At 55.3% G+C, this 111341-nt stretch overlaps 30 protein-coding genes and 6 non-coding genes across 36 annotated transcripts, besides 7 other annotated features; 19 read left to right on the forward strand and 17 right to left on the reverse strand.

Annotated features, from left to right (window-relative positions):
- Positions 1-3379: 3379 nt before the first annotated feature.
- Positions 3380-6664, reverse strand: CYME_CMD002C (similar to trefoil factor; the record flags this gene model as incomplete). The annotated part of the gene is made up of 1 exon (XM_005535330.1): positions 3380-6664. The coding sequence occupies one exon, from the start codon at positions 6662-6664 to the stop codon at positions 3380-3382; it is 3285 nt and encodes a 1094-aa protein (XP_005535387.1).
- Positions 4001-4808: a sequence feature (possible transcribed region).
- A 2791-nt stretch (positions 6665-9455) lies between the features above and the next one.
- Positions 9456-10624: a sequence feature (pseudo-gene of NADPH:protochlorophyllide oxidoreductase).
- Positions 10625-11123: 499 nt separating this feature from the next.
- Positions 11124-14393: a sequence feature (repetitive element).
- Positions 14394-14439: 46 nt separating this feature from the next.
- On the reverse strand, positions 14440-20172 carry CYME_CMD005C (similar to Trithorax protein; the record flags this gene model as incomplete). Its single annotated transcript, XM_005535331.1, has 1 exon — positions 14440-20172. One exon carries the CDS (start codon positions 20170-20172, stop codon positions 14440-14442), a length of 5733 nt encoding a protein of 1910 aa, XP_005535388.1.
- Positions 20173-20699: 527 nt separating this feature from the next.
- Positions 20700-22208, forward strand: CYME_CMD006C (probable serine protease; the record flags this gene model as incomplete). Its single annotated transcript, XM_005535332.1, has 1 exon — positions 20700-22208. One exon carries the CDS (start codon positions 20700-20702, stop codon positions 22206-22208), a length of 1509 nt encoding a protein of 502 aa, XP_005535389.1.
- Positions 22209-23158: 950 nt separating this feature from the next.
- Positions 23159-24094, reverse strand: CYME_CMD007C (V-type ATPase V1 subunit D; the record flags this gene model as incomplete). Its single annotated transcript, XM_005535333.1, has 1 exon — positions 23159-24094. One exon carries the CDS (start codon positions 24092-24094, stop codon positions 23159-23161), a length of 936 nt encoding a protein of 311 aa, XP_005535390.1.
- Positions 24095-25491: 1397 nt separating this feature from the next.
- CYME_CMD008C (hypothetical protein) lies at positions 25492-26148 on the reverse strand (the record flags this gene model as incomplete). Its single annotated transcript, XM_005535334.1, has 1 exon — positions 25492-26148. One exon carries the CDS (start codon positions 26146-26148, stop codon positions 25492-25494), a length of 657 nt encoding a protein of 218 aa, XP_005535391.1.
- Positions 26149-28560: 2412 nt separating this feature from the next.
- On the forward strand, positions 28561-30909 carry CYME_CMD009T. Its single transcript, XR_002461223.1, has one exon. It is a non-coding gene; the product is annotated as a hypothetical transcript (transcript).
- Positions 30493-33654, reverse strand: CYME_CMD010C (hypothetical protein, conserved; the record flags this gene model as incomplete). Its single annotated transcript, XM_005535335.1, has 1 exon — positions 30493-33654. One exon carries the CDS (start codon positions 33652-33654, stop codon positions 30493-30495), a length of 3162 nt encoding a protein of 1053 aa, XP_005535392.1.
- A 2632-nt stretch (positions 33655-36286) lies between these two features.
- CYME_CMD011C (probable MPBQ/MSBQ methyltransferase) lies at positions 36287-37357 on the forward strand (the record flags this gene model as incomplete). Its single annotated transcript, XM_005535336.1, has 1 exon — positions 36287-37357. One exon carries the CDS (start codon positions 36287-36289, stop codon positions 37355-37357), a length of 1071 nt encoding a protein of 356 aa, XP_005535393.1.
- A 935-nt stretch (positions 37358-38292) lies between these two features.
- Positions 38293-38733, reverse strand: CYME_CMD012C (hypothetical protein, conserved; the record flags this gene model as incomplete). The annotated part of the gene is made up of 1 exon (XM_005535337.1): positions 38293-38733. One exon carries the CDS (start codon positions 38731-38733, stop codon positions 38293-38295), a length of 441 nt encoding a protein of 146 aa, XP_005535394.1.
- A 795-nt stretch (positions 38734-39528) lies between these two features.
- CYME_CMD013T lies at positions 39529-41457 on the forward strand. Its single transcript, XR_002461224.1, has one exon. It is a non-coding gene; the product is annotated as a hypothetical transcript (transcript).
- A 1932-nt stretch (positions 41458-43389) lies between these two features.
- On the forward strand, positions 43390-44340 carry CYME_CMD014C (coatomer protein complex, subunit epsilon; the record flags this gene model as incomplete). Its single annotated transcript, XM_005535338.1, has 1 exon — positions 43390-44340. The coding sequence occupies one exon, from the start codon at positions 43390-43392 to the stop codon at positions 44338-44340; it is 951 nt and encodes a 316-aa protein (XP_005535395.1).
- A 60-nt stretch (positions 44341-44400) lies between these two features.
- On the reverse strand, positions 44401-48741 carry CYME_CMD015C (Raf-related MAP kinase kinase kinase, theta-type; the record flags this gene model as incomplete). The annotated part of the gene is made up of 1 exon (XM_005535339.1): positions 44401-48741. The coding sequence occupies one exon, from the start codon at positions 48739-48741 to the stop codon at positions 44401-44403; it is 4341 nt and encodes a 1446-aa protein (XP_005535396.1).
- A 3885-nt stretch (positions 48742-52626) lies between these two features.
- CYME_CMD016C (hypothetical protein, conserved) lies at positions 52627-53295 on the forward strand (the record flags this gene model as incomplete). The annotated part of the gene is made up of 1 exon (XM_005535340.1): positions 52627-53295. The coding sequence occupies one exon, from the start codon at positions 52627-52629 to the stop codon at positions 53293-53295; it is 669 nt and encodes a 222-aa protein (XP_005535397.1).
- A 989-nt stretch (positions 53296-54284) lies between these two features.
- Positions 54285-55103, reverse strand: CYME_CMD017C (hypothetical protein, conserved; the record flags this gene model as incomplete). Its single annotated transcript, XM_005535341.1, has 1 exon — positions 54285-55103. One exon carries the CDS (start codon positions 55101-55103, stop codon positions 54285-54287), a length of 819 nt encoding a protein of 272 aa, XP_005535398.1.
- A 1270-nt stretch (positions 55104-56373) lies between these two features.
- On the forward strand, positions 56374-58083 carry CYME_CMD018C (probable ubiquilin; the record flags this gene model as incomplete). The annotated part of the gene is made up of 1 exon (XM_005535342.1): positions 56374-58083. One exon carries the CDS (start codon positions 56374-56376, stop codon positions 58081-58083), a length of 1710 nt encoding a protein of 569 aa, XP_005535399.1.
- Positions 57730-59263, reverse strand: CYME_CMD019T. The gene has a single exon (XR_002461225.1). It is a non-coding gene; the product is annotated as a hypothetical transcript (transcript).
- Positions 58869-61142: a sequence feature (possible transcribed region).
- Positions 59992-62313, reverse strand: CYME_CMD021C (GTP-binding protein of LepA family; the record flags this gene model as incomplete). Its single annotated transcript, XM_005535343.1, has 1 exon — positions 59992-62313. One exon carries the CDS (start codon positions 62311-62313, stop codon positions 59992-59994), a length of 2322 nt encoding a protein of 773 aa, XP_005535400.1.
- A 372-nt stretch (positions 62314-62685) lies between these two features.
- On the forward strand, positions 62686-64957 carry CYME_CMD022T. Its single transcript, XR_002461226.1, has one exon. It is a non-coding gene; the product is annotated as a hypothetical transcript (transcript).
- Positions 64958-65971: 1014 nt separating this feature from the next.
- Positions 65972-66517, forward strand: CYME_CMD023C (similar to ferripyochelin binding protein; the record flags this gene model as incomplete). Its single annotated transcript, XM_005535344.1, has 1 exon — positions 65972-66517. One exon carries the CDS (start codon positions 65972-65974, stop codon positions 66515-66517), a length of 546 nt encoding a protein of 181 aa, XP_005535401.1.
- A 5252-nt stretch (positions 66518-71769) lies between these two features.
- Positions 71770-73020, reverse strand: CYME_CMD024C (ribosomal large subunit pseudouridine synthase A; the record flags this gene model as incomplete). Its single annotated transcript, XM_005535345.1, has 1 exon — positions 71770-73020. The coding sequence occupies one exon, from the start codon at positions 73018-73020 to the stop codon at positions 71770-71772; it is 1251 nt and encodes a 416-aa protein (XP_005535402.1).
- A 1780-nt stretch (positions 73021-74800) lies between these two features.
- On the forward strand, positions 74801-78073 carry CYME_CMD025C (DNA replication licensing factor MCM2; the record flags this gene model as incomplete). The annotated part of the gene is made up of 1 exon (XM_005535346.1): positions 74801-78073. The coding sequence occupies one exon, from the start codon at positions 74801-74803 to the stop codon at positions 78071-78073; it is 3273 nt and encodes a 1090-aa protein (XP_005535403.1).
- Positions 77934-81413, forward strand: CYME_CMD027T. The gene has a single exon (XR_002461227.1). It is a non-coding gene; the product is annotated as a hypothetical transcript (transcript).
- CYME_CMD026C (RNA polymerase II subunit G) lies at positions 78180-78704 on the reverse strand (the record flags this gene model as incomplete). The annotated part of the gene is made up of 1 exon (XM_005535347.1): positions 78180-78704. One exon carries the CDS (start codon positions 78702-78704, stop codon positions 78180-78182), a length of 525 nt encoding a protein of 174 aa, XP_005535404.1.
- Positions 80401-81177, forward strand: CYME_CMD028C (hypothetical protein, conserved; the record flags this gene model as incomplete). Its single annotated transcript, XM_005535348.1, has 1 exon — positions 80401-81177. One exon carries the CDS (start codon positions 80401-80403, stop codon positions 81175-81177), a length of 777 nt encoding a protein of 258 aa, XP_005535405.1.
- A 1187-nt stretch (positions 81414-82600) lies between the features above and the next one.
- CYME_CMD029C (hypothetical protein) lies at positions 82601-83410 on the reverse strand (the record flags this gene model as incomplete). The annotated part of the gene is made up of 1 exon (XM_005535349.1): positions 82601-83410. One exon carries the CDS (start codon positions 83408-83410, stop codon positions 82601-82603), a length of 810 nt encoding a protein of 269 aa, XP_005535406.1.
- Positions 83411-84391: 981 nt separating this feature from the next.
- CYME_CMD030C (hypothetical protein, conserved) lies at positions 84392-85165 on the forward strand (the record flags this gene model as incomplete). Its single annotated transcript, XM_005535350.1, has 1 exon — positions 84392-85165. The coding sequence occupies one exon, from the start codon at positions 84392-84394 to the stop codon at positions 85163-85165; it is 774 nt and encodes a 257-aa protein (XP_005535407.1).
- Positions 85166-87009: 1844 nt separating this feature from the next.
- On the forward strand, positions 87010-88113 carry CYME_CMD031C (probable arginine methyltransferase; the record flags this gene model as incomplete). The annotated part of the gene is made up of 1 exon (XM_005535351.1): positions 87010-88113. The coding sequence occupies one exon, from the start codon at positions 87010-87012 to the stop codon at positions 88111-88113; it is 1104 nt and encodes a 367-aa protein (XP_005535408.1).
- Positions 88114-93420: 5307 nt separating this feature from the next.
- Positions 93421-94446, forward strand: CYME_CMD032C (hypothetical protein; the record flags this gene model as incomplete). The annotated part of the gene is made up of 1 exon (XM_005535352.1): positions 93421-94446. One exon carries the CDS (start codon positions 93421-93423, stop codon positions 94444-94446), a length of 1026 nt encoding a protein of 341 aa, XP_005535409.1.
- Positions 94447-95283: 837 nt separating this feature from the next.
- On the reverse strand, positions 95284-96762 carry CYME_CMD033C (similar to periplasmic alpha-amylase precursor; the record flags this gene model as incomplete). The annotated part of the gene is made up of 1 exon (XM_005535353.1): positions 95284-96762. The coding sequence occupies one exon, from the start codon at positions 96760-96762 to the stop codon at positions 95284-95286; it is 1479 nt and encodes a 492-aa protein (XP_005535410.1).
- Positions 96763-97414: 652 nt separating this feature from the next.
- CYME_CMD034C (hypothetical protein) lies at positions 97415-98125 on the forward strand (the record flags this gene model as incomplete). The annotated part of the gene is made up of 1 exon (XM_005535354.1): positions 97415-98125. One exon carries the CDS (start codon positions 97415-97417, stop codon positions 98123-98125), a length of 711 nt encoding a protein of 236 aa, XP_005535411.1.
- An 893-nt stretch (positions 98126-99018) lies between these two features.
- Positions 99019-100378: a sequence feature (possible transcribed region).
- A 92-nt stretch (positions 100379-100470) lies between these two features.
- CYME_CMD036C (similar to Membrane transporters of cations and cationic drugs) lies at positions 100471-100953 on the forward strand (the record flags this gene model as incomplete). The annotated part of the gene is made up of 1 exon (XM_005535355.1): positions 100471-100953. The coding sequence occupies one exon, from the start codon at positions 100471-100473 to the stop codon at positions 100951-100953; it is 483 nt and encodes a 160-aa protein (XP_005535412.1).
- A 542-nt stretch (positions 100954-101495) lies between these two features.
- CYME_CMD037C (similar to prefoldin 2) lies at positions 101496-101852 on the reverse strand (the record flags this gene model as incomplete). The annotated part of the gene is made up of 1 exon (XM_005535356.1): positions 101496-101852. One exon carries the CDS (start codon positions 101850-101852, stop codon positions 101496-101498), a length of 357 nt encoding a protein of 118 aa, XP_005535413.1.
- Positions 101853-102187: 335 nt separating this feature from the next.
- On the reverse strand, positions 102188-105376 carry CYME_CMD038T. Its single transcript, XR_002461228.1, has one exon. It is a non-coding gene; the product is annotated as a hypothetical transcript (transcript).
- Positions 104945-106779: a sequence feature (possible transcribed region).
- Positions 105811-107247, forward strand: CYME_CMD040C (similar to apospory-associated protein C; the record flags this gene model as incomplete). Its single annotated transcript, XM_005535357.1, has 1 exon — positions 105811-107247. One exon carries the CDS (start codon positions 105811-105813, stop codon positions 107245-107247), a length of 1437 nt encoding a protein of 478 aa, XP_005535414.1.
- Positions 107248-108056: 809 nt separating this feature from the next.
- On the reverse strand, positions 108057-109277 carry CYME_CMD041C (fructose-1,6-bisphosphatase; the record flags this gene model as incomplete). The annotated part of the gene is made up of 1 exon (XM_005535358.1): positions 108057-109277. The coding sequence occupies one exon, from the start codon at positions 109275-109277 to the stop codon at positions 108057-108059; it is 1221 nt and encodes a 406-aa protein (XP_005535415.1).
- A 1065-nt stretch (positions 109278-110342) lies between these two features.
- On the forward strand, positions 110343-111137 carry CYME_CMD042C (hypothetical protein; the record flags this gene model as incomplete). Its single annotated transcript, XM_005535359.1, has 1 exon — positions 110343-111137. The coding sequence occupies one exon, from the start codon at positions 110343-110345 to the stop codon at positions 111135-111137; it is 795 nt and encodes a 264-aa protein (XP_005535416.1).
- Positions 111138-111145: 8 nt separating this feature from the next.
- Positions 111146-111341: part of a sequence feature (possible transcribed region) that runs on past the window's edge.

The following is a 111341-nucleotide window of genomic DNA, read 5'->3' on the forward strand; positions in this document are numbered from 1 at the left end:
CCCCCATTCCCCCCATTCCCCCAATTTCCACGAGTCCTCGTTGCGCGGTCTTCTCGGGGATTCGTTTAACGGCGCTTAGCCTCGTTTGCGTTGCTGGCCCATGGCTTTCTCTTTTGGGATTGATTTCGCTAGGCATTGTCCAGTCATTGCTATCCACTTGCTTATTAGCTGGGTTCGATATGCGGCAGTGGGGACTTCGTCTCACCGCAAACGTTTTTTTTGAATGTGTCTTCGACGTTCGTAGCGATCCTGGAAACGAATCTCTTGCTTACTTGCGCCTATTCCGCTTTCTATCCAGCTGGCATATTTTTTGTGCATCTCCGACAGGTTATAGTCTCTTCACGTTCACCATGCTCCATTCTGTCAGCTTTCGTCCTTGTATGTCATTGCCATTTTATTCCTGGGGCTCTCTTCGATGACGTTTGTACTTCAGCCTTTCTTCTTCTGCCGCCCAGGGGGTACAAGCTTCTGCTGATTTTCGCCGAAGACCTACGTTTCCGTAGCCATGTTGTACTGCCCGGCCCTAATTTTACATCGGCAAGGGTGCTGTGAAACCGTTGGTATCGATCTTTTTTTGTATTTCCATATCCTGGTGTGAGCCTTGTCTTTATGTCGTGGCTGCAATGCCCGAAACTGCTTTCTTCGTCTACGCCTTTGTTTATCTGTGGGTTTGCACTCCAGCGCTCGTTGGCGTCTCGGCTGGACTGCCCAGACGCCTCCGAGCACCAACATATCTCACGGTTTGGCTGAGTCTTCCTTCCTCTGAACTAGCTTTTTCCGGTCCTGGCGAGTTCTTAGTACGGTGCTTCGATTAACTTCCGTCGTTGCACCTTTTTTCGCCCAACTTTTGGTGTTCGCAGCAGTAGATATACATGCATTTTTCTGTTTTGGACCATTTCAAGCAGATATCACGTTGTGCGGCTTTTATGCGATGTAGAACGCCCTTTAATATTCATCATGGATTCCTTCGCCTTGCGCTACCCTTTAATTGTTTTGGTGAGCAACAGTATACATTTGTGGTTGTCTACGGAACGATACTGCAGTCGCGTGTAGTACTGTATTCTCCATAGACTGCAATTCGATCTTTTACCTCTGTCGCACTGGTGCAGGGGTTGTTTCGACTCCTATCGACTCACCTGTGATCCGTATTGCTTGTGTTCCGCTTGCCACAAAATCCCCATTGTTGGGCCTTTAGAATCTGCGAGCAGAAGAACATGTACCACCAGATACCTTTTGCTTGTCGGGCATCAGATGCCCGCCTCTGGAATAGATATTGACTGCGTCGTGGGCTCCTACTGTGTTTGAGACTGTATGTACTCTGTAACATGCTCTGTCACCCTTTTTCATGGGCAAGATAACTCACACTATTATACCGCTTAGGAAAATGTGTGGCAGCAAATATGAGCGCCAAGATTCACGAATATACATTCAGTCCAGGCATATACTTTCAAGCGCAAGTCATTCAATTCTGGTTTACCATCGATGGATCCGCCTTCCCGACCGCTTATTCGTGTGAAACTGGAATCCTTGGCTTCCGATGCGATATTCTCTTCCAGGGTTATCTCCATCTAAGTTCTCGAACTGGATATTCATCAGGACCTCATTTTCATCGCAGTACTGCAAGCTGCTATCCAAGGTTTTGCTTTTGTGCTTGGTGCCAGGCAGCTTTCGGTGCACAAGATGCCTGATCAGGCATTTTTCTCGTGGCGTACCCCTATCGGTCCAAAAACACTATTCCAACCATCATGAAGCAGACAGACAAGCTCTTTTGACCACTTTCAATATGCCAAGTCTATTGACTATGACAAGCTACTGCATTAGCGATCCATTCACCTCATCTGCAAGCACCTACTTCATGGCCGCAACGAATGAAGCGTAAATTTGCTGTTCCGCCCGTCCACTGCTGGTACTATCATTTGGCAGTCATCATGAAGCCCGTGGTATCCTTTCTGTATAGCTTTGCATCTAACTTCCGTCGCACCGGTGCTCGCAAGCGCGCCAGAGTCCAACGCACGCCCTCCTTTGCGATGCATACTACCCGAGGAAATCAACTCTGGCACCGTCTACAACGAAGAGCCCCGATCGCGCTGGCTATTCTTGCCTTCCGTCTACACTCAAGGCGATCCTGGTTGGCACTGCAGGGTCTCGCTAGTTTAGGCTAGCATCCAGGCGGGCGTCGCTTATTAAGATGATGTCCGCGACAAGTACCTCAATCGTTTACACTATTAGTCGGTGGCCGCCGTGCTAAAATATTGCTGCGGTAGCCTTCATACAACAAAAGAAGCCGCAACTATATCAATCGTGAAGCTTGAGACCTTTTTTAAAGGATACATCATATTCTGCATCTTGGTTGCTCCCTTAGCCGGAGGACAAGCCTCCATTCATCAGCAGTAGATTCAATCATAGGGGATCTCGCAACGAACTTGCACATAATCGATAGGTACGGTTACAGAATGAGAGCTCCTAGGTTGCCTTCAATTCTGCTCGCCGTGCTGCGGTAACTCTCACTTTGGCTAGATTCGCCCCCTGGATCCCGCTGTGTGCTCTATCTTGCCTCTACGCTTTAGCACGCTTGCGGCATGTCCATGGTCTTACAGCGTACTTGCGCCCTCTGCTTGGAGTCATTTTCTCGACAACAAGCCCAAATCGGGGACTGGATCCCAACAGTGCGCTACAGTCGATTTTGTACACATTTTGTCCAACAGACAGCAGGCAAGAGTCTGAGAACTTCTGAGGCGACCCTTCCGCATTTGGAGCAGGCAACATGCGCTTTCGATGCTAGAGCTGTACGTGCGCTGTGATGCTGGTAGCTCTGCGACTTTCTTACTCAGCGGTGCTGCAGCAGATGGAATGGATTCATTGATATATACGCTTACCCTAGGAATACCGTATTCTGGTGAAATGTTCAGTTGCACGGATCGAATTGCACTTGCTCTGGAACTACTATTCGTGGACAGAATCCATGCTAGTACATCAATCCTACAATGCTTACATCCGTTTGCGTCGTCGCAGCAAAACTCACTAGTCGCTACCTGTGCACCGGGTTTCCGGGGCAACGACAGCAAATATTTCCAAATCAACGACCTCGCCGTAAAAGCGATATTCATAGGCACGCTCGTGCTCATAGGAAATCATTCCTTTACGTTCCGAGAGAGATTCCCAGTACAGTCGTTCCATGTGTATCGCCTCTGAATCACGCCCCCTCGGCAGGATTTCAGAGCGCTCTCCGCGCACCACTGTATCCGCATTCATTCATTCGTTCTTTCGTTCATTCATCCGTATTCACCGATCTTGTGTACATGTCTGCAACATTGTCATTACAGAGGATCAGCATAGACATGATATAGACCTTAAACGACGTAATCGTCAACGCGCATACTCAAGCAGACACTGAAGCTGAACCCGAAACCGATGTTGACGCACTCGCAGACACCGCCGCAGAAGCTGTCGCAGACACCGTCGCAGAGGGTGTCGCTGTCGCAGCCACGGGACTCGGAGTCGGTGTTGAACTAATCACGACACACTGGTTGTTGATGCACTCCTCGTCAGCGCGGCAGCAACGCATCTTGTTCACAAGGTTATCCGAAGGGATCAGGTACGTCCCGCATTGCTTCGTAGGGTCCTTGCACACACAAAATGACGGCAGCAGCACCTGTTGTTGTTGCTGCTGTTGTTGCAATTGTTGCTGCTGTTGCAGGTTATTGTTGTTGCTGAACGGGATGTACGTGCAGTTCTGCGTCTCGGCGTTGCAGCACTCGGGGCCGCATACAGTATAGCTCGAGTTCGATACGTTGCCCGTCGTGCCGCTCAGCGAGTTCGACACATACCCGTAGGTCTGGCACACGTACTCGGTTACCGGCTGGAAGCACTCGTTGCCGAGCCCCAGGCAGCAACCAGCCTCCAGACACTGCTGCGGCGCGTAGCTCGTGCGCTGCGTCCCGTGCTGCTCTCCGTACAGGAGCGTGTTCAGCAGACGCACAAACTGGTTGTTGTTGATGTTATTGTTCAGCTGCTGGTTCTGATTCACCGCGTTCGTGCACGGCTGGCGCTCAAACTCGCCCACCGCGCACGTCTTCTCGGGCTGGAAGCAGTACGGGTTCGACTCAAAGTCGCTCTGCTGCTTGCCGTTCTGCACCCACTGGTTCTGCGCCTGCGAGTCGTAGCAGCAGCCCTGGGCATAGCACGTAAACTGGTTGATACCCGCGTTGCCGCACGGCTGGCGCTGCGCTCCCGGTGATGGGCAGACGGGTACTGGTGCCTGCACCTCCTGCAGCGCTACAGAGGCCTGCGGTGCATGGTTGATGTCGTAGTAGCACCAGGGTGCCAGGATGCCGTTTGCCGTTGGCTGCCAGCAGCATCCCGGTATCGCAGTGCACTCGTCTGGATAGATATAGCTCCAGCCGCAGGGGACGCGCTGCGTCACTGGAACAGCGCTGCACGCCGCTGAGACGCTCTTCAGGGTGCACGCGTTCGTCTGGGAGTTAAAGCAGCACCCGACTTGCTCGCAAGCGTCCTGGTTTGTGTACTGGCCCGGAGAACCGCAGATTTCACTCGTGCAAACTGGTGTTGGCGTTGCACTCGGTGTCGGGGTTATAAAAGCAAGTGTCGCACCAGAGGGTAGAATTGTAGAAACCTGGTCGGTGAAAGTTTGAAGCACACTTTGCAGTTCACTGGCGAGGGATGTGTCTCCTGAGATCGTAATCACATAGGTCACAACACTGCCGCCCGCAGTGCGCACCAATGCTCGTTCCAGACGAAGATTGCTCTTGTCTAATGTGGTGGCGAGGCGCCTTGATGTGCCCGAACCGAAGACCGTGTCGCAGTTATCAGTCACGCTGACATTCACTACCTGGCCCGTGAAGCGAGCCTCGAGATCGTTCTGCAAATCCGTCGCCACGGCCAAACACAGAGAAAGATTCTGAACGGATATCGCAATCGAGGTGGAAATCGTCGTCGGCACGATTGTTGGTGACGTTGTTGCAGTTGGAGTCATCGTCGGCGTCATCGTCACTGTCGTTGGAGACGCTGTTACAGTAATCGTTGGCGATGATGTAATTGTCGGAGTTAACGTCGCAGTCAGTGTCGGTGTCGGTGTAGGTGTCAATGTCGGTGTCGGTGTCGGTGTCGCAGTCGGTGTCGGTGTCGGTGTCGGTGTCGCAGTCGGTGTCGGTGTCGCAGTAGCAGTTGGCGTAATCGTTGGTGTCAGAGTTGGCGTTGATGTTGGCGTAGGCGTAGAGGTAGGCGTAAAGAACGTTTCACTCAGTGCGAAAACATCATTGAGATAGCCAGGTCCGCTAGTGATTGAGTATCCAGATCCGCCAAATAGGATCGGATCGGTCCCACTTGTATTCCAGAAAGCTGGTCCAAAGCGACCACCAGGTACAACACTCGGGTCGGATTCGTTGAAAACTCCATATACTGAAAGAGCATCCACACTTTGGCTTCCATTGATCCACGCCCACTGACCAAGTGTGATATCAAATACCCACAAATCGTTCAAATCACCGGGGCTCTCACGAGTATTCCCATATCCTTCACCACCAAAAAGTAGCAGATTACCCAAAGAATCCACAAAACTTACGCCTGAGTCTCTTGCACCTGGGTAACTGGTTGGGGAGAAAGCACCGATAGTTCCATAAGATCCTGGATTATTAATAGTGGTATTTCCTGCAATCAAAAGCCATACGGATTGACTTATGTTGTAGACCCAGAGATCATTCAAGTCCCCTTGCCCTAGTGCTGTGCTGTTTCCGTAGCCATAGCCGCCGAACAACCAGAGATTTCCTTCAAAATCTGTCCACGTATGCGAGAAGCCGCGCGCACCTGGAGCATTTGAGTTGCTCGCCACGCCAGGTGCACTATAGTTACCAGGATGGTTAACAAGTTGTGATCCGCCTCTGTATGCCCATTCGAATGTAACAGGGTTGAATGACCAAAGATCTGACAGCAAATTCCCCGCAATATCCTCACCACCAAACAACCAAAAAAGACCATCCGCACCCAGCCAGAATGCCACGCTATCTCGGCCTCCGGGGTTGTAAATTTGACTGTAGATATCCTTCGGTCCATAGACTGGATTGGCGTTAAAAGTATCATTCCCACTGAACCACGTCCAGATTCCCGTTTCAGTATCGTACCGCCACATGTCGTTCAGGTCTCCCGCATTACCGTTCACATCAAAGCCGTAGCCACCAAACAACCAAAAATGGTGCTCGTCCGTCTGCCAATATGCGCTAGACTGACGGCCGCCGGGTATATTATTTGGGCTGCCTGTGCCGACTGTGCCGTACACTCCTGGTTGGTCAAGTTCTGAGGAACCTCCTATCCATGTCCACTCGAGCGAGGTCAGGTTGAATTTCCACAGATCATTAAGGAGGCCCTTTGCTGTGTTTCCGAACCCGAACCCGCCAAACAAGTACACTACGCTCGAACTTCCGACCCAGGCTGCAGAATAGTAACGGCCTCCTGGAACACTCTCTGGAGACGTCTGGTTCAACGTTCCATACCTGCCAAAGTTACCAGTACCCGTCTCTCCTCCTATCCAGGTCCAGCTAACCGTACTCACAGGCGACAACGCAGCCACAAGCGACACGGAAAACGTCGCCGCCAACAATAGACAAACAGCTACTCCCAGGGCACGCGCCAGAGAAAGAGCTCGAAACATCTCGTTCGACGCTCTCTCAGTCCAATAAATACGGATATTTGTTCTTTCTCGAGTGAATATATCTTCACTATTGTTTTTTCGATATGGTCAACACGAACGTAACCGCCGTGTGTTGTGAAAGCCAAAACAACAACGCACAACGTGATAGCGCCAAAAGCGCGGAACGCGCGCGCACTGCAGAGGAATTTGAATTGGGGTCATCATGATGCGATGAAGAATTCACGTTGATGTCGAGACTGGAGCGTAACGGACGTAGGGAATTCGGGGTTCATAGTCCGAAATATCCAAGTTGAGAGAGGTACTGAAAGCTATATATAGGCTAGTGGGATTTCATTGGAATGAGTAACTCCCGAGTACTGCTCCTTCCAGGTGCCAGTCAGCAGGGCTCAGCAGGTCACGGCTCTAGGTAAGAAGGATAGCGAATAACGAACTATCGGTTGCTGAGGTTCGTCCACCACCCGAAACGCAGAAGTATTCCTAATGCGATTCATCTATCTTAAGTTTTCGCAAGACGATTGTGGTGGAAGTATTCCGTGTTAGACTTATTGTGTTGCAGTCCTGTTCTCGTGGTGACAGCCAAGCTGAGTAGTTGGGAGGTTTATGTAGGTCTGTACCACTGGTATTTGTCTTAGATAAGAAACATCGAATAATGAGCTCCTGCGTGTCTATTGCGAGGAAAACTAAGAAATATTTCTCGCGTGGGAAGTGGTCTCTCTTTAGGGACAGGCTGTCGCCGTTCGAAGTGGAACGCATATACGCGTACCCATGCTTCGACCTTCAACCTACGAAGCGAGAATTCGTAGGTGTTTTCTTCATCTATCCTCGTACGGCCTAAGCTTGGAGACGTGTGTGTCAACCGCTTCTGGCAAGCCGGACACCAACAAGCATTTTCAAGGCTCGCGCAGACCGGTGGTCCGCGGAGGATGCTAGCCCAATCGGAGACTTCATAACGTTTCATCAAGTTTTCCAACAAACGCTCCGTGGCGTCTGTTTTTACATCTGCTACCTGCAATCATTTTTCTGGTGCTACAAATAACTCTATCTATTTGAGTGTCAGCCTCACGGTATCGCGCCTACCCCGTGGTTTCTCGGTACAGAACAATACCTAGTCTCGCATCTCGGAGTGGGAACTTATATGGACTTCGGAAAGGCATTGGTCTGAATTGGTCTTTTGACAGCAGCCAAGAAAACGCCCGAAAGTCTGCGGATTCGTTAATCGAGATCGGATCATTCGTAAATGCTTGGTCGGAGTCGCATAATATGTAACAGCTTTTCCATGACGGTGCCTAGTATCATCAAAAATCATATTCCCGGTGGCGTCGTTCCGTGACTATTTTGGTGAGTAGCGGGCAATTTAGAGGTACCATATATACCTTTGGCGACCCGATAGTTTCCCCAGCAAGATCGAGGAAAGTCTCCTCATAGTTATCGAACCAACAGCTAGACAGAGCGACCAAGTCGACAGACCAATTCTATCTCGAATTTCCGCCTCGCTCAGGAATTTATGCCAGCACTTGTCTCGCAGTGTGCTTTTCATAAAGCACGTTCCCCGGAACGCATCCTATTTTCTTGAACTCTCTACCCAGATACCTCGCCCTGGATTCCCTGTTCTCTTTTATCGACGTACTCGCGCGAGATACGCTCACCGGCTCTGTCAGTGAGCGAAGCCATGATCCATTCCTTGGGCCTCTCACACTGATCTGTGTCCGATAGGCTCGCTGCTACCGCTTCATCAGAGGTTATTTGGAGCTTCTCGCATGTGAAGGCGCACTCGGGAGTCAAGAGCTTCTTCATGCTACGATTCAGCCTCTGGAATATTATACGCAATCTAACCAGCAGACTGCTTGAGTGGTTCAGCTGCTTGCCCTGCTGTATTCTGTGTGGAACGAAAACAGAATCTCAGTCCGTTCTTGCACCATGATCTTCGCAAGTTGTCCCCGGCAGTAGATGATGAATGCCTGAAACATCCTTCTATTTAACAATTTACCTTCTCGGGAGAATCTGCCTCGATCCGTTTTAATCTGTAGAGATGGTGCACCCTGCTTCCTCGTCATAATGGCGGTGTTCAAGCACGACCCACGTTGCTCTTCTTCAGCACTGCTTCCACTGTACACACGGGGAAGGCGCCGACGGACTTCATGCCACCTTCGTAGTCCAGCGCCTTCTCTCTCGACGCTCGGTTGCTGTCGTTCGGCTTTTGCAATCTACTGATATATCCTGAAACAGCATCCGGATGCTAAGACGCACTGGTGCAAAACAATGGACTACTCCGGAACTCGTAGTACCTGTCAATACTCGGAAGTTGCCGCTCATTTTTTCCATTGTACCCATGCAGCCATTTCTTTCCCCCGGAGACTCTGGTGCGATACATCCGTCTTACGCCCGGGAAGGATCACCGAATGCATGTCATATTATGCACCAGATCCCAAAATGAGCTCCAACAATAGATATCCCCAATTCTGAACACTTTATTCTGTATTCCAGGACAAATGCGCTCTCTGCAGTTGCAGCAAATGCGCTCTACTCCGATGACGACCGCTTCCAGCATTCTCTGGTGCATTCAGTGCGTAGCAGTTCATAGCTATCACTAGATTAATCACTATTGCATTACGCATTATGACTTACGAAGCATTGTTCGCTCTTCAAAGCAGGAGGAGCGCCATCTCGCTCGCTCAATATCCGATCGGAACTGCCGCAGGCCACCTCCTTGGTACACCGTTGCTCCCACATCTGTCCTTGAAGCAGCGGTCTGCGCTCCGAAGGCGCATCTCATTTTCATCACTAATAAACCTTACACAGGGGCCAAGACAGTCGACTTGAGGCCTCGCCTCCGTAACGCCTGGTCGATCAGATTAAGACTCAGTTCGTAAAGCTGATCTGCCTTGTCGATTGTGTACGTTGGTTCAATAACCTGCGGTTTCGTCTTCTATCCCCCATCCGTATATTTGCCACGCCACTGATAATACGAGTCCGAGTCCGGGAACTGTCCCTGGGGCGCCACTTCGGCTACGCGGCGGCCGGCCTCATCATTCGGAACGTATTGCCGAGTGATATACTTCTGAAGAATCGGGATGAATACGTAGCGGAACCAGCCAAGCTTTTCGCGGTAGAGGTTGCTATCGGCGACAGATCCCGGGAAAATCGCCACAGAGGTCACCCCGTCGCGGCCGTATCGATCACTGAGCGCCTTCATTGTCAACACGTTCTCGGCTTTGGCGTCTTTGTAGGCTTTTGTGGGCTCAAACGGACCACTGCCTACCATGCCAGTCGTCTGCGGATCAAGCCCCGCGCCTAGACCAGACAAATCGCCGAGGCGAGCCCGCGGGGGATCGTTCCCGGCAGCGAATTCGGCGAGTGGGTCTGAGTCGTCGGAACACAATGTGCCCGCGCGATACTTTCAGCTTCGGCAACAGCTCCCGACATAGAAGCAAATGGCTCAGATGGCATACCTGCATGGTTTCCTCGATGCCGTCCACCGTGAAACGCGGTTTCTTGTCCCGCGGATGCCAGATTGCGGCATTGCAGATCAGGGCATCCAGGTGATCGACGCGCGCCACACTTGACAGCTCTCTCACAAACTTTAGTACAGAGGCGAAATCAGCCTGACCACAACGGAGCACGGTATAGGCGTCCTTTAGAAGGTTCACGCTGTTTGCTGCGCGCTCCGCCCGGTCGACGTCACGACATGCCATGACGATGTGCCAGATGCACTTGTTGATCAGAGCGTGAGCTGCATACAGACCGACTCCAGAGCACGCGCCCGTGATCACGGCGATCTGCGACTGTTTCGGGCCATTACGAAGATGCAGCGCGTGGTGCCGGCGCGCTACAGGCGAACGCTGCATTACCAAAGGAAGAGGACGCTGGCGGTGGTGACGATGTCCAGCTGCGAAGCAACCGTCACGAGCGGTACCCAGTGCGAACGGTGCTCTGCGTACAGCAGGTGAGCGAACTACTCTTTAGCCCTGGTACAGCGGATCAGAGACAAACATGCCTTGTACTTTCTTGGGTTAGGTCGTCTCCGTGCGAAAGCTGCCGATCACGTCATGGGCTAGAATCGATCGCGTAAGTGTGCGTATCCAGTCAAAAACCTGTTTTGCGTAGCTGCACGAGTGATCTTCCGTCGAGTGGTGCAGATGCCAACCTCAATCTCCGTAGACTGTCTAACTTGGAGCACAACCCGCACAAGCGCTCAACGTCAATCTCAGAAACTAGGTTAAACTCGCAGTTTTCCGAGCAACAATCTCGTCAGTACTAGTCGCAATGCGTTCCGCAACGTTGAGTTCAAAGATCACAATGATCGTTGAGGAACGTCGCTGCAGCTCACCGATGAATAACGTAGCGGAGGTACAAGAGACTAACATCCGGTGGTAGTTTTTTTGGAAGCGCCTGCACGTCAGTTGGACACGTTACGTCTAGGGCGGGTCACTCGCCACTACTGTACACGGCCGACGACGATGTTTTTCTTTTCAAGGGCATGTGTAGTTGGTTGTGTCGCTTCCGGGCTCGCTGTACTGGTTAGGCTCTTGAATCTAATCTTATAGAGTAGATCAGAATACAGTATGTGCTTTTGTCGGATGCCTCGATCGTTCAAGGCGAGATGCAATGCTCAAACGTCGTGGCAGATATAGATGCAATATGTTAGCTACGCCTCTGCCAAGATCACCGGATCAATTGACGTAGCGGGGACCATAAGTTAGACAACGAAGCAGCATGGCAATGACCTGAGCTCTCATCAGTACCAGCCCCTGACGCAGGAAAGAAGCACAATTCAGGCCAGTTCTTTATTCCGGTGTCCGTGCAGGATGCATAGCAAGCCTAGGGAATAAACTTATATCCGTGTTCGAGAACACTACCGTACCTATTACGGTTACGACCAATACAACTGAAGAAACTCTTATTGAGTAGAGTGTTGCATATCTTATCCACACAAGTGCAAGCCGCAGAGGAAGATACGCGTGTGATAGAAGCATCGCGGGGTATCGTTCCAGGCCCCTGCATCCCCTTGTCTGGCAGGGCAGTGCTGCGATGGGCAGCAGCGTCGGCACCAGCGACATAACCTATAGCAAGAGTGCATTCTACGGGAGTTTCCAGTCTACGATACCTTATGTTTTGCGGCAGTGCGATGCGAACACGCATGTGCCAAGGCGGGGTGTCGGACACGTGTCCTTCATCGATCGGAGTAGCGTTTCGCGCAGTGCACGCATCGCGCTCGGTGAGTGCACCTCGGGGATCAGACAGACATGAGACACGACGCGCGTGCCGCTGTTCAAGGGAAACGTGATCTCGATCAGAAGCGTGTTGTTCAGCTGTAAAAAGTTGGATTTCCGTTGAGGACATAGCAAAGTAGAGTTTTCCTTTCGTTTTTGTTCCGAAATTAAACCAGACTAGTCAAGTGTTTTTTCGCTGTATATAACAGAAGCGTTCAAAGAGCGTTCTTTTCAAAAAAAGGAAAGCTATCACAGAGCAAGTCCACGATCCTGGAGGCCCAGGTTCGCAGGCTGCCAGAAAAAGAACATAAAACGGTGTCGAGTCCCGAAGAAAAGGAAGAGAAGAAGGACCGAAAGCAGGAGGCCCTACGTCGAAGGCGGCAAGAAAGACGACTGTACGACGAGAATATGGTGAAAACTTTCTTTCTTGGACATATCAAGGATCCCTGTAGGGAAAAGTTGCGAGACGCCATTGAAAAACGTGTTGACTCGTACTCGAAGAGTATTGTAAAGACGTTTTCAGGACTAATGCATTTGGCGAGGGAGATGTATCGCGACGTAACGCAAATGGAAACAGTCGATGTTCCTGACGCGTTCTTCGATAGGACATGTATTCGATACCTGATGCTTGGCACAGCGGAAGCGCGGAGGGAAACTCAGCTAGTGTATGCCCTCCACGAAAAGTTCGCGGAATTCCGCTCCGAGGCTACCCGACACAGGGGTGAATGTTGTATTTACGAATACATGGCAATGGGGTGCCTCACGAATGTGAGGAGCCTTAAGATCTTAAACGTCGTTTCGTTCATGATACGCGTTCTCTTTGCGCTCTACCCGTGCCTTTTTCGGGAAGGGATTCGAGGAACCATCGATGGTATCAAGAACGATTCCCAGCATGAACGGGATATGAACTTTGTTGAGAAGAGGACATCACGGTGGAGAAAGAACGAGGCTTCTGTTCTCCGCTCTACCATTTAAAGGCATCGTTCGGTCTTGGAGCTTGGCACCCCAAGAGAAACACTTTCAGATATGAGAAAAGAAGAGAGATGTTCCCCCCCTCATCCTGCCTCACTTCATGTTATTTGACCGAGAACTCCGACGGAAGGCCCAAATAGAGCTAAGTATGGAAAAAATGACGGGTGGGAGAAACGGCATTGAAGTGGTTTTCCAGAAGCGCTTCAATTTCGTTTTTTATGCGAGTTCAAGTCGCATTTTGTGATTATCGACTGTAGAGGCCTTTTACGACTTCATGAAGGAGATCTATTTAGAGCTCGATGTAATAAACCGAGAGGTCATCGGCGAAAACAGGGACACCGACTAGAAGATTATTTTCGATATCACGTGTCTCGAACCGGCCAAAAAAGGTATTCCAGCGGACAATCGATTTCGATATTGTGTACATAAGTGTACATCAAATGCTGTTGCAGGCACTTCATCCTATCCCGTCTTCGTTATCGCCCTTGCCGAAGCACGAAAACAAGAAGACGGGCCGCGAAACGCATAGTCCCCATGAAAACGGCTTTGTCGTCGGCCCTAGCCCCTGAAACACGAGTATCATGACCTTTGCTGTACCCAAGCGTGAGTGCGATGGCACTGACCGAAACTCACGTCAGAAAGACAGCAGGATTTTGGGGATCTCACGAGAGAAATACTACCAAGAAGCGGGAATCATGAATGCAAGCAAGAAAATTGAGACATGAAATGCAGGAATGAAGGATCTCCTGGAATCTTTGAGCGAGGTGACGAGCCGAGAAGCGGATTTTGAAGCTTCTCGGAAATTCATAGAAGGTTCGCGTTGCTCATTAGGAGGTACTGTGGAAAGAATATACAATGCCCCGGTGGGCTCGAATGCGAATGAATCTGGACTGTGGTAAGCAGCGGGCATTTGCGAATTGTTTCAGCCAGTTGTGCCCTGGAGGAGGATCAGAGTCAGATGCTCATTGTAGCGTATGGGGCAGGGCGCTGGAAGACCCAAAAAAGGTTTACGCCAGCTCCATCGACAAGAACATATAAGGAGTGCGCAAGGCGATTCGTTACGATATAAGTAGATGAGCTTCGAATGACCTATACACACCATAAAGTGGGGTGCACACTTCAGAGAGTGGAGATGGAAAAGTGCCAGCGGAGCCCTGGGGAAACAGCAAAGTACGGACAGCTGACGAAAGAGCAAATGGAAAGAAGAGCCAAGTTCGTGGACTAGTTGCATTAGTGAGTACAACCCGCAACGGCACGAAACAGATAGAGTTTGGGGATCGAGACTTTAACGCCGCCATCAATGGAAGGAAATGCGCGGTGCTGGAGAAAAGACCTCCAAAGTGGACACGAGGGATCTTTATTGGACAACCTCTCAGAGTCGAACTATATGAGAAAAAAATTGGAAGCAGTCGTGGGTGGCCGGTCGAGAAAGACTGAGATGCGTTTGCACGTCAGCTGGAGACTTCTTGTCTAGGGCGCCGGTCACCACTACTGTACACCGCTGGCGGCTACAACGTTATTCTTTTCAAAGACGTTTGTTTCCAGGGATGAATACTGAGCGTCCACAGCAGCACACCTCTCCTTCGAACGCGTCTAGTTCATGAAACCGACACAACCCGGCTCGCCGCATAGACATGGGATTTTCATCGCATTGTCTACGTCGAACATGTAGTTGTAGGTCAGCTCCTCGCCGCGTTTAATCGCTCGAGCGCTGCGAATAACAATCACATCCTGCTTCGGTTCGTCGCTGATTCGCAGGATTTCGCTGTAGCAATTCGGACGACAAGAATGGTTAATATAGCGTGCGACGCTCCCAATCATTGTCGCATCAATCACCCAATCAGCATCTATACGAAACATGTAGCACCCAATGCCACGGCGCTCGTAGTGGCGCTCCCGAACGTCGGCCACTGGTGAGGCAATCCGCTCTCCAGCGTACTCAACGATCATCTGATCGGCTTGGAGGTCACAGCGCGCAAACAAACCGAACCCGTGGATTCGAGAGCGCAACGGAACACAGTACTTGCGGTGTTCGAGCTGCATCTGTCGATACAGCCGACGATCAGTTGCCGTTGCAGAGACTACTCGCCAGGCGTCTCGCCTTGGAGGCACACGATCCTGCTCTGGACGTGATCGCAGTGCGCTGCACGCCCGCTCTGCAGACCCCGGGATATCGGATGCAGCTGATCGCTGTGCAAGGAGCGGGTCATATGCTGCTCCCGCTAACGCACGCTCAAACACTTCCAGGGATCGATGCACAGGTGCAAGCTTACTCCATTTTGACTCGTTACTCGGGCGCAAGTACAGGGAACAACGTGCTGCGCCCGCGGATCGCGCTGTCGGGGATGCACCTCCGACGTCGTGGTCCGGAGAGGTATCCGCGGGCACCGACGCCAACATGCTCGTGGCTAGGTGCTGCACCAGCACCGGCACAGGGCAAAAGAAGCGCTCCGCAAGTGCCTGACGTTCTTCTGTCGATCGTTCAGCGATGCACTTGGTGAAAAGATGCGTCAAGCGCGCCGGAAGACGCGCTGCCCACAACCGCAGCACACGGGATATCATCTGGTGCCATAGCGCAGTGATGCACACGCCACTTAACCGATCGTGCGGTGCATCCAGAGCGCACAGCGAGTACCGCGGCTCGTGCGCTACGTCCGCTGTGCAACTGATAAAGTAAAGCGTTCGTTCAAAGGGTCGGATCATACTCCAAAAGCGCCGCGCTAGGTAACAATCTGGCGGCAGTCGCCACTGAGCTTCTGTCGATTCCAGCGATGTGCAGTCCAGCGCACCGTAATCGAGCAGTGTCCAGGCACCGACTCGCAATGCTGGTCTCGCATTTAGCGACAAACCGCGTACATCCGACGGCAAAGAGTGACCCATACTCGAAAAGGGAAAACTCCACCCCGAGGGTGCAAGTCCAGCTGTCGCCTCGCGACCAAGCAGCGAGCGATGCTTCCAACACCAGCACAGGCTGCGATGATCGGAGCATTCCCACATAGCATCAGCACCAGCAGCGTTAGCATGTGTCGCTACACAGCGTACGTGAAAGACTTGGGTACAGCCCAAAAAAGAGCAGAACACAGAGGCACCCGTACGACGACACACAGAACACTTTCTGGACAAGGCAGCTTGTATCGTGCGAGAAAGGCCGGCTCCCGTTTGCGTCGACAGCGCCAAACAGCCCATGTGAATCCAGCGCAGGGTGCTTTCGGAGAGTCGCAATGGCACCAGACATCCGAGCTGCGCGCTTTCACCTCGCTCGGGGCAAGCACATAGCGCACAACGCCGACAATCGGGAACCGCACAGAGACGCGACCACACTAGGTGCTCTGCTTGTAACGCATCTGGTGTAGCATGTGGCGCTTGAACCCCAAACGAGGCGGATACACGCTGGCCCAGCGGCCGGCAGACAGTGACTTCAGGCACTGGGTCACGAGTTCCGTATTGGCTTAGTGAGGTATCGTTCCCCATCAAACACACCGTGTTCTCCTGCACTCCAGTTTCTGCTTCACAATTCGCAAGCATCATGTGCGCATCGATATACACCGAGTTTTGCGAATGAAGATGTTCTGCTTCGAAGGAGTTTTCCTGCTTCATCACGAGCGGCGTCCGATCGGTGCCCTCTATCCGCGTACCTGAGGCCAAGTGCGAAGCGAACGCTCCGTCTTGCACGCTCGTCAAAGCGCACGCGCCCAATGGTAGCTGTGCCTCGCACGATACATCCCGCAACCGCGTTCCCGCGAGGCAGTCTCGTAAAGGGTCTGCGCACTCAGATTCCATAGCGTCCGCATTGCACGCTAGAAGAGGTGCCTCAGAGACACGCCCCTGGCCTGAGGAGCTGCTCACCTTCGGCGAACGTGAGCAAGCAGGGCCCGTTGCCGCCAGCGTACCGGGAACATGCTGTCGCTTGACCTGATCGCCAGGAAGCGTACTGGTTGCGTTCGAGGTTGCTGCTGCTGCTGCTGCTGCTGCTGCTTCACAATCACCGCAAAGCAGCAGTGGCATAGCACCGCCGTGGCCGCTATCCAGCCGCCGACCGCAGACAACGCACGGTACGGACGAGAGCGTCAGCAGCCACGGAGGCTCCTGAACGGAACTTGGCTCACCACGCTGCAGAACTTGCATCGAATCCCGTTTCCATGCATTCGATTCTGAGGCATCCTGTCCCGTGTTCTTTGACGCAACGGCTGCATAGGTGCCCGCCTCCTGTTCGACACCGGCTCTGTACGAATTCCTCGGCAAAGGCAAAGCACGTCCAGGGGTATCCACCTCCGGATAAGGAACGCGCTCCGAGCCTCCGCCTCCGGTGATGCGTCGAGAAGCGGCAAAAGAAGCAGCGCCGGCAGCAGCGAACGACACAGGTGGCCTGCGCTTCACAGCGCCAAACGCGGAGGAGTCAGGTACGGCCTCGTTATCCATACAGGGCGCTTGCATCGAGTGATCGACCTCCAGAGGCACCTCCGAGTCGTTATGCTCGGTTCCTGTGTTCCATAGAACCTGTTCGGACCGTTCTATACTGGATTCGGTTGGTGTTCCTTGACGATCCGCAGGGTGACAGGATGATTCTGCTTCAGGTACAGATGGCAGTGGTATGGAGACGGCGCAGCTGGTACAATTCGGGATCACGCGAATCGGACCCAAGTCCAGCAGATGCAGCCGACCTGAAGACGACTCGTACTGCTGCTCTTGATGCTGGCATTCCGCGTGATACGCCTCGCCACAAAGCCAGCAAAAGAGCGCCGATGCGCCTGATTCGTCCACGGTGCCATGACACAGCGCGCAAACATCCCGCTCGAGCGGAATCAGAATTCGGCAAGGAATCAGCGGATCGACTTGAGGTTGAGGAGGTACTTCCCAGTCGAGCACACCCATCACCTGGGCGTTAGTCTGGTACTCGAGTTGTGCGCGCTCATCGTGGACAACGGAGCGATCATGGCAGCCTGAGTCGATGCGTTCGCTTGGCGTTCGACACGGTGCAACGAACAGACTACCCGGCTTGCCCGGGACGTTACTTTCGGAAGCAGTCACCTGAGAGCCTGCAGCTGGCGCCGTCTCTGTGGCAGCGGCCGCGGACAGCGACATCTGGACAAGACTGGTACCCTCGGATGGAGTAGATACTGTCATCAGAGCGTCTGCAGTGACAGCGGATACTCGCTTTGCCCTCTTGGTCCCATCCGGGCGTGAATGCAACCGAGAGCGTTCGAGTGCCTCCAGCGTGCGCTCCGCAAACGTTACCCAGGACAATGGCTCACAGTCACCGAACTGAAGCTCTCGTGTGAGCTCCCACAAGCGGTAATTCTCCTGCTCCGTAGTGGCCTCCGAGTGGTGACGACGCTTCCTTTGCCTGCCGGTCACCGAATTGCGCTTACCAAGTGCATCATCACCGCGAAACTGAACCTGGGCAACAACACTGCCTCGAGGTGTCTGCAGTGCAGTATCCTGCGGAACCTGCCGGGAAGCGCGCTCCCCGTTTGCTGATTCCCCTCTGCCGAAACGTACACCGCCGTGCTGCTGCAGTTTTCTCGAAAAGTTTAGCCGCATCACAGCGCTTACCTGGGACGCTCCAGTCTCCTGCCCCACTGAGTGGCCGCCTTGTCTAGAGGAGAGCGCGTTTTTGGAGTCCCCGGAAGCGCCGCCACCAGCACCGGAAGGACCGGTGTGCGTCGCCACCTCACGATCGTACACCTCGACGGGTACCGAACAACGCGAGACATTCCTCGACTGCCCTGTACGAGCGCCGTAACTCGGTTCAACGGTACACTCGGACGCGCATGAGGCTCGAAGCTCCGCAAAATCCTTCACAGCGCTTTCGTTCGATGCAGCGGGACTGCTGGTCAGCGCAGATGCCAAGTGAGCTCGCTCCGGCGATGTTACAGCATCTTGTTGCTGCAAGCGTCGACGAGAAGCTGTATTGACAAGGTGCGTATCCGGACAAGCGTCCGGACGGCGTTTCCTGGACTTTGTGGGTCGTCTCGCTCGCACAGGGACCGTTTCAATCGCCAAAAATGGACTGTGGAGCTGGAGATCAGAGCGCTTACCACCATCTCCACCACTGCGAGGTTGTTTGTCGGGATTGTATGTGGCCAGAGGGCGAAGTCGCTCGCCCTGGTGTTCCATGTTCGCAGGCGAGACTTCCGGGACACGCTGGACAAGAGCGGCGTCAGTTTGTATTTTCTTCATAATCAAGCGCTTTCTCTTGGTGCTCGCATCGTCACAAGTGTTTTGCTGCATCAGCGGCGTCTGTGAATACCAACTAGCAGGCGCAGCTAGCGAGCCAATGATATGAGAAACCTCCCGGCATACGCGAGACTTGCGCTGCGGGTGCCTCTTCCATGCAGGTCCACGGTTTGCTGGAGACGGCACTGCTGGCGTCGCGGTTGCCAGTCCGGTATGGCGGTGGCGGTATTGCTTCCGCCCGGTTGCTGTTTGAACAGCGTGCCCGGTATCCATGCCGTGCTCATTGTACACCTGCAAAGCGTCACGGCTATCGTTGTGCTCGATTTGCTTCCAATCGCGGGCACCAGACTGTCGTCCGCGACTTGTCCATGAATGCGTAGACACTGCTTGAGCATTCTCGACACCTGCTGCTCCGTTGCCGCGCTTCAAGCGCCGCTGCGACGGCGCTCTACGAGCGCTTCGCTCAGAAGACGCTTTGGTTGATTCTGGGGGTGCACTTGCCGTTTCATCCCGACGTTTTGCAGCCAGATGCTGTCGATCCTTTGCAGTGGACACGCTCGCATCAATGCATCCATTCGGGGATGCGTCTCTTCGAACAGCACGGCCCTTGACAGCCTCTAACTGAACCAGCAGATTAGCGCTGGCCGGCACATCGAGCGTGGCAAGCTCCGAGCCCCTAAAAAAGCCACATTCCTCAGCGTCCTTCCGGTGAAGACAACAAAAAACCTGTCGTCGTCGCTTACACACAGCAGCACCAACTTTCAGTGCACAGCGCAGGTGGTAGTACGTCCAGCAGGTTCTCGGACTGCGGTAAGCGCAGGTGATGGTCCCACCAGGTTGTCCACAAACACTGCAGCGAATCGAGTTGCCCCGACGCACGACAGAGCCCACCAGGAGCTCATCGATTTCGTTTCGACCCTGACACTCGGCACTGAAGCGCACACACTCTTCATGTACATAAATAGGTTTCTTTGCTGGTGGTTTGGGTTTCAGTGGCCCCAGTAACTTACCTTCTATACCGCTTGCGTCCTGGTCTAGGCCGCACAGTGCACAGCGTACGCTATCCGCAACGTGCGCTCCATCCTTCCGTCGACGAGGATTCGCCGGTAACAACTCAGACTTTGACCTTGGACAGAGGCGTCGTGGCATCGACGCCAGCACAAGTGCTAGCGTCAATTGCGGACTTCGCTTCCTCCCGACACGTTTAGGTACAAGTAGCCAACTACCTGACAACAGCGAGACCTAGAGTTTAACGAAAACGCAGCACACGTCAACTCCAGTGGACTCAACTGCGCTCTAAGTACCGAGCGATACCAACAGACCTGCACTTGATCAGGTCCTCCCTGTATACCACCAAAGTCTGGAGGTTTTCCCCAGACCAAACGACACCACGACAACCCGTAGAGGCGAATAGCGCGCGCAAAGCCTTTCTTGCCGCTTCGTACTCGGCAGTGCGGCGCCAAAAGGGTACGCGCTGAACCTGCAACTGCGTCGCCTTTGCTGGGCAGCGATATATGCGCTTTGCCCAGCTTTTGGCACTGGACAGGTCTCCGGGCACGCTGTTTTGCAGTTCAAGGGCCAACATCGGCACGGACGCTGTGCAACAGCGGCACTTGGGGCCTAACGCTGTCCTCCCGTGACTGGCACGACCCCGGACTGGTTTGCGCTTTTCGAAGATGCAATCTACGGGGAATACGCTCCTCGGACGCAGCTGCAGGTTACTGCGACTGCGACTGCAGTTGCATAATCATCATCGTCCACAACAGCAGCAGCAGCAACAGTCGATTCGTCTGATTCACCGGACAATACCTTCATGGAACAGACATGGCGGAGCCAAGTCAAGCGAGAGCTACGCGCGCACCCCTGAACGACGAGGTGCTCGCTACTCATCGGTAACGAGCTGGCAGGCCAAGTGCTTGCCATCACTGCGCGGTGCTCCAGGACGACGCAACAGCCGCTGGGCCTCTGTGCTGAACTCCGCTCTACTATTTGTGTCTGGTGCACTGGTCGTAACTCTGCCCAGCTGGTGTAGCACCGAGTGGTGGCGGTTGCCACTCGGCTCTTTCTGGAAACGCTTTCAAGCACAGGCGGCAGCGCTTGGTGACGCGCTGAGCGCTGAGGCGTCCGCGGCACAACCTGAAGCGAGCGCTGGACTTCCGAGTATACGCGATAAGCCGCTGACGCGCTTCGCAATCGCAGACGCGGCAGCTCGTGTTGCCCCGGCAGTTGTCAACATCACCGTCACGGTATCGACGGGTGATCGCTGGCTCTTTGGACCTTTTGCGCCTCCGACAACGCTCGCCCAGTCCACTGGTTCGGGATTCATCTTCGACAGTAACGAGGGACTGGTGCTCACCAATGCACATGTTGTTGCGGAAATGCGCAACGCACCCCAGACGAGTGCGTTGACGGTTACGCTGCAGGATGGACGCTCTTTCTCGGGTGCCGTCGAGAGCGTCGATGCACTCACGGATCTCGCCATCGTTCGAATTCTGGACCCGGGAACAGACTTGCCGGCAGCCGAATTGGGTGAGTCGAGCGCGTTACGAACTGGCGAATGGGTGATTGCTGTTGGGAGTCCATTGATGCTTGCGAACACAGTGACCTGCGGGATTGTGAGTGCGACCAACAGAGAGGGTTTCGAGATTGGCTTTCCAGTGGGAGCGCCGCGGTTGGCCTTTATTCAGACGGATGCGGCGATCAATATCGGCAACAGTGGTGGCCCTCTGGTGAATCTCGACGGTCACGTGATTGGGATTAACACGCTGAAAGCGCTCAGTTCGGATGGGATCTCGTTTGCACTGCCCATTGATCTCGCCAAGGAGGTAATCCGGCAGCTACGCCAGCACGGTCGAGTGGTGCGTCCGTTTCTAGGCCTCAAACTACTCACGCTGACACCGGCGCTTGCCGAGGAATTACGACGACGTTCGAGCAGCGGCTTTCCGCCCGATGTGAACGAGGGCGTATGTGTGCCGCAGGTTCTCCCGGGTGGACCGGCGGAGCGCGGTGGACTTCGCGCTGGTGACGTGATCGTTGCCATCGATGGACAACCTGTTCGTAGCACCCGCGAGATCTTGGATCTGCTGGGGAATCGGGTAGGACATGCGATCGAGTTTACAGTGATTCGCGGACGTAGAGGCCAGCGAATCACGCTGCAGATTACGCCAGAGCAAGCCAAAGGCTGACTGCGACTGTCCGAGCGAGCCCGTACAGCAGCCTGAAGCAGAACATAGACCTCGAGGCCTGCCGCACAGTCCTCTTGCTTTCCGTTGCAGCGGCGGCGGTGGCGGCGGCGGCGGCGGCGGCGGCGGCGGCAGGTTCAGCACCTGATATGAACTGCGGCACACGAGCCGGGTAACCACCACGATCTCATCTGGTGTATTCATGCCTTGATCCGCAGGCTTTTTTCGACACACCCGAGCGGGCCCACCGGATGGGTTTGTGCGAAAATCCCAGCGGATTCGAACGCAGCCGCGTTTTTGCAGAACGTGGCACGCTGTCCAGGCAGATGCTTGCAAGGCGGAAAACTTTCAGATCGTTACCGTGCAACTGCCGCTCAGTACCCTGACCCGCTGAGCAACGACCTCGCAGCCAAGCCACAGCGGCTGGAAGCGCATTTGTGCGTTCCAGCACTGCACCATGAATCGACAGAACGACGTGCACACAAGACATCAGCGCCAGCTGCTACAGTACCACCTCCGTATCGATGCTGCCATCGTGTATGCAGCGCGCATGCTGCTTTGAACATTGAAGAGCGCGCTGCTGGCGCTGGTGCGTCTCATGCACCCAGTCCGCCTGGTGCTCTGGAACTCGCCTCTGGCAGGATCCTATCGAACACAGCGCCTGATGCGTACCCTGTGCATATCCCGACACCACCGATCTTTTCCGCAAACAAAGGTGCGCGCTACACAACGGATGCACGATCGAGGTCGTCATCCGGACACGTGTCCACAACGACACGCATGACGCAGGATGCGTGCGCGCCGCCTCATCAGCCACCGCGGAGACGCACACACGACCTCCTTCGCTACCACGCTTCGACTGTGTTGAGCATGGTGCGGGATCCCGCTCGACGCTGGTATGCAGCCGCGTGCCACTGCCCGCATATGTGCACGCGTGCTTCCGTCAGTTCGCATTAAATGGGTAGCAAGTCCGCATCTGCGCCCGCGATCTGCTCCAAGATCGATGGTGTGTTCGCGGCATCCGGCTCTAAGGCCTGCTCAAAACTGTTCATATCAAAGGCGCGAAGCGCCTGTGCTGCCCGTCGCTCTCGCGCACGCAGTTCTTGCGCTTGTGTTCGAGCCAATTCCCTTTTCTTTCTATTTTGGACAAGTTTCAGACGAAAGAATTCCTCTCGCTCCTGCTCATCCAGTTCACTGAGGATATAGGCAATCGTGTTCTCTAAACGCGGAATGAGAACGTTCTCCAGCGCGTTCACCCGCCTATTGGTAACTTTGATGGCCTCGTCCAAGATCAGATAACTGGTTTGCAGGGATGCGAGCTCCACAAGCGCTAGCAACGCCTCGTTATAAGCTTCCCGGCAGGCTGCGATCTGTTGGCCACCACGCCCCAGGCCCCGATACTGGGCAACAGAGGCAACACCTGTTTGAACTGGCCCAGCAGCGCGCATGTCCTCGGCGTAACCGTCATTCCGAGCGACAGCGACAGCAGCAGCAGCAGCAGCAGTAGCGATGGTCGAGGTGGCAACCGGTCCCGTGCTCACCGACCCCGAGACGCAGCGGTAGCAGGGCAACGACACACCTGCGACATTGTCAAAGCGCACCCGTAGTCGAGTTTCCGCACGCTCGACGCTTTCCTGAACAATGTGCTTGAGCTCGTCGCCGACGACGTACTTAACGGCAACGAATCGAAACGAAGCGTCGCGCAGAAGCTCCGCAGCACGTTGCTTTTTATCCACGATCTCACGCAAAATGGCTCGAAACCGTGCCGTCAAGGCATCACTCTTTTTCTTTAAGAGTGCATGACCTCGACGGGCGCCCTGCAAACGCGCTTTGACCTGGGTCAAGGTCATGCGCGAGGGCACGACCGGGAGCACCTGGCGCTGACTCATCTCGGTGCGCCCTACAGCAAGTCGCACTCTCGTCTACGAGGCTAGACGACCCGGGTCCCGTAAAGCGCACCGCCTTTCACAACGTGTCAGTTGGTGCGCGAACCCGGTCACTGCTTCTCTCTCGTTGCCCAGCGAGCGCTATACTGGACTTCTCGCAGCAGCCGGCGCTGGGCGGAGGCGCAACGTCACCGGAGCCCGCGGCTTGGCGGCAGCGTCTCGAGTGCAGCGCTCTGCTTGGCTCAGTGCCGGACGCGTTTTGTATATCATTATTCATAGGGTGGAAGGTATGAGGTCCATGAATCTAGATGGATACTCGCGGGACGTGTGAACGCTGCCGACAGCTCGAGTACATAGACAGGCGCAGCACGATTGCAGACCTGATATCCAGAGTGCATGCTGGAGAACGCTCGAGTTCGGCGTAACGATGATGCGATGCAGTACATATCCCTGGGGCCGAATATCTCTAAAACCATGCCAACATAGCGCTGATGTACTAATGGTATGATCCTTCATACCGTCTTTTGCCAGCGGAGCGACGATACCTGTAGAGTCGCTCTAACTCGTGCCGCTATTTGTCGGCAGAACGCAGTACGCTACGTACTTTCGCCTCAAACCACTGCCATAAGCGGTCTGAGAACGCCTGTTTATCGCCGCGCAGCGTCCGCGCCAGCGCTCTGGACCGAATAGAAGGCGTTCTATGCTGACACAGCGCCCAGAGGATCTTACACGAGAACCAGTACCTCCGAAGGAATGCACGAGCTATGGTGGCCGATAGAACTTGCAGGTCTGTCGCGGCATGATGGACGCTCTTCTGATCGCCGATATCCATCGTGCAATCTCGGGTCCCTGGTTCACGGAAACGACGCTACTCCCATATAAAAGAAAAGTCGACTGCGATGACTGGCATCGCTTTACTTTGAATGCGAGAGCGCGTTGAACCCAGGCTCTATGCGGCATAGAGGCGAAAGAATGAGATACGCGCCCATGAGGTTTACTCAATCAGATTCGAAGGCAGGTCACGACTTGTGCTGGGGTGCGCCATGCCCATAATTCTTTTCTCTGCAGCCAGGTCCAGTCGGTTTCACGCTTTGCGGTATCCCTGCAATACCGGCCAACGGGCTCGAACCGGCCCTCAAACCGTGCCTGGACACAGACCGCATCGCAATGTACACACATCGTGGAGCTCGACCTGCCGAGCGGCAAGCATCCCAGCGCCGCTGTTCGCAAGAACAGCTCCTCCAAGAGCAGTTACGTATGTTGAGCACCGCGTACTCGTACAAGCGACGCTTCTCTCCTACGGATGCGGATAGCAGGAGCTACATTTTTGTTTCCTGTGTGCTGAGAAACGCCAGACAACGCAGGCAACGCACCCCAACGGCATAATGCAAGCGCTTGTACTAGTCACCTTCTTTGAGAATGAACCCGGTGCCGCCGCACTGACTACAGCGCGTCTTCCCGAATCCAAAACATACCTCGCAACGTACACCGCCCATGTGTCCAGAGCCGGCGCAACGATCGCAGCGTAGCTTACCGCGAGCAAGACAGCCTGGACACCGCTCACTGCGTCGTGGTCGTCCGCGCCGGTGAAACGTCGACGAATCTGCAGCAGTGCTTTCCTGGGGCGGCGGCTCAGCCTCACTGCTCGAGGCCGCTGCTCCCGCCATAGCAGGCTCGTCTGGGTTTGGGTTACTGTCGTCGTCGTCGGTGTCGTCGTCGGTGGCGGCGTTCGCTCGCAACGTGTTCACCTGCCATATGCCAGACCGAGCGTCCGTTTCCGGAAGACGTGGCGCCCGTGTTCGTGGACTCGCCACCCGTTTCAGCAAGGGACTGCGGCTAGGTTTCAACAACCGTGGCTGCTGCACATATCTACTCGTTGAAACGGCAGTAGCAGTAGCAGTAGCAGTAGCAGCTGGTACCCCACGGTACCAACACACCCCAAAACCGAGCGCAAACGCTCTCTGACGACAACAACAAGACCCTAAAGGCGTGCTGTTCATGGATAAAGTTGAGAAAACCCCATTGCTACCATAAACCAAATGATCCGTCTCGTTCATGTTAGAGGCCCAAGCTACGCACAAGTCTCAGGCGCAGCGCAAAACTGTTCAGTCAAGGCCATGCGCTCCAAGCGCGCTCCATCGTGCCGCAAGGGCGTGCGGCTCGTGCGCCTGCGAGATAGGGAGGTGCTCTACGCGCTGGCGCTCCGCAGCGCGTCGAAGCATCGAACGTAGGAGAAGCGGCATGCGCTAAAGTTCACCGCTTGTAGTCGTTGATCATGCGGGGACGGGGTGCGAGTTCGCTGGTATTTGCTGAAGCTTGCCAATGAAACCTGAACAGTGATGGCTGCTCGTTGCTGCACGGGAACCTGCGGGGTAATTTCTGGGCCTAGTCATGAAGGATCAGGATATGGGTGTGAAAAATTGATCTTGATGGGAGCTCTTCAACCGGGCACTCCAACGACACGAACGTACTATCAGATGCATCCATACTCTGGAATCGGCAGGGTGACGCCTCTGTGAGCGACATTTGCGGTCGCGGCGACTGCGAGTGCGTGTGCCATGCACTTGTCGGCAATGCCTGGACTGGACGCACGCTCGCGTATGTAGACCTGCACGCCTGCTCCGTGAACGAGCAGCGATGCATGGAACCTCATAGCGCTGCATGCGGGGACGATGCCAGTTTCCAGAGCTGGGTCCTCATGATCGACGCTGCAGGTGCTGTTCTTTTCATCGATCTGCAACACGCATGTGCGACGGAGTGAGGATGCATGTATACGTCTGTACAGACGTATACATGCTCGTACAATCATAGCATAGTTTATCCACGCCTACGTGCACACACCTATGGACGCGCACGAAAACAACATGAGTAGATGCTCGAGCCCGTCGTGCTGCAGACGCTGCGCATCGAATGAAGCATTTTGAGCAAGTTATGGCAACTCCTGGACAGGTGCGTGTTACTGTGCAGCGCGAGAGAACACATGCCATGGATGCTTCGAGAACAATATACGCACGGGGTAAACTGTGGATCGTGGTATGCGCTCGCCCAGGCGTTCTTTGCTGGGAGCGCGCGTCAGTCGAGTGCGGGTGCCGTATGCCAGGGTAGATCGCGCGAGCTCTCCTAGCTCGCACTGAAGCTAGTGGCGTCAAGCATTCTCGCTTCATCAGCGTATACCAATAAACGTCCGGCATCTGTCGTTTCTAAAGTGCCCGCGACGTGCACACTGTCACCATTTAAGAGGCAAGATGCGCCGCCGCAGGCGCCGCTGAGCATGGCAACCGACCACAAGCGTTGCGCTCGCTGCAGCCAGCCTTGCGAGCGGGTTTGCGGGTGTCGCAACGCAGGAGCCAGTTGCACACGAGTCCCGTGAGTCGAATGCACTGTCCTGGTTTCATGGAGACTGGCATGAGCCCCGCATCCACAGCCGTACATAAGCGATCCACGCGGACATATTTTACGACGGAAATATGTTATTTTTGAAACGTTCGATGACAGAACATCATTCTGGTTCAAGAATAAGCTAGGGGAATCGTTCGCAATGTGTACATACCGCGCTCCAGGCTTGCTGTATTCCTGAACCGCACCATACCAGTGCTCGCGCTCTTGGCATGTGATTTTTTCATCCCAAGTCTGTAGCATTCCAGCATCATGTCAACACTTAGGTCTTAACGAGTTCCTCAAACGGTCGCTGGACACGAATCCATTGGACGCTCTGGAAGCTCAAGATATTTGCAAATGCTGATTGCGAATTCCTATGTTCGGTGGACATAGCGCTTCCGCAAACGATTGCTTGGTTTGGACGCACCGTGGCAAACCGCTTACCAGCGCCTGCCTGGTTATCTGATGTAAAGTCCGCTTCCCGTACACAATCGAGTGCCTCTATCTCGGTTTCATTCTCTTCTTCACAACCTGTTTTGCGGCACATTCGTGCTTCGCTTCGTTACTTGTCGTTCTGAGTTCATCCATGGAAATCGTACAGAATCGATTCCCGCACTCGCCGTTCGCTCTCGACAAAGAAGCAGGAGTCAAGCTGGTGCGTGCCAAGGTATGTCCAGTGCCATAGATGACCACTGAACGACGCGACTTTTCGGTCATTTCGATTGTAGCCTATGAGAACGTTGGTGAACGCACGTTCTCCTGCCTTCGCAAAACCGAAAAGGTTGGCGTCCTCGGGCGTGATGAAAAAGAACTCCTCCGGAAATCATTGCGATGGTTCATATGGATTGTAACATACTCCCTGGAACGCAATATCCCCTTTCATTCGTCCTCATTTTCACGCGCGGGAGAGTTGAAACTACTACACACTCATCGTACGCGTCTTGAAGCACTCGACATTGATCAGAACACAGTTTTTGTTTGTGAGATCGGCTTGAGGCCTTTCGGCACCTGCGCTGCCCATGTGCCGGTCAACAACGTATTACCATACTCTTGGAGGCGTATGTGCAAGTCGCTGATCCTACGATCAGGCCGTGTTTTATCTTCTGTGCGGGAGATTTTTCTGCGTTGCCTCACGAAGGATCGATCAAAAACTCGCAAAGGTCACTGAAGCGTTGACCGGGTGGTTTTCGCGGCTCCTACGAGCAGTTGCTTGACGAGGCGCGTCATGACAAGGGAAACTAGCCGAGCTTTCCGCGTGTGAGAAGCTACGCACTGCGGAACGAAGCCACAGATCTTACTGTGTCGAACATTCTCCCGGTTCGTACGTTGAAATCAGAAGGCCTTTGAAACTGTGCTTGACAATGGTTTTTTCATCGGACCTCCTCGACCTGGTTCCGAAAAGTTCGTTCCCTTGTTTCTCCTGTGGTTTCCTTGCCTTCTAGTTCACCAAGCGCGGTGGTATACATGTGGTTGCAATGTTCCGTAACCGTTCGTACTTTTTACAGGGAACAAGTACTGGGTTCGTGGTAGCACTGAAGCTTGCCTATTCTGCCCACGTATATATGTTGTGTCCCTCGAGGATCTTTTCGTCAGCTTCGGCACGATTGCCGCTCCCAATCGCGGAGGAGCACAAGTGCAATACCGCAGTTCCGGGCTGGCAGACGTAAACTACGACATGTCGAAGAACGGCGTCTAGGATACGAACGAACCTTCCATAGGTCCATGACCGTAGAGTTGGCGTTCGGCATCAGAGAAGACGCCATCGACTGGATTCAACGAGGAGATATGTGCCGGCACCAAGAGCAGTGCAACGCGAAGCGCAGCAGTGTGCTCCACGACTTCTGTTGCATGATGATAAGCGACGTTGTCATCGACCAGAACAGAGGAATGTGAGATGGAGAATCTCCAACGTGCTTCACTAAAAATATGCGATATTGGATGACCCTGTACGAATGGACATTTCGAGGCGACCACAGCACTGCATCGTCGCAGAGTCTGACGTTCACTTCAGGCTCACCTGTCCCCTATTTGCGAACAGCGGTTTGCCGCTCTTCGGGTACCCATATATTACAGATGTGCCAATTGCTCCTGAATGAAGTCTCACTGGGTGATAGGACCACCCGTCTTTTCTACGATAAGCGTTCGCGTTTTGGTTCGAACTTCATTGTGTATTGCCCAATGCAAGACGATCTCCGACACCTGCGCACTTTTTGCGTAGTCCAGTGATGTCTCTTCATCACTGTTCGTATTAACAGCATGGAAGCATCGCGTCTGGACATTCCTTTGATATTTTTCAATGACCATTCCGACTGAAGTGGATTGACGGGGTCATCGCGCAGATAGACGATGATAAGCGCTGTTCTGGGTACACGACGAGCGCCACTTGGACTAGGTGAAGCGTGGTTCACCCACCTGCTGACCACAGAATAACTGAGTTGTTGTGAGATGCAGATCCTGCATCGCAACCCAGCACAAGGTGCCGATGTCTTACCGCGGGCATTCACCAACCCACAGGATACATGCCTTTTATTGAATACCTGAGAAAAATCAACCGAAACGAAAAGCGCGTGCTGGTACAGATGGCCCAGAATTCACTGCTCTTCATATTACACGGTCACTAGAATGCGACCAGGTTGCACGTACCACAGAAAATGCAGCAACGTACGCTGCCAGAATTCACTGCTCTTCATATTACACGGTCACTAGAATGCGACCAGGTTGCACGTACCACAGAAAATGCAGCAACGTATGCTGCCTCGGATACGCGTAAACGGCAGCAGCTCGACGACAAAGCGAGAGCTCCGTACGCAGTAGGCACGCTGTTTCAGTTGACTCGGAAAGCAGCGCAGAGCGAGCCAGCGAAACCAGAGACGTTAACGCGACTCTCTGGGGATTTTGCGAGCGCGTACATGCCTGCAGGAGAGGCGGTTTCCACTCTGGAACGCGCCGTTCCGGAGCAGCCCGACAGCGCACTGGACGTCGTCCAGTGCAGTGGCAGTGCGAGCGCTTCATCAGCGCACCACCTACCAGTGCTTCTCTCGAATGCTCAACAGGTACTCGATGCGCTGCGTTGGCGATCCCGGTGAACCCGCCGCATTCCCGTTCTTCTCCGACCAGGACAAACAACGCTCACCCGCATCGAGAGAAGACTTGGGTGATGCCGTCGCAGCTGCAGCTGCCGTCGCCACCATCTCCCACAGACGCACCGCACCGCTCTCGTCCGCAGTCACCAGTACCATTCGATTCGACAGGGACGCAAGCCGAACGCAGGTGAGCCCATCGTGATGGATGGTCTGCCGAACCGCAGGCTCGATCTCCGGTACTACGAGTCCACGTCGCGTCTTCCGCGGCGACGGCAGTGCATTCAAGTCTAGTTCCCAAATGCACAGACGCGCATCTTGTCCGACGGTGGCCAAGCGATAAAACGCAGCAGGTGCAGCATCTTCCGATGACCATCCCTGTCCAGACAAGGAACTGGAAGCGTAACCGTCCAATTCGAGTTCCAAAGCGGGTAACCAGCACACTGAGGTTACAAAGCTGGAATGACCTCGACCACGCACCAGGCATCGCATCTCTTCGCAGGGTGATCGCGGCGCTCGCCATATGGTGAACGTATCGTCCTCACCGCCCGCAGCGATGAACTGACCGTCGGGTGACCAGGCCATACAGAGAAAGGCCCCGTAGTGGGATCGAGCTTGCGCGATCCAGGTCGCGCTCGGGAGATTCGCTGACGTTTCGGCGAGCACCGGCCAATCTAACGACGGCAGCGCGAGCACGTGCAACATGCCGTCTCGACTGGTACAGGCCAGCAGATTCTCGTGTACAGAGATACTCGTGATACCAGCATGGGATGGAATCTGGGCAAGCAACGAGGTATGATACTTGTCGGGCCCAAGACCTTGTGGTAGCGAATGAACGAGGATGCTTCCATTGCCGCGCGCTGTTATGAGCCGATCGCGGCTGCTGGTCACCGCTAGCGCCATGACCATGACCTGCTTTGTTTGCTCTGCAACTGATGCTAGGGAGCTCGGCAATGCGATACAGTCGTAGCCTCCATCCAGCGTCCGTAGCGGATCGCGATGTACTAAAACCTCACCGTTTGCAAAGCCAATGATCGCCAGAACGGTGTCCTCTGCGGCAGACAAACTAAGCGTATGGCAAGTCGGCAGCACACGGAAGCGGAACTTTTGGAGCACCCGCCCACTCGTATCGCCCTGAATGATGAAGACCTGATCACGAAAGTTGAGCAGCAGCAGTGGCACGAGATCGCCTGGTAGTCGCTTGTCGACAGCGGCGCAGTCTCCGGTGCTCGGTAAGCTTGATGTACGTCCACCAGCGCTAGTGGTTACCGTCCTGCGATCAGGACAGATATCCGCTCGCACCTCGCAAGCTTCACTCGGTGCGGCCGCATAGGCGTCGCCACCCTCTGAGAGCGCAGGACTGGATGGATGTGTTTGCGCCTTGTCGCGGCTGGTACCGGTCCAGCGATTCAGCCAGCTCATCATCGAGCGACTCGGCACTGCGTTTGGTGCGGCGAGGTGCTCGAGCTGCCCCGCTCGCATATCCGCCGTCTCGCAGGATACACGCTCTAGATCCAAGGTCATGAGCTCAGGTGCGATGAGCGATCGCGATTGCGCTTTGCCCTCCGTGGAAGCCTCGGGTGCCGTGGCGTCACCTATGCGGGCGAGAGGGCCATTTCCCGCAGAGCTGCCACCATCGGATAGCCGCACCGAGGACGCGCGTCGACGGCTGAAGAGGCCTCGACGCTCGCGCCCGTTGCCCCCTACTGCCGACGGCGGTGGCGTCAGCGAACGGAGAGCGTCGGCAGACGTCGCGGCAACCTGCGATGCGACCGTTGCGCGACGTCCATTCACGTCACTCCCGCTGCCTGCGAGTGCAGTCGACGCCAGCAACTCACTGTCTGCGGAGAATGTTCGGCGGTACGCAGCCATGACTGAGGCGTTCTCGACGTAAGCATTCATCAGCATCATGCTCAGAATCGCATGCGGAATCAAAATCATAGAGACCTGGGTACCACGAGCGCCCCAGCCATAATTGACGCGCCGGCTTATGACCGAGCTGCCGATGCTGAGAAATCCGCCCAAGGGCGAAGTACTTTGCAGCTCGCCGGCAGCGGCAGGCGACGAACCAGTGCTCCCGCCTCCCACCAGCTGTGTCGACTGCGGACTCGATGCCGCTGCCGAGTTCTGCGACTGATGACCGCCCAAACCCATGATGCTCGCGCCGCTCGCAGCAAACGAGGTCAGTCGGCTCAGCATGCTTCTGGTTTCTGAGCCGGCGCTGCCCGCCGCACTGCCTGCGCTCGCCGTTCGCTTCCCGTTCACAACGACGGGTGCACGCTCTGCAGTCAAGTCCGCCCTCTCCCGTGGCTCAGTGGCATAGAGACGCTCACCATACCACTCGGTCCGCAGCTCAAACGCCTCAAGTCCGGGCACATGGATGCTTTTGCGTAGCACCTTCCGAGGGCTTGTCAGAGCAGCGGCGGGAGATCCCGGGTAGTACTCAGAAAGCCCCGAAACGCTTGGCACTGAGGATGCGTTCTCCTGAACGTCAGGACTTGCACTACCCTCCAGTTTCTTCCCCGCGTTCATCGTAGCACTGGTGCGTTTCGGAGGTGCAGACCTCGTGTCGTCGGGCACACTCGTAAAACTGGACTCCCGTGAGTCGGCCGGGACACTAGACCTCGCACGGACCGGGCGCGACCCAGTACCGGGACGCCAACTACTCAGGCAGCTGTTCAGACCTTGGCCTGTTGTCGTTGACGATCCAGGTGGCGAACCTTGGTGTGCAGCACCGGCAGCAGCACCAACGGGCACTTCTCGTACCGTCGAACGTGAACTTGCTGCTGCAGTGCGGTGCGCATTTGCGCCCCCCGGAGCGCGAACGGGATGCGTGCGTGACGCAATGCACGCATCGTTCGCCGGCGCACGCATGACGCGATGCGTGCACTCCTTTGCAGTCGGCGATGATGATGATAACAACGATGATGATGATAACAATGACGATAACAACGATGATGATGATAACAATGACGATAACGATGATGATGATAACAATGACGATAACGATGGTGATGATAACGATGGTGATGATAACGATGATGATGATAACGATGGTGATGATAACGATGGTGATGGTAACGATGATGCTACAAGGACATCCATCGATCACGAGGCACGCCATACAGCAGCAATGCTGTAAATACTGGAGTGCGCCGGGCGCTCCGTACCGCACAAGTGTATGGGCCGGCTGTCGAGGCTTGTTGTGAGCGATCAAAGACACAGTTCATGTCAGTGGTGTTTGTACGAGTCGGTGATGTAGGCGTTCTCGGGAGCGTTGACGGGAGGCCTGTTACATTGTCGGAGGTGGGTATTGAAGAGTGTTTTCGGAGCGGACGTGCGGGTCATGGAACTTGACGGGTTTTTGGAATGCTTGACGAATATTTCTGATCACTGATGGCAAGTGCGGAGTCGCCGGGGAACCCGATCATTGCATGCGTTTTGTCCGGATAAGGCGTACCCGGCAGGACGCAGGGTGCCTTGATGTGACTCGTGTGCGTTGTTAGGGAGGGCGTTTCGTCGATGGACAGCGACTACAGCAGCGGTGCAGCCCGTGTTGCGCTAGGCGTCGACGTGAGGCTCAGTAGCCGGAAAATGATCGCTGGATCAAGAGTCGATACTCAGCGAAACGGTCGGTCTGGAGCTAGCGGATCTTTTTGGGGTATCCAGAGCGATTCAGTGGTCTTTTGCATTGATTGCCGATTACCATCTGCTATCCTGGGGATTCTGGGTAAGTTCAACGGGCGTGCATCGACAATACAGTCCTGGAGTGTGCTTCGGGTGTCGCTGCGCGCCGCTGCCTGCGATGCACGTGTCGCTGCGACGCAAGACAGCGAACACGAGCACTCGGAAGCGCGACGTCAACAGGCATCGAAGCGAGCACCTCGTTGCAGTCATAGAGCCATGAGTTGCGACCATGCTGGTGCAGATGCAGCGTACAAAAAAAGGCACCAGGTCAGCTTCATTGACTTGGCAGAAGCGCATGAGCAAGCGAGCCCGCACCAATGCCCATGCCCGAATGCGCTCTCGCTATACTCGGGTTCGGTGGACATGGAATGCGGCATCGCTTGCGCTGTTCCTGCCTTTTGATTTCTTTGAAACGCTCGTCGATGTGCAGCATCGGTATCCAAGGTGTGGCAATAAGAGCTTACGTATTTATAGATATTGCTTGAGGCTCCGGTTCCTGTTTTCGGAATCGATGGTACGAATCTTCGCAGCTAGACTAGGCTACTTCCCCAGAATCTATGTATTTGGCGACGCTGTCGAACAAGTGTTCCTAAAATGGCCGAAATCTGCATCCTGTTCATCATTAAAATCTCCCATTCCTCTCATATGCACACGTGTAGCACCCTCAAATGATGCCGTCTTCAAGAAGTATATCCGAAATCTTCATCCAATTCATCATGAAAAGCTTTCGCGCTTCTCGTTTCTTTACGAGTATCATCCCCAAATCATGCATTTTTCAAGTTTCCGATCTTTTTCCGGTCCGAGGAAGCTCATATGCTCAACGATTGAATGCAGCTGGATTCATGAGGAAACATATTCGACGGCTCCCGCTGACCACTTTAGGCGTTCATGGAGGAAACCTAGCAATCGCTTCCAATGGACACTAGGTCGACGTTGTGCATGAAGGCGACGTAGACGGACCAGCATGTATAGACTCATTTGCTCGCCTGGATTTTTCTTGCAGAACTTGTTTCATCATGGACAAAATCTCGTTCCGCACATCCTCTTCCGGATCGAACAGCATGGGCTCGCGCACGCACCAGACAGAGTACCCGCCGAGGGTATCGCGCGGAAGAAGCCCCTGATCGTCAGGACCGGCAGCGGGTGCGAAAACCGAAGAGGTCGGCATCGAACGTAGCCTCTTATACCCGTCCAGGGCATGTCAAGAGAAATGAAGCAAGCGTCCGCGCGCCATAGCGCGGCGCTTGGAGAATCATGCCTCTTGGACATGCGGGCTTTCCTGATCACAATCAAGCATCACTGCTGCGAAAGGCGCAGCGCGGCGGTGCACAAAGGGCATGGAAACGGAAAGCAGGACATAGATCGCAGCTTTCGACTGTCGATGAAATTCGGTGATAACTGCTGGATACTACTTCTTCGGGACTTGAACGGAACCATCGGCATCCTCCAACTGTTAAGAACAGAGCTCTATGGAAAGAAGAACCCGTCGTATTTACACCTGGAGATAAAAGAGAGGAGAGCGCCTGCCGAGACTGGTGTTAGTGACTCTCTGGGAAGCATCGCGAGCTCTCGTGCGAACGCGCTAATGCGCTGCATCGACCTGCTCCATCAGATGCCGACATACGTGTAGCACAAACACCACGCAGCTCAGTACCAGCACGACATACCCAAAGCTCGGTACGTACCTTCACCTGTTGGTGCTCAATGCAGCTCGAGTCGTCGCCAACGCCTTCCGAATACGCCTTGTGCCAAGGCAGATGCACCTGCCTCCACCAGCAGCTCCGGAAACGATGCGGCGCGCGCTGATCGCCGTGCGTGTGTGCGTGCGAGCATGCGAGCGTGCGTGCGTGATTGCATGCGTGCACGGCGGTAATCGCGCCTCCGTGAACCAGCCACAGCGTCGGATTCGATCGCCGCGCGGCTGCATTCACGGAAATCGCCTGATCAACAGCATTGTTCTGCGCTGGGCGTGCTACCCGATCGGTGCGACGGTGAATACGCTGGTGCTCCAGTCGCTCGCTTTCGTTTCACTCGTAACCAATCAGTATCCATGCCAAGTGACGGATTTTGTTTCGTCAGTACTTGGTCGGGCGTGCATGCTGTGCGGACGCCGCAGCGACCGGTGTGCGGGTCCGTCGGACACGCGATACCACGTCACCGACTCTGGAGACGACGTGCAGGCGTACTTGGCACGCAAGCGAGTACAGTGCGCTCAGAGGGCACAGTCTCCGTGACAGCACCGCGTCGTCAGCAGGGTCTCATTCAGCACAAACGAGAAGCCTTCTGGTTCTATCGTTTTCTCTCCCTCGTCTATGATACGGTCGTGAATCCCTTTCACTGGACGACTGAGATGCGCGACGCATCCCTGCGTCAAGCAGGTTTGGAAGAGGGGCGCGGGCGTCCTGACTTTAAAGTGCTTGATGTTGGTGGAGGAACAGGTTTCTGTACGGAGGGTATCGTGCAGTACGTTTCGCCGAGTCAAGTAACGCTGCTGGACCAGTCGCCACACCAGATGCAAGTTGCAAAGCGCAAGCCGAGTCTCCAGGGCGTAACGTTCGTCCAGGGCGACGCTGAAGCACTCGCTTTCCCAACTGACTCGTTTGACCGCGTCGTCTCGGCGGGCTCGATCGAGTATTGGCCAGAGCCGCAGCGCGGCATCGCTGAAGCGTACCGCGTGCTAAAACCTGGCGGCTTGGCGACGATCATTGGGCCGGTACGCGCAACCAACCCAGTTAGTCGCTTTTTTTGTGACTTGTGGATGCTTTTCCCCATGGAAGAGGAGTATCGTGTATGGTTCACTCGTGCCGGCTTTACCGATCTCAAGGTTTCCTACATAGGCCCGCCAGCATACAAAGGTATTCGGCAGCATGGGTTGATCATGGGGCTAACCATCACTGGTCGCAAACCAGCGCCAGGGGAGGCGAAAATCCAGCTGGGTCCCATGCGGGAGCGGTTGGATCAGTCGAAACCGATGTCACTGGGAGAGCGCTTGATATTCTTGGCGCGATGGATCCTTGGATGTATCGCTGGATTTTACTACTTTGTGCTTCCATTTGCGATCATGTTGTATGCCGCCATCTTCATTCGAGACTCAAAACGCGCCAACAAGGAAGCTGCTTAGGACGCTGGCCGTGCAACGACACGATGCCTCTGGCCCTGGTTGCGCCGTCTGCGCCATGTGCATGATCCGGTTGGTGTGTGTGACGGACGCGATGCGGTTGCATCAGCACAGGGCGGATGTGATTCACGCGGCACCGTACGCATGGTCAATCCTCGGTGCTGCGCTTGCGCGTGGCCGGCTCAGCGTTGGAACTTTCTACACGGCCGCGACGGGTACGAAATGCTCGCAGTGCATAATTTGAGCGACGAGTGAGTCTTGCGGTGCAGCTCACGAAGCTTCTGTGAATGGTATGCGACCCAGAAAACAGCGCCAGCGACCATGGCCTGCCTCTTGGCCAGGCGCACATACGCGATTTGCTTTGCTGCAGACGCGCTCGTCGAAGAACTCGCGAATTGACTGACGATGGGCATCGCGTATAGTCGTACGCGCTTGTATTTTTGACTTTGAGACGACAAGCGAATCGTACCCCGAGTCCGGGGCGCACTGGATACGCACCATACCTGCCGCTGCTTCCGATGACATTGACGGCTGCGGTCGGCGAACTTAACCTGAGTTCTCGGAGCGCGCCACCAGCCAATAGGTCCCCTGATTTTCGTGGTGTAAACGCACCGTTGACCATATTGCAATACTAAGATGTGTTTGATTGACCGAACAACTGCGGAGAGCGTGCGCAGCATTGGCCTCAGACAGCGGATTGATCGCAGGAAACCCATCTGCAGCCTCTGCGGAAATCCGAGTCGTTCGAGACACCCCAAACAACGGTAACGATAACGTATTCAGGACAAGGAAACGACGGTTGGTATGTTCGACGATGACGCTAGTGAAATTTACGACTCTGTCTTTACGAGCACGCGCTCGAAACTAGTGCGTCTTGCGCTTCAGCGGTGAGCGCTCGGAGACGGATCCCGCGAGCCGCCGTTGTGCCCAGCGTCCGCTCACTGTGCCAACTGGTTACGCAAATCTTCGAGCGCGTCCCGCAGCTCTCCCATATGCTGTTGCTGCTCCTCGATCCGCTGTAACAAGTAGTCCAGGTAACGCACAACTGGCTCTCCAGATGCGGGCGGATTCCAGGACTCCAGCGGCTTCCTTCTGCCGTCTGTTGCTGGTGCACGTCCTCCGACACCATTTTTCGTCGGTGTCACCACTTCGTAGCGCCCCGCTGCGTGAAACTGGGCGTCGAAGTGAGGCTTGCAGAACAATGTCCCACTGATCTGGGCATAAGTGCCGAGCGCGAGCTTCTTGTTGCAGGTGTGACAACGGAAACAGTTCGCGTGGTAAATACGACCATCTGTAGCTATCCTCTCAGCAGCGTAGACGGTCTTGTTACAAAGACAACAAACTTCGGACGAACCTCCGTAGATCATGGCGCTCGTCATAGCGGGAGTCGGTGAAGCGTTCAGGTTGAAGACAGCGGGGATTTCAAATTGAAGGAGAAAGGCCAAACGGCTAGCAACATCGCGAACATCGATCACGAAAATGGACACGTGTCCGCGCGCATTGCACAGGATGCGCGTGATGTTTTTTCATGGACAAAACGATTCCATAGGCCAGCGTTCTCCGATGATGCGCATTTTTCTTTTCTTACTTTTTTTGTGTATTTTTTTTCAGTGTGCGATGAGATATCCATCAAACCCCTACACTCAAGTTACATTACCCAGACTTTTTCTCGGATATTCTGGTCGTTTCATACGTCCTATCGTGTGTGCTTAGAGCCTGCAGTTCCGTATTCGCCTTTGCACCTTAACCGCTGGAGCTGATAGTTCATAGAGCTAGAACGGCTTTTCTATACCACAGAGGGCGTCGGCTCGAGGCGTGCTTCACCCGACGTAGAATCGGGTCTCGTCGTCAGTTTGTGCTCGGACAGTCTGCAGGCGCAAACTTGCCTTCGCTGCACGACACGCTGGAGAAACTTCGCTGTTAGAATGAATCCTGGGAGCCGCCTCTCTCCTTCGTGATCATGCATGGAATGCGTTGTTGTCGGTTGGCAATGCGGGTTTGTGCTTGACGCTCACCACAGTGGATAGGCGCAGAAAGCGCACTGGGCCCGTGTGCGTATCCGATTCGCTGGACCTTTTGCATAGAAGGTAGCATGCGCGTGATGGGCGCTCCCTCGACTGCCGCCACCGTCGTCGCGTGTGCGATCTGGAATCAGCGCTGTGGACTGGCGCTCTAGGGTCGATGCAGTATGTCTGCCTGCTTGCCTGGCTGCCTGCCTGTTGAAGCACGGGTACGCATGCGATAACGCTGCCACTAGGGCCGTGATACTCGTGCTCGTGCACAGCCTGTCTTTTTTTGCTATTCTTATGTACTGGAGTAGCGCCGAGGAGAACGCTTCGTGCCGCCGATCTCGGTGACAAGGTGCACTATAGGTGCTCGCGTGAAGCTGGGCAGGTTCGCGCACCGCAGCGGCGCCTCGCAGCAGGCACGAATAGAGACGATCACCAGCAGCTGATGACGTGATGGAACTCGAGTGCGTATGAGTTCCTTCGGCTGTCTTCGATAGGTTTTGCCGTCATCGGCAGCTATGTGGTCCGCGATGAAAGCAACTGTGCCGAGGAGTGCTGAGAACCCTGCGAGCGACAAAGCGCCCGCCAGCTCTTCACAAGCGGCGAACGAGCGGTCGAGCGAGCACGCCACAGACGAGGTTAGCTGGGTACGACGCCGCCAAGCCGACGTGGTCGAGGACGTTATGTACCGCGAGCGTATGACGCTTCGCGTGTGCGCGTTGGGTTTTGGTGCGTTCAGTAGAGTTCGTGGCGCACTGGTGATCCGCGATTGCCAGTATCAGAATAGACTGATAATTGGAACTTGTCAATCCGTTCCAGCCGCTTGATGTTTTATCGGAAATAGTTTACATGGACGGAACCGAGACTCGAAGCACAGCGATCGCGATAAGCGCCGAACGGTTCATTCATGTACACGGGATACTTTGTCGTTAGTCGGAATGGCTTGGTTGACACGTTGCCACCGGAGTAGTTTAGATCATCAGAACCAGATGATTCGGAACGCGCCCAAACAAAACTTCACAAAAGACCAATAATATCCCTCGTATTTGTAGGCACGAGACTCCGCTGTCTTCCGTTGCTTACCCGTAGCATCTACACATCACGCATTCTTCAAGTTCTTGATCTTTCTATTTCAAGCCAACTCGTGAATGCAGTGACTCGCGCCGTTTTGGTGGACAAGGCATCAAACTCGACGTCGTCCATTGGTGAATGCTTCACGAGCTCATCCCGACTGTTCACTGGACTAATATCGTCAAGTAAGTGATTGAGTTTGAAAGACCAATCCTCCTTTCGTTGTGGCTATCGACGAAGCTGCATTCCACAGTAGCATGATCCATCGCCCGCAATATGCTACCAGGGGTTCCCGTCTCTTCTGCTCCGAAAGAAAACGGTCTTGGTTTTGGACTTTAGTCACCGCAGCGATCGCTTCTAGTCGAGCACTGGCTATCGTTGTGCGCGAAGGCAGCGTGGACGGATCACGATTCCTGGCCATGATCTCCAGCCTGGATATTCCTTCTGGTACGTGTTTCATCATGAACAACATCGCGTTCCATGAACCCGCTGTCGGATGGATCAGCATAAGCTTTCACGCGCTGCAGACAGCGTTCTTGACGAGCGGATCGCACAGAATAAAAAGTCCATGATTATGGGGTACGGCACCGAGCGCTGATACGAGCGAGTGCATCTAGCGAAGCGTTCTGTACACAACAGGGGCGTGTTCCGAGCGTTGGTGCAAACGTTCACGTGCCACTGGACCGAAATCGGACCGCAAGGTGTTGTCGCCAGATGGGAACACATGGCTCGAGTCGAGTGTCACCGCTGCGACCGGCGCGCCAGTGCTGGGCGCAAACGCGAAGCTGAGGAAGGCAAGCCACTCGTAGACCGCAACCACTGCACGGGCAGGAGAGGCGTCGAGCGCAGCAGCCGGTGGCTGTGAAATCGGGACTTCATGTTGCCGTCAATGTCCTTTGACCTCTGACAAAGGAGCTGGAAAGGCAAGCGAGATCCGCGTATTTAAAGCCGGATACAAGCAAGAGAAGAAAGCCTACAACGCCTAGTGTTGATGTAAATATGGGAAGAACCCAAAAATTTAGCGTTCACACCCCTCTTGAGTAAGTGGACTTGTCCCTTTTTCTTCTGACACCGGTGCCATGTCCCCGAATCGATGCATCGAAAAGGATGCGCTCGGGTGCGAAAACGCTGCCCGGTACCCGATTTGAAGCCTTTTCCTGGACATCATATCGGTATCCTCGGTGACTTGGAATGATGGAACAAAATAATCGTTTCCGGTGATTTTATATACGGCGCTTCAGCATAGTCCGTGGAAATGTCGCTCGACGTTAGGCGACTGTATGCTGCGGAAGCATGCAACATTCCCGAATGATGCGCTTTGCATTGCAGACTTGATGTAAAACGCTTTGTCTCTGCGCACATTGTTACTGATGGATTCACGTGAGAGGACGCCCCTCATGCTCGAGTTCCTCGCCATCGGACGCTCGACCCGCTTTTTCGTACACCATATGGGGCATGAGGCTCTGGTCCAAACCCGATATCTCTTCCGCTATCAGCATGAACCCGGGATCTTGAAGCGCATATGTTGTCCTGAATATGTATTGAAGGGATCCGTGCACCGTTGATTCCTGCACTCGTTGGGCGCTCTCTTCGAAGGCACAGCCGTGCCGCCTTTTGCGTACGACAGCGTCACGGGACGTCACCGACCGATGAGACTTTTCGGTGACGTTTTTATCCAGCTGAGCGAACAAATCATGGAATGCGCACTTGTCGCCTTCGTAGAACGGTAATTGTTGGCGAACCCAGTGCACCCTAATTTTTCCTATGGAGACGTTGGGACACATACAGTCCGCCTGAATAAAGCGTACAAGGCATGGCCCTGTTCCCGGTACGATGCTCAGAGCGAGTCAAGATCAGACATCAAGCCGCCATTCCGCTTGTCGGTATGCGACCCGTTGTCCATTGTGCCCGAATCCCAACGACTCCAGTCCATGGGAAACTTATCCCGTATTGTTTCTCCTGGCTTGCGCATTGCTCGTGTTGTTGCACGCAGCATTCGGTCGATGCATTCCAAAACAATGTAGACAGCTACCAACCCTGCGTCTGGAACGACTACGAACGGTCCAGGGACATGCTGCGCCAAGGCCCGCGAAATCAGACGAGCCTTTATTGTGTTGGATGCAATGCAACGCTCCAGGATGCCCTGCATCTCACTGTTTGGTAGCTTCTCCCCGTCACGATGCTGATGTAGCCAGGCATGGAAAACGGCTGCTCGCTGGTATTGCCGCGCTCACAGGTTCTCGTTGCTCTCTCTTTGCGTCACGTTTTGGGTGCATCTGCTTCCGGTTTGCACGTTGGTTTTTCTCCTTCCCATATGCTCGGTGTGGGGGCATAGATGTAATCACTGTACTCTACAACCGTTTTCATTCTCTGGTAGCAGTCGGACAGAGAGGACCACGGCATAAAAAACTATCTTTTCTGTGTACATACGTATCTGCTGGCTCTTAGGTGCCTTTTCATCGTCATCTGCATAGCGACCGTACCCGCAAACCGAAGCAACGCTTCCGTTCAGCGTATGCGGAGGCTGAGAACCACGTGCTTACAGGAGCACTTGCGATACCTGCTCATGCAACATCTATGAGATGGGACTCTCCGGAAACGGCAAAGCCGTTGCTCGTTATACCTCACGAGGCAAACAAGAGACCTCGCCCCGGGAGGTACGCTCTTGGTGCACGAGCGATACCCTGAGAGCAAAGCGCGTTGCTCCTGGTTGTGCCTGTGCTGGATGCGCGCTCACCCAGCTGCAGCTAGGCACGTCTCCCGTTGACCTTTATCACTGTATCTCGTGTATCCGGTGCCTACCTCAAAGTCTTCCAAACTATTCAGGCAACTTCATTCCTGAAAGGCTATCTACCTACCAGTATGTCTACGTTTGCGCGAACATCACGTGCGCTGCTCGCTATCGCTCATCGATATCCGACGTCTTCCCGTTCCACACGTACCTAGAGACGATTCATGGAAGCAGCAGTGGACTGGTATGACTTTTGGAACTATTATTACTTGGGCAAATACCAGGCTGCCAATGACGTGTGCACGACCCTACTAGAACCGAACCAGTGGCCTCGGTCGGTTCTCCTGGCAGTGATCCGTTTACGACTTGCGTTGCGCGACCTGGAAGGGATTCGCGCTCTCCGGAACCTAGTGAACGACACGTGGACCTCCTCGGTTATCCACGAGCTCATCGAGACACTCCAAAAAAACGTGCCTCCCATAGACGACGGGGAACGCTTGCGTTCGGTCGTGTTCGGAGACGGGTCAGCGCTCGACGCGGTCGATGAAGCGGGACGGCTGCTAGCAGCGCTGGCGCTCCAACGAGCAGGCCTGTACCTGGACGCTCTCGAGACGCTGCCACTGTCTCGTTGCGAAAACGATGCGGAATCAAGAGCGTGTCGTATCTGTTTATGGTTGCACCTCAACCGGCTGGACCGGGCACAGCTCGAGCAACAGGCGCTTGAGCACTGGTTCGAGCGACAGCTCGCCGACGGCGATCAGCGTGCCGTCGGAACACTGGTACAGCTGAGCAGGGCAACGCTTGCGGTAGCTAGCAACGACGCTGAAGACGTCGCAATCGAAGCTGCGTTGCGTTCGTGCAGGGATCTCGCAGAGCGCTACGGGCCCTCGACGAAGCTACTGAACCTCACCTACTTGTGCCTGGTACGTCTGGGTCGTACCGAGGCATCCGAGAGCACACTGCAGCAGGCGATGAACCTGGATGCACAAGACCCGGATACCATGGCGAATACTGCTGCCAGTGCCGCGAAGACATCGATGATGATGATGGCGTTTCCGGAAGCCGCAACAGCGACCCAGCGCCCTATCGAATATCTGCGCAAGTATGCCCCGTGGCATCCGTGGATTCGTGCTCAGGATGACTTTGAACGCAAGCTCCGGGGCTTGGCAACCTGAGCATCCACTTTGCACGATTTCTTTGTGAGTGTTTGTGTGTTTAGCGGTGAGACGCAAGCCTCACGCCCGCGATGGTGGACCCCGTCGCGCCGCTCGCTTCTGGGTACGGTATCGCTCCACGATGGTCGACAAGTGCGGTGTGGGTAGCGCGGCATTTCTTGTTCGCTCTCGCTCCCTCAAGACTCGTTGAAACGCTTGCCAGAACGCCACTATCTCATCGAAAGTGGGTCGTTGCTGTCGTCGCTGACGGAAACAGCCATCTAGAAGCGATTTCAGGCCTTCGTCGGTGTCCGGTGGCGCTCTGAGACGTTCACCGCGCTGCGCTACTCGATAAATGACCTGAATGGGGTGTTCATCGGACCAGGGCTTGTCACTGGTGATCAGCTCCCACACAATAACGCCGTAGGACCAGACGTCGCTCTTCTCATCGACGGTTTCTTGACGCATGACCTCGGGCGCCATCCACTCGGGCGTACCCGCAGCACCCGTTGCCAACATGGTGTGCACACGAGAGCGGCTCAGACCAAAGTCGGTGACAATGGGCGTGCCTGTTTCGGCGTCGATGAGCACATTCGGGGACTTGAGGTCCCGATGGATCACCGGTGGCTGCTGCGCATGCAAGTACTGAACGCCTTGGGCGATCCCGAGAGCCAGTTGGGCAATTTCGGCGAGGCTGAAGGCAGGGCCGTCCGCAGCGGCCTTGCGCGCATGAATGAGACGATAGAGTGAGCCGCCGCTCACAAAACCCAGCACAATGCAGAGATGCGGTGACTTGGTTACCGCACCGATAAAAGGCACGATGTTCGGATGTTTCAATCGGCTGAGGAGAACCATCTCTTTCTGGAAATCCTCCACGGTTTCCAGACTGTAACCGTCGTCGTCGCGGGTCAGTTGTTTGACGGCGACGATGACACCGCGCCATTCGGCCATGAACACTTCACCAAAGGCACCGGCTCCGAGTTTGCTTCCAAAGCGAAGCTCTTCGTACGGAATATCCCATTTTTCACGCCATTCTCGGTCAAAAAGCAGTGGGGCATTCCCGTAATATTCCATCTCCGAGGCAGTAGATCCGTCGATGGGCCCGTCTTCCGCCTGTTGCTGCTGTTGTTGTTGTTGCTGCTGAGACGCTTCGCCAGCGGCGTTCAAGTCGCGCGTTCGAGCCGCCTGTAATGCTCGCTGTGCCTCTGTGTGCAGGTCGCGATCCGGCCTGGTCGATTTGTCTGCGAGCCATCCAGAAGACAGCGCGGATGCGGCATCAGCAGGGCCCTGCATGGTGCGTCGCTCCTCGAGGGCGCGTCCTCGAGCATCCGATGCCAACGCTGACTGCTGCTGCTGCCACATCTGCTGAGCGAGCGCACTCCTGCTCTGCTGCTGACGCAGGTGATCCACGCGTTCAAGACGACGATGAATTTGGGCGAGTTCTCCGATCGAACGCGTCAGCGCCTCGTGGTTGCTCTCGCGGCAGTCCAGAATGCTGCTTTTCGGGATGCAGTGAACGAGGGCCGGCAGGTCTGTACTCCGCCAGTAGATCATAAAGACGGTTTCAGGTCCACGCTCTAGCGCTCGGCACAGGGCCAAGGAGAACAGCGTCGCACATTGAGGTGAACGAAAGAAACCGTCGGAAACCAGAGCGACAAACCTCTTCGAATGCAGCATCGAACTGTACCATTCATCCATAAAGAAAGCGGAGCGAATATCGGCCTCTTGGTCGGGAGAAACCGGCCCGTCAGCTCGACCTTGCTCCGATTGTTGCGCGTAATGCGAATGTTCTGCTGCTCCGAGCGCAACCGTTGTGCCTTCCACGAATCCAATTCGCTCAGCGCTAGCGACGGGTTCGCTTCTGTCGCTGGACGACCTGTGCTGACCCTGGCCAGGATTTGATGCTGTCCAGTGTGTCGTGGGTGCAGCTCCACGATGATCATTCCGTGCCGCCGCCGCCGCCGCCAAAGACGCACCAGTCAGATCCGCAGTGGCGGGCGCTTGTTCCGCACCATCCATCGCTGGCGTTTCAGCGCTGACGCCAGGTTCGTCGTCGGCGACACTATGTTCAGGCCCGCTTTCCAAGGGCTCAGTGACCGCGTCGGCTGCATGACGCTGGAGCGCACGCTCCCTGAGGCTCCCTCTTGTGACGCCCTGTGCGTCTCCTTTGGACGTCAATGTCGTCGTATCGACGGTCTGTGGCTCAGCAGTTGCAGGCGTCGCAGATGCACCCGAAAGATTCGGGAAACCCCAGTGCGCAGTGCGCAATCCCCCGTCGTTCGACGGGGCCGCAATGTCCCACTCTTGGCGTTCGACCAGTTCTGTCGCAGCAACGTCCAGTGCACGACTGTGCACATCAAACACCTTAAAGCCAAAACGCACGCGCAGTACGTGAATAATTTCCCATGCAACTTTGGTATCGTCCCGGTGGTACAATACGAAAAAATCCCGTTCTAGGCGACGCTTCGACGATGCCATCGCTTGCGAGGTAGCAATGGTGTCCGCGACCGGAGATACCAACTCGGGTGCGAGTTCGCTGCGCGTCTCGCCAGGAGCGCCCGAAAGCGGAGGTGCATCTCCGACGCCATCTCCGGTCTGCACCGAAGCGACATGCTCGGACTTGGAACGCTTCGGGTCATAGCGCCCCTCTTCATCCATGCACTCACGGAACGACGAGAGCAGCCGCTGAACGCTCGGCGTGCAGAAGCCTCGCGGCACCAAGATGCGAATGAGGGGCAAGCTCAACCCGGCGCTACACCATCGCAGGGCCGCATCCAGCAGGTATGTCAAGACGTCGACTGCATCGGCCGCATACTCGAGACACAGCGGAAACATGACACTGCGGATACCCGTTCTGCCAGAGCAGAGCAGTGTTAAAAATCCAAAAGCATGTTGGATGACTCGCTTGTACGATTGGGCCCGGTCGCCGTCGATCACCAGAATTCGGCGGAATTCGATGCCTCGCGGACGCGGGCGATGCAAAACGTTCGTCAACCAGGCAGCGTAGTGTCGTCGATAGGCGCGCTGCGGTTTTGCCTCGGCAGCTAGATCTGAGAGTTCGAGGCCGACTGAGCGCAGCTCGTCGAGCACGCTAGGGAGCTCGCACGGTCTTTCGGACGCGAAGTTGCCGGCGTCGGGGTTTCGTGCGCTTTCTAGACGCTCCGCTGTCTGGGCGGAGCGGGCGCCCTCGGATGCCGCCTCAAGCAATGTTGAGTTCTGGGACGCATCCGCGTGATTCCCGTTTCGCTCATCACTCAACGCGTCGTTGGTGCTCGAAAGCACCCCGTGTCGGGCGTAAATCGAAGACGGGCGCGCAGCGGCTCTGGCTTCTGCGGGCGCCTGTGTCCTGGATTTCGCACAGATGGCGAGCAGGTCGACGGCGTCACCAGGTTGCATGGACACCGGCGATCCCTCGCTTATTTCTACAATGGATCGGCCAGAACCTCGAAGGATCGTGAAATATTGAACGCAGTTGAACGACTGCCGAGGCAGCGGCACGGGCGGCAACGATACCTGCGCACGCGCCTCCTCCTGGAGAGTCTGGGGGCGCGCCCCATCGCTATCGCCGGTGTTGTCCGCGGGAACGCTGTCGCCATTGCTATCAGCGGCAGCATCGGGGTAGGGCGTTGCCACTCGTGCGTTGGTATCCACAGCACTACCGTGGTCCCCTGAGGACACGGATAGAGAGCCCTGTTCTTGCACCTGGTCATGTGCTGACCACTGAGTGTCGTCAGTCGCAACGTTATCCTCGCTTGTCGACCGTACAACATCGGCAACACCACGCTGAGTTGACGACTCTGGAGCCGTCTCTGCCCCATTCTGGATTTGCATAGTAGATGCAGTTGCGCCTGTGGGTGCTGCATCAGGAGCCTCAGGCTGCGCGCTGACCCCTGAACCTGTCGATCGGTCGGATCCGCTCGCAGTGGGCAACCGACTCGATACATTCCTGGATTCCGCCAAGATCGGGCTTTCTGCCAACGACCCGCAAGTTCCATCCGTAGATTGGAACTCCTTCGCGCGCACCTGCTGAGCAGCACTCGCCGAGTTTTGCGCACGAATCGAGCCTGATGTCGAAGGTGCCCCTTTGCGATGCCGTGGTCGTGCAGCTTTACCAGTTTTTGATGCACTTGCACTCTGGGGCCGGTCACGCGCTGCGATGCTCGTAGCGGATGCCGAAGTTTTGATGCGCTCGGGCGTCGTACTTCCCTGGGCCCAGAGAGCCGTACTGGCGCCGAGCTCTGACGGCCCCAGTGTCGCGCCCATATTTCCCAGACCACTCAGATAGGATTTTGCGAGCCACGTCAATATTCGGATGGGGAATGGACGCTTATCTGTTGGATTTGGCGTACGAAGCAGGCGCTTTCGTTGTTGGACGCCTCTGTCGTCGAGAGGCGTCGTAGTATGTCCCGAAGAGGGCGCCATTCCAGTTCTGGTTACTGTTGCGTCCCGAGCATACAGCTGCGGTAGGCCTTGGTCTTATCACAGAATAATGGCAGCGGTTCGCTTGAGCAAGGCCCACCGTTTCCCGCTCCGTAAACAACGCGCCGGTAAACACTCAGGTATATAAACTGACGCAAGATGCGGCTTCCGCAACCCGAACTGGAAGCGCAGCACCTGCCCCAGCACTTTCTGCCCTTAAAAAGGTTTGCGTGGCCGTCTGGTGCGCTGCTGGGCAACCGCCAGTCCAAGGTAAGGGACAGTACAACAAAAACTCGCCCTTTGGACGACTCCACGAAGGTTCCCTGTACCTCCGTGTACTTGTGAATAACGTTCACTTCGAGCTGCAGCGCGAGCAACAGCTGCACCAGACCCCGCTATACCTTCAGCTGCCACTCTCAACAAAGAACACTCTCCCCAAAGCGTGTAGAAGCAAGCGAGCCTCAGCCTCTAACCCCAGAGAAGTAGTCAGCGCACTTGCAAACGTCGCCAGCACCACCACAGTAACTTTCAGAGCTTAACGACCAGCTTAGCGCGCGTACAAGTCTCTGTAGTCTCTGAAAGCACGGGCACCTGAAAGACCCTCGACAACCTCAAGGTATGCAGCTGGAATCGACGTGCTCCGGCCGCCGTTGCGACGCGCGCGCAGAACATGGACACGGATGCGCCATGTGCACGCATGTGCGCATTCCGGGACACGTCACCAGGCGCTCCGCTGCGTGCAGCACCTCAGCGGCATCGCTCAGGCGCACTGCATCGATGCGTGGATCCGAAGGCGCGTACACCGCGCACCGCCCGATGTTTTTTCCATTTGTGTATATATATTGACCGTCTCGAAAGCAGGGAGGACACATTCCACTTTTAGTCCCTCTACTCGTTTGTTTTCCACCTCAATCATGTGGTATCGAATGCTGTTTTGTAGTGTATAGAAGGCGATCGACAACACGATGCAATGTAGTGTATAGATCGAAGATGAATAACCTGTTGGATATGTATTCTTAACTGAAGAATGCAAGGAGCACTGCATTCCTCTTTTAGGTCAGTCATATCAAAGTACTCAGATGGTTGAGGTACACTGAGAGAAACAATCGTAGGCGCGACGCACCAGTAACCGATATTCTCGAAGACTGCTTGCGATGCATGGCAGAAAACGAACCGTGGATCACCTAGCGCAAAGCAAACGTTACGATAGTAGCAACTAGGTGTGTCTCTTTTTTCCAATAGCTAGTTCACTTGGTCCTGAGGACACTGGGATACAGTCGCAAAAAAATATTCTAGTTCACGCACAGCCATCTTCCACTGTAATCGAAATCCCCACAGCTTTCCGGGAACGTCGAGATCGATATGAAGCACAGGAGCGTCGACTTGTTTTCTATGCCGATGGGCCCTTTTTCCGGAAGAAACCGTCGGAGCGTATATGGGTATGCGCATAGAAGACGTCCGTGGTGTGTATGATCGAACTCAAAGAGAACGAGGATATCAACACCAGTTCTAGCTGCATTGGAGTCATTCTGCGGCCTCAGTTTCGCTCGCAGAGAAGGATCATACGAAAGCAACCACTTTGCCGAATCATTGAAGACTTTTTTTCAAGACGTCTGGTGACTTTCTTCTTTTACGCAACGTGGTATTCCACCATTCTTCTCGCGTTCCTGCTTTTGAAGATTCTATCAGGATAGAGATGCTTTTCATTCCAGCGTTCTCTTCGTGGTCCAACATCATTGAAGGAGCATTTTCTATCCTGAGAAGTAATGATCGCTTCTCTAGGCGAGTCGCTGAATCTTTAAGCCCATTCGTATACCGGGACACGTTTGGTCTTTCTTGCGCAAGCACTTCTCCATCTGGGAAGCGCCTCACCTAAGGCCATAAAAAAGTGCGTTCATTTGCAGATATAAAAAATTTAAGCAATGAGCTGGGGTCTACACTTCAGAGCGTCAAGATGGAGAGAAGGCAGCGGATCATTGCGGCAACAGAAAAGCTCAGAGAGCTGACAGAGCCGGATTTGGCAATGAGGGCACGCATCCTAGCAGTCCCCACTATGCTGCGTTCAACCAGAGGCGATAAACGCATGAAATTCGTGAACCGAGACGTTAACGCCGCCATCAATTTCAGGAGATCTGCAGTGCTGAAGACGAGACCTGCGGAAATTACGTGAATCAACTTTTTGGGACACCCTCTCAGATCCGAGGTGTGCAGGGAGAAACTGAAACCGATAGCAGGGGGCCTGTCGAAACAGACGGGGAGGCATCTGTGATTGCATACTCATTTACCGTCCATAGATGTGAACCGTTGTTCGCTTCACTGGAACATAGTCCAGAACGCGGGCGAACACGTGAAAGTGCGCTGCCTCATCTAGTTGTCATGAACATGAGCGTCTGTGAGATTTCTCTGGACTGCTTCCTTCCCAGCTGGGTCATTTCCGGGACTGGATACGCTGGTGCTTCGTGTCCCGCCAGCTACGATGTCAGCGCTAGCGTGACGATTACGCAGTTCCCCGCAATTGCAGACGCATTTCGTTACCAGGCAGAGGTTGTGATCTATGCTTCGCTTCTCACTTTCGTCTACTTTGTAAAAAGCCTCAATGCGCCTTTCGCAACGATGCCACCTGACTCAGGTCGATTGTTCCCAAACGTTCACGCCAACTCCACTGCCAGGCGGTGCACTGTGGCGAGTGACGGCTTGCTTCAGGACCCAGAACATCTCAGAGGCGGATACAAAAGGCTTCTCTCGATAGTCTCCCCGGCTCCGGGTCCAATGCCTTACTCCATGATCACGGACGTGTTCTGTGTGATACCCTCGGCGAGTATTCTTCCCGTTGCATACGCATATACACGCTCTTTCTTTCAATAGAGGCGTTTCGGAACTCGGTATTATTCATGATAATACAAGTACCGGAAAGAGAATACAGGCTCGAGATCTTGTCCAAAAGATGCGCTCCATCTACGCGCACTCGGTGCAAAACGCTGCCACATGCTGCAATGGGAGTGGTCAATGCGATGACTGGAGTCCGAATCGGAGAACCTTTCCCATGCAAGCAGCAGAGACGGATGCTTCTGACAGCATATCCGGCGAATGGTCTCATGCTGCTAGTGAATCCCGTATCATCGATAGACAAAAGAGAAGAGAATTCGTTTTTCGACCGGAATCGAGTAGTAGTCGTGGACGTGAAAAGTTCAGTGAACCTACCGCATGAGCTTGTGAGCAAGTCGACTAGGGACCATGTCGAGTTTTTTCACCTCATGAATGCAGCGGCGCGTGATGCTGTCCCCGCGACTTGCATTGTAACAAAAAGACGAGATACTTGAAACATGCGTGATGGATACATTCTATACATCAGGATCGAAGAAGTCTGGCGTCCTCTGCGCATGCTCTGGGCGATGATACAGGTTTTACCACAGAGTTCAGTTCGACGGTGTCGCAAATTATCTCGATTCCGGTGACGGAACAAATTCGAGCGGCAACGCGTCGGAGTTGCTTCTCCGAAACGACACCCTAGATTCCCGAACCTATATATGCGTCCGTGAACCCTTATTGATGCAATTGGAATGTCAAAGCTTTAAATCTAAAACGAGAGTTTGCAAAAAATCGAAACGCAGGAACAGACTGAGCATCTCCGTATCTGCTTTTCCTCTGACACGGGTTTAGATCGCCGCTGCGTACATCGTTTCCCAGAAGAAATTTCGCATGATATAGTTCCTGCCCTAGACGCTGAAGACGCTTGCCGACTCTGTGATACCTGATCGCGTCTTCAACCCTAAGCCAAAGAAAAACCGTGTCCTGACCTCGTGAGCGACACGTCCACAGACAGGTTTCCTGCGGCTTGTAGTCGCTAGCGCGCGTGCTTACCGGAGGTCAAACGCATAGGTGCCAGTTATGGAGCCGGAGCAACCTGAAGCAGTGCTGTCTGGCGAAGAGCAAAAAGCATCAGGTGATTGTGATCAGATCCGCCTGTACATGTACGACTTTGGCCAGTGCGATGTCCACCGCTGTACCGGACGAAAACTGCTTCGTTGCGGTCTCCTGCGCACACAGCGGCTGAATGTTCCGTGTCATGGTGTCTTGCTCTCACCGGACGCAACCAGAGTGCTTTCGGCGGCCGATCTTCCACTAGTCGCCAAAGGTGGACTCGCTGTCATCGACTGCTCTTGGAACCAGGTTGAAGCACCGTTGTTGCGCCGCGTGCGTTGCCGAGGTCCCGGTCAAAGGAGGCTCCTTCCGTCGTTACAGGCTACGAACCCAGTCAACTACGGGCGTGGTGCGCGCCTGACCTGTGCTGAGGCACTTGCAGCAGCGCTTTACATCCTCGGACAGAAGACAGCAGCAATTAGGGTCCTAGCTCCGTTTCGCTGGGGTGATGCGTTCTGGTCGGTGAACCAGACCGCCCTCGACATGTACGCCTCGTGTGCAGATGCGGAGTCCCTGGTGGCTGCGGAAGCTTCATGGCTTGCGCAGCTCGCTCAGGAGCATGAGCAGAACAAGACCCAATGGGATCCGTTTGCCGGTCTGGACTCGAGTGACTCGGACGAAGCGGAAGCATGCTGATTCTGCGGTGTTCGATTCGCCCCGCTGCCTGCAATGGTGTGAATACGTGAGATAATGAGGCTGTGTGCACGCCTTGCTGAAAAATTGTGGATGCTTGGATAAGCATGCATACGAGACGTGCATTTGGTACACATGCCCCGGTCACTCAGCGCCACGTTCACAGTCGACTGGCTGGTAGATGACGAAGCTGCACAGACAGCGAAGCGTGTTCCTGCACGAAAAGCACGTCGAGACGATTTCACAATGGACCCGTCTTTGTGCTCGAGTCGCTGATCCACAAAGCAATGCAGAAAGGCAGTTTATTTCGGTAGGAATCTCGTTGAGATCGCGACAGTGCGAACCGCCAAGAACGGCGTCACGGTACATACCAAACTCGAGGTCAGTTGCAAGTCGTACCTGAGATCGTGGTAAGAATTCAGAATTTTAGATACATGAAGATGTGCTGTCTTGAAAGACAAGCGCACACGGCCCAGCACACGAGCACGTCGAATGCTTGAACACTGCATTCGCGCGGATTCTAGGTCTGAAATCCCTATAAGCAATTGGCCTGAACAGAGTCGCTCGTGGAGCGCTCTCCATTACGCGGGCATTGTCCAGCACGCAGATGCGGACACAGCGTCCAGGCACCGTGCACAGTACCCCCAATACCGGATGGGGCTTATTTACAGATGAAAAGTTCGGTGCAACGTCGAGTCATGGAGCAGAGTATCATCTGTGCCAGACGGCGCTTATGAAACGAGTGAAAAAATTCGATACGGACGTTTGTGGAGCCATGGATTGTATCTGCCTTCTGTTCTGCGTTGGACGTCACGATCCACCAGCTCCCGGCTCGTGAAGGTGTCCGCTTGCGATGCATAGTATGCAACTGCAAGCTGGTGTCCCATCATGTGAGTACAAGCCATGGGCGAGCCCCAGACGCGCCGCCCACAGGTGACCGTGCGTCTCCCGTATCGTCAATAGTCGGCAGCGATAAACAAGGATCCCACGCCCTAATTGTCGCTGCTTGCTTGGATACGTGTTAAAATCTGCAGCAGATTCAAAAACAGGTTCAACACATCAAGATAGAGAGAGACGCAGGCAATCGACCAATCGTCCGGGCCAAGGTGATGAATGATCAGACTGGTGTCGAAGAGAATATAGCCACAGAAAACGAGTGCGGACACCACGCTCAGGACGAAGGAGAACGTTGTCGAAAAATGCCCCATCCATCCCAGTACCGCATTCAGGACTGCTGCCCCCAACACGACGAGCAGTGCTGCGCCTAGGAACCCTCCGAGGAAGCTGAAGTCGCGCTGCGAGCGCCAACAGTAAATCGTCAGTCCGCCAAAAACAAGCGCTGTCAAGAAACAAGCCTCAAAGACGATGAAACCAAACCCTGAAGCGGCGTATATAGCGCAGATCATCGCAACTGACAGAGCCTCGAAGAACGTGAAGACGCTCAGCGCTGGGAGACTCCACTTTGGCCGCGAGCGAGCCCAGAACAGACCCACCAGCGCCCCCAGTGTGCCCAAGAAGCACACCCAAATCAGCCAGGAAGATGCAGAAATTACCCATTGATTGAGGCTCCCACTGATCATGAACGCGCCCGAGAGCACCGCAGTAAACCCGAGCTGGGCTGCGAGCACTGTATACACCTTTCGCAGAAAGTCCAAGCGGATGCGCTCCATGCAAGCTGCAACGGTCACCCCGACGTCATATTCCTCGAGGTCAGCGTGTCCGAGCGCCCGTGAAGCACTGCGCTTCACACTGTACTCGTACGTGTTGTAGTTGCCGCTCTCGATATCAACTGAAGCGCTTTTGGACCCCATCACGACAGCGTGTGCCCTGGAACGAGATTGTCGGAGAGGGCGCGTCAGTCGCTCGAAGAGCGACACGCAGGCGTCCGCGTCGTTCGCGTGCGTTCCAGCGAACGGGACTTTAATGTATATTGCTATACAAATAATGACACTCGTGGTGCCGACAGCCTTGCGCACCCGCGCGCCCCCTCAAGCAGCACATCCGGCGCCTGATGTGCGATCCAGCGAGGCCTGCACCGTTGAACACAATTCGCAGTCAACTGGGTCATACCTGCATAATCATAGACAACGATTCACAGCGCGACGCATACTGGTCGTCTCGGGGGATGCAGCGCCCGATCAGCACGCGATGTGCGTAGCGTGTGTATGCGAGCTTTTTCGCACCATATCTGCGTTCACTTGCTAGCTCGAAAGAGCGCGTTCAGAAACCGCAGAGCCGCGCATGTGAACGCGATCACGCGCTCGGCACAGCATCCTGCAATCATGGACAATGGCGCTCGAGCCGTAGACAGGTAAGCAGCGTCTACGGCCTGTTGCCGCGCGGTCTGTGACCTCCAGCGCGGCACCAACCGTGGTACGCAAGGCTGAGATCTGCGCCTTTACCCTCTGAGGCTGCAAACCAGAGTCCCAGTCGAGAAGACACCCGCTCTAACGCCCTATGCTGTTCCACCTGAGCTCCAGATGTTATCGATAAAGAATCCCTGTGAACGGCATCGCGCTTCCTCCGGTACGCCAAGACGCAGCTGCCTTCACAGTCTCTCATGGCGAACAGAGCGTCGAGTGCGCGATTCGTGCCAACATCACGAGTCTCTTGTGCACGAGAAGCGTGGAATGCGTCGAGCACAAAGGTCGACCCCATGCCAGCGCCCTCCCCGAGCCTGCATCCGTACCAGGCGACGATGGCATGTAGCTAGCCCACCATGCACCCAAGCGGTAACGCGTCAGCGACAGTGCCGCCGCCGCCGCCGCTGGCGCTGGCGCTGGCGCCTGCAGTCGCTGTGAACGCGCCACAAGGGCCAGTCTGCAGGATGCTGTGTAAATGCGACAATCCGGTCCCAACGGCTGAACGTGCTGGCGACGCTCGTTGGCATCCGCTTCTGACTCTAGGTGCTATGCCTCCGGAGACCTACGTGCGGCAGGGACAGTGCCAACTCGGTGCATAGCGGCGTTTCCGAAGAGGTTGTCACGGCGGAAACGGGTCACTGGTTAGCGCTGAGATCATCAGTGAAGTCGAGAGTAGCCTGGGTGACACGGGTTTGCGGCAAAGATAGAAATCAAGGAGATGGAGGGTGAACCACCGCGCACCACGAGCGAGAACGAGATGACGACTAGCAACGAGGCTGAAGAGTCAGCGTTCGAGCTTCATTTCAAAAGCAGTACGGGTAGCAAGTTTACGCTGCCTGTCCAAGACCTTGAAGAAAAGATCGAGGCACTGAAGCAACGTTTAGCGGAACCGAGTGGCTTCGCGCCCGAGACAATGCGCGTCATCTACAAGGGTCGAGTCCTGAAGGACGCTGAAACTTTACGGGAGCTTCAGGAAAAATATGGACTCGAGTCTGGACATACCATGCACTTGGTACGTGGCGTTCGTCCAGCTGCGGCGCCTGCCGGAGCACCGACGGGGAGCGCGCTCCCCGGCGTCGGTGGCCCGGTACCAGCGACTCCCGCTAGTGCGGCCTCATCCGCGCCTTCACTTGGGTCTTCTGCCGGAAGTGCGGGAAATCTCGCAGGTTCAACGCCAACGCCGTCGAGTGCCGGCTTTGATATGTTTGGGCAAGCACGCGCAGCTACTTGGAACGGAACAGCGGCGAACGCGAGCGCAGCCACTGGTGCTCCCCTGGGCTACGCACCAGATGCTGCCTCAACCGGGGCAAACGTCGGTAGTGCTGGTGCTGGTGGTGGATCCTCTTCTATGCAACGACTCCAACAGCAAATGCAGCAGGCGCTGCTTGCGAATCCGAACGCGATGCAGGAGATCCTCAGTAGCCCCTTGATGGAATCCATGGCGGAGAATCCCGAACTCATGCGGGCGTTGATGATGGCGAACCCGCAGATTCGGGAAATGATCAACCAGAATCCCGAGATCGGTCATGTTTTGAATGACCCAGGAGTCCTGCGCCAGACATTACAGCTGATGCGTAATCCTCACCTCATGCAGGAAATGATGCGCACAAGTGACCGAGCAATGGCTAATATCGAGTCGATGCCAGGAGGTTTCGACGCGCTGCGGCGTCTCTACACGGACATCCAAGGACCTCTGGAATCCAGCGGGCCCATGGCACCAGGTGCCGGTGCCAGCACTTTCACGAGAGCCACTCCGTCGAATCCGACTAGTAGTGACACTGGAAATGGGCGTTCCTCGACGACGCTACCGTTGCCGCCGTCATGGGCGGCAGGCGCCACTCCAGCAACCACTGGCAACAATGGCAGCCAGATGCCTTGGTCTAGTCCAGACCTGTCGGAAGAGGCGGCAGTTCGGGCAACGCGAGCTATTTTGGATAACCCGGAGCTGTTCCGCCTCACCCAGGAGCAGTTCATCGCCTCTGACACGTTCCTGCTCGCGAATCCAATGGTGTCGGCGATGGCGGCCATGAACCCGCAGATGATGCAAGCGCTCCAGGACGTCCAGTTTCGACGAAATCTCTTTACGAGAGAATTTTTCGAGTCCACGCTTGCGATGCAGGAGGCACAACTGCGCTTTCGACGGGCGATTCACCAGGCGTTGCTCCAGAGCGGGTACGACCCGGCGATTGCAACGACACCGCAACCCATGGCTTCGGCAACAGCTGGTGGACCACGGCAAACCCGTGGTGCGACATTTACAGATCCGACGGCTCAGATGACGCGTGAACAATTGGAGCAACATTTTGCGACCCAGTTGCAACAGATGCGGGAAATGGGTTTCTTCGATACAGATGCCTGTATCGCGGCGTTGCGTGCGACCGGGGGAAACGTAGCGGCCGCTTTGGATCGGCTCCTGAACGGTTCCTAAACCGTGATCATTCATGGATTGAATCTACAGGTTCGTGAACGGGCTTGGACTGCTATGCGCAAAAGAAGACGCCCTGGGCGTGCGTGCTGTGTCCCCGGTTTCTGACACGGCCTGTGCGACCCTCGCACTGCTGTTGCTGGTACGCACAGACCTGTTCGCGGGATTCGCGTACCACCAGCACTGAGGATGTAGGAGGTGCTGCGCATCAGTGCTCAGAGGCTGGCGAGAGGCCGCTTGCGAGCTTTCCGTGAGCCAATGCTCTTCGTCACTGCATCGTTGATAGATGGAGGGGCATCCCGTAAATGTCATGTGGGATTGCGTACTTCGTGACTGTGCTGCAACGGCGGGGCCTGGTCGATTGTTCCGCCGGAAGCTGCACATTGGTTGCGGCAATGCCCTGAGGACTATCCTGCTCTCCGCGCACCAGATCGAGGTTTCTTCACGCGGTGCACGCCTCGGGAAGTGGTGTCCAGTGTACGCAGGTCGTATCATGCAGTAAACTCAGGTCAACGTGAAAAAGTATGGATCCACTTTGCTGACTCTTGCGTACGCTGTAATATCTGGGTATCTTGTCGTTGTTGTTACACCAACACCACTCATTTCACGATACGCCCCCTGGCTGCTCTTTTTTGCAGTCTTGGACAATCCGCTTCACATACGGGCGTATCTAGTGTCCATCCGGCGCCGTCGCAAGCAGTCGCAGAATGCTCCGATACAAACAAACGTCCCGATATGGGTGCTTCCTGCGTTAGCCAGCGCACCGGGTACGGACTGGCAGGAGTCGCAGTCTACGCTTCGCTTGCCGTGCTCATTCTCGTTGTATACAATATCAATGCGCTCGTCGCAGCGCAGACTGCGTGGGCTCTATCAGGTGTTTCTGTTTGCGTACTAGCGCGCTCCCTGAGACGATTGCCCTCTCGCGCTGCACAGCTTGCGTTATCGCTCGGTAGACGCACTGTGGGCAGGTACAGGAGACTCTTGGGGATACCGTTGACCGTCTCCTCGCCCGGGTACTCTGGCCTAGGGTCACGAGCGTCCGCTGTGCCATTCACTAGGCGAGGGCGTTGTACGCTGTCCGGTGCATGCGCAAGTGCACACTGTTGCATTCGAGAGTGGATTTGCATCACGTGATGTTCCCCATGAGCACGAGACAAGTGCCGCAGGGACTAGTCAGTGTCGTGAACAATTCGAGAGGTGTCGATCCGTCGACGCTCGCTCTGTGCACCGCACGATCACACGCTCAGCTGGAAGTGATCGCTGCGATGCCTGCATTCCTGGTCCCTGGATCGTTCACGATACTTGAAGCAAAGACGGCAGACGCGGGGCACGTATCGCACCCGAGGACGCATGCTGGTATGGAATGCCGTCTCGTCGATGGCCGCAGCCAAAGGCAGCATCGTGTCTCGAACGGCACTGAATGCCTGGCGAAGCAAGATCAGCGAATGTGTCGCATGACCATGAGTGCACAAGTCGCCAACGGAAGACGTCGAGTACGGTTCGTGGTCCATCCAGAGACGCGATTTACCGCACCTGCGAGGCGCCACAGACCAGGAAGATCGAGGACTTGAAATATGAGCGATTTGGGCATGCCCTATGGATCGAGAGGAAAAACGCAGATACTCGTGTGTATGCATTGGGTAAGGATCTCGGATACTTTACGAACCAGTGTCCGACGGCGTCGTGTATCATCTCGATTCCGTTCACGCACCGAATGCCAGCACCACAAGACTCGAAAGCGTCACGCTAACACAGACTACGACCGAGGATCCCGGAACCAGGTCTGAACCTGTGAGCACATCTCGGTGCACTTGGAATGTCCGTACAGTACGTCTTGACCTGGGTTCTGAATAGAATCGCAAGGCGCAAAAACACCCATCCGTCCAGTGTTCTGGTCTCATTTATGAGGCATTAGGAAGCGGCGTCACGTTTCGCCGTCAGAATCGCTCGAAACGCCTCCTTCGGCACGCGAATGCCGCTTGCGAGGGCTCGTTCCGCGGCGATTTTCTTTCCTCGTTTTTGTTTTTCGAGCAGTTTCTTCTTGCGTGTGACGTCGCCACCGTACAACTTGGCGGTCACGTCCTTCCGCAGCGCGTTCAGATGCTCGGAGGCAATGACCTTGGACCCAATACGCGCTTGGATGGCGACTTTGAACTGTTGACGCGGGACGATCTCCAAGAGTCGCTGACACAGACTCCGTCCAATCGCTTGTGCCGCTGATTGATGACAGATGACGCTCATGGCGTCCACAACTTCACCGTGAATGGAGATGTCGAGCTTCACCAGGTCACTCGCTCGATACCCAACCAGGCGATAGTCGAGGCCAGCGAAGCCCTTGCTCCGCGACTTGAGCTGGTCGAAAAAGTCACTCACCATCTCCCCCAGGGCCATCTCGTAAATGAGCACCACCCGGGATTCGGTGAGGAAGCGCATGTCGAGGAACTCGCCACGACGGCTCTGGGCGAGCTCCATGAGCGATCCCACGTACTCTGCTGGTGTGATCATTTCGATACGCACATAGGGTTCCTCGATTCGTTCAATATTCGTCGGTGGCGGCAACTTGCACGGATTGTCGATCTCGAGGACCTCGCCGCTGGTCGTATGAACGCGGTAGACAACCGAAGGTGCCGTCGTCACAAGATCGAGGTCGTATTCTGTCTCGAGGCGCTCGATGACCACATCGAGATGGAGCAGGCCCAGAAAACCGCAACGGAAGCCAAAGCCCAGTGCCGGCGAGTTTTCGTTTTCATAGTAGAGCGCAGCGTCGTTGAGTTTCAGTTTTTCGAGAGCATCTCGTAACTGGTTATACATGCTTGCATCGGCGGGGAAGATACCGCTGAACACCATCGGCTTGACCTCTTTGTAGCCCGGAAGCGGTTCAGATGCAGGATGGCGTGCTAGGGTAATCGTGTCGCCAACGCGAGCGTGCGCTACGGTTTTGATGCCAGCCACCAGGTAGCCGACCTCGCCAACGGACAGCTCTTCGACAGGAAGCGGTTTCGGTGTGAAAACGCCAATTTCATCGACGTCGTATTCGCGGCCATTCGCCATAAAGCGAATACGATCCGACTTGCGTAAGGTACCGTCAACGATACGAAAGTAGACCACGACTCCGCGATAATCGTCATAGGCGCTATCGAATATGAGCGCGCGGAGCGGGGCATTCTCGTCGCGGACTCGGGGTGGCGGAATCCGTTTCACGATTGCCTCCAGTGTCTCTTCGATGCCAATACCCAGTTTCGCCGAGGTCCGAACTGCATCGCGCATATCAATACCGATGACCTGCTCGACCTCCTGGGATGCCTGCTCTGGCTGCGCTGCCGGCAGATCTATTTTGTTCAGAATTGGGACGATCTCCAAATTGTTCTCCATCGCCAGGTACGCATTCGCGAGTGTCTGCGCCTCGACACCCTTGGTCGCATCCACCAGCAGAAGTGCACCCTCGCACGCTTGCAGTGAACGAGAGACCTCATAGGAAAAATCCACATGGCCCGGTGTGTCGATCAGGTTCAGCACATAAGTCTGGCCGTCGTGTGCGGTATAGTTCATTCGCGCTGCCTGCAGCTTCACCGTAATCCCTCGCTCACGCTCCAGTTCCAGCGAGTCAAGGTATTGCTCTCGCATCTCACGCGCACTTACTGCGCCTGTTCGTTCGAGTAGCCGGTCCGCCAGGGTAGATTTGCCCGCGTCCACGTGAGCAGTAATAGAAAAGTTTCGAATGCGCGACGGTGGTACCCGGATCAGGCGTCCCTGTGGCTGCGCGTGTTGTTCACCATCTGTTTGGAAGGGCGGCGTTGGTGCCACTGGCTTCGACGGTGTCTCACGTGTTGTGTTCTGTGGCAGCGACTGCTGAGCTCTCAGACTGAGAGCGCGTCCCGAGTCTCGCGCACACCTCTTCAAGTCTAGCGGGAGTCGAGCTCTATCTGCAAATGCTGCTGGTAACAGAGCGCACTGCCGCCAGTTCATATGGCGTCGAAACACGTTGTATAGCGTCGGACTCATGACGGCAAAGGCAAGTGCTGGTGCCTGCCAACGCCCCGAAAGCCGATCCCGCTCCGAGTTCGTAGGGAGCACGCCCGACCTACTGGTGCCAGTTCCGCTGCGCAGGCACTGCACACGCCCGGCACACGCCAAGGCGCGTGCCTCTGAAGGAAGCTGGCGCTCGGGGACTATACGCTGCGGTTCGTACGCACACTGGCCTCTACTTGGAACGCGTTCAGCATTGGTATGCATGACACTAAGCGTGTCCGAGTCTACGAGTACCGTTCACCGGAACGACAGGCAATTAGAGACGCACTGCTCGTGTTCTCTACGAGAGCACGTCAACGACCACTCCCTGCCCTGAGACCCAACGAAGCCAACGAAGTTCTGTGTCAGTGAGCGGTCGTGGTAGATACCCCTGCTGCAAAGCAACGCAAAGCAACAGCACCGTAATAAAGTGGCAACAGAAACGTTTCCCTGAGGCCGAACACCAGCACAACGCCTGCGCCTGTAGTCCGGCGATACAGCGCACGGCCGGCGCCAGTACCGCAACAGGCCGTACAGGCTGGCAAGTGCGTCGCCGTGCCCGGGTTCAGTGGACGGATCCGGTGCTGTGCTTGCAGCGTGATGCTCACGTTGGATGGACACGAATGGATAGCACTGGAAGAAAAGAGTGAGAGACGAGACTTCGACGCCTCTGCAAGGCCAATGCGTGCGCACAGTGGAGCACTCGCTCTGGGTAAACGGTAACAAGTCGAAATCGCACCCTAGGGGTACGGCACGGGTAGCTGCGATATCTTCGTTCGGCATCGCGAACGAGCTACGAACGTGCAATGCGAGTGTCTGTATGACGACAGGAGAGATACGTGGGATATCACGCTGGAGCGCTGCTGACTGCGTTGCGTTGTACGCGTGTCAACGTGAAAAAGTATGGATCCACTTTGCTGTCTCTGGCGTACGCTGTAATATCTGGGTATCTTGTCGTTGTTGTTTCACCAACACCACTCATTTCACGATACGCCCCCTGGCTGCTCTTTTTTGCAGTCTTGGACAATCCGCTTCACATACGGGCATATCTAGTGTCTATCCGGCGCCGTCGCAAGCAGTCGCAGAATGCTCCGATACAAATAAACGTCCCGATATGGGTGCTTCCTGCGTTAGCCAGCGCACCGGGTACGGACTGGCAGGAGTCGCAGTCTACGCTTCGCTTGCCGTGCTCATTCTCGTTGTATACAATATCAATGCGCTCGTCGCAGCGCGGACTGCGTGGGCTCTATCAGGTGTTTCTGTTTGCGTACTAGCGCGCTCCCTGAGACGATTGCCCTCTCGCGCTGCACAGCTTGCGTTATCGCTCGGTAGACGCACTGTGGGCAGGTACAGGAGACTCTTGGGGATACCGTTGACCGTCTCTTCGCCCGGGTGCTCTGGCCTAGGGTCACGAGCGTCCGCTGTGCCATTCACTAGGCGAGGACGCTGTACGCTGTCCGGTGCATGCGCAAGTGCACACTGTTGCATTCGAGAGTGGATTTGCATCACGTGATGTTCCCCATGAGCACGAGACAAGTGCCGCAGGGACTAGTCAGTGTCGTGAACAATTCGAGAGGTGTCGATCCGTCGACGCTCGCTCTGTGCACCGCACGATCACACGCTCAGCTGGAAGTGATCGCTGCGCTGCCTGCATTCCTGGTCCCTGGATCGTTCTCGATGCTTGAAGCAAAGACGGCAGACGCGGGACACGTATCGCACCCGAGAACGCATGCTGGTATGGAATGTCGTCTCGTCGATGGCCGCAGACCAAGGCAGCATCGTGTCTCGAACGGCACTGAATGCCTGGCGAAGCATGATCAGCGAATGTGTCGCATGACCATGAGTGCACAAGTCGCCAACGGAAGACGTCGAGTACGGTTCGTGGTCCATCCAGAGACGCGATTTACCGCACCTGCGAGGCGCCACAGACCAGGAAGATCGAGGACTTGAAATATGAGCGATTTGGGCATGCCCTATGGATCGAGAGGAAAAACGCAGATACTCGTGTGTATGCATTGGGTAAGGATCTCGGATACTTTACGAACCAGTGTCCGAGGGCGTCGTGTATCATCTCGATTCCGTTCACGCACCGAATGCCAGCACCACAAGACTCGAAAGCGTCACGCTAACACAGACTACGACCGAGGATCCCGGAACCAGGTCTGAACCTGTGAGCACATCTCGGTGCACTCGCAATGTCCGTACAGTACGTCTTGACCTGGGTTCTGAATAGAATCGCAAGGAACAAAAACACCCATCCGTCCAGTGTTCTGGTCTCATTTATGAAGAGTCTATCTCAGCCGATGAGCGCATTGTCACCCACAAGCAAGGCCCAGTGCCCGAATTCGCATTCGCTTGGCGTTATCCGATGAAGCGTCTGTCACGAGAGCAAAGCGGTGCGCACGCGCGGTGATCCATTCACTGAACAGCATTTCGAGTGAACGCTTTGCCAGGCGTTCACGAGTGATCAGTGAATACGTCGCAGGCGCAGCGCTGCATTCCGAACAGCGCCAGTGAACGAGCTTCTCTGTGCACGATCCGAGCGCCTCGCAACAGAGGGGGCCGGCATCCCACCCAGCTCTCTACTGGAGAGCACCCAGACACCTGCTGGAGAGCGTCGAATGTTCGTACGGCCCAGTCGCTAGTCGCTATCGTGCTTATGCTGCACGGCGATCAAGGTGCGCATCGCGACACTTGAAATATCGCGTTGCAGAACATCGTCCCCGCTGTCCAGAAGCATACGGTTTATGAAAAAATCGAGCGTAAATTGGAGCAAGTGGCCTGCCTCAGGAGCCTCGGATTCGATGATGCACTGTGCGCGAGGGAGCGTCTCGAATGCTTGTTGTCATAAAGCGCCTGCATGGGCATTTCCGTGCCTGCGTACCGCACTCAATAGCATGCTGCTGGGCGTACTTGTACAAGTACCATTCCACTTGACCTGTGATCACACAGAAGCCTACGCATAGTCGACGGAACAAGCACTGAGGCTTGAAGCAACCATGAGGTTTGCTGGGATGCCCCCAGGATCGCCCACGTTGCGAGGCGCGTGCCTGCAGCCCCAGTCGTGTGAGCATCCATGCCCTGCGTGCTTGCGTATCCATCTTTGGGTTGCCTGCTATCAACCGACGCGCCAAGATGCATTCCAGCGCCGTTGTCATGTCAGCGTTCGCCGTCCGCAACTGCGTAGTCGACGGGCCAACAAGCGCCTGCGGCAGGCTCTGCATCCGCGGATTCGCTGTACCAATCTCAGCGCTATGCAGCGGGAAGAGATTCGATCGCGCCGCGTAGAACGTGAACGTCTGCGCGGCAGCATTCAAATCCATGGTATTGACCGTGGCAGCCTTCGGACATCCGCAGAGACGCTCATTACACACATGGACCAGCACGCACCCATCCACCCGCAACCGCACGCATGCATCCGACGCCTCGAGCCGATACCCTCAGGGGCATGGCATCGACGAGGTTGTGCTTTCGTGCTGCGCGTGCAGCGGCGACTCACAAACGCTATCGTGGACACGCATAGGATACACCTGGCAAACGATAGAACGTGACAAATGATCAGCAGCTTCCAAGACCCATGCGCACAGAGGACTATGGCCATACGTTGAACAATGGATGTTCGATCGCGCGCTCCGACGAAGCGCATCAGCGAGGATCCCCGGTCATTGGGGCAGGGAGCCGCAAAACATGAGCTGCATTCCAGATGTCCTTCTTATACAGATTGATCTACTATTGTTGCATAGCGGTCGATTGCTCGAATGCTCCCCGCACCCCTTCGCATGCTGCCTCTGCTACTCGTACGCAAGCGCGCTGCTTCTCCGACACGTGCGCTAGCCGAACTGGAGACGCCACAGTTCTCCGGGAAAGGAGCAAGCTCGCCACCATGTCTGGCCTGCGGACTTTAGTCGCGCTTCTTAATCAGCGCGTACGGCCGTTTGTCTTACCGAATGCACACGTTAGTCCGTCGGCGTCCGTGATAGGAAACGTCGCTATTGCGGACCACGTTTTTATCAAACCAAACGCTGTGCTCCGAGGTGACAGTCTTGTTCCTGACGACTTGATTCGCCTCGGTGGGTATACGGTCATTGGTGAAAATACAGTTCTGAACGCTGCCGTACAGATAGGATCCTGGTGTCGAGTCGGAGCGGCGTGCTCCATCGGACGCGCCGCACGCATCGGCAACGTGGTCACGCTTGGGGACGGTACCATAGTGGGCGCTGGTGCGGAAATCCCGCACGAAGTATGCACCGAGCCACGTACAGTTATACCAGACGGAGCGCAACTCGAGCCAAACGCCCGATATGCCGGGAATCCAGCAACGCGTGTCGGTGAGTGGTCCGGTTTTGATGTCGAGGAGAGCAAGAAACGAGCGCAAGCCGAGTGTGCACTTGGTGCGCAACATGCGTACGAGTTCCTGCCTTTGGAATGAGCGACGGCAGGTTGGCTTGGCGTGCCCCGACGTGTCTCCTCGACAAGCATGCATGAAGGAGATGACGCACGACGTTCACGAAGGCATCGGTTTTTTTCTTGTTCCGAAGGGTTGCCCGTGCGGTGCTTGTGCCTGAACAGCTACTGCTACAGGAGCCGCGTTGATTTCATGGCATCTGAGCATTGGTTCATAGCGTGCTGCAGATGAGCAGATCAGGTGGCATCCTCGGTGAACTCGACGAGACACGGCAAGGCGACTTGGAGACAGCGCCTCTGGATCTGGGTACTGCGCGCCCTCATGCTGCTTTGCGAGCAGTGTACGAAGACACTCGACTGTGATGTACTCATGAGTCGTAGCAGACCCGTATGCAGTGCTCGCTGTCCGGGTGGCTGCAACTTAGTTGGAGGCACAGCTCTCTGCCCGATACCGACGAAAAGCGCCCGTGCGACCTGGTTAGCACAGAGAGATCGGGGCACGGCTCTTGACGGGAAACCGGGCAACGAATCGAAAACCTTTGATGATTCCATAGCGGTTTGGTTTCACAGCGACATCGAACCGGGACGGGGCATGAGCGTTGCGCAAGGCGCCACGAACGCTGGTGTTACCCCCGGAGTGCTACGTAAAAGCCTCCCGACAGCTGCATTGGTTGATTCTCTGGAATGGCGAGCCAAGGCTCTCTATGATCGTTTGTTAATTGCCCTGGGAAACCTTTCCCAGTGTATATATATGGATTGAAGAACTGTACCATGCCAGTGTCATGTTCGAGACGGGACTGCAATGCCCTGTGTCTTGGCCACTGATTACCGCATTGCAAGTCTGCAGCGTTTCAGCATAATGCCCGCACTGAGTACAACACCACTTCCGTCGACAGCGCACGCTGTAGAAATCGTATGGACGCTCCCGATGCACAGGATATTTCCGGATGTTGATCGAGGCGTCCCAATCTGGATGCAGGAACTGCTTACACGCGTATTTGCCGATAGACTTATACTGTGGAACGTATCTCAACGTCGATAGCCTCGCTATTAGAGGTTCGATAAACTTGCCATACTCGATTTCACGCGTCCGGCGATGTTGCACGTTCGTCGTGTCTACGAGGTTAGCGTTGCACCCGTGCTCGTGTTCGGTTAAGATCGCCCTGAATCCATCAAAGCGAAACGTGCAGCATCGGTTCCCGGACTATGGTATGCGCACGTCGAAGGAGCTGGAGCGCAGCCTTTACACGTTGCAGCACGTCCGCCACTGTACGCTACCATTACACCAAGGTATCGTATCAATCAAGTTGTATGCATCTCATTCAGAATTCGGTGAATGCACGCGCTTTGTCTCGGCATAACGGAAACCGTTAGCGAGCCCAGCGCACTCTCATGTAGGTATGCCAATGAGCATTTGCGTACGCCACTGGGACCATCATGCATTCTTTCTACACGAAGCGTACAAAGCATCGCTCTTCGGGTGATGCGGTGCACTGAGGCTCGACCTGCGTTCTCATTCTGGTATTCCACTCGCTGAACTGCCTCTAGACGCCCATGATGTCCGACGCCATCGCATACCAAAGCCTGAAATATTCGAGCAGCCTCGTATGCGTTCCGTACAGATCTTCGGTTCCATCGTCTTTTCTAGGAGGTACGGCGACGGACATGGCGACCTTCAGCCCGGGATGCACAGCCGACCCCGAGTCCTTCTCTTCATCAGCGTCAAATGCTTGAGAATGAGTCCCGTTGGTCAACTGAGGCAAACGATTCACACAGTGCATTCAGAATGATGCTGTGTCGGTCTGCATCGTCCCAGTGAGTGCCGTACCAGTATGCCCCTGTAGACAATGAGACTTGAGCCAGCATCGCCAATGCTGTCTGCGAGCGAGTTCGTCTGCTTCATAGCGCTGCACGCGGACACTAGCAGTGCCTCATTGAGAAGGTCGTACTGCACGCTACACGAGAGAACGCCCAGATGCCCTGAGTTTTGACGTGACCTGTGCGGACCACATCGACTAGAAACTGAAGTACACTCGCGTACGCCGAGGGACGCTATTTTGCGCTTGAGCGCTCTGTACAGGATAATCTGGTGGTGCACGATACAACGAGGGTGTGCATCGAGCTCAGACCATGATTCGGATGGTACGTCCGTCGGTCCGAAACCCACAGCCGCACGATGAGCTCGGATGATCCGAAGCGACACTCGCTCTCATGGCGACAGCGCTTCCTAACTCGCTTCCATCTCGAGCGCTCTTCGCCGCCACGAACTCGGCATTTGAATCCATCGAGACCTACCCAGAATACCGTCCATAAATCCCCACGTTTCCGGCTCAACGGGATGAGGCCTCAACGCCCACACGGTGCACGTCATGAAGCGCTCGCGACGGACCCGCATATGGTACTTGAGTTTGGTTTGATAGGTTTTCGCACCTACCCTGGAGACGTTGTCTTCGATGGCCGACGTGGCGCTGCCAGGCGAGATGATCTCCTGGAACGGGGGTGTGCGAATCTCGGATCCCACGTAGAGGCCGTCATCCATCTTCTTTCCCGAGCACCAGATGCGTTTTCATGCGACGGTTGAATGTAGAGAATTCATGGGGGATGTGCATCGCTAAGTGCACTGCGTCCGGAACGCCTGTCGAGGACTTGCTTGCCGGGTTGCATCAAGTTGAGCGAAGCAAGCAAGTCGTCCCTCGAGCGATAAGCTGCAGGGCATCCACGACGACGTGCAACTTACTATGTAGACGATCTTCACCCTTGATTTGTTTTGCTTCACGGCCTTTAGAGCGGTTATAGTCGGGCTCTGTCGCCGAGATGGTTTGTAATTCCTGTTCTTGCACGTCTTCTCTTGGGTAGGATCTTTCTTTTTCTTGTCCGACGCGGTATTTTGCGTCTCGATGACCCAGCGGGATAGCGTAGAGGTGGTCGCTATATGCGGTATCCGCCTCTTCATGCGGACTCAGGCGCACTGGATTGCTTTTGGCCCCGAAACCCGTATTTCCTATGTATGCATCTACGATTCCCAAACAACTTTTTCTCACCCTTTTCCGAGGCGAGTTTACCGACGAACCGGAGCGGGCCTATCCGCTCACTCCTGCGTACGAGCAGAGACGCAACGCAGCATTTCCAGGCTAGTGAAGTTGAATTACGATTTGTCGTGGAAGGGTTCCACGATGCCGCACGACTCCCTTTCTAATCCACGAGTCTAAACGTGGCGTTTCACGTTGAGAAGACGCTTCCAACTGCATTAAACCAGGTAGCACGTGCACCCATGAAGAGCAGAACAACACCTACTGCGGCTACGTGTTCCTTTACCGCTTCACAGGTGCGGACAGCGACGTGGCCCCAGGGCAAGACTTGCGAATGTGGTACAGAGACGGGATCAGGAATGCCTCGACGGAGGATGCTGTTTTGAAAGATCATGCCCGTTAGACAAGTGGTAAGCAACCAAGCCAAAGCACCTCCGGTACGGCTTGTGATGTCGAAATGCTGGACTGTCTCTGCTTTATAAACAGCGGTTTGCCCCTGTTGAAGCACCCATATGCAGGCGTGCCGAGTCGCCAGAATACATTCTCTCATCGAGCGGATCAAACACACCTCATTCCTGTCGTCATCGTCCGTCATTCAGATCGAACTCGATCCTGGGTTGCTCAGCGCTCGACGGCCTCTCATTCAAGTGCAAGTTTTCATTCGTCCAAAGGTGTCCGTTTATCGCCGGTCGTGTAAACTGCACGAACGTTTCACGTTTTCTGGCTGCTTCGGCAGCGTTTCTCAGATACAGTATGGAGCAAAATGAATGAAAGAAGAGAGGATGGTGCAGATAGCCTATGATTAGTTTTGCTAAGAGTGCACAACGTTCCGGATCAGGACAACGAGAACGTGGGTTTACGCACCTCCTGCACGAAGAAAGACTGACCTGTACCGGTGAACGCGCCATGCCAACATCGAGTCTTGCACCGACGCTGCTCCGCGATACAGGACGCATGTCCTACTTTGAATACGTTCGAGAAAGACAAACAGAACCAAAAAGGATGTGTTCGTACAGGTGTGTGAGAAATACCTGATCTGAGTATAAAGCTGCTCTCGTCGATCCTGAAAACGCCTAGTACTGGCATAGCCAAACAGACCCAAGCGGCATCGAGACGCTGCTCGAACACTCATACCGGTACAGGCATCGCCGGGAAACCCGGTCACAGGTGGCAGAACGGAAAAATGCACTTGGACCCGGCTTCCGCAAAAGCAGGAGCAAAGCCATCCTGTCTTGCAAGATCGACCACGGTGATGCTGCAAATTCCAAAATTAATCTCAGCGTCGCGTAACTCGTTGGGTGCATCTAGTCAATATTCCATGAAGCAGATGTTCACTGAGGGTCCACGAACGCAGAGGCGTGCTCAGGCGGGCAAGGTTCTCTGCCCGTGTGCCTGGTGGCTATTGCGCTCCCGCAGTTTCTGATTAGACTCATCGATCTTACACTAGAACGAAAAAAGGAACGCGGGCACCAAGCGTGTACCTCGAAGTGCCGTTCTACGGCGCCGTAGCGAACTGGCGTTGAATAATGGTGGTTCCGGTACATCGATCACGCTGCCGCTTGGCAAACAGTGAGTCTAGACGGCAGTCAATCTCATGTGGCGTGTACAATCATGAGCTGATGATCACCAAATGATTTTCGGTTGCAAAATTCCAGCTCTTTGTTGGACACGCGCTGACTGTGAGTAAACACGGACGCTGTCTGTGGCTTTTGGGGCTCTCTCTCCTCTCTTCATAGAGAAGATCACTTGGCAAGATGACGCTGTACAAATGCAGTGCATTCTGCGAGATGAAGCTGTTTCGAGCCGACTGCGATACCCAGTCGAGATCACTGTATACGGGGTGCTGAGCATAGGCCTTGATGTGGAGCTGTCGGCTGCCGCATCAATGCAGTTCCCCCGGGATGCAACCCGGTTCCAGCAACGGGCACCTGCAGTGCCGCTGCCGATCCGGTTTCGAACGAGCATCCGCAGACCCTGTTCTACGCCTCATTCAACGATCCGAGATAGCCACGGATGCAGCGCGCCCGTAGAGGCGTCTTCGACGATATTCCAGCGTTGGATATCGATTTCAGTCATCCCATTCCTGATATCGCAATGCGACATACCCAGAAATGCAGCGGATTCAATGCAGCCTCGCCGGTGATTCCCCAGCTTTGGTTATCCATTCCCAGCGGGTGGACTCGATGCAGTGCAGTTGGCAACAGGAGATCTCTGGTCGGTGACTTGGCGTCTGCGCCGACCCAGTGCGTCATAGATGATGCCCGAGTTTGCCCTCTGTTTCATGGTCCCATACATCGCTGCTTGAAGACTTGAGAACGGCGCCCTGAAATGCGGCCATGGCAGAAGGTGTTGGTGCCACAAATCGACCCGGCAACTGCAAACGATGCTGTAAGTACGCAGGCAGCTCGAGCTCAGCTGCGTGAAGCATCATTCGGGAAAAGCGCTCGTCCTCGTCGGGCAACGTCGGATAGGTCGCGTCCCCGACGATGCCGTGACCTACACACCAAAGATGAACCCGCAGCTGATGCCGCCGTCCCGTTACAGGACGCAACTCGAGCAGCGAAGCAGGCAAACCCTGATAGCTTCCGATCCCCAGTACTGTGCCCAGCGTCAGTGCACTAAAGATCTTTTTCGTCGTGGCGGTTGGTGCTGGCTGTAGTTGTCGACATGGTCGCAGCTTTACGGCATCTGCATGGCGTCTGTCGCCGTCGCACTCGGGAACAGCGCAATACGAGTCGGTTACCCGGCTTTCCGCAAAGCCGCGAATGCCGGTGCTGCTCTTGCGTGAGACAGAGCCAGCACGGCAGGCACACCCGGGGTCTATTTTGATTTCGCCAGTATCCGAACTGTTCCTGGAATCCTCGGTACTTGCATGAGCCGTATGATCGTCGACCGTAGCCAGACGCACCCGAAAATCGTCCGCATACTCTACAAGTGGAGCATCTATCCAGAAGTGTGCGTTTGCATCACCAGGCACCACATGTCCGTGAACAATTGCAAGATATCGTTTCCGAATCTCGCGTTTCCGAAAGGCGGCTGTGATCTGAGCCGTCGCTCTTCGCTGTAAACCAAGGAGCAGCACCCCAGATGTAGCATAGTCGAGTTGGTGGATCATGCGAATTTTCGGGGGCGGCAGCGGCGCGCGAAGGTGCCCGACCCGGTGCCAACCGGTCGGTTGGACCCGCTCCGCGAGCGCTGAACCCCGTTCACTGATCTGTTTCTGAGCAAGCGACTCGACCGTGGACGTGAACGCTGCGCCACTCATTCGCATGTCGGCCGGTTTGTCGACCACAAGCAAGTGCTCCGACGCGTACACCACAGGCAGACGAGTGCAGGAGCTTGGCGCCCGCCCTCGAGCCGTGGAACCGTGCGGAAGCGGCTCATCGAGTGCAGAAGCGCGCGGTTGGAGCACCTCAGAAGTGCCACCGTGAAAGTACGGCATAGTGCCGGTCGCTCCGTGCAACCGCTGGTGCAGCGGTGCAACGACAACGAACCCCATGAGGTTTGGTTTCGCGTTCGCCGAGTAGGTGCCGGTGCTTTGCACGAGAAAACGTTTGGGTAGTGCAAAAATGTTTATTTATGTGCGTTTATGGAATCGAGCGACATAGGCGATAGTGTGATGCCTCGCCTCACGTTTTGCTCCATGACACGTTTGATGGTTCCAATCAGTTACCCGCGGAAGCATACCACGCGCTCATTAACCAGGATGGAGAGCTTCGTTCATCTATTGATAATATGCAATATGAACTAACAGTTGGCCACGCGGTCTGCGCGCTCCGTAGCCACCGGATCGGGGAAAGTCGTGCGATTTCTGGATGCGGTACGGAGGCTTCATAGGGATCGACTCTTTCGTGCGGGTGTTCGTGGATGTTCGCTTGTTTTGGTGTCGATGCACTTGCGAAACGCGAGTGACTTGCAGACCGGAGCTGCGGTATACTGTCCCGGACACACACACACACCTTACAATGGTGATCGGGGGCAGCACTTCTCTATCGGGAATCATGGCTTGATCAGGGCAACGGTCGAGGAGACGCAGCATTTCGTATGTCGGTGAGTGCGCCAAAAGCGCCTCGTTCTTTGCATCTGGGGTTCTGTACTGGACGATACGGTTATCATGGGAGAGTGCTCCTTGTTATCGCTCGCATCATACCCGAGGTGCTCATAGACATCCCGAGACCGTCTGTATCGTTTGCGTTGTTCCTGATGACGCAGCGAGAGACACATATCAGATGCGTCAGGATTTCAGTGGACGGTTTTTTTATCGCTCACGACTGGTTTCATGGAGATGCATCACCGCAAATATCGATACACCAGAACGCGTTCCAATGCTGTAAGCGTGCGCGGTGGACGCAGTATTCGGCAGACCGCCGGATCCATCGAGTCACGAGTTCGAGCAAGGAACACTGCTTCGGGGCAGGTTGAACTCGAAAGCCTTCGTAAAAAGATGATACTGAAAAGCTTTTCCAAGCAGCATCCTCTGATCCAGAGGCATCTGTTGAGATCGATCCATGCCGTACGCTAAGAATCCCCACGAAAATGCGATTGTAGTGCGAACCAACACCCTTGCACGCTGATTCCCACTCGCTCTTCTTTCCTCGACGAGGGACCCCTTTCCGACGCCATACAAGCGGCGCTGCCGCTTGTATGGTCATCTGCTACCGTTGCAATGTGTCCGCAGTTGGCAGGAGAGCATCATGCACATGCATCATGGACTTTCTGAACCTATTGCGGCCGAGCCTGTATACGCGCAGTAACATATTCTGCGCTCTGTCTATGGTTCTATCCGGGTTTAGAAAGCATTTCCAAGTAGAGTGCCTCGACTGAAGCACCTTTTTCTCAACTGAAAACTTGCTCGGGTAGATACTCGGTTCCTGCAGTAGAATAGATACTCAAGTTCAGGTCCCGAATATCTACCGGAAAGCGCGCTCAACAAGAACTAGGAGCGAACTTTTCCACCGTCAGACAGGACGGGATTTGCAATCGAAATCATACATTATTCCGAATTACAGAGAATCCGGGTCCCGCCTCCTCAGCAACTTCAAAAACACACCCCGAATCCGCCCTCACCAGGCACGAAGCTACGCACCCGAGGCGGGCCTCCACCGTCGGGCTCCGCGGTACTGCCGGCGTTCGCTGGGCATCGCGTGTGTTGCGCGGGAAATGGGATTTGCGCGGGAAAACGCATCGCCTCGCTTTGCCGCTGCGTGCTGCCTGCGCGATGCGTGCGCTACAGGCGTAACGTGCTTGTTTTCGTTTATCGCACAAGTGCAGTGTTCGTGATGGTATCATCTCCTGAACGTCAACGCGGTCGAAGGTATGAGAGCAGGGAAGCTGGAGGTGCAAGGGCCACTGGTCGTACAGATAGCCAATCGGGAAGCTCCGGGTACTCGAGCTCGCGGATTGAGAATACGCCTCTTGAACCGAATATCATCGGTGACCCGGAGACTGATCGACGTTTACCTGGGGCGTCTGTGGCTGGGAACGCTTCAGAATGGGGTCAGGTTCTCGGTGCATTGGAGTCTGCAGAGGAAGGAGAATCTTCGGACGAGGGATTGTTGGACGATAGTGCTGCAGATGCGGCCGAAGCAGACTCTGAGGTTTCCGGTGAGGATCTTTTGGAAAACATGGAACGCGACTACCTGCCCGACCCAGAGCGTGACCGTTATGAAATCGATCCGGAGGCGGAATATGACTCTGAGGCAATGGAGCAGATGGACCCAGTTACCCGTAGACTAGCTGATGCTGCGGTAGACAGGCGTCTGCGCGAGGCCCGTCGTGAGCGGGCCCGTCGCCGGGCAAGTCGCACGCGTTCACGTCTAATGCATATGTTATGGTCAGAGTCAGCGGAAAGCAGTTCTGAAATGCATTCCCTTCGTGCAAGTGCAGCTGACGCGTCCGAAAGCGGTGCAGAACGCACACCCCATAGTGGCTCGTCATCCTCGCCGCGAAGGCGACAGTCCCAACCGCCACTGACGTCGTCCCCAATTTCGACCAGTATCATGCTGGCAGACGGTCTGTCTTCCACAGCAGATCCACTCGATGATGGCGCTGAAGAGGGCAGTTTCCATTTGGATGATCACGGTAGCGATATTCGATCGTGGCTGTGCCAGGAGCGCGCCCAACGCGCCTTGCAACGGCGCTTCATTACGTTTCTGCGGCAAGCCGTCGATGACACCACCGGCAGAGCGATCTACGTTGATCGCATCAAGCACATGTGCGCAGAGAACACCCAGAGCCTTGTTTTGAGCTATCACGACCTGATGACTGCGGACCCTCTGCTTGCTGTCTGGGTCTCTGAGGCTCCGGCCGAGGTGCTCCGCATCTTCGATGATGCAGCGATGCATTTTCTGCTCAGCATGTTTCCCCAGTATCGCACCATCCACCGAGAGATCCATGTGCGCATCGCGGACTTGCCTATAAGCGACCCGCTGCGCGACATTCGGCAGGTGCATCTGAACTGTCTGATTCGAACATCAGGGGTGGTCACAAAGCGCAGCGCAGTACTCCCGCAGCTCAAGCTTGTCACGCTAACCTGCCGAGCATGCAGTGAATCGCTCGGTCCAATCGCTACCAATTCGTTGAATCCAGAAAAGTCCGTGAGATGCTGCGCGAGATGTGGGTCCAGGGGGCCCTTCGAGATCGACGCACAGCAGACTGTTTATGGTAACTATCAGAGAATGCTGATTCAAGAGCCACCGGGTACGGTGCCTCCCGGACGCCTGCCTCGCTACAAAGAAGTGATATGCACTGGCGACCTGATCGATGTCGCACGACCCGGCGATCTCATCGAAGTGACTGGCATCTATCGTCACAGCTTCGACGCGTCGCTGAACTTGCGTCATGGATTTCCCGTTTTTGCGACCGTCATAGAGGCCAACTATATCCGACGCCTGGACGGGGCTCTCGCTGAGCTCGACGCCCTCACCGACGAGGACGAGAAAACGATCCAGGCGCTCGCTCGTGATCCGTACCTGGCCGAGCGAGTCACAGCGACGATCGCGCCTTCCATTTACGGACACGAGAACGTGAAACGAGCCCTTGCGCTTGCGCTTTTCGGTGGTCAGGCGAAAGAGATCGGCGAGCGGCATCGTACCCGCGGCGATATTAATGTCCTTATTCTGGGGGATCCAGGCATGGCCAAGTCCCAGTTCCTCAAATATTTGGAGAAAGTCGCCCCGCGCGCTGTCTACACGACGGGAAAGGGTGCGTCGGCGGTGGGCCTCACAGCGGCTGTCCACAGGGATCCAGTCTCACGCGAATGGACCCTAGAGGGCGGCGCACTCGTTCTCGCCGACCAGGGCGTGTGCCTTATTGATGAATTCGACAAAATGAATGATCAGGATCGCACCTCTATCCACGAGGCCATGGAGCAACAGAGCATATCCATCTCTAAGGCTGGGATCGTTACGACCTTGCAGGCGCGCTGTGCGGTGATTGCGGCGGCGAATCCTACCAAAGGGCGCTACGATCCGGCGGTCTCATTCATGGAAAACGTGGACCTGACAGAGCCAATCCTGTCCCGTTTCGATGTGCTCTGTGTCGTGCGCGATGTTGTCGACCCGTCTGCTGACGAGCAGTTGGCGGATTTCGTTGTCCAGTCGCACATGCAGGCACATCCATACGGCGTCTTGATGACGTCCCGGAACGCGGGTGCTGAGCGTACCCACGGCAACGACAGTGCCGACGAAACCGACGTTGGTGCATCGCAGCCGCTGGTCCCAGTGCTGCCACTGTCGCAGCCTGCGGAGGCTGCCCCCGTGGAGGCACGAGATCCGCCATCGACGACAGCAGTCTCGCCGACTAGGCCACTCGCAGGGGCTCTTGATCCGGTCAGCACATCTGGACGCATGTGCTCGCCAGGCGAGCGCCGGTTCGAGCCCATTCCTCAAGACCTCTTTCGCAAATACATCGTGTACGCACGCCGCCGCGTTCATCCACGTCTTGCCAACGTAGATGAGGAGAAGATCTCGCAGCTTTACATCGATCTGCGACGTGAGTCGCTTGCCTGCGGCGGTATGCCGATAGCGTTGCGACATCTCGAGTCTGTCATTCGACTCGCAGAGGCGCATGCGCGAATGCATTTACGCTACCAAGTCATTGATGAGGATGTCAATGCTGCCATTGCAGTCATGCTCGAGTCGTTCTTCTCATCCCAGAAGTATTCGGTGATGCGCGGTCTGAAGCGAACCTTCCACAAGTACCTCGCCTTTCAACGCAACGACGACGAGCTGCTTCTCTACTTGATCAACGGTTTGGTGCGCGAGTATGCTTCCGCGGAAGCGGCAGCGCGTTCCGGAGCAGAGACGTACCAGTTGGCGCTTTCGCAGTCAGCATCGCAGGGCGCAGCTGGCCAAGGCCAGCGGGCATCGGGGTCGTCCGGCGCCACGTCTGCAGCGCTCTCCAGAACAGTTCGTGTTCCTCTTGTCGACTTTGAGAACCGCGCACGAGCGCTGGGCATCACCAATATCGAGCGCTTCTATACGAGTGACCTCTTGCGCGCCCGACGTTTCGAGCTCGATCGCCGCCACGGTTACATCATCAAGCACATTTAAACCTATCTGCTGGTATATCTGGTGAGGCCTGGTACGCCCCGAGGCACTGCCGCTGACTAAGCAAGCACCAGCTTTACGCTCTCGAGCAGTCCTGGCGACCGCTGCTCTAGCCCAGAACGCCTAGATAGTCGGCCCGCAGCGTCCCGACGGCCGCGATCTCCGTAGCGTCACGACGCATACCCACAATACGCAAGCGTACCATGGTGCCTACCTCTAATCGATCCTCGCTACCCTGAACAACAGAGGCGAAGCACTGCTCGCTATCGTCAAACTCCATGTCACTGGGGACGTTACGCGCGCTCACGAAAACGCTGAGCGGTCCGACCGCCACGAATACCCCGTGTCGCGTAACCGATGCGATGACACCGTCCAGAACCTCACCCAAGAACGGTCGATATACCAGCGCTTTGTAACGAAGTCGAAAGATAGCGTGTCCGGTTCCGGGAAGGATTCTACCGGGCGGGAGTGGTCGCTCGACCTCGACCACGGCGAGCAGGTAACCATAGAGGCCGGAGGTTGTTCCCTCGGTCAGTGTCAGCAGTCGATTGATGACGTGATCGGGAAGCTTTGCGTGAAAATGTCTCGGATGAACCGTGACGCTTTTTGTGAGTTCCAGTATAAAGAACGCCATCAGCAGCTACTGCACAACAACATCCACCGCCACCTTTCGTCGAGGAGCAAGCACCAGCCGGTGAGGCTGTGCAGCGGTTACACACCGCAGCAACGCGCTACGGCCTCAACATGCATCCAAATGAGTCAAACGTGACAAAACAACGGGAACTAGTCACTGATGTGTTGCACCTGTACCGGCAGACGCGATACGGACCCGTCACTAGCAACCCGATAACAGTGTCGTTGCAGCTTCATGGAAAGCATCGCAAGCGGGGGAAAGGTTTCCGTACTCTGGAACGTTTACTTTCTAGGTGGACGGTTCCGCGAGCGGGACTAGACTGCCAGGTCTGGTGCTTCTTGCTCGGCCCAGTGTGGCGGGTGCTTTCGTGAGATCTGAACAGCTCGTCCACAACGCAGTTTATTCTGGGACTAGGGGCCGGTTATTTGCATCCGGGTGTCGTCCTGGTTGCGGTGGTCTCCGAGCATATCGCTTCGCCTAGTCGCCGGCATTCGGTTTGTTTGCGCAGCGTACCGGCCCGCACGGCGTGATCATGTAGCCCGCGGACCCTCTATCAAGGGAAGCATTCCTCGTGCCGACCCACCGCCAGTTATATGACAAGGCCGTTCCGCGTACGTGCTGCATCCGCACCGGCGGTCTAGGCGCTATGGCGGGTGCAGCAAGGCAAGCACTCGGCATACGCTAGAACGTACGAACACGACCAGTGCATCCGAGAGGAAGAAGACGTGATGGAACTTTGAGGTAGAGTGCATCGTCATGGACGCTTTTCCGAGTGCCAGTATGCATTCCGCAATCCGGAGTCTATGCTCAATGTAAATATTTTGTCAAACAGACAGAAAAACACACCCGGCAACGTTGAATGCCCCGCCCAGCGCCGGTGTGCGCCCCGTGCGGGACCCGTAAGCGCCATGTGCACTGGATGAGCGCTTTGGTCTCATCGTTGAAATGATCTGGATGTTGTTGGACGTTCGATGGTTGCCATCAAGACGAGAAGAGAGCGAGTCTGCTCCAAATAGCACCCCGTTTCCCAGCGCTCAAGAACAGACGTCCGGTCGGGAACAGGGATGCGTTCAGTCGACTTCGTACATTCGAGTTTTCCGTACGCGCCGGATGCACTGCACGAGTTCCCCTACGATACAGAACACTGAGTCCGTGCTTGAATCATCAACTGAATGAAGATGTAACGAATGAGCACTGCACAGTAGCGGCGCTATCATTCAATCAATCATTCACTCAATGTTTCTTTCTTTCATGCAATCATCCATTCAATCACTCATGCTTTCTTTGACTCATTCACTCAATGTTTCTTTCTTTCATGCAATCATCCATTCAATCATTCACGCTTTCTTTCTTTCACTCATTCAATTACTCAATCTTTCCTTCTTTTCATCCAATCATCCATTCAATTATTCACGCTTTCTTTCTTTCACTCATTCAATCACTCAATCTTTCTTTCTTTCTTTCAAAATGGCTGATGCGCACGTGCTCGCCTCTGCGGTATTCGTAACGCACTCGGCGTTGCTGAACGCAACGTGTATTTTTTTGTCAAACCTATTACGTTCTGCAACTTCACGCGCACCACAAACGTCAGTGAGAAGCGTCTTCCGCGAACGACGGCTCGTTACGCGGCAGATCCACTTCACGGTAGCGTTTACAGGTCGCTTGCACGAGCTACAACGACACAGCACGGTGGGCAATGTTCTGCACCTTGGCCGGCTACCGTTGGCTGAACAGTGGCTCGCTACTGAGACGTTTGTCGCAGCGAGCAGTGCGCCGCTTGCCGACAGCACCGCTGTGCCACCTGCACAACGGCGCCACTGAAAGCGCAGCCTCAAACGGAGCTCTACGCATTGTCGACGAAAAGGTTGCCTACCGACGCTATGCAACCGTGTTTGAACGAACTGTACAGTACCCGGACGGCCGCCACGTCACTTATGACATTCTCGGTCAGCCGGCCGTTCAGAGCGCCTCGGTGCTGGTGTTTCCCTTTGATACGCAAAGCAAAACCTGCTACGTTATTCGAGAGTACTGTCCAGGTCCGAACCGTGTACTCTATGGCTTTCCAGCTGGTATGGTCGAAACGAAACACGAATCATTGGAAGCCGCTGCTCGGGCAGAGCTTTCGGAGGAAGCACATCTGCGTTGTGCGCAACTCATCGATCTGACAGCTCAGGCCGCAGTTTGGGAGCGGTCCTTCGAAGTGCCGAATACCGCATCAGATGCTGAGAACTGTCTGCGAGGATTCTTCGCTGACAAGTACTCCCGGAATGTCTGCAAAATGTATTTGGCGTTGAATCCCGAGCCCGATGGACACCCCGGCTCGATGGACGCTGAGGAGCTTATCGAGCAGGTTGGTGCGGTACGGGTGCCGCAGTTGGAAGCGTGGCTCTGGAGTGGTCAAATGACCATGCCACACATGCTGCTCGCGATGTGCGCGTTGACTTACCTGCGACAGCGCGGGATGCTGACGTAGCGCTCTCGGTCGTTTTCGCAGTCGATTGCTAGACCAGAGCTCAGCACGCTCTGCGCACGATGTCCATGGTCGGGCAGAGACCCTTATGGAATGCATCCGCGACGTGACTCTAGTCGTCGTTGTGTGCGATAGGCGACTTTCTCAAGCGTGCATGTACGTACTCTTTTGTCGCTGCGATGTGCTTCGAACATGACCCATCACGGCTGGTTCGGGTCTAAACGTAAAGAACCTCCAATCCAGTGGAGACGTGGGTGCGCATGATTCGTATGTCTGTGCGGGCTCCAGATCTTTGGGAGAACAAGCTACGGACAGCTGCATCCCGAGCAAACCCCGTACTGGTTAACGTGAAGGATAAACTCGCCAGGAGGCTCAGATGTCGAGCGCGTCGCAGCGTTGACATCGGATTCAGAGCTTTTGGTAGGCGCTTGTTTGCAGAACACCTCCGAACTCATCCAGAGACACTTGCATGCGCTTCTCTGGACTGATACCAAGTACGGCAGCTTTGCGGAAAATGGATAACCTTGCCAGGTCGAAGCAGCGCGCGAATGGACCGGCGATCGTGTCGGTGTACCGCGGGATGATGTTGTTCCAGAATACTTTAGGAGGCGGCTACGCCCGCCGTAGGACATTCGGTTCAGGTTTATGTAGCGGATAGATGCCATTCCGGGATACACTGGATGGCGGTTTCGCCCGCTGGAGCCCGTTCTGATACGGGAGCATCTGCCCTCTCGTTTACGCGCTTTCCAGCCACGATTGTTCGCTAAGGGCGCGCTCCATAGCCTGCACGGCGAATGCTCCGGGTTGTCGTAGGCGTCCGCGCGCTGCGTTTACAGCAGCGCCGCTCGTCCCGTCGACAACCCCAGTCTAACGTTCCTGATCCCGTCCACAGTTCATGCACGTTGCTGTGGATGCTGCAACAGAGCTGACTCCGCCTCCGATCACCAGCCACAATTCAAGACGCCGCTGGACGGAACGACGCGCCCGCGCTCTCTTCGATGCACATGGCATCGTTGACGTCGCCGATGACCTCGGTGCGTACCTGCAACATCGCCAGCACGGCACGTCTGAGCAAGCGCACGGCTAGCACCGTCGGAGGCAAGCTCGTCGCGTGGCGGGAACTTGACGGCACAGTCGCTTCGAGTCCATGATTCGTATGCCTGTCCGTGTGGGCGTATAGGTGACTCGAGTCCGCATGGTGTGCAGTTGAAGATGAACCCACTCCCTGGATCAGGGGCACGGTGGCGGAACATGCACCGGATCCAGGTATCGACCACGACGTACCGTTCACGTGCACCGTTGCTGCGTGGCTACCCAGACGCTCCCGAAAGGATCCAGTGGGCAATATGGCTGCAGCGGCGCTTGAAGAACTGTGGTTCGGTCGCAGGCATAGGGTCCTGCACAACATCGACGCCGCCGGCGTTCGCTAAACTTTGCGAATCGGTCGAATGATGGGATTCATTTGATCCATGTAGCACATGATCCACATGAACCACATACAGAATCCCGACATAAACACAGTAAGCCGCGCAATGGCGTAAACATCTGCGTTTTTCCGCCAGATCATACCCACCACGAACCAAGATACTAGCGTTAGGACGACAAACAGCAAACTGCCTGCAACGATGCCACCCCATGCCATGGCTGCCAGACGAGTCAGCAGAATAAGGGCTGCAAGACCAGCTGCACCAAGCAGTGTCCAGCGACAGGCTGAGGCCAGTCGGCGAAGCGGCCTGCCCAGCTGACTCGAGAGACCGACCCGGCGGTCTGTGTTTCCACCGGCCCCGAACTTGCCACCAGCACGTTGGGACTGAACGAGCCCTTCCTCCAGATATGCTGGCAAGGTATCAGTGAGTCGCGGATACAACGCGTCTCCGACTGCCAGTGCGCTCACCGAGGTTCCTGTGGCGGGCACTCGCGTTGGCACGCTGCGCAAAGTTACAGCACCAGTGTACTCAGTAGAGGTGCCAGTGCCGCTTGTTTTGTGAGAAAGGAGCAGGGCTGTCTGACCTCGCGAAGGGCGCTGCGTCTGTGGGAACCCGCCGTTTACGAGCTCCGCTCCAGAGAGCGTTAGAAAGTGACCAGAATGTGCGTCGTCGTGGTCGTCGTCGCCGGTTGCCGCAGCACGTAGACGCGTCAAGAGCTGCGTTCGCCACCGCTGAAACGAGTCGTCTCCAGCTCTCGAGTCGTGTGAGTTTTTCCGCTTGCGTTGCTCCAAACGAGGCCGTTCGGGCATACACGGTTCGAGTGACCCTGCCCAAAACGCACGGTCTCCGCTTTTGCGTCCTTCTAACTGTTCTCCGCACTAGGACGCTGTCTGGCTTCGAGCGCGCCGGAAGCACGAACCTTCCTCGCCCAAAACGAAACCTGACGTCGTACTTCAAACTGACGCCGTTTCGTTGACGCTTATTTTCGGGCAGATAGCAATGGTAAACAGAATCTTTATGATATCCAAAGAAATCTGCCGCTTCCAGCGTCGTACAAGCACACTCCAGCGTACAGCGAACCCACAACACAGCGTGCAGCTTCGGGTCCACAGCTAGGCACCCGTGCGACTCGCTCTTCCAATGATAATCGATGCATCGTGTCGGGTGCGCCGGCGTCAGCGCACGCTGCCGATAACCGCAGAAGACACCTGCACCGCACTGCATACCCATTTGCTTGCCGTAAACTCCAGCCCAGTGTGTTATGTGTGTTATGTGTGTTGTGTGTGTGTGTCTGGCGACTTCACCGGTCCAGTGATGCTCAAGCACAGCGGCTCCAGCAGGCGCTTCCCGCTGCGCCAACTTTTCGAGCGCCGGGATCGTTTACACTGCGAGTGAATCCCCGGTTGCGCGATGACGATCGGCATCCAGGAGAAGATGCATCATGTCACGCCAGATCTCGGGGGTTTCAACAGCCACCTAGCAGCTAGCAGCTAGCACCTCGCAGCAGCTCGCAACAGAGCTTTCTTGCATGCGCGTAGGGCATGCACGATGCTGTGCGCGTAAAATGCGACATAGCTTCCCAGAGCGATACGTCGGCGGTGGTGCGATCGCCCGCTGCCCCATTCTACGGATCATTATCAACATCTAGCGGGGGCGTCATCGTCGTCGTCGTCGAATCTGCCGTGCGTACGGCGACGGGTCCCTTGACCTGCGTCGCTGTACGAGGCGCTGCAACGTAGGCTGGTGCCTGCGCTGAACCCAGGTGTACAGTGCACCGTCGCGTTACAGCGATGCTGGCCGCGACTAGTACGGCAGTCGACGAGACTGGCGATCAGCATAGTGCTGTCTCCACGAGCGACAGTGACGAGTGGGTCGTGGAGGCCGCCGCTCTTGGAGTTTTGCAGGGCAAAAAGGTGAGTGAGTTCATCAACGACACGGACGCGTTGCGAGCAGTCACACGGGAGCTAGCTCCCTCGACAAAGGATAGTGTTGATATGGAGCGTTCACAATTTGCAGAGCGGTTTCAGGTAACTGTCCCGAGTGTCTTGGAGTTACCCGGTGGAACTGACATCAACCAGGACCAGGAACTGGAGACGCGCTTCCGGGCAATAGCGGCACTGGGAGCGTGGATCGGCACTGAATGGTGTGCAGCACACGGTATCCGAACAGAGCGTCCTGCGGACTATTTCGCGGAAATGCTCAAGTCCGACGATCACATGGCACGCGTGCGCAAGGCGCTGCTCGAGGAGCGCCAACGCCTCCACGAAATTCAGCGAATACGTGCTGAAGCACTGACACGTTTGGAGGCAAAGCGGCGACAGCGGGAAGCCCGAGTGCGTCTGCAGGAGTCCAAGCGTGCAGGTTTTGCCGAAGTCGAACAGTGGAAGCGCGAACAGGGTCTAAGTTCGGGCCAGGCGGTCGGCAGCGAGCGGTACAGGCAGCGAGTGGTTCAGCGAAATCACTCGAAAGCAGCGGGGAGACCTCGGGGGAAAAGACGAGAAATCAAAAAACGACCGGGAAAGAAGCGACGTGAGCAGCTTCGTGCGCGGCGGCAGCAGTCGTAAGCCGGAGGCCGAACTCCACTGACGCTGTTCGGAGCCTGTCAATGCTGGGCGAATACAGCGCTTCGGACACGGTTTGTTGCTAACGTCGATGCGCATAGGATGGGCGGGACCGGTCGAAGCCAGAGGCTCCCACGCTTGCCTTGGTGCGAATAGGAAGCGCTCATCCCCAGAGAGATATTTCGAGGAGAAGCAAGCACATTGGCTTTGTTGCTACTTGGTAGCAGCCTGAAATACCCGGGTCGCTTTCGGTTACCGTCTGTCCGTCTGTGGACTTCATTTTCGGATCTATTGTTGCTGTGATCACATCCGAATGATGCTCAACTGATAAAGTCACTCGGATGCCGCGAACCGCTCTCTGCGGTAAGGGTTGTATGATGCGCTAATCGAGTGAGCCAAGGAATCCATGCATGCAGCAGCAAGGTATGTCGCTTTTCATGACGCATGACGCACTGGTTTTGCGTTATGCAAGCTGGTATTGCATGGCATTCGTGGAGATCCCAGGGATCATCGATATGACGTTGAGCGTCATGCACCGCACGGGTATGCATGGTGTAGATTGTCTCTGGTGGCTGGTGCCCGACATCATGCACCAGCCACGAGACGCTCCAGAGAGACTCCCCTGGTGGTGGAACGATAGCGTCGCGTACGACGTAGCAGAGTCGGAACCTTCGCGTAGACTGCAGACAATCCGATATCCCTGTTATGTTGTGCACTTTACGCGAAATACTGCGCTCCATGTATCCTGTTTGTCTTTCAGCTGTTCTCAAGCTGTGTTCATAAACACGGAATACCTTCATAGCAAGATACAGGGCTTGGATGTGTGCACGTCTGTAGAAGGCTCGCAATTCCGCCCAACTTTGCTGCATTCTTCAACCTCGCATTTTCGTCGAATCAAACGCAGCTTGCGAAAACCCGTGGCAGCAGACTTCGTGTCGCTCGCGTCCGGGTTACATGGTCAGCCCTTTCTATCACGAGGTTTGAAGACTTGAAAGCAAGTAGCGGAGACTGCTGGCGCAAGACATCAAACATGTTCGCGCGTATGAATGACTTGGCAAGCCCCGTGCCCAGCCTGACCTGGGCTCTTTCGTTCAGCTCAACGGTTTTCTAGCATAGGCAGCGACTTGAGCAAGCTACTGTTGTTTCGAGTGCACACTGCACGGCGAAGCGGTGTCAACGCCTATTACCATACAATCGCGCAACGTCACGGAGTGCGGGTTGATCGCTTTTGCTTTGCACGAGTTGTACGTGAGCGGGCTTTTGGGCGAGCACCCTGGAACGCCTTCGCCCTGCACGTCTGTTGACTATCTATTCCTCGGTGTTGATGCTTGGACGACCACACCAATGGAACAGAGACTTGACTCCAGTTATCCTATGCGTTCACCGCGCTATGCATTTGAGTCGCTTCAGGCGCGCGTTCTCAATTACAGACGACGGCACCGTCGGAGTGATGCCGTTCCGCTCCCGGGGGAACACCCGAAAACGGAGGCTCTCGGCACGACGCTGTCGCCAAAGTCCGGCCACTGCCTCTCCAAGACCCAGAACGCTGCGGTAAATACATCTACGACGAGAGCATATATTCTAGTACAGCATACTCACAACTGTCTCTGGAGGCACCATTTTGGGCAGTTCGCAGCCAACGTCTCCCTGCAACAGCAGCTGGGAGCAGCATCAAGCCACTGATAATGGCCTCGCGCCATTGGCCTCGAACGCCCAGGCGAATTCGCTTTGTAGGCGTGTGTGTGCTCAGGCGTATAGCACTTATCGATGAGATCATCTGTTGCGAAATTCGGTAGTTCAGTGAGATCCTTTGCAATCATAGACCAGTAGTTGCCTACTGTGTTTTCATGGAGTACCCCGAAGCGGACTCCCAGCCCCAACCAGAGCCACTCGACGTGGTGTTGCCTCGGGGGGCACCCCCGGACGTCGTTGGGCCGGTGGTCAACGGCCTCAGTTCCAGCGACTACTATTTTGCTTCCTATAGCCACTTTGGTATTCATGAAGAGATGATTAAAGACAAGACGCGGACGAAGACCTACATGCGAGCGATCCTTGACAATAGGCACGTTTTTGATGGCAAGGTCGTCCTCGACGTCGGGGCAGGGACAGGTATTCTGTCGCTTTTCGCGGCTCGCGCAGGCGCAGCTAAAGTCTACGCTATCGAATGTGCCGACATTGCTCGACAAGCGCGCGAGATCGTAAAGGCGAACCATTTCGACCACGTAGTTGAGGTCATCACCGGCCAGATCGAAGAGGTGCAGCTGCCGCGGGACCCACAAACGGGTGCAGAGCCTCTTGTCGATATTATCGTATCGGAATGGATGGGCTACTTTCTCTTCTACGAGAGCATGCTGCAAAGCGTTCTCTTCGCCAGAGATCGCTGGCTCAAACCTCGTGACGGGCATCTCTTTCCCGATGGCGCAACGCTCTACATCTGTGGGATCGAGGATGCTTCCTTTCGTAGTGAAAAATTCGATTTTTGGGAGAACGTCTACGGTTTCGATTTCTCGTGTGTTAAGCGGCTGGCGCTTACCGAGCCCCTCGTGGATTATGTGGACGTCGATCAGATCGTTACAGACACGTGCCCCGTGCTGCGGCTGGATCTGCATCGCCTCCAGCCGCAGGATCTCGACTGGAGTGCGCCGTTCCACATCACTGCAGAGCGAGATGACTTTGTTCATGCCTTTGTTGTGTTCTTCGACGTGCATTTCGGTGGGTGTCATCGACCGTTGACGCTGAGCACAGGGCCGTACGCTTCGCCAACGCACTGGAAGCAGACAGTGCTCTATTTGGATCGGGCGTTGCCGCTGCGAACGGGCGAGCGCATCGAGGGCACCCTTGCCTGTCGACGGAACGCACAGAATCCTCGCGATCTCGATATAGGTATCTCGTATCGCTTTCGGGGTTCGCAAATGAGCGCGAAGAAGATCCTCCGGTATCAAATGCATTGACAAGGCGACAGCGGCGCAGTAGGCGTGTGCGCACACAGGTTGCCATGCGAACCCCCGGGGGCGAACTGCATCACTGTCGCGAGAATTGACCGCAAATTGCGATTCCGTTTCGCGGGTCATTGAGCCGGGAAAGGGAGCCTCGATATCCCCGATGATCAGCTGTGGTTAGGTATGGATCGCACGTGGTGCTACGTCACGGATGACGCGTCTGGTCTTTCGTAGCGCAAAAGGGCACAGCATCCTCGTTCGGGTGAATGCCGCGTTGGTATTGCTGTATTCCAGCCCGTGGAAGTTGCGGATTGCGTTCGTTCGTGGATGGAGGCGGTGTACTCGTTCGCGATGCTCATGGTCGATGTTCGTCGGTGAGAGAGAGAGTTGAGATCAGCGTTTCACCAGCGTCTTGCATGGCGTGCAGCAACGCCACATGCCCCGAGCGTTTGCTCGAAGAAGAAGAATAGCCGTTCTTTGCGTATATACGCACTGGGTAAACGAGCGAGCAGATGCATGATTTCTGGTCCAGTGGTAATCACTTGAACCCGCTCGCGCCCGGCAGCGGAGTCGAGGCTCGTAAGCGCCACTGCGCCCTGCTCTCGTTTGCGTGCCTCATTTCATGCGAGTCCAGGTGCGGCTTTTTGGTGCCTGTGAATGCGGCGACCTCGGTGATAGACACTGGTGTATGCTGGGCGTTCCTTGACGCAATCTGTGTCAGCGGAGCGTCGTAGAAGGTATCGAGCATAGAACCTGCCTCCGAAAGTTAAAACTCATTTGATTTTTCATCCCGAATTCGTGATGAGAATCATATGAGCGCGTGACACAGCGTATGGAGTCACCAAGTGCGTCTAACCGGGGGAACGGTGACGCAAGTCAAATATCCGAGTCCAAGTTGAGCCGTATGCCTTCCGAAACCTTTTTCGGTTTGATTTCAGACCCAGGCAAGAGCGAACGATCACGCGCCAAAGAATGAAAGCGCACCAGCGTGGTTCTGTGGGCTCTTTGACGGGAATAGATGCCTCCAAAGTCGCCACTGCCGTCGCTGAAGCATAGCGTCGCGTTATAGACTGGGCACGGGACTGCGTAACGTCCAGGTTTTAGGGCTCGTAGCAGGTATTTCCAAGCCTGGCCGGATCGAACATTCCTAAGTAAACCGCACCATATCAAGAAAAAGAGATCGTCCTGATGACAAGCGGCATATCCAGCTTTGATCGAGCTCAGCTCCACATGTCGAATCATGGAATGCCATGATTGCTCTTCATTATCCACAGAGCATCGTTCCCAGTGCGAACAGGCTGCGCTCCATGCATCTGGACTGCTGAACCCGAACATACCGATACTTCGAACCAGGCGCCACGCGAATGCCCATTGCATTGACCACTGATGTTTCATAGCGGATGTCTACAGCAATTCAGTACAATGCCAATGAAGCGTACGAAACAAGTCCCTGGAGAGCTCGCTCGACGCCGTGCGATCAGGCGCTGTGGAGACATTCCATATTTCTGGATGCTGATCGAGGCACTACTACCTCGATGCAGCAAGTGCTTGCGCACTCGGTTGCTCGTGGAATCACACCACAGAAGCCGTCCGACTTTCCATTGCCTGGCCAGCTGGGGTTTCGGCACCTTCCCGTCCAGCATCTCGTGCGACTAGCTCTGATGAAGGCACATCTTCTGTGACTGGTACACCGGGTACCGATATTCCCCGTGCGTCAATGGCTTTCTGTACGCATCGGAGGCAATCGTACGGAATCTATTCCGTCACACACACACACACACCTCAATGGAACGCTCTGACCTACAGGCAGGAGTGCTGCCTCTGCACCGCACAACACATCCAGTGCTGTACGCTACGGCACAATGACACGAACGCTCGGTCACTTGCTTTCGCTACTCATGGACGCAGCTGGTGAACGCTCACTCCTTGCCTCCGTCCAACAGAAAAGAGACCGTTGCCGAGCCCGACGCAGTCGTATGTCCCCCGGCTCGAAAAATCGTCTGCATGAGGAATGAACGCTTCTGCACAGTCCCTGAATGGAGCGTACGAAGCATCCGCCGCTGCTCGATACGGTGCTCAGGGCGTCGAGACGGGCCCAGACACAGTCATGCTGCTGGCTCGTTTGCATGCTGGCGAGCATTCGGAACCCCGGCGCAGGTGAAAAGCATCATGTGCTTGCACGACTCTCCCGAGGAAAGTGCACCTAAACACTGCGTCGGTCGCCGCTGTCCCTGGAGAGCTCTCCCCGTGTACCCCTATTCATCGAGATACGAGGAGCAAGGCCCGCCAATGCATTTCGTAAAGCAGCTCGAATGCTGCACACGTGCTCCCAGAGACTAGCAGTAGACCTCTCGCAGCGCAGTGCATCCAGTAGCCAAGTATCTGTGGGCACGGAATGGGCCCTGCAGCGACGCCCCGGGAGCGCCGCCAACAGCTGCCGTTGGGGGCTAGCGCACTCGAACTCCGGGCATCCATCTGCGCTGGGCTGGGGAGCGCGCTTCAGGAAAGCGTCGTCGCGTGAGCTACGGGCAAGGAACGCAAGCATCCCATTCCAACCGTGTTACGGGCATGACGTTCGTGGATCCGAGGCCGCGAGCCGCACCAAGCGCTTCATCGATCCGAAGCGACACTCGCTCCGATCCCGACGTTTCTTCTGAGGGTTTTCTCTACGAGCTCGGGCTCTTCCGCCGCCAGCAGCGAGTCACTCGCTTTCATCGACATTGCGAGAATCGCCTGCACCAGCTCCGACTTTCCTGGTCCGTTATGCTCGGGATGATCATGCCCACAGGTTGTGCTTCTTAGAGGACTGGTCATTGGTGAGCGTATGCTTTTGCGGTGTTTTTCTGAGGATCATTGGACGCTTCTCGGCACATCCGTCGTAGACGTTTTCTTCGATCGCCGATGTGGTGCTGCGACGCCAGGGGGCACTCTGAGCAGCGAAAATGCAAATCCCTGATCCCACGATCAGTGCGTATTGCATCTCCTGCCCGTGCATCAACTGTGTTACCAGGTGAATGTTTGACAGAAAAATCCAGCAGAAGAAGAGGGACAGCTGGCAACCCTGCGTTGGGATCCCCACGAAGCAGCTGCCTGACGAAGCATGTCAAGGCGAGTGCATCTAAGCGAGCCGTCCTCGGGTAAGAGGCTATCCAAACCCTGATGTTGTCCCGTGCCTCTCAACTTTGCTGGTATCAACGGCTCTGTCATGTATCCAGTAGCCTAAAAGTGACCTCTGACATCGGATAACACTCATCGGACTAGACTGACCCATGGAGCATTGGCTGGCACGAACTGCAGCTGAACGCCAATCGCAGTTATGTGTTCGTTGACGGCCTTTGAGTCATGGAAAGTGATACGGTCTTTGGGCACATCAGAATCATGTGAGAAGTAGAAGCCATAAAATGTATCGACGAAGGATGAGGTGTTGCAAGGTCCTCCCGTTTCACGATGCGTTTGCGGCGACGAGATCAATCGCCTCTGAACCTGATGTTGTCGGCATGCTCGTCTGGCGCTTCCCCGCAAACGGCGATTCACCCGCGCTTGGGTACCCGTCTGCAGCTCTACCACATTTCCGAATAAAATCTTACGGAGTGAGACGCGCACTCGTTCCACATGCTGTAATCGCTTGTGTTGCATTTTGTAATGAACAGGGCGTGTTGCTGAACACGTGATTGTCTCCAATAGAGGTGCGCCCCGTAAAACGAGGAATGTTTCACAACCAGAGTCTATGTATGTACACTTAGTCAAAGGGCGCTTCCGAGCCATTCTCCATCGGCCTGTGTGCTATCGGATTAAGTTTCATTCGACGCACACATCGAGCGTCAGAGCTTGCCCCACAAAGTTAGATCGCCTCAGTTCTCCGGGGCTCGTATGCTGCACCATACATCGACTCACGAACAACATGCGTGCGTTGTCGCTGGTGGAATTCATCATTACAGGGAGTCGTCGAGCTCGCGCCCTATGAGCCACTACAGTCTCGTCATCGCCCCGTCGGGTGAACAGCTGTTCCGGCCTATCTATTTTCTTCTTCTTCGTCACTTGTTCTTCTGCGCTCGATGTTTGGCAATGAGGGATTTTTCCGTTCGTTTTCGACAGGCGGCGATGGCGGCGCTCCGGGATCCCCGAATTCCCTGTGCATAACTTTCCCTTGGAATTTTTATTTCTTCAAAATGAACCGAAATCTATATTTCCGTAGCTGCGGACCTTCTTGGAGTTTCAAGGACTCGCAGGTGAATGACGAAAAATGCACCAGTGCGCCACCGAGCTGAAGACTTCAGCGCTTCGCCGGATTGAACAATCATTACTTTTCCCGATAGAAAGCACGCCCTCTATGGGGTTGAATCACGGTGCGTGTGTGTGTGTGGAGGAATAAACAGACGCTCTAGCCCCGACAGCATCAGCGAAAGCTCGAACACAAGCGGAATCGCACCATACCACATTGTCAAATGCACGGACGTTGTCAGATGTCGGGTGAAAAGTCTTCTATGATTCGACAAAGTCATTGGTGCTGTTGTGTGAGCCTTTCCTGCGAGCAAGACCGCGGCAACCTCATTGATGCACTGCTGCACAAAAGAACACGATAATGTCCTGGTTCTCTTCGAGTTCGATCGCACATACAGCGGACTCCTTCACCTCGAAAACATATAAACGCTCGGAAGATTTTGTTTGAAGGAAGCCTCATCGACTGAAAAAACATACTGACGTGCCTCTGCTTCATAGCGAAGGCGACTTTCCACGAACGCTCTAGTTTCGATTTCGATGCAAGATGGCCGTGAGTAAACTACGAATTACTTATTGCGACTATATTCCGGGGTTTCCGGGACCACACGAACACGCTGTGGAGAAGCAGAGACGCCCGTTGCGACTGCGAACTTCGCTTTCGCTTTCCGTAAGGCGATCAACGGGTAGTTTTTCTATCATTGGCAGCAAGTAATCCGTGAGCATATCGGTTTTCTGCACGCAACGCATATTCTTGTTTCTTTCAGTTTTCCCCAAACATCAGAATCCTGTGGTATGACTGATCTACAGGAGGAATGTAGCGCACCTTGCTCTGCTCCGTAAAGAATCTACCCTACGGGCAATTCGTCGACGATCTAAACACCACACTGCATCGTGATGTCAATCTCTTGCTCTACACTCCGAAAAAGCACTCGGTTACACCTAGTGGGATTGCAGCAACAGCGAGTTGATAGACATTAAAAGTGTCTCGTGAGAAGCTAGGATCTTGTGCCCGTTCACGAGTAATGCCCGCACATCTGGCGACTTTCCAACAGTCGGCGAAACGCTTTCCCACATCAGCATGCACCAGCGCTGCGTCTCATGGACGATCCGCAGAAGCGGGCAAATGGAATGGACTGGGGCGTTGCTCGCTGGCGGAGCGAGGGCTCGCGGAGGGACTCGCTTGGCCCCAGTTCTCTAAACCTGATGAAATCCCTGGTGCTTGAAACTACTTTTGTACAGCCTGCACAAGCTCATCCCTTCACCGTTAGGAAGCAAAGACCAAGCGCTTGTTGTCCGTGGTACGGCGCCAGCAGCGCAACGCGGCTACTGCGCAGAAACCTGCACCGACGCCCAGGAGCTTTCGTGCTACACCTCAGCGCGAAAAAGGTTCGTGAGCTGGTACGCATCCGGTTGTATCCTTCAGACTTGAGTTTTCGCTGGAACGCGTGTCGCTTCTGTTTCTGGTTAAAGTGCAGGTATGGGGTGGCGATGCGGCCTCCGTTTCCTGAGGTCTTCAACCATATCGATGCGGCTATGAAAGAAGCATTTCATGGGAGAAACCTTCGCTCGGTCGCAAGTATCCCAGATGATTGGCCAGACGGAACCATCGACTGCTCCTCCGCGATCGAAAACGTGCGCTCACAAGAGTTCGAGGTGACGACGCACGCGTGGGTACGCTTCACGATCACAGGTCGACTTGATGGGCTCATCCGCTTCCAAGATGAGACGCTGGGTGTCCTGGACTTTAAGGTTTCTCGGGCGGAGACATCCAAACTGCAGGAAACGTATGCGATGCAGTTACATGCGTATGCTTTTGCACTGGAGAAAGCCGCGAACCTCCTCGATGCCGATGACACGAGCATAGCACCGGTGCCTCTGCCTCCAGCGGTGCCTCGGCTTGCGCTCATCGTTTTCCGACCCGATGGATATGAGCTCTTACCGTCGAGTCACGAGAGCTGTCTCCGAGGCCAGACGGAGTTCATTCCCATTGAGCGGGATGATGAAGGCTTCTACGCACTCTGCCAAGAGATCGCTGCATTGTTTGAGCGCCCCGAGCCGCCGGCCCCGAGCAAGCATTGCGAAACCTGTAGCTTTTACGCTGCTCGCTATCCATTTCAGTCCTAGACGAGCGATTGCAGCGGGGCCTCTCTAACCGACGCAGGTACTGGATGTCAATAGCGTGATGTGCGACAATTCATGTGCGGTTGCGAGAGTGCATGCGTACAAGTATCGTGGACTTGCGGTTGGGAATGCGGGTACGCATTTCCAAGAAACGCAGTACGCAAACACGAGCATGTGCCTTGACGGAGATTCAGACGAGAACGCATGATTCCCGGGTCCGTGAATAGAGCCTGTCACATTCTAGAGTGGACACGACAGCTGCCCGCATACACGGCGTATGGAGCTGGACTTGTCTCCATCATAGCAAGGCAGAAACAGGAAAACAGAGATGAATGATGCGCTTTGCGTACGGGAACAAGCAGGCTCAAGAGAAGTGTTCCTCCAACAGCTGGACAGCGCATGGAAGGGAGCACTGCTGGACATCTGCGTTCCAACCTGGGCCGCCCGTCGTCTTGGCAAACGACCAGCGGCCGTGGAGCTCGCCAACAACAACCATCTCTATGCGCACTACAATATCGGGCGATGTGCTGCAAGATATGCCACCAGTACCCGTTGGAAACGGAACGTGCATCCGTGTCCGGTCTCAACTTGAAAGCGTCTTCCCAAAAGACGTTGCTGAACGCCGACATACGCACCAGACACAATCGGAACTGGTGTTCCTAGACGTGCGTCGGACTACATGGTCAGCTGTCTGATCGTCCGGACTCAACAAACCTGCTCTTCAGATACGAAACGAATAGAGTCACCAGTTCGAAGCGCCACGCAACGATGCGATGCTCTGAGGCATCTCCAGTGAACATTCGTTGGTCGATAGCGGAGCGTGCACGCGCCGCGAGGGTCTCAACTGGAAGCTGAGACCTTTTGCTCACATAAAACGCGTACCGTCCAGGGCGATAATTCACAAAGATTGGTGGCATCGGGATTGAGCAAGTCGCAGGGATACGCGTGCTGGTAGTGAACCGCCTCATCCGAGTAATTCGCTGCAATGTGCAGATGCCGGATAGCGTCGCAATCACCGGGCGCCCGGTTATCCAGGTACCAATTCCAGGTGATGATTCGCCAGTGCTGCATCGGGCCCTGGTCGCTGTAGACAAACCTGCCCTTCCTGAGAATAGGCAACATCAAGATACGATGTAGGCGATCATAAAAACCTGTTTGAGCGGAGCTTACTGAACGCTCGGGCTCTGCCGCAGCTCGACGCAGGTGCACATCGAGACGTGCACGACGACCTTCGGACTGGCCCCAGAATTCGAGGCGGATTCCCGGCAGCAGAAAGCTCAGCGCCGCAGCGGCGTTTGCGACACGAACGTCACCGAAATGGCTTGCGGCCCGCGGCTCATCGTGATTCTCGACAAAGTGTACACAACGAGCGTGAAATTCTGCCGAGCGTTCTCGTAGGTAGCCTCGCAATCGATCCAAGTGCCGCTGGTGGAGCAAGTCATACAGTTTCTTATCGTACGTGGCATCGAATCCGAGAGCTTGCAGTCGCTCCTCATAATCCCAGTACACTTCGGCGAGGAAAAGAAAGTCGGGGCGACGCTGACGCACTGCAGCAATGGCCTCTTCCCAGAACTCTTTGTTGTCCGGAGCAGGTCCAGCGGTTTCAACTGCTGCTGCGTCTCTCCAGCTCCATTCGAAAACATCGTTGAGCACCATCATCGCCATATCGGCCCGTATGCCATCGGCCATATCTGCGATGCGACAGAGCACTTGGCACTGATGCTGCCGCAGCGCCGGCTCGCGATAGTTGAGCTGGGCTGTGTCAGGCCACGGGCCACAGTATGGATCCCGGCCTGCGAGCCGCTGGTGGTGGCGTTCCTGGAACCGCTCTAATTCGCCCTGTTGAAGGTTTTGCCAATGCCTGGTGGCGGTTTCGGTGACCGGTGGAAGCGCTTCAGCGCCGTCCATGCTATGTAGAAAAAAGCGTTCCGGCCAGGGGCAGTCACGCGCCATGTGATTGGGTACAAAGTCCAGCAATAAACGCGTTGGATGCAGGCGCTCACGAAACCTCTTTAGTGCATCATCGCCGCCTAGCTCCGCGGCGACGCGATAGTCGTAGATCGCATACGGCGAACCGACAACGTCATCCTCGGTCCAGCCAGGAAGTACCTGGTCGTAGACGGCACGGCGCTCAGGGAGGCCACGATCGAGTTCGACTCCCAGTTTGCCCGTCTGCCAGACGCCCTGCAACCATACGTAGTCGAACGTGCGGAGATAGTTTAGGGCAGCGTCGGGTACCCCGTCCAGCCCGCTATGTCCGACTCCAAGCGCATAGAGCCAGGCCCGGGCGGGTATCTCGAGCACCAATGTACCACCCATGACGTAATGAGCACCTATGAACCTCCGTTGAAAACGTAGCTGGTCGTGGAGACTCCCCCAAGAACAGACCGTATTGCTCCCTTTTCAACTGGTCGTACTACCAGCTTGTCGGGACAATCAAGTCGTGGTGCTATTCCTTCCACAAAAAAAAACCTAGGATTCTCTTCTATGCTAATCGTGATACCCGCTTGCCCGTACTGAAAACGTTGTGGTGCTCGTCGTTCCCAGAGCGCCCGGGCACGTCGCTCTCAGATACGGGCGTCCAACGGGGCTAGACGCAGGGGGCGAGCTCCGCCAGCTGCTCCCAGCAGCGAGTCACGGTGCCCCAAAACAAGCTTCGGATCACTCGCTCAGCTATGCTATTCTCAGAGATACCTACTCTACTAGGGTCTTGGAGCTCGAATAGCTGAGAAAGAGTCCTTTTCCGCATGCGCGATGTTCATGAGTGCATTCATGCGAGGTGCGTCGCCTCGGTCGGCCACCATCACCGGCACCGCCATGACCTCCTCCTCATCGTTCCCGTCCGCGTTATTGTCGCGAGCTCGGAAAGTTTCGGCTCTGGGTACTCATCCAAGCCGTTCGTCCGTATCGCAGGTACTTTGGGGGCGGGTAGGCACTGTTCTAGGCCTTGGATCACGCGCGTTATCTGCCGATGTTCATCTCACTCGTTCGACCTGTCAGCTTCCGAGCACAGAACGCACCTGGTGCTGGAAACAGGTGTGTGCCCAGTACGAGTCGTCTAGCACGACCGTGCCTAAGGCTTAGCGGGGAAGGCTTGGGCTCAGGGGCTGCGAGGCAAGCTTTTTCTGGACTCTCAAGAGCTCTTGCAGGGCTCTTGGCCTCCGTCTGGTTGCTTGCGGATCCAACGGTCACACAAAGGTCCCTGGCTTTTGCGGCAAACCCGTACGACCTGGGCACAGACCGGGGCGTACAGGCAGTTATGGTGTGTCGGGAGCTACTTGAGCCCATCCCACGGTATGTGGAGAGCGGTTCCTGGGACAAGGCTCGGTCCAACGTCAACTACTGTACACGAACGCTGCGGCTACATACTGCGCTCCGGGCCGTAACCGACCGCTTGCTAACACCAGAGTACGATTTGGAGAAGCACGAATCTGCGATGCGGGTAAGCAGTGACCTCCCGAACGTGATGACCCAGCTGGATGCAACGCTTTACACACCTATTTTCATGGCGAGCGATCAGGGTGTCTCGCCTGCACAACGCAAATATGGAGATGAGGCGCTCGGATATTTAGAGCAGGCGAAACAAATGCTGGATCATTACCTGAGTCTTCTGCCGTCTGAGGTTAGGGCTCGAAACGCAGCGGCTGCAGCACAAATGCGCGTTCCACTAGAGCGCCAGTAGGGTGCCTTTGTAGTGCGTACCACCGGGGAAATCGATTGAGCTGCAACCTGAACGCTCGATAGGACGGGCGACGTCAGCTTGTGCGGTGGGCACTTCACCGATCACCACCGATGATATCATCACCTTTCTGGAATCACGCCATGTGCATAGCGGGTCGTGTGCACGAAAAGTTTCCGTTTCTTGGCGAAAAGCTGGGAAACAAGGCCTGGGCGACGCCCCTCCATGTGCGGAATGAGAGGAACGGCGCTCCGGACATCGAAGCAGAGAGTGCCACGTTCAACATGCAACGCCTCAAGAATCGAGCATGAAACTTTCCTAGCGCTTTCTAAGCTGGAGGGATTATCTTGATACCGAGCCAGATGCAAAGCGGGTGCCGTTCTCTACATGGCGCAGACGGCGCGCCGGCTTATCGAGTAGGCGCCTGCACAAGTATACTCTAGTGAGGCGGTTCCGTAGCGGTACAGCATCTATGGTGACGTGTTTAGCGTCGCGAGAAGCGCCCGCTGTAGCCACAGCGCCCCCGGGGAGTGCCGGATGGATCGAGTTGCTGGGCATTCGGCAGGCACTGCGCTGGAGCACGGGCACTTGCAGATGCTGCACTTGTCCTCGGGAGCTGCGCGGTGGACATGTCGGCAACTGAGCGCGTTCGCGCATCAGCGGGCATCTGGTTCGATTCATCGATCGAATACTGCAGAAGACGCGCCCGCATTCGAATGAGGAAAATCCCACCGACATATCGCATGACGTACCGAGCATTGTTTCAGGACAGTGGAAGGAAATACGCAGTGCGTTTTGCGGGTAAAGCCTACAAGTTGCGTCGCAGGGTGTACTCGTTGAAAGTGTTTCCAAACCGCACTCAGCTGGACACCTCTTGCCGTTTTCACGTATCCAGTGCATAGTCTTACGATGTTTATCTCGCAGCATTGTATCGCTATGACGCTACAAGTCTGGCAGGAAAGACCAATCAATCCCCGATGACCGTCATGAGCAAGCTGGGTTTGTGCTGCCTTCGGAAAACTTTTCAGGGAAGCTCTCCCTTGGCGCCCTGAAAACCAAAGCACCGGCCTTGCGGGGCGTGCGAAATCGTGCTACAGGTGCCTACGCCTCAACAGGTTGCGTGTTTCCAGGGGTCGCCTCAAGCATCCCGTGCTAGGTGTGCGATGCCCTCAACGCAACAGGATCCAAATCCAGAGGACATGCTCAGCGCAGTCGACGATCAGTCGTCGAAGCAAAGCTCGATTCGCTTCACCGAAAATGCAACGCGCGTTCTACGCTTCCGCGAGCTCCCGTTGAGCTTCCTGCGCTGATGAAGCAGTGGCTTGGCTGAACGAATGCTACAGGCGTTACGTGCATGATGTGCAATTCGAACTGCATTGCTGCGTTGCCGTGCGGATGCTAGCGTATCCAAAAGCGTGTATTCGTAAACGTCATGCCGGCGCAATACGCAGCCTTTCAGGTCCATATGAACGACGCCTGGGACAAGTGCTCGTATTGCACAAGAGCAAGCAGTTGCGCATACGCTACGACGGCCAAGCAGGCCTGCGTCGCTCGATGAAGACGCCACTTTTATGGGAGCGCTCGCCGTCCACCACAAGACAATAGTCTTAGAATGGATCGCTTCCGATACAGTGCGCAACGCGATGCCCAGCCCAGCGAGAGCGGCAGCACGCCCTCCAGGACACGCTTCTTGCTTGCACCAGCCCCTTTTACGCGTCTGGGGTGTGCGAGGCGCTCCATAGCTCCAAAACGTGAACTGATTTCGATGAAGTGCTATGCGCACCTAGCGTCCAACGCAGACAATCCACAGAGCCTGCACGCTACGAAAACGTCATGCACGGCGAAATAGGAATACCAGCGCCGTTCTCTCGAACGCTTGACAAGGGTCAGCACGGGTGCCTTACTTTTCATACCCAAAACTGCGGCAAAATAATGATCGCCGCTTCCTGTTTACCCTTGACCCTGACCAGAGCGCATCTGCTTCACACGGGGCTGCGTCTACACCAGTCGTCTGCTACAGCGGGACGCCACCAACCTTCGACACAGTGAACGTCGCGCAGAGCCCACGAGGCACTGCACGCCAAGACGACCTCTCTTTTGGGTCGGAATCACTTTCGCAGAGGTCTGGGTACCTGCTTGGACTCGGTATTCTATCTGTGGTCGACGGTTGCTTCCCAAGGACACTGGGAATCGTCCTCGCGCTACCCTGAACGTTTCGTCTTTCTCCATGAAGCGATGCCTTGCAGCGAGTGCGCTGCGAGGCCGCACACGAGCGCATCGGTAACGGGATTCGGGGTCTAGTGCTTGCCGCTGCACCTGCAAGAACGCTTTCACTGTATCGTATCAGCATGTTTTGGAGTGCGGATACGATTCAAAACTTGCCACATTATGTTTACTGGTGTGTCCTTGCAGTAGCAGTTGCTTTTGAGCTCATGGGCACGACATTCATTCGCGAAGCGAAGGGTTTTGCGCACCCGGCTGCCGCGCTTAAAGCGTGCCTCTGCTACAGCGTTTGTACAGTGCTTTGCGTTGTTGCGTTCGCTGCACACATCGATCTTTCTGTTGGGTATACCGTATGGTGTGTATTAGGGATTTCTGCTACTGCACTCATTGGAAAGTACCGGTTTGGGGAACAGTTTACTTGGCTGAAGGTGTTTGCACTACTTCTCTGCGCCTTGGGCTCGATGATACTCGTTTTTCAGTCTGAGAAGCCCTTATTCGTCACGAGCAAGGCGGCGGATGGACGTGTTGAGGCGATACGTGCAGTTTCGAACGGATCTTTGCGGAGTACAGGCGAGCCGTGCTTGGCGACGCAGGACGCGCTTCCGTAAGCGCAGCGACACCTGCGAGGCGCCCGCACCCGAGACGACGCTCAGACAGTATGAGTCACAGGACAAGTTCTCGGCTGGATTACATACAGTCGAAAGAAACCTCGTCGAGTGATAAATTCTATGCCATACGGTGAAAAGGGTTGGCGTTTGCAATGGGGAGCGCGAGTATCGGTCGGATCCACCTGACGGATCCCACGGAGCGACCCGCGAAACGCTCCTGAACACCGCGATGATGGACGTGCAGTCCCTCTCTGGTATGTGGTTGATGTCGTGGAGCGTTTCGGCGCGGTGCTGTCGCCGTTCAATGAGCAAGGAAGCGCAAACGTGCATCTATTTCCAAGGTTCCATCGAGTCTGCACAAGCATCAACATGAATGTACAAGGCGTTTCGTCCCCGGAGGTGTGGGACTCTAAATGAATACATCGGAGAGCGCCCGCTTATTCGAGCGCGAAGTGTCCGGTTCATTTCCTAGTTTATTCTTTAAGGTGTACAGGGCGTAGCGGGGCCTAGAATTCGAAAGCGGGATCATTTGATGGAAAGGTTTATCGAGTCCGGGTCTCGGGTCTATCTGACTCCGTCATGACATGTATCTGACGCTGGAGTTCGTGGATAACGTGTTGGAGGCGCTCTCGCTGGCTCTCGAGCATAGGCAGAACCTCGTCTTTCCGACGCTCTAGCAATACGTCCCCTACTTGTTGCCAACAGCGTCTCGGGATCCGCACCGGCGTCTCTGCGTCCGCCTCAGCGTGCAGCGAGATCTCGGGCTCCAACGAAGCCAGTGTTTCCAAAACTAAATCATATTCAGCTCTCTCCGCCTCTAGTTCGGCAACTTTTCGCACTAGTGCAACGACCTGTGGACTGAACCCAGACCCGCCCTGGGCTTGCTCGCTAGACTCCATGGATAATAAAACCCTCGAGACGCTTCTTGCGTACAGCGAGAACCAGTACCGATTGCGACTTGCAAGCAACGACGCGGCGGTGCCCCTGCTGAACACTCCTTAGACGCGCTTGTGCGCTTCCAAGTGCGTGTAGTTCGTGCGCTTCAACACCGCTCAATCGCACTGTCAAGGCCAAGCGCAAAGCTTTTTCAAGTTCACAGGCCGCAATATAGCAGAGCGCCAAGTTGGAGAAACCCGGCGCGTGTCTATGCCAGGTGCACTCCTGCTGTGTCAGATTAGGAAACTGGTGCATTCGACTGCTCGCTCGCTTCCTACCTTGCGATATGGTACCGAACGTTTTCCTAGATTTACAGCCTCGATAGTCAAAATGCATCCACAATGGCTCACAGATCTATATGCAGCTTTGGGATTCTCATTTGTCTATTCATGGTGACTCCTTCTACGCTCTGCCGCCCGAACTTGTTACGTGATGCGAACCGACAACGCACCGCGACGTCCTCGAGCAAGGCTTCGTCAACTACCCGATAACATCATCCATTTCATATGCGCATGGATCCAAGTTGTGCCCTTCCCTTACAACTAGGCAGCTCAAATCATGTAATTTTCAAGTTTTCGATTTCTGTGGTCCAAGGCAGCTCGTTCGAGTTGCGTCTCGCGCCACTGAACTGATGAAGCAAAAACTCTACATCGTCCTCAAAGAATTGTTCACAAGTTCTTGCCGAAACCTCAGTGGACTTGTCATATGAGATCATCGATTCCGCTCGATAAACACATCCGTCTCTTATCGTGTCCATTGACGAAACACGATTCGATACCAGCGCGATACCTGTCGCGGGATATGCCACCAGAGGCTGGTGTCTCTTCTGTTTGCCTGGAAGCGGGCTCTTGGACTCGGACCGCACGCTCCGCAGCGATCATGTCCAATAGGGCGTGCGCCACTGCTTTGCACGAACGACGTATAGACGAATCGAGATTTCTCGACTTGTTCAGCTCGAGTTTTCCTTCTCGGTTCTAGTTTCTGCCTGCACAACATCGCGTTCCACAAATGCTCCGTCGCATGGAGAAGGGTGCGCTCGCACATGCAGCGGACAACATACTCGCCGATAGGATCGCACTGAAGAAGCCACGTCAGCGGACACGGAGACGGATGCGGGCATCAGGGGAAGCCATTTGTACCCGTCAAGGACATGTACCGAGCGATGACATGAGCTTTCGTATGCGAGAGAGCAGCGCTCGAAACAGGACGGATCGTGGTGGACCTAACGGAACACCCGACCAGAATCAAGCGCCGCCTCTGCAAAGCGCACATCGAGCTGGTAAACGAAGAACATGAATAGAGCGAGTGAAGCGTAGATCGCAAGTCCAATCTGCTTATGGAGTACAGCGTCAACCGCCTGAAGCTGCGAAATCCGGAACTGAACGCTGCCACCATCGTCATTCGGCTGCTGACAACGGTGCTCGAGGCACAGGAGAGACCAGCGCCCATCGAACAGGCACGAGAGAGAGGAAAAGGGAGCAGTCGCAGTCGGAGCCAGCAACAGTATCCAGAAACGTAAACACTAGTGCGCACACGCGTGTTCGAGGACCCGTTCCATTTTGCTCTGACATGAATGTATGGAAACAGCCCTCGGGAGCGTACCCCAGACGACTCAAAACGCTGGACACGGTGCGATCGCCTCCAGCGCTGCATCCTTGTCGCCAGTACGCTGTCGGATGGCATACGTGCACCGCATTCTAGCGGATACCGGGTTGCAGCGTTTGTTACCTAGAACCATAACTGCGCTCCCAGAGGATTCTGATTCGATCAGCGAGTGTCTATCGTGAACAAGCTCATCCCATGTCGCTGCGTGTATCGGAATCGCTCGCTCTACGTAGCGTTCAAAAGGGCAAGCAACACCAGACTTCTTTGATGCAAGCGGCGGCGTTCTGGACACGGAAACGAGCAGGGCTTCGCTCTTGCGATACACGCAATGGAGCAGTCTGCCATTCCCAAGAGTATGTATCAGAGAACGCTGTCAGCCGTGATAGTGATACTCGAGAAAGTATGCAATACATCCGAACGAGCCGTCTATCCGGCATACTGTCCCCCGACGCTTCCGACGTTACGGATGTTCGTCTCGAGTAGCTGACTGTACACCACAAAAAATCTGGGCCTCGAGCGCCTGCATGAAGTTCCTCTCGCGAAGCTGCACACACCCTTGGCGCTATATCATGCTTCGCGTCGCACATATGCTCGTATCGACTCCGTGACAATGTTCCAAACACGGATAACTGGAACCACGCGCAATCTTCATAGGGCCAGGCGTGAAAACTCACAGATAGGCAGCGACGCCTCAGAGCATATCGCTAGACCCACGAGCGTTCTGGGGAATACACTCCGTGATTCTACAGTCCAGCGGGTTCTTCGTCGACCGGGAAGAATCGGAAAACGGATCATTCGCCACACCGGTCCTTTGGAGGCAAAGGAAATGAACAAAGTGCATCACGGGTATTTCAGGAAATGCAGCATGGTGGTGTCTTTCTCGACTTTTGTCCTGTGTCAGTGGCGACGTCGATAAAGTTGCCGCCGAAGATGCATTGACGGCATGCATGTTCCGCAGTCCCGGCGAATTGTCGATAGACACTTGGACGAGTGACTCGCATCACGACTCAAGTCGTCGCTCCATTCGACGATTCAAGAGGCAACTCCTACGCATACCAACAGTTCCCCGTATGTAAGCAAGTTCTGCGAGAAGCGGTCGCACCTTGTGGGATGCATCACGAGCCAGCAACGTGCGAGGCGTCAACAGAGCGGTGCTCGGCGTTCCGGCGTCCGCGCAAGACCTTTACCGAACCCAGTGCGAGATGCCGCCGCAGCCGCAACCACCACCACCACCTCCAGTTGACGATCACTAGACGCGTACAGAGCATCTATGCGGCATCCAGGCGCAACGGATCCCGCGGAGCTACGTGGCGGACCTGGTGCAAGCGACCGCTCTGGACGCTGCGGCAGCTTGTGAACCAAACGCTGCGGCAAGCAGCGCTCGCTGACCTGGACACATATGCCGGAGAGAGCGCGTTCAGGTGCACTCGGCTGGTTCGCTCGTAAAGCATAGAGTCTATTTAGTTCCTAGACATGCAGTAGTTTGCCTCTTCTTTGAGCGGTGCTTACCCGCACGAACCAGGCTCCGCTCTAGAACTTTGATGCACACCGGCCGCTCGCCAAACAGGACTACCATACCCAAACGCCGTGCTGCTCCGCTAAGAAAGGCCTCTACTGTCGTCCGTTCGGTCTTGGTATACGCTAGGTCGAACACCAACGCATTCTCACCATCCGCATTAGAACGGAAACCCTGTGCCTTTGTTTTCGCTTGCATAACGTCGGGAGATCATTTCTTCCAGTCCCAGGACCCTACGTGAGAAACGCGACTCGGACGACCCACCAGCCGTCAATGTAAGCCTATGAACCCCTAAACTACTCGTCCAAACAACATTCTATCCGCCCTGGAGGCAGTAAAGTGGTGAAACGCTCGTGGAAGCGCTATGGGTTCAACACCAGCGACTTCCCGTGTCGCTGCATCCGGCAGGGCGTTTGCGTCAACACGACCATCTCCCGTCGTTTTCATATGGTATAAACGCATGTTTCCGAGTGGTGCTCCAGTCGCTACGCCCGCTTGGTTGCCCATAGCTACACGCGCAGTCAGAACAACGCCCAGCATTGAAAACAAAGGAAAGCAGCACCAGAGTCATACTTGGAAACTTGACGAGTGCGAAGCGTTGGCTTCGGGAGTGCACGAACGCGTCTCTGTCCCGGTTGAGGACGCCAGGTTGCTGTGACGCTGGCAAGTCCGCGAAGCGCTCAGCGTGTCGGCACTAGGACTCGGAAAGGGCGCTTTTCTGAGCACGCTTGGGAGGTCGCATCGTGGCAGTTGCCGGTACGGTACCCTGTGTTGTGTTCAGCTCGGGGAAACTGCTTGAAATGGATCACAAAATCACCGTGAATATTTCCAAAGACCCCATCCAGGAAGTCCAGGATCGATATGGTACACCAGGACGGTTAACGTTCTTTCGTGGCAAGGGAGGCCTCGAAATGGTGCTCCTGCAGACCGCTGACGGTGCCTGCGCGGAAGTCAGTTTCTTTGGTGCGCAGGTGTTGTCGTGGCAACCTCCGTCATGCACCCGCTCTCTGCTCTTTGTCTCCAAAGAGGCCATCTTCGATCGCAGACGTGCCATTCGAGGCGGTATACCCGTTTGCTGGCCGCAGTTCAGTACGTACGGTGCACTCGCTCAGCAACATGGCTATGCGCGAAACATGAGCTGGGAGCTCGTCCACGCGGATGGCGATCATCCGGAAGGTCCCCTGGTTGTGTTCCAGTTACCGACAGTTACGCCGGCCGCACTAGCGAAGATGATGGGGTCAAGCTATGCGAATGCAATAGATGGTGCTGCTTCTGCTTCTGCGGCCGATGTCCACGGAGCAGGCACAGCCGGTGCACCGAGTAGCAGCCACCAGCGCGACACCGGAGACGCGCACCACACCGAATCAACGGCAATGAGTTCCAAGCCGATGCAGACGCCCTCTCGTCTACAAACACCGATCATGACGGAGCAAACGACCAATGGAACCGATGCGATACCGGCTGTGGAGGACAACTCGGGAGCGCAACCGCGCTCAGCACGAGGAGCCGAAGGAGCAGTGGCACCGCCACCGGATACGAGTGCCGCGGCTCGATATGCACCAGCATCTTCCGCGGTTCCAGAGGGAGCTACGGAAACCATTCTACCCGCCAATGCAGTCCCTCGGAGTACAAGCACGATCTTCGAAACCGAGCTTCAGCATGCGCAAGTGCTCATGATGGTGCAACTAGGCGCAGCGCTCGGAGACCTGCGTCTGAGAATGTCCGTCTCTAATCGGGCACCGAACGAGTCGGAGACGCTCGAGTTCACCACAGCGCTACATTCGTATCTGCGTGTGAATTCTCTGACACAGGTTCGTGTCCTGGGACTCTCCGGTTGCGAGTACGTCGATAGGATGCGACCGCAGGGCATGATAATCGATTCGGAGCCAGTTCTCATGTTTCGCGACCACGAAGTGGATCGCATCTATCGACGACAACCAGGGAGCAGTAACGCAATCCGTATTGAGCATGTGAACGCCCAGAAAGGTACGGTGGTTGTGGAGGCTAGCACAGACGATTTTCCCGAGGTTGTCGTTTGGAATCCGGGGCCCCAGAAAAGCCACGACCTCGTGGATCTCGACGACCGCGAATGGATGTTCATGCTCTGTATCGAGCCTGCAGTGGTTTTGGAGCCAGTGCGGCTCGCCCAGAACGAACGCTGGTGTGGCCACGTGAGGTTTACGTACCTCGCGGGATCCAGTGATATCGCAAGCGCTGCCAAGGCCTCCGGCACGTGAATCTTTCATACCGGGACAGGTCAGCGTTTTTACGCGTTGAGGCACGGGTGAACACAGTGGCGCTGGCCTCGAGCCTCACCTGTCGCTTGTTGCCTCCTTTCGATGTCGAGGTCGTAGCAATGCGGAACAGCGCCCAGTATCGTTGGTATGGGATCGTCGTCATCGAGGACCGAGTTCGCAACTGGCTAACGCATACACTGGCATCAGCATGGCAGTAAATAGCGCTCACGCCGTGCCCCTCTACCTCGCATATTCCTGGGATGGCGGCATGCACTGGACACATCGCCTGCAATCAATATGTATAGGGTACGCACTGGTGCTCAATGCATCGCGCTCTGTCGCAGCGGAAACCGGCAGTGGCGTCCGCATGCCTACAACGGAACGCTCCGCGAAACGGCACAAGATTTCCCAGCTGTCGCTATTGCAGTTGGCTCTCGAGTTGGGCAACCTGATCGCTGGGGTGCTGCTCCCGTCTCGGCGACCCGGGCGTTGCAACAGGTCGGAGGCGCACGAACCCTCGTCTGCCGTGCAACGCAATGGGCACAGATGACACCCGTCACACCGATTCATTCATCGTCTTTCGCTTCCTGCTTTGTCGAGCGGCAGGATACGTGCAGGTACCCGCTCCGCTGGGGTAGATACTTGGCTAGAAGCGGATCGAAAGAGCACTTGAAAGGTGCGAGCATCGTCTGCAACAAGCGACACGTGACGTGCTGTGCTTCACCATCGAAAGTACGCGGCACTAGCGTTGCTGCGTACGCAAGGGCCTCTCTTCAAATGAGGACTCTCGCTGGAGGCCGAGGCACCCCTCAATCGGAGTCTTCCAGTAGAAACGGGGGCACGCTCGCCAGCACACCACCAACTGTCTGGAGCGGTGACCACGGCGCTTGTGTCGCCTGTACATCATCGGACAAGCGGCTGCGCGCTCCCCATTCATCAACTGAAACTGAACGTCGAAGTAGGAACATCGGATCCCTATCTATTTTTGCAAGTAGTTGCTCTAGCAGTTCAACATCATTCACACTGCCCATGTATGCAGGTACGCGTTCGTGCAGCGTCGTTGGTCGTCGATCAAAAAGCGCCAGTCTTCCATCCGTAGCCCGACCTCCTGCCTGCTCTACCAGGAATGCCAATGGTCCCGCCTCGTACAGGAGCTTCAGATGGCCCTGCGGTTGGGCGGTGCATGGCGGATACAGCAGTACACCGCCGTACAGCATCACGCGATGCAGGTCTGCAACCATGGAGCCAGTCCTTCGTAGGGAACGTCGTTCTCCATTCAAAGAAACCGATTCCTTAAATCGATGCAAAGCGCTTCGCAGGTCGGCATCCCACAGGGACTCGCTTCCTTCATCCAGACTGTACCAGTGCCCGCAGATCGGTATGCGGACTTGTGGCGAGGTTCGAATCCACTCATTCATAGCTCCATCGAGGGTGAAAGCTTGCACCCCAGCGCCAAGTGACACATACAGCAATACCGCTGGACCATAGAGTGCATAACCTGCACCAACTAGTTGCCGTGCGGGCTGCAACACATCGCGTGGGTTGAATTCGTCCCCTTGCGTGTCGCTCTGACCTAGTTGGCGAAAAATGCCGAAAATAGCGCCCATCTCTCCACACGGCGGCTGCGCTCGTCCTGTTAGTGGGTCAAACACAACCACAAACTTGCCCTGTGTGGCGTTATCTATCACAAGCGGTTCGGGGTCGTCCTCGCTTACCAGCACGCAGCTGCGCTGGCTCGCTACCAGCTCTTCGACCCAGACGCGGTTCGCTGCTTGCTCGAGGCTAGCGGCACTGAGATGCTTCTCGTGAGGCCGAGCCCCAGCCGACAGACCTTGTCTACGAACCAGGACTCCAACACGCTTCACCGCAACGCTTATCGCCATGAACACGGCAACCAGGTCGAGCCAGGCATCGTAGACTGGAAACTGACGATGGTCTTCACCAGTGCAGCACTCCACGTTTTCCAGCACGTTCAACGCATGTCGCAACTGACTCAGGTATTGTATGAGAGAACTGGTCTCAGTTCCCATGCAAGCGTACGTTTGTGCGTCTCGTGACGCTACCGAGCCCCGCCACTGCACAGCAACGCAACCAACATCAACAACTGAGACAGTACAAGTCGTTCGGTTGGCACTGGTGCGCCCACGAAGTGCTGCGATTCTTTCACATGAATTCTGTTCCAGGTCCAGGTAGGGGTTCCCATTGCTTTTTCACGGATTATAGCAGATTTGTTGAAAGCGCGTTCATCTGAAGCGATAAAAAATCCAAGGCGAAGATATGAGCATGGTCGTTGGCGATCCCGGAGGCCCGTCATTGCCAGCTGCAGAAAAGCCAAAAATTCTCATGTCGTCGATTTTCGATCGAAGAAGCGCAAATGACGAGGAGGAATACGACGACGAAAAAGCGGGGACGCAGACGATGACGGGTGCTTACCCGACGCGACGATCACGAGAATACATTGGCACTGGGAGCACGACTTCGAGGAAACCATGCATGAATGCGTTCTATCAGTGTCACTGCGTACTTGGAGTTTCTGAACCGAGACTCGAACGCCGTCATTCAGTATCAGTCGCTGAGTGTACTGCATAACGGGCAAACACATTTGTTTGGTATTCAAAACACGGATTCTAACCTGCTTTCAGGTACAGCTTGGCGGTAGCGTGTCCACTGCAACGCGAGGAGCGCGCAGAGCATCGCCTACCACTCGGACGAGCTCGGGAAGCGAACCTCTGCCTCTGTCGACTGGGCAGGTGCCGTCAGGAAAAAGCGCCGCTCGGAGAGAGAGACGGTGATAGTCGGCTATCGGAAACAGGTACCGCTGGACCTGCTGAGCGAGTCGCTGTTCGACGAGCTTCACTGGTGCGGCGCAGCACCCGGGTCGAGGCAGTTTGCTTCACTGTGCGTGCTACACACTCGGTACCCGCCGTGCTCTGTGCAGCGCTGATTCATCACTGCACGGGTAAATTACAAAGCGGATCTTGGTTTGCGCTCAGCTGCGACTTAGTCTGGACTGGAAGGAAAACTCGTGTGCTTGGTGCGTGTGTGTCCGGGAAACTTGTACCATTAGACCGCACGTACGGCATCGCGTTTCGTTGATGAACTGGATGTGGGAGACACCAGCGCTAGGGGCTGCAGTGGCGCTGGTAGTGTTCGCTGTCGCTGTTCGTGGTCTCCTCTTCAAGCGCGATCCGGAGACACGTGTACCCACGAGAACTGGGGCTGCGCTTCGCGAGGAGAACTCGTCACGGCCTCAGCGGCTGGTGCATGGACCGCCACTGCAGCCGCCAGTGTCGGAGACTTCGACGCCCCAGCGCGTGCTAGGTGCTCCTCGAGTGGTGATTACCATCGTAGAGGAGGTTACATCCAAGTCCCTGTGGGTGCACGGAGAGAGCCTCGACTGGGCGCCCTGGGTTCCAGAATGGTTTCGACGACTTGCACTGCTTCACTTTGTAGATGTGTACTTCATTCTACGCGTTCGAAACGATCAGGATTGCTCTCTATGGTACCAGCAGGTTGGCGCCTTGTGTCGTTCTCCTGCAGGACAGATTCTGGATGAGCGTAAGTTTCTGGTTTGTGACACCGCCGCTGGAGCAGCAGCGATGGTTCGTCAGCTGGAGCCTTCTCTGCATTTGGAAAGCCTGCGGCTTGCATCGGAATGTGCAGTTCGCCTGCATCGCTTCATTCCAAAAATCATTATCCTGGCTCATGAACCAGAACACACAGGAATCGAACCGTCTACAGTCTTGGAGCAGTTTACGCGTCATGATACGCAAAGGGCACCGTTTCGGACTGCAGTGGCCGTGCTGGATGACCCCATGGCAATGTTTGCGAATCCGCTATGGCAAGAGGTTGAACTCCAGGTCAGAGCCGGGATCCAGTGCCCCCGATGATCAAGCTATCGTTTATCGTGATTGCGTTGTTAGCTGAGAGGTATCTTCAAATTTGAAGAATGTTGATTGATGATTCAGTGCTGAAAGGTTTGTAGAGCGCCTCCGAATGGCGCTATCTGTTCCAGCTAATCGATACTTTTTCGGGTCCGTGACGGTCAACGAGTCGATTTCGGGGAGAGGTCAGGATGTTTGGTATGCCCAGGC

Source organism: Cyanidioschyzon merolae, chromosome 4 (assembly GCF_000091205.1).
Source record: "Cyanidioschyzon merolae strain 10D DNA, chromosome 4, complete genome".
Lineage (NCBI taxonomy): Eukaryota > Rhodophyta > Bangiophyceae > Cyanidiales > Cyanidiaceae > Cyanidioschyzon > Cyanidioschyzon merolae.